Here is a 144179-nt window from a genome sequence, read left to right as displayed (position 1 = left end):
CAGATTCTCCTCGATGTACTCCGACATGGACCAGGTTTCGGCCGACGACAACGGGTAAATACGCCCACGGGGTGGAGTGGCGCCGGGTACCAGGTCGACCGGGCAATCATATGGCCTATGAGGTGGCAGTGTCTCTGCTTCCTTTTTACCGAAGACATCTGCATAGGGCCACTAAGGTGCCGGTAGACCGGGTAAATTAGCCGGGGTAGGTGGAGGACGAGCCGGGTGAACCGGAACCAGGCAGGTCCTATGGCAGTCCTGCCCCCACCGGAGTACTTCATCGGATTGCCAGTTCAGCACGGGTTCATGTGTCTGGAGCCAGGGTAGACCTAGCAATTGGGAGTAAGAGAGTCCGGACAGCACATGGAAGGAGATCTTCTCAGAGTGCAGCATTCCCACCTGCAGGGTTATGGGTTCAGTGACGAGCAGGATGGTCACCGGACGGAGTCTTCCATCCACGGACGCAACTGACAATGGTTCAGCCAGAGGTTTAGTGGGAATCCGGTATCTCTCTACCAGGGACTGGGAAAGGAGGTTTCCAGCAGCTCCAGAATCCAGGTGAGCAATTTCAAAGTGACGGTTCTCTCCCCAGGAGATAGAGGCAGACAAAGTCAGGGACGGAGAGGGCTTACTTTTGCCTAGGACGACCTCTCCGAGCGGTCCTAGACACTGGAGTTTCCCGGCTTCTCCGGGCAGGAACGGATGAAGTGCTCCTTACTGCCACAATAGAAACAGCTCCCCTCGGCTCGGCGTGACTCTTGGCGACATTTGACGATCTCGATCTGCATAGGTTTGGGCGAGTGCACACGGGGAGTGACTGGTTGAGAGGCAAGTCTCTGGAAAGTAGGAGCAAGGCGAGGAAACTTTCTCTCCCGGGTAGTCTCTTTGGTACGTTCTTGGAAACGGATGTCAATCCGAGTAGCTAGTGACACTAGGGCATCCAGGGTGGTAGGAATGTCCCGACCAGCTAACTCGTCCTTAATCCGACCGGAAAGACCCTCTCAGAAGACGGACACCAGAGCCTCGTTGTCCCAGGCAAGCTCAGAAGCTAGGGTACGGAACCGTATGGCATATTGTCCCACGGTGAGACTCTCTTAGCGGAGACGTAGCAGAGAGGAGGCTGAAGAGGATTTTCATCCTGGTTCATCGAAGACTTCCCGGAAAGCAGCGAGGAAAGACGATAGGTCGGACACCAGGGGATCTCCTCTCTCCCACAGGGGATTTAGCCATGCCAGTGCTTCCCCATTGAGATGGGACATGATGAATGCCACCTTGGCCCGGTCGGAGATGAACTGATGTGCCAAGAGTTCAAAGTGCAGGGTGTACTGGTTTATGAAACCTCGAGCTAAGGCGGGGTTGCCAGCAAAACGTGGAGGTGCCGAGAGCCGGGGTCCATAGCCGGACGCCATAATAGGACTAGGTTGTGGTGCCGCAGAAGCAGGCGCTGCCTGACCAGAGATGGACACAGACGGATCGGACAATGCGCCTAGGCGAGAGTTAACAGACCGCAGGAAGGACAGGACCGACTCCTGTTGAGCCCTCTGACGTAAGACCTCCTGGTGCAGGTCGGAGATTGCGGGGGTCTGGGAGCCACCGGGTTCCATGGCCCGAGCAAACTGTTACGGGTCCGAGGGGTGGAACCTTTGTGCTACGGTGCAAGGAGGGACCCAGAGGGGCGTAACTAAGTATCAACCCGGACTGACCCTGGTCGTACGGCGGCTAACAACTCCGTGACCAGGGAGGGACCGAGCCGAGGGACCAGATGCTACTCTGGGGACGACCTTGTAAGGGAGCAGGTGACTCCCATGGTACAGATGGCAGGGACTGACCGGAATAGCAGGTAGGCACAGCAGGCAGGCCGGCGAGCAGAAGCCTCCAGGTAGGCTATCCGGTAGACACGGCAAGTGACGGCAGGAGTCTCTAGGTGGGCTGGCAGGTGGTCACGGCAAGAGACGGCAGGAGTCTCTAGGTGGTCTGCAGGTAGTCACGACAAGTCACGGCAGGAGTCTCCGGGAAGGCACGGCAGGTAAAAAGCAGGCAACAGGCAGGTCACAGGCAAGTGCTCCCAGGTGAGCGAGCTGGCAGGCACGGCAGGTCACAGGCAGGCAACAGGCAAGTGTTATGTTCTGCTACCAGAGCTAAGGAAAGAGAAGAGATCTGTCCCTACGATACAACTCAGCTTAATCCCTACGATGTAACAGGGGACCTGATCCTGCGATCAGACCTGCTAAAGTCCTAAGCTAGTCTGTACGGAGACCTATAGATGTGGGGAAGGAATCCCTACAAGTACTAAGGACTGGGAGGAAAATGGGACACCTCCTAACAGAAATAGTAGCAGACAGACGAACAAACAAAATATAAAGAACACAGAGGTCCGTAGACCAAGCAAACTAACAGAGTTAGATACAGAGCACAGGCTAGCTAGAAAGTAGTTATACAATGAAGTCCAGCAAAGCCAGAAGGGCGGAGCAGGATTAAATAGGCCAACAAGGTCATGTGACCAGCAAAGGAAAAAACCTAAGAGCAAGGTTCTAACAGTACCCCCCCTTCTAAGAGGATCCTCCGGATCCCCTAGGACCAGGCTTATCAGGAAATCTCCTGTGAAACGCTCTGATAAGTCTGGACGCGGAAACATCATCTGACCTCACCCAAGAGTTATCCTCGGGTCCGAAACCTTTCCAGGCCACAAGATACTGCAAACTACCTCTATACCGTCTAGAGTTAAGGATGCGAGAAATTTCATATTCCCCGTCCTCCACCACCGGAGGAACAGAGGCAGAGGCGTCACCATCCGACACAACAGCTTTTTTTAACAGAGAGACATGAAATACCGGATTAATTCTCCAGGAGGTAGGAACCTCCAACCTAACAGCAGATTGGTTGACAACCTGAAGCACCTTAAAGGGCCCTACAAACTTGGGACCCAATTTCTTAGAAGGAATCCTCAACCGCAGATTCCTAGAGGACAACCAAACCATGTCACCAACAGCGAACAAAACCTCCTGTCGTTTCCTATCAAAGTAGTCTTTAGATTTTCTGTTGGCCTCCTGAAGATTACCACGCACATCCGTCCAAACTCTCTCCAAATCACCGGAAAAATTCTCCTCCTCAGGCACGGCAGATCCCAACTTGGAGAACGACCCAAACGACGGATGTCTCCCAGAACAACAAAAAAAAGGCGAACAACCAGCAGAAGAAGATGTATGATTGTTCAGAGCAAATTCAGCAAGTGGCAGAAACTCAGACCTCCCCTCTTGATTGTCTGCCACAAAACAACGCAAGAACTGCTCAACATCCTGGTTTTTCCTTTCTGTCTGGCCATTAGATTCAGGATGATATCCGGACGAGAACGACAAATGAACTCCCAACCTGTCACAAAAGGCACGCCAAAAACGAGCCACGAACTGAGGACCCCTATCAGAAACAATGTCAGTAGGAACGCCATGAAGTCTGACAATTTCCTTGACAAAGGCCTTAGCGAGAGTTTTAGCGCAGGGCAGTTTGATGAAGGGAACCAAGTGACACATCTTGCTAAAACGGTCCACGACCACCCAGATGACAGTAAAACCCTCAGAGGGGGGAAGGTCAGTTATAAAGTCCATAGCCAAATGTGTCCAAGGAGCACTGGGAACCTCCAAAGGACAAAGCAACCCCGCAGCAGGAGTATGTGAGGACTTAGATCTAGCACATATAGTACATTGACGCACCCACTTAATGACTTCCTTCTGCCATCCAGGCCACCAAAAACTGCGACCCACCAGTCTCTTGGTCTCAGAGATTCCGGGATGACCTGCCAACCGAGATTCGTGACACTCAACAAACAAATCTCTCCTAAAGGTCCCAGGCACAAACAACCTCCCATGAGGAGTGTTAGATGGGGCATTCTCCTGTGCTTTAAGAATCTCATCTTCCAAAACGGAGTCCAAAGCAGCTATCACAACACCTTCTTGTAAAATGTTCTCATCTTTCTCAGCACCGACTATGGGAGAAAAACTGCGAGACAAGGCATCCGCCTTAACATTCTTAGTACCAGGGATGTAAGTAACGGAGAAATTAAACCGCGAGAAAAACAGTGCCCACCTAGCCTGACGGGCATTCAGGCGCTTTGCAGCATCAAGATATATCAGATTTTTATGATCCGTAAGAACCTGAACGGGAAATTCCGCACCTTCCAAGAAGTGGCGCCAGTGTTCAAATGCGAGTTTAATAGCCAATAATTCCCGATTACCAATATCGTAATTCAGTTCAGTCTCCGAAAAAATTTTTGAAAAAAAGGCACAGGGATGTAATCCATCCCCGTTATCCTGAGACAATACTGCGCCAACCCCCACAGAGGAAGTATCAACCTCAACCAAAAACGGCTTAGTCACATCAGGCTGCATAAGGATGGGAGCAGAGGTGAACCTCTCCTTGAGATACACAAAAGCTTCAATGGCCTCAGAAGACCACTGAACCGCATCAGCACCTTTCCTGGTGAGATCGGTCAGAGGTTTGACAATACTAGAAAAATTTTTTATGAATTTTCTGTAATAATTGGCGAAACCTAAAAACCTCTGTATCGATTTCAAACCAATAGGCCTAGGCCATTCCTGTACAGCTTGAACTTTAACCGGGTCCATCTCAAAACCTTCGCTGGAGATAATGTAACCCAAAAAACTAATTCTCTGTACAGCGAACTCACATTTCTCCAGCTTAGCAAAAAGCGAATTGTCCATTAATAACTGTAATACCTCACGTACGCTCCGCCAATGAGACTCCAGATCCGGCGAATAAATCAAAATGTCATCCAAATACACAACCACATTTTTGCCGATCAAAGGTCTAAGGATGTCATTAATAAGATTCTGAAAAAATGCAGGAGCATTAGTAAGACCAAAAGGCATAACCAGATTCTCAAAATGACCCACAGGAGTGTTAAAAGCAGTCTTCCATTCGTCACCCTCCTTCATGCGCAACAGATTGTATGCCCCCTTAAGGTCAATTTTAGAGAACCACTTGGCCCCCATTAACTGGTTAAACAGATCAGGAATCAATGGCAGTGGGTAAGGATTGCGTACAGTAATTTTGTTAATCTCACGAAAATCCAGACAAGGACGTAAACCGCCGTCCTTTTTTTTTACAAAAAAAAATCCAACCGCCACAGGAGACTTAGAGGGCCTAATGTGACCGGCGGCCAAACTTGTCTGTATGTATTCCTCCAAAGCCTTCCTCTCAGGAATAGTAAGGTTAAATAAACGACTTTTAGGAAGAGTCGCTCCAGGGACAAATTCAATAGAACAATCATAGTCTCTATGGGGAGGCAAAACCTGCGATTCCTTCTCAGAAAAAACTCTCCAAAAATCCTGAATAGGAACAGGCAATTCTCCCCTATCCAAAGCTGCAATACGCCCGTTACAACACTTGTCATAACATTTATGGCTCCAGGATTTAATTTCACTGGTAGACCAATCCAGTACAGGATTGTGAAATTTTAGCCAGGGCAATCCCAATATTACTGGAGAAGGCAAGTTATTCAAAACTACCAAATCTAATTTCTCATGGTGAACACCATTAATAGTGAGAGGAAATTCACAGACCTTGAGAGTAATATTCTTCAAAGGGGAACCATCCACAGAAACCACAGCAATGGGGGATGATAAAGGTTCGGGTTTTAAATTGAGTCTTTCCAAGAATCCCCCATCAATTACATTCAGAGTAGACCCACAATCAACAAACACCCGAAATTCCATTAATTTTTCCTGAGCAATCGTGGAAGCAGCTAAAAATACACCCTTGGAATTTAAACAGGCAATACGGGCATGACTGACCATTTTTTTTTCTTTCTTCATATGAAGCTCACAGCCTTTAATCAAATGACCAGATTTTCCGCAATAGAAACACAAGCCTTCAGAAAATCTACGGTCTTTGTCTTGAGAGCGAGGTGCCACCGATCCAATCTCCATCGGTTCACCACTGTTAGTACACACATTCTCATAACCAGAAACTGACATAGCAGAGGATTTGCTCTCATTAACCCATGCACGCAGTCTCCTATCCACCCGTATAGCTAATTGCATAGCCTGTTGCAAATCTTCAGGTGTAGGATAAGCAATTAGCAGGTCTTTAACCCTTTCATTGAGCCCAGCAAGAAATAGACTTTTCAGAGCAGAATCGTTCCACCCTGTTTGAGTAGACCAACGACGGAAATGAGTACAATATTTTTCCACATTACCTGATCCCTGTTTCAAACGTCTCAACTCAGTCTCAGCTGATGCGACACGGTCAGGATCATCATATAATAGTCCCAAAGCAGAAAAAAAACTATCCACTGATCTGAAGCATGTATCACTAAGTTGCAAAGAAAAGGCCCACTCCTGAGGCTCTTTGCGCAAAAGTGACATTATGAACCCTATGTGCTGGGATTCATCCCCAGAGGACTTGGGTCTCAAACGAAAATACAATAAGCAAGCATTTTTAAATGAAAAAAATTCTCGGTGTTCACCAAAAAATAAATCCGGCAAACATACCTTAGGCTCCAAGAAATGTGCTCCAGGACAGTTACTCACGTGCTGACGGAGCTCGGCCACCTCCAGAGAGAGTCCCTGCAGGCGATGAGCCAAATCCTGAACCGACACCATGATGGAACAGAAAAATCTTTCCTTAGAGAATTTGCAGGCTGGACTTACTGTTATGTTCTGCTACCAGAGCTAAGGAAAGAGAGGAGATCTGTCCCTACGATAGAACTCAGCTGAATCCCTACGATGTAACAGGGAACCTGATCCTGCGATCAGACCTGCTAAAGTCCTAAGCTAGTCTGTACGGAGACCTATAGATGTGGGGAAGGAATCCCTACAAGTACTAAGGACTGGGAGGAAAATGGGACACCTCCTAACAGAAATAGTAGCAGACAGACGAACAAACAAAATATATAGAACATAGAGGTCCGTAGACCAAGCAAACTAACAGAGTTAGATACAGAGCACAGGCTAGCTAGAAAGTAGTTATACAATGAAGTCCAGCAAAGCCAGAAGGGCGGAGCAGGATTAAATAGGCCAACAAGGTCAAGTGACCAGCAAAGGAAAAAACCTAAGAGCAAGGTTCTAACAGATGGAGTGCTGCCTGGGACACCGCAACTTCGAGACTGTGTTACTATACCTGGATGACGTTATAATGTACTCCAAAACGTATGAGGACCACTTGAAGCACCTTGCAGAGGCATTTGAGTCACTGTCCCGGTACGGGATGAAGTTGAAGCCCTCAAAGTGCCACCTGCTCAAGAGAAAGGTACAGTACCTGGGGCACATTGTCAGTCCGGAAGGGGTAGCACCAGACCCGGAGAAGGTCACTGCCATCCAGAAGTGGCCGGAGCCGAAGAACCTCAACGAGGTGCGTCAGTTCTTGGGACTAGTAGGATACTACCGGAGGTTTGTAAAAGACTACACCAAGAAAGCAGCTCCTCTGCAAAATCTCCTGGTAGGGCAGTCCCCCAAAAAGGCAGAAATCCCCCATTCCACTGGGGTAAGGAGCAAGCCGAGTCGTTTCAGGAGATGAAGGAGATCCTGACAGGCGATGAGATCCTAGCCTACCCTGACTACAGCCAACCGTTCCTGCTGTATACTGATGCCAGCAACAAAGGACTGGGAGCTGTCTTAAGTCAGAAGCAGAATGGCCAAGAGAAAGTGATCGCATATGCAAGCAGGAAGCTCCGCCCGACCGAGAGGAACCCAGAGAACTATAGCAGCTTTAAGTTGGAGTTCCTGGCCTTGGTCTGGGCCATCACTGAAAGGTTCAAGCACTATCTAGCCTCCAGTAAGTTCACTGCCTTCGTTGATAACAACCCCTTGACCCATCTTGAAACAGCTAAGCTAGGAGCACTGGAACAACGATGGATGGCTCGGCTGTCAAATTATCAATTCACAATTAAATACCGGGCGGGCCGCAAAAAACGCCAACGCCGATGCCCTGTCCAGGATGCCTCACCAGTCAGACACAGAAGAAGAAGTGGATCAACTGGAAGAGATTGAGCTACCTACCTTTCACCGGAATGGGATGATCCACGAGCAATGAGCCTCCAGGAGGCAGCGTGGAAAGACGTTAAACCCCCTGCCTCACCACAGGTGGAAAGAGACCCAGGACAGTGACCCGGTTGTCAGCCGCATCAAGGAGCTGATAACCCAAGAAGGTTCCTCCCTGGAAAAAGAAGCGTCTCTGCAAGCAAAGCAGCTGTGCAACGAGAGAAGCCGGCTGTTTATCTACCGTGAGAAGCTGTGCCGGAGGTACGTCAATCCAAAAACCCATGAGATGGTATGGCAGATAGTGGTCCCCAAGACAGACATCCAAATGGTGTTGGAGGCCTACCACGAACAGGCGGGGCACTTTGGCTGGAAAAAGCTAGAGACCCTGCTGAAGTGTGGATTCTACTGGGTAGGAATGCGCAGCTCCATTGAGCGGTGGTGCCGGGACTGTGGACCCTGTGGCCTCAGAAGAAAAGACTACAGCAGCCAGAAGGCACCCCTGAAACCCATCAAGACGACTCGACCCCTGGAGATCGTGGCCCTGGACCATGTCAAGCTGTCCCCCAGCAGGTCAGGGTACTCTTATGCTCTGACCATGGTGGATCACTACTCACGTTTCCTGGTGGTCGCCCCCGTCAAAGACCTGACGGCAGAGACAGCAGCAAAGACGTTCCAAGCGTATTTCTGTAGACCCCATGGTTATCCTGAGCAGGTGCTGACGGACCAAGGCCCGGCCTTTGAGGCTGAGTTGTTCAAGGAGTTCTGCCATCTATACGGGTGTAAGAAGATAAGAACTACACCGTACCACCCACAAACCAATGGTCTCTGTGAGAAGATGAATAACATCATCATCGACCTGCTAAAGACTATACCACTTGAGGAGAGAAATCAGTGGCCAGACCTACTACCTGACCGAGTAGATCTGTACAATCACATACCTGTAAGTTCCACCAACTGTACTCCGGCATATCTCATGCGAGCAAGGCCAGGAAAGCTGCCCATGGACCTGGAGCTTGGTGTTGTAGAACCAGAAGCGGATGTGACCACTGAGGACTGGGACACGGCCAGACAGGAGCAGTACAGAAGAGTACAAGCCTGTGTTGAAGACAGTCTCACTCGGGTGAGGGACAAGCAGGAAGCTCAATACAACAGAGGTGCCCAGGCAGAACCCTTCACACCTGGTGAAGTAGTACTAAAAAGGAAAAGAAGAAACCACAAACTTGATGACCAGTGGGAGAGGGAACCCTACACTGTGTTGAATTCAAGATTTGATAATAAGAAGACCTGCATAATTAGTAGAGACGGAGGGAGGACGACTACAACAGTATCCAAGGATCACCTAAAGTTGTGTCCAGACCTGCTAAAGCCCCAAGGAGAGGTGCCTCTCATTATCCAGGAGGAGCCTAAAGAAGCAGTAATACACACTGACTTAGGAGATTTCCCGGCAGATTGGCCCCAACTAGGAGGAGCAGTAATCATTCCTGTAATTACCTTCTACCCACAGCAAGAAGAGCCTGTAAGTGCTGAAGAGGAGCCAGCTCAAGAAGAGTCCCCGGAAGAAGGATCCCCGGTTGGAGCAGAGCAAGAAGGCCCAGCCTATGGTATACTTGCCAGTCCTGTAGAGAGGTCAATGCAGCCTTGTAGCCCCTCCACACCTAGTACTGACACATTGGGAGGTAGAGCACCTATTAGTGCCTCACGCATTCCAGTACCACGCAGGTCCACGCGTAGTACTAAAGTCAACCCCCTGTCAGGTATAATCAGTAAGATAGCTAAACTCTGACATGTGTAGATAGTTACCCCTGGGGTATTGAACTGTGTTTCTGCGTGTTTTCGTGCATATGTATATTACTTTGTGTTTTGCCTTATTGATGAACAGTTTAAGTGATACGGACACTTCCCTTGTGATATACAGAACTTTGTGGCTGAGGACTATGTGCAGCCCAAAAACTATTTCTTGTAAATATTTGCACTCCCTGGAGTGCCCTTCTAGGTGACCTCAGAAGCAAAACCTGTCCGGAGTGGCTCTCCTGGAGCTCCAACTCAGGATCTCCATGCCCTGCAGCCACCCTAGGGCCTACGTTGAGGGTTTGGGACAGGTCTCTCAAGCTACCAAGTACTCTGCCTTGTGAGATGGACATCCTTTCGGGGAACCTCACCAAAGGAATCTTAAATTCTGAGGTTGCTTATGGTCTATACGTATAAATTAGTTATTTAGAATGTTATGCAATGTTTAAGAATGTGCCTCCCATAAAGGGAAGATTGTTATTGTTAATGTTTATCGTTTTCTAAAATGTACTTCAGCCCGGGAGTGCTGAGCTTTGCTAGGTGGGAATGTGGCGCCCAGCTGCGCTTGGAGCCACAGATCCTAGAGGGGTGCATTAACGGATCTCTCCACAAGAGGCCCCCACAGCACACACACACCTCCACCTTCCACCTCAGATCACAAGAGGGAGCCCGTTAGGAATATAACTAGGGAAGGTGGAGCTAGGCAGTTCCGTTCCTCTGGAGAGTTCAGCAAGTACAGACCTGAATACAGAGTCGAGCTCAGTCTAGTCTGGAGTCTACAGAGAGTCAAGTCTGAGAGAGGTCAGCCTGCAGTGGAGCCCAGTCCAGACGCAGTTGTAGCTCAGTTAGAGCTCAAGGTGTGCCAGTGCCATAAGATCGGTGAAGCGCGGCAAGCTGCCGCTAGTGTGTATAGCCTAGTGAGGGCCCGAGCGTGGCCGAAGGCGAGTGGAAAGTGAGTAGCATTGGGAGCAGAGGAGCTGTACAAGCTCACCCCAGAAAGCATATACCGGACACCGGGTCCGAGCTTACCGGGATCTCTATGACCCAGTAGGACATAACCGGAATCCCTGGAAGACTTCAAGTCCCAGGATCACCTAAGAGCTAATATGTAACAGAGCCAGGAGTCACGGAGGCCCCGCAAGCTGGGAGCGCGTGCTCCATGAGAAGGCCCTACCACAAAGTCAGCCAGTGCAGTACAGAAACCAGGTTACGCCTAGCTCCAGGCAGGTCAGAAACTTACCACACAAAGGCAAGAAACAGGAGGCCCTACACCCGCTCACTGGGGAGGATTCTGATATGCACCCTTCACCCTACAGTGCTCCAGGACGTGCCTGAATTTCCATCAGTAAAAGGTACTGAAGAGACTATCGTGTCTGTCCCTGTTCTTGCTCTGACCCGGCTGGGTCCCATCTGTCCTGCATCCTTAAATCCCCGCTGCCCTGAGGCCTAGCTCCACCTGTGGGGAGCTATACCACGCAAGCTGCCTTAAGACCAGCCTCAGTGGGCTGCCGCAGCGCTGGTAATCCTCACCAGACACCACAGGTGGCGTCACGAACTTAGTAACATAATCATCCACCCTTTTAAAAGAGAGGCCCAGGGTACGGCCCCGGGAGCCGACCACCGCGACATCCCCCAGGGTCAGGCCGTAACAAGGTCCGGGCGCCGAGTACTCCCCAGTCATCCCCATCCCCTGGACGTGACACAAGCATGCCGCCAAGGATGTTACAAGGGTGTAACGGGTCTGGGAGGCGGAACCTCTGAGCAACTATACAAGGGGGCGGTCCTTGTAAGGAAGCGGGTGGCTCCCAGGGAAGACGGGCAGGTAATCACGGCAAGTGACAGGGACAGTCTCTGGGTAGAAGGGCAGGTAGTCACGGCAAGTGACAGGGACAGTCTCTGGGTAGAAGGACGGGTACTCACGGCAAGTGACAGGGACAGTCTCTGGACAGGCAGGTGGTCACGGCTAGTGACGGCAGAGCCTCCAGGTAGGCTAGCAGGCAGGTAGCAGGTGAGCGCTCCTAGGTGAGCAGGCGAGAGTCTCTGGACAGGCAGCTGGTCACGGCAAGTGACGGCGGAGCCTCCAAGTAGGCTAGCAGGCAGGTAGCAGATGAGCGCTCCCAGGTGAGCAGACAAGAGTCTCTGGACAGGCAGGTGGTCACGGCAAGTGACGGCGGAGCCTCCAGGTAGGCTAGCAGGCAGGTAGCAGATGAGCGCTCCCAGGTGAGCAGACAAGAGTCTCTGGACAGGCAGGTGGTCACGGCAAGTGACGGCGGAGCCTCCAGGTAGGCTACCAGGCAGGTAGCAGATGAGCGCTCCCAGGTGAGCGGGCAGGCTGGTCCATAGACAGACTGACAGGTGTCGGAAGGCAGACCGTCGGACCGCAGGCTTGCAAGCAGGTAAACGGATATCTGGCAGGTATCAAGCAGGAATCTGGCAGGTGACTGGCAGGTAACAGGCAGGAATCTGGCAGGTGACTGGCAGGTAACAGGCAGGAATCTGGCAGCTAACTGGCAGGTAACAGGCAGGAATCTGGCAGGTGACTGGCAGGTAACTGGCAATGGGACCTGAGGGCTGAAGCAGAGTGAAGGCTTTGCAACAACATTGCTCGGGCACCTCCATTTTGGAGGAGGTGCCTTATATATGGTGAAGTCCTCCGGCCATTGGCCGGGGACTCCTTAGGACGGCGCGCGCGGCCCCTTTAAGAGAGGGGGAGCGCGCGCGCGTGCGCCCTAAGCACCGTGGCCGGGAAGCAGCGCGCGCTGCCAGCAGAGCGGAAGGAAGACGCCAGGCACAGAGCGGAGAGGTGAGGGGAACAGCGTCCCTGCCTAGCAGGAGGCAGGGACGCCGACGCTACAGTACCCCCCCCTTTAGGCCCCCCCCCTTTTTAGGCCAGAGAGAAATTTATCAAGGATGAGAGGGGCATGGATGTTCTCCCGGGGCTCCCACGTTCTCTCCTCAGGACCAAACCCCTTCCAATCTACCAGAAAAAAGGTTTTTCCTCTTACCCTTTTGGTGGCCAGAATGTTCTCTACCTCAAACTCGTTCTCAGCGGAAACCGGAGCAGGAGGCGTACCTGTAGACTTGGAAAAAGAGTTAAGTACCACGGGTTTGAGGAGAGATACATGGAAGGAGTTAGGGATCCGTAAGTTGGCCGGGAGTTTTAATTTATAGGCCACCGGGTTGATCTGTTTAATAACTTCCAGTGGGCCGATGAACCGAGGCCCTAACTTGTAGGAGGGAATCTTGAGCCGGACATATTTGGACGAGAGCCAGACTTTATCTCCAGGACGGAATTGTGGAGGATCCAGGCGTTTCTTGTCAGCGTGTTTTTTCATCCGTTCGGACGACTGAAGGAGTGCGGATCGGGTACTCTCCCAAATGGAGGAGAATTCGCGAACGAGAGATTCCGCAGCCGGATTGTCCACCGAGGTGGAGACGGGAAATGGGATCCGAGGATGCTGACCGAAGACTACAAAAAACGGGGATTTGGAGGAAGATTCGCTCTCGTGATTATTGTAAGAGAACTCGGCCCATGGTAGGAGATCCACCCAGTCCGAATGGTGGGCATTAACGAAGTGCCGGAGGTAACTGGTCAGGTTCTGATTGGTCCGCTCCACTTGACCATTGGACTGTGGATGGTAAGCGGAGGAGAAGTCCAGAGTGACGTCAAGCAACTTACATGTGGCTCTCCAGAAGCGTGAGGTGAACTGAACCCCACGATCTGACACGATGTGGAGGGGCAGGCCATGGAGATGGAAGATGTGGCGGATAAAGTCTTTAGCCAGTTCGGGTGCAGACGGGAGACCCGGCAGGGGAATGAAGTGCGCCATCTTGGAGAAGCGATCAGCGACCACCCAAATGACCGTACAACCGGCAGAGACAGGAAGATCCGTTATAAAGTCCATAGCAATATGCTGCCACGGGGCAGCAGGTACTGGAAGAGGAAGAAGGCGACCGGCTGGCAGGTGTCTCGGAATTTTGTTGCGGGCGCAGGACACACAGGCAGAAACAAAGTCTATTACATCCTTGTGCAGGGTAGGCCACCAGTAATGCCGGGTAATGAGCTGGAGGGTCTTTTTCTGACCGGCGTGGCCAGCTAGCTTAGACGAGTGACCCCAGTGTAGGACCTTCTTCCGATCAGGTACAGTTACAAACGTCTTACCGGGAGGGAGACGATTTAGATTCACGGGAGCCACTTGCATTACTCTGGCGGGATCAATGATGTGCTTAGGTTCCTCCTCTAGATCAGATACCAGGAAGGATCGGGACAAGGCGTCAGCTTTGATGTTTTTGTCTGCCGGGCGAAAATGAAGAACAAAATCAAAGCGGGCAAACAACAAGGACCACCGGGCTTGGCGCGGGTTAAGTCTCTGGGCGCTCTGAAGGTAAGCCAAGTTCTTGTGGTCCGTGTAAATTATTACCGGGTGAAGAGCCCCCTCGAGCAGGTAACGCCACTCCTCCAGTGCCAGCTTAATGGCTAACAATTCACGGTCTCCAATAGAATAGTTGCGCTCAGAAGAGGAGAAGAGTTTGGAGAAAAAACCGCAGGTTACCATTCTTCCGGAAGATGACTTTTGGGTAAGTACCGCCCCGGCTCCGGAGGAGGAAGCGTCAACTTCTAGGAAGAATTGTTTGTTGCTGTCCGGACGATGCAGCACCGGGGCGGAGGAGAAGGCCTGTTTTAAGGAAAGAAAGGCCTCCTCAGCTTCGGGCGGCCATCTTCTGGGATTAGTACCCTTACGGGTGAGCGCAGAGATAGGGGCAGTCCGGGAAGAGAAGTGCGGTATGAAGTGGCGGTAGTAGTTGGCGAAGCCCAGGAACCGCTGAATAGCCTTCAACCCCTCTGGTCGGGGCCACTTCTGGATGGCAGACAGTTTCTCAGGATCCATTTGCAGGCCGGTCTGAGAGATTATGTAGCCCAGAAATGGAAGAGAGGTCTGCTCAAAGATGCACTTCTCATATTTAGCGTAGAGGTGGTTCTGCCTGAGCCTGAGCAGGACCTGATGAACATCCCTCCGGTGAGTAGGAAGGTCCGGAGAGAAGACCAAGATGTCGTCCAGGTACACCACCACGCAGGAGTAGAGAAGGTCACGGAAGATGTCATTGACCAACTCTTGAAAGACGGCAGGAGCGTTACAGAGACCGAAGGGCATTACAAGGTACTCATAGTGGCTGTCCCGGGTGTTGAATGCCGTCTTCCACTCATCCCCCTGACGGATACGGACCAGGTTATACGCCCCACGGAGATCCAGTTTGGTGAAGATTCTAGCCCCGCTCAGGCGGTCAAATAATTCAGGAATGAGCGGGAGGGGGTATTTATTCTTCACTGTAATCTGGTTAAGGCCTCTATAATCTATACATGGACGGAGTGAGCCGTCCTTCTTTTTGACGAAGAAGAAGCCTGCTCCCGCCGGGGAGGTAGATTTCCGGATAAATCCCCGGGCCAGATTCTCCTCAATATATTCTGACATGGACCGGGTCTCCGCTGCGGACAAAGGGTAGATACGCCCACGGGGAGGAGTAGAGCCGGGTATCAGGTCGATTGGACAATCGTATGGTCTATGAGGGGGTAATGTCTCTGCTTCTTTTTTATTGAAGACATCCGCATAAGACCAATAGGGAACCGGTAGACCGGGTAGACTGACTGGGGTAGGAGAAGGACGAGCAGGATGAACGGGAACTAGACAAGACTTATGCCAGTCCTGTCCCCAGCGAAGGACTTCTCCGGTCTGCCAGTCAAGCACGGGTGCATGTTTCTGGAGCCAAGGTAGGCCTAACAAGAGTGCGTGAGAGAGTCCAGGCAGAACATGAAAGGAGATGCTCTCAGAATGCAGCATTCCCACCTGCAGAGTTATGGATTCGGTGATGAGTTGGATGGGATGTGGTAAGAGGCCCCCATCCACGGCGGCGACAGATAAAGGTACGGCCAGAGGTTTGGTGGGAATGCGGTATTTCTCTACCAGAGACTGAGAAATGAGATTTCCAGCAGCTCCTGAGTCAAGTCGAGCCAGTTCGAAATAGCGGTTTTCTCCGCAGGTGATAGAGACTGACAGCATCAGAGATGGAGAGGGTTTACTTTTGCCTAGGGCGACCTCTCTGAGCGATCCTAGACACAGGCGTTTCCCGACCTCTCTGGGCAGGAACGGATCCGGTGCTCCTTACTGCCACAGTAGAAGCAGCTCCCCTCGGCACGGCGTAAGTCTTGACGGGTTTTGACCATCTTGGTCTGGTCGACCTGCATAGGCTCAGGTGAGTGTGCCTGGGGAGTAACGGAGGGAGTGACGGGTTTCTGGAAGGTGGGGGCTAGACGTGGAAACCTCCTCTCACGGGTGACCTCTTTGGCGCGCTCCTGGAACCGGATGTCAATCCAGGTGGCAAGTGTTATTAAGTCGTCGAGAGTGGTAGGAATGTCCCGACCGGCGAGTTCATCTTTAATACGGCCAGACAGACCCTCCCAGAAGACAGACACCAGAGCGTCGTTATCCCAGGCCAGCTCCGAAGCAAGGGTACGGAACCGTATGGCATATTGGCCCACGGTGAGATCTCCTTGACGGAGGCGTAGCAGAGATGATGCGGATGAGGTCTTCCGTCCGGGTTCGTCGAAGACTTTCCGGAAAGCCGTGAGAAAGACTGGCAGGTCGGACACCAGGGGATCTCCTCTCTCCCACAGAGGATTTAGCCAAGCCAGAGCCTCCCCCGTGAGGTGGGACATGATAAAGGCTACTTTGGACCGGTCGGAGATAAACTGGTGGGACAAGAGTTCAAAGTGCAGGGTGCACTGGTTTATGAAGCCCCGAGCTTGAGCGGAGTCACCTCCGAAACGAGGAGGTGCAGAAAGCCGGGGTCCGGGACAGGATACCATGGTATTGGTGGGCAGCGGTGCTGCCGGGTTGCGAGTCATGACACTAGCGGTGGTTGCAGGTGGAGCAGACAGAGTGTCCAGGCGAGAGTTGACACTCCGCAGGTGACTCAGGATGGACTCCTGTTGGGACCTCTGACGGGACAGTTCATGACATAGGTCCGAGAGCGAGGGAGCTTGGGAGCCACCGGATTCCATGGCCCGAGCAAACTGTAACGGGTCTGGGAGGCGGAACCTCTGAGCAACTATACAAGGGGGCGGTCCTTGTAAGGAAGCGGGTGGCTCCCAGGGAAGACGGGCAGGTAATCACGGCAAGTGACAGGGACAGTCTCTGGGTAGAAGGGCAGGTAGTCACGGCAAGTGACAGGGACAGTCTCTGGGTAGAAGGGCAGGTAGTCACGGCAAGTGACAGGGACAGTCTCTGGGTAGAAGGACGGGTACTCACGGCAAGTGACTGGGACAGTCTCTGGACAGGCAGGTGGTCACGGCTAGTGACGGCAGAGCCTCCAGGTAGGCTAGCAGGCAGGTAGCAGGTGAGCGCTCCTAGGTGAGCAGGCGAGAGTCTCTGGACAGGCAGGTGGTCACGGCAAGTGACGTCGGAGCCTCCAGGTAGGCTAGCAGGCAGGTAGCAGATGAGCGCTCCCAGGTGAGCAGACAAGAGTCTCTGGACAGGCAGGTGGTCACGGCAAGTGACGGCGGAGCCTCCAGGTAGGCTAGCAGGCAGGTAGCAGATGAGCGCTCCCAGGTGAGCGGGCAGGCTGGTCCATAGACAGACTGACAGGTGTCGGAAGGCAGACCGTCGGACCGCAGGCTTGCAAGCAGGTAAACGGATATCTGGCAGGTATCAAGCAGGAATCTGGCAGGTGACTGGCAGGTAACAGGCAGGAATCTGGCAGGTGACTGGCAGGTAACAGGCAGGAATCTGGCAGGTAACTGGCAGGTAACAGGCAGGAATCTGGCAGGTCACTGGCAGGTAACTGGCAACGGGACCTGAGGGCTGAAGCAGAGTGAAGGCTTTGCAACAACATTGCTCGGGCACCTCCATTTTGGAGGAGGTGCCTTATATATGGTGAAGTCCTCCGGCCATTGGCCGGGGACTCCTTAGGACGGCGCGCGCGGCCCCTTTAAGAGAGGGGGAGCGCGTGCGCCCTAAGCACCGTGGCCGGGAAGCAGCGCGCGCTGCCAGCAGAGCGGAAGGAAGACGCCGGGCACAGAGCGGAGAGGTGAGGGGAACAGAGTCCCTGCCTAGCAGGAGGCAGGGACGCCGACGCTACAAAGGGGAAGCACCAGGTACCAGATCGATGGGGCAATCATACGGCCTATGAGGTGGTAGTGTCTCTGCTTCCTTCTTGTCGAAGACGTCCGCATAGCACCAGTAGGGTGCCGGCAGACCAGGTAGATTAGCCGGAGTAGACGGAGGTCGATCTGGACGAACGGGAACCAGGCAGGAATTATGGCATTCCTGACCCCAATGGAACACTTCACCGGATCTCCAATACAGGACGGGCTCATGTCTTTGTAACCAGGGTAGACCAAGCAGAAGGGAGTGAGAGAGACCGGACAGCACATGAAAGGAGATCTTCTCCGAGTTCAGCATTCCCACCTGAAGGGTAACAGGCTCTGTGACGAGCAGGATGGTCTCCGGAAGAAGCCTCCCATCCACGGAGGCAACCGCCAACGGTTCAGCCAGACGTACAGTAGGAATCTGATACCGCTCCACAACAGCCTGTTGAATGAGATTCCCAGCGGCTCCGGAATCCAGATGGGCAGTCTCGAAGAAGCGGGTCTCACCACTGGAAATAGAAACAGACAAAGTCAAGGAAGGAGAGGATTTACTCTTGCCTAGGACGACCTCTCCGAGCGGTCCTAGACACTGGAGTTTCCTGGCCTCACCAGGCAGGATTGGATCAGATTCTCTTTACTGCCACAGTAGAAACAACTCCCCTCAGCTCGGCGCGTCTCCTGGCGAGACTTGACCATCTTGGTTTGGTCAATTAGCATGGGCTCAGGCGAACATGCCCGGGGAATTGCTGGTTGAGAGGCAGGCTTTTGGAATACAGGAGCGAGACGTGGAAATTTTCTCTCCCGGGTAGTCTCCTTGGCACGTTCCTGAAAACGGATGTCAATCCAGGTAGCTAATGACACCAGGTCGTCCAGGGTGGTAGGGATGTCACGACCGGCTAGCTCATCCTTGATCCGACCGGTAAGACCCTCCCAGATGGTGGACACCAGGACCTCATTGTTCCAGGCAAGTTCGGATGCGAGAGTTTGGAAACGTATGGCATACTGGCCTACAGAGAGACTCCCTTGGTGGAGACGGAGAAGTGAGGAGGCAGTCGAAGATTTTCGTCCGGGCTCATCGAAGACCTTCCGGAAGGCAGCGAGGAAAGCCAGAAGATCGGATACCAGGGGATTTCCCACAGGGGGTTTAGCCATGCCAATGCCTCACCGGTGAGGTGAGACATGATGAACGCCACCTTGGCCCGGTCGGAGGGGAACTGATGTGCCAGGAGTTCAAAGTGCAGCGTGCACTGATTTAGGAAGCCCCGACATAAGACGGGGTCACCACCAAAATGTGGAGGCGCAGAGAGGCGGGGTCCAGAGCCGGATGCCATAGCGCCAGTAGGTTGGGGTGCCGCTCGGCTAGAGACGGACACAGACGGGGTGGACAGCGTGTCCAGGCGGGAGTTGACAGACCACAGATAGGACAGGATAGTCTCGTGTTGGGATCTCTGACGTGAGACCTCCTGGTACAGGTCAGAGAGAGAAGGAGCCTGGGGGCCACCGGGTTCCATGGCCTGTGCAAACTGTTACGGGTCCGGGTGGTGGAACCTCTGTGCTTCGGTGCAAGGAGGGACAAGAGGGGCGAGACTAAGTGCCTACTCGGCCCAACCAAAGTCACACTGCGGCTTAGTCGGGCAGGTGGACCAGGTGCCACTCTGAGACCGACCTTGTGTGAGAGCAGGTGACTCCCACGGGTCAGATGGCAGGAACTGACCGGTACAGCGGATGAGCACGGCAGGAAGGCTGACGAGTGGACCAGGTAGACAGGCAGGCTGGTTCGGCAGATAGCCAGACGGGTGCTCCGGGTAGGCTGGCGGGCACGACAGGTAACAGGCAGGTGCTCCAGGTAGGCAGACTGGCGGGCACGGCAGGTACAGACAGGTGCTACAGGTAAGCAGACTGGCGGGCACGGCAGGTACAGACAGGTGCTCCAGGTAAGCAGGCTGGCAGGCACGGCAGGTACAGACAGGTGCTCCAGGTAAGCAGGCTGGCGGACACAACTGTAGACAGACTGGAGGACAGAACTGTTAGAAAGGCTGACGGGCTGGACTGACAGACAGACTGGCAGGCAGGACTGACAGGCAGCGGGACCTGAGGACTGGACCAAGTGTTAGCACACGGAACAACAACCTTGCACAGGCACCTCCATATTGGAGGAGGTGCTTTAAATAAGGGAAGTCCTCTGGCCATTGGCCGGGGACTTTTTAGGATGGCGCGCGTGGCCCCTTTAAGAGGGAGGGAGCGCGCGTGCCCTAAGCATAGTGCCCGGGAGGCTGTGCACAGTGCGCTCCACAGTAGCCGCAGGACGGGAGCCGGAAGACGCCGGATCTGTACCGCGTAGGTGAGGGGAACGGCGTCTCTGCCCATCAGGAGGCAGAGACGCTGATGCTACAGTACCCCCCCCTTTACGCCCCCTCTTCTTTAGGCCCGCAAGAAATTTTTTTAGAAGATGAGGGGCATGAATGTTCTCCCTGGGTTCCCAAGACCTCTCCTCAGGGCCAAACCCCTTCCGATCCACAAGAAAGAAAGCCTTTCCTCTTATCCTCTTGGTGGCCAAAATGTTTTCTACCTCAAAGATGTCCTCAGCAGAGACTGGAGCTGGAACGGTACCTGGATCGTCAGAGAAAGAATTAAGGACAACAGGTTTGAGGAGGGATACATGAAAGGAGTTAGGAATCCGTAAGGTACCGGGAGTTTCAGCTTGTAAGCCACGGGATTGATTTGGTTCTGAACCTCGAACGGACCGATGAACCGCGGACCCAACTTATACTGTAGGAAGGTATCTTGAGATGAACTTATTTGGAGGAGAGCCCCTTTAAGAGGGAGGGAGCGCGCGCGAGCCCTAAGCATAGTGCCCGAACCGGCAGGAGGCAGAGACGCCGAAGCTACACACCCCTTAACTGCATAGGTTCCTCCACCTCCCCCAGTACTGGTTCACCGCCAGACCGCTCCCCCGGCAGAGGTACATAACCCCAACAAGAAGGCCCCGGAGAAGGTGGTCTCACCCGTCTATGTGGGTGCATTGGTGTCCATCATACTATATAGGGAGCTGTGGGGGCTATCATAGTGTATGAGAGAACTGTGCGGACCATCATTCTGGATAGGTGGCTATGAAAAGGATATTGTAGTGGGTGAGAACACTAAGGGGCTTCAAAAGGGGCACTATTTATGTGTACATGCTGCAAAACAAGTCTGTAATTATTGATGTTGGAGCCTATGGGAGTGCAGAAGATACTCACATCTTCCTTACCTCCTAAATAGGTCAGCAACTTATGAGCAGCCAACTGTACCAGAGCCCTGAGTCCTTCCCAGATCATCTGGTCCTCCTGAACCTTTTGTCATCATTGCAAGGTTTTGGACTTTACTCTAATATGACACCCTTTGCTCACCTGGAGGCGCATATTTAACAGCATGACCTCAGAATGGTGAAAGTTGTTAAGCAGCATTCAACTGAATCCCTCAAATATCCAAGTAGTGATTAATGCTTGTGTCTTCCTTCATAATTACTGTCACCAGGGGCGGATATATCATTGGTGCAATCTCCACCTGCAAAGCAGTAAGCAATTTTTGTCACTGGTACAAAGAGGGTCCCACATACAGTTCACATCCACTTTGCTTGGACAATTAAACAGCAGCATTTCTGTGCAAAAAAGCAGCAGAAAAAACACAGCACTCCCTGTACATGTGAACATTGTTTAAATGTCCAACAAAGTGGATGTGATTTCATGAAAACTTCTCCCTCAGTGTAAGACACTGCTTAACTCTGCAGTTTTGGTGCTTTTTTTTCTCTACAAGCTTCTGGCTGTGTGCCCACGTAGCGTTTTACAAGCGTTTTTGATGCGGAATTTCCGCAGCGGAAACGCTTGTAAAACGCTTGGTAACCCGCACCCCATGATCCCCAATGGGTTTCCGCAACTTCTATGCACATGCTGCGGATTTTTCCGCAGCGTTTATGCCGCGTTCAAAAATCCGCAGCATGTCATTTAATTTTGCGTTTACGCAAGCGGAATTGCCTTTGTCCAATGCATAAAAAACGCAAGGCAATTCCGCATGTGGAAAACGCGTGATAAACGCGTGAAAAAAGCGCGATAAACGCGTGCGGAATTCCGCATGCGTTTTTCCGGGAGAGGACTTGCATTTATGCAGCAGAAATTTTCTGCTTCATAAATGCAACGTGGGCACATAGCCTCTATGTGTAGCCGGAAAAAAATGCAAGGTTAAAAAAAACAATGTTGCAGTTTTAAGCGCAGAATCAAAGCTTTTCTGTACTATTAAAATAGCATTTAATGCGGATTCACATTGGCACCAAAAGTGCATCAAATATGGGGGAAAATGCAAAAAAGAAACGCGCTTCAGCGCTACATTTTTATTTTTTACTCCATTTACTGATCACCATAAATAATAATCAATCTGATCGCTGTATTCTGCTGGTTGTTACAGGGACACCAAATATGTCCATGTTATTTGCTGATTTATCTGCCAATTTATTTATTTTTTAAAAGCTAATTAAACATGAAATTATTGTAATTGTTTTTCATTATGTTTTTTAGCAATTTTATGGGTAGAAAAAATATTATTTTTCCTCTAAAATACAGGGACATAGAAATACACTGTTACATACAATGTACTGTATATCCATGTACGAGTATAATCTGCCTGTAGGGTTAGTGGCTGCAATACAGATCAAGTATACAAAATCCTCCCAGTGACAGTGATATCACTGGAGCCTGTGGCTCATGGGTTTAGCTGTTGTCTGAGATACACTGCTATATACAATGTATCTCTATTAACCTGTATAATCTGCTTCTGGGTTCACTGCCTGCAATACAGCTCAAGATTACCAAATTGTCTTATCATTGTGTGCTAGAGCAGCTGCCTGTGAACATGAGATTGCGGATTTGAGTCTCGAGATTTTTATATTGTTAGGTTGTGGGGACATCCACCTAAATTTAGGGAGCTGTGCGGGCCATCATGCAGTATCTAGGGAGCTATGGAGCTTATTTAATTTATTCCCCGCCCCCCCGAGGAGAAGAAGCGACGGAGCAATGACTACGTCGGAGAATTGAGCATTAGAAGTCGGGACAAAGAGCTGACATAGGAGAATTGAGCTCTCAAATCGTCACAGTCCCGCTGAATCCGGGACGGTTGGGAGCTATGGGAATAGGCAGTTCAACCAATTTACGTCTAATGGTGGACTTATGTTTCGAGATGCGGGGTGTTTACAAGAAGCCCAGTATCTCTGGTGATCGCCATATTGAACTGTGTCAGTGTCAACATGATGGCAACACAGTTCAATCTCATAATAATGGCAGGAGCCACATGCTCCCTGCTCTACCACTACTATAGACCCACAGCTTACAAGATGTCAGCGTACCTACGCATGCAGCACTGTAACGGGTCTGGGAGGCGGAACCTCTGAGCAACTTATACAAGGGGGCGGTCCTTGTAAGGAAGCGGGTGGCGACCTGGGAAGACAGGCAGGTAGTCACAGCAGGTGACCGGGACAGTCTCTGGGTAAACGGGCAGGAGGTCACAGCAAGTGACCGGGGCAGTCTCTGGGTGAACGGGCAGGAGGTCACGGCAAGTGACCGGGACAGTCTCTGGGTGAACGGGCAGGAGGTCACGGCAAGTGACCGGGGCAGTCTCTGGGTGAACGGGCAGAAGGTCACGGCAAGTGACCGGGACAGTCTCTGGGTGAACGGGCAGGAGGTCACGGCAAGTGACCGGGACAGTCTCTGGGTAAAGGGTAGGTACGACCTGTGACGGCTGAGCCTCCAGGTAGGCTAGCAGGCAGATGGCAGATGTGTGCTCCCAGGTGAGCAGGCGAGAGTCTCTGGATAAGCAGGTGGTCACAGCATGTGACGGCGGAGCCTCCAGGTAGGCTAACAGGCAGGTAGCAGATGAGCGCTCCCAGGTGAGCGGGCAAGAGTCTCTGGACTGGCAGGTGGTCACAGCACATGACGGCGGAGCCTCCAGGTAGGCTAGCAGACAGGTAGCAGATGAGCGCTCCCAGGTGAGCGGGCAAGAGTCTCTGGACTGGCAGGTGGTCACAGCACGTGACGGCGGAGCCTCCAGGTAGGCTAGCAGACAGAAAACCAAGCAATGTGAACTGAGGTCTAAGATGGTAGACATGCAAGAAATAGGAGCATGTTCACACTAGCAAAAAGAAGCAAAACCTACAAAAGACAAAAATATATCTCATACCCTACCATCATTATATATAAATGTGAAGCAAAGTTGCATAATAAATATAGGGTACTTAGTGAACTATTTTTGATCAAAAAAAGTATACAAGCCGTCCCACCAGCGGCAAGGTGACCCTAAATTGGGACGGTACCTATACTGCCTATATTAAAAACCTTACTGTATATCAAAGTTGAAGTAATGCATATAAAAGGGTAGACAAATAGGACCGGGTCCCAACTCCAGACCACCTAGGCCCGTGGTAAGCTACATATATACTAATCAGCTCAACAAAGGGGATGCCACACCCTTAAATTGCACAGAATGCAAACAAGACAAAAAACCAAGCAATGTGAACTGAGGTCTAAGATGGTAGACATGCAAGAAATAGGAGCATGTTCACACGAGCAAAAAGAAGCAAAACCTACAAAAGACAAAAATATATCTCATACCCTACCATCATTATATATAAATGTGAAGCAAAGTTGCATAATAAATATAGGGTACTTAGTGAACTATTTTTGATCAAAAAAAGTATACAAGCCGTCCCACCAGCGGCAAGGTGACCCTAAATTGGGACGGTACCTATACTGCCTATATTAAAAACCTTACTGTATATCAAAGTTGAAGTAATGCATATAAAAGGGTAGACAAATAGGACCGGGTCCCAACTCCAGACCACCTAGGCCCGTGGTAAGCTACATATATACTAATCAGCTCAACAAAGGGGATGCCACACCCTTAAATTGCACAGAATGCAAACAAGACAAAAAAACAAGCAATGTGAACTGAGGTCTAAGATGGTAGACATGCAAGAAATAGGAGCATGTTCACACTAGCAAAAAGAAGCAAAACCTACAAAAGACAAAAATATATCTCATACCCTACCATCATTATATATAAATGTGAAGCAAAGTTGCATAATAAATATAGGGTACTTAGTGAACTATTTTTGATCAAAAAAAGTATACAAGCCGTCCCACCAGCGGCAAGGTGACCCTAAATTGGGACGGTACCTATACTGCCTATATTAAAAACCTTACTGTATATCAAAGTTGAAGTAATGCATATAAAAGGGTAGACAAATAGGACCGGGTCCCAACTCCAGACCACCTAGGCCCGTGGTAAGCTACATATATACTAATCAGCTCAACAAAGGGGATGCCACACCCTTAAATTGCACAGAATGCAAACAAGACAAAAAACCAAGCAATGTGAACTGAGGTCTAAGATGGTAGACATGCAAGAAATAGGAGCATGTTCACACTAGCAAAAAGAAGCAAAACCTACAAAAGACAAAAATATATCTCATACCCTACCATCATTATATATAAATGTGAAGCAAAGTTGCATAATAAATATAGGGTACTTAGTGAACTATTTTTGATCAAAAAAAGTATACAAGCCGTCCCACCAGCGGCAAGGTGACCCTAAATTGGGACGGTACCTATACTGCCTATATTAAAAACCTTACTGTATATCAAAGTTGAAGTAATGCATATAAAAGGGTAGACAAATAGGACCGGGTCCCAACTCCAGACCACCTAGGCCCGTGGTAAGCTACATATATACTAATCAGCTCAACAAAGGGGATGCCACACCCTTAAATTGCACAGAATGCAAACAAGACAAAAAACCAAGCAATGTGAACTGAGGTCTAAGATGGTAGACATGCAAGAAATAGGAGCATGTTCACACTAGCAAAAAGAAGCAAAACCTACAAAAGACAAATACCTACAAAAGAGATATATTTTTGTCTTTTGTAGGTTAGGCTAGCAGACAGGTAGCAGATGAGCGCTCCCAGGTGAGCGGGCAAGAGTCTCTGGACTGGCAGGTGGTCACAGCACGTGACGGCGGAACCTCCAGGTAGGCTAGTGACGCGCCCCCTGGGACATATTCCTTTTTGAGGGGAATACCCGGCACCGGATCAGATGGGGGGTTGTAGTCTCCGAGCGGCTGTGACCCGGCCCCGTGCCCAGGGCGTCAAGCTCAGTGTTATGTGGCAGCTTTACAGATGTTACTAAAGTTCTTTTGTGTCGACTACGCCACCCGTTGGGATGCGGTCACTGTGGCCGCCGCTGCAGCAGGGTCCGCTGAGGCTGATGGTGGGTGCGCAGCTTGGTGGGATAACCCCCAACGGGAGGGGTATAGCCTCAGAGGGGACAGGCGCAGAGGATGGGGGTTGTGGTGGTGCGGTGCAGCCGGCAATGAAGACAGACTCGGGTTATGCAGTTAAGGGTGTTTACTTACTGCAGATGTTGTACTGGTCACTCCAGCTGCTAGTGACCACCCGAGCCGTGCTGCGTCCACCAGGTCCTGGATCCAGCCAACCCCCAAACAAGTCCGGAGCGTGGCCCTGAGCTCTCCCTCTGTCCTTTCTTCAGCCGTCCCCACCAGTGATTCACCTAGGTCCAGCTCCCTCGGGCCTTCTGTTGGGACACCCTTGGCCTTGGGTTCCCTGACCCTTCATGTGGTGTGCCTTCGGGGTGAATGTGGTGGGTGGCCGTGGCAGATGCTGCCCACGGCCTCCGGTCTCTGGCTGGGGATTGTTTTTACCCCCACCAGCTTGGGTTCCGGTACCCTGATGCTGACTCCTCACCCGGTGCTCTAATTTGGGTTCTTGGGTCCCTTCAGTCTTCCCACTCTGGGTCTTTCTCTGCTCCACTCTCTCTCTCTCCAGGGCTGCTGTTTCCTTCTCTCTCCTCTCCAACTCACTTTCTGCGTCTGAACTTGTCCTCTGCAGCTGACTGACCCTGATCTAAGTTGGTGCCCTCCTTATATATCCCTCTATGTGTGAGCTCAGGTGACCAGCACCCAATGAGCTCCTATCACTACCCAGACTGCTCCCCCTATCTGCCCCTACACTACATGGGATGTACCACCCCCCTCCCACTCCAGCCAGGAACAGGCTCGGTTGTACCTGCACATTTCTAAGTGGGAGTACCGTCGGCCTGCTCCTCTGAAATGGGATGTATGTAGTGCATGCAGTCTATCTGAGCTCAGTTCCACACTCCTTCCTTACCCGGGAGTGGAATATCACACCTCTGGGTTGAGGTGCAATACCCCTGTAGCAGCCGAATCCTCAGGGTGCTACATTCCCCCCTGGTAAATCACAGCACGTCCTCGGGCTGTAAGACATAAAACACCAAAAACATACAAAATTTTCATATAAACATAATAAACATATAAAACACTATATAAATAACATATCTTAGCAGATAAAACTTTCTCGTCGTCTCTTGTTTCTGGTTCCTCCTCCGGACACTGTGCAACGTGTGTCCGGGAAAAGTGCGACAGTCTCTTAGAAAAACTGGTTTTCTATAAAACCGGTAGGGGGCGCTTTAGGAAGCGCAACTATATACAGGGAAGTTGGCCGCTCTCAGTCCTCGGCCAGGTAAAGGGAAGGGAATGGCTGCTCACAGTCCTCAGCCTGGTATGGATTACGGAATAACGGGTAAAAGTTCACTCATGCTGGTCCCAACGGGGACTATATATATGTAGCAACAGTTTCTTTAGTACCCGGTCGGGTAACTATTTACATCCACTGCTCTGCCGCACTCAACGGCGTCTTCCTCCTGCTCTTTGCTTATAGCTGGTTGTAACTTCAGACCCGTCCGGGTCCTCTTGCTCCTCCTCCTCGCACTGCAACTCCTCCTCCGTCAAGCGGTGTACGTGGAGGGCGTAAGGTCCTTTGGCACACTTGTGCCGGGTGAAGGTGACCTCGTCTCCGACGTAGAGGTCACGGCCTTTGTGACCTTCCGGCAGGTGGGACTCGACGTCTCTGCGAGTCACAAAAACGTCACCGCGGTTGTTACGGTCCCGAATAAAGCCCCACCCATGCTGCGGGTTGAACTTTATCACTGTCCCGATGGTGCGGGGACAATGCGCTGCACGGGGGTTCCTCCTAGTCCGGCTCTTCTGCTCCGCGCTCCGGATTTGGGCCTGTTGTTCTCTGACCCGCCTCTCCTCCCGTTCTCTCTTAAACTCTGCTAGCTGCTGACGACAACACTCAGTACGCTCAGCGGCGACTGCCCGAGTTTCTCCGGTGAACCCCATCAAATCTTCTCCCGTGGGGTCCCACACGAATTGGGCTTCTTCTAAAGGAGGCGAGACCCGAGTCACGGGCTTCGGAGCCGGGATCAGGGGCTCACACAAGGGCCCTAGTCTTTGTTGCCGCTCCAGCTCATGGTATCCTTCGGGCCAGATGAAGGGTCGCCCGTCCGGCCATGTGAGCTGGCTGAAGAGGTCCTCCCCCAGGTGTGGCACCCTTGGTATTGCGGGCGCGGGCGCGGTGGTGGTGGCGCCCGGGTTGCCCAGGCCTTGCGGCCAGGCCTGGGGCACCTGGAAGGTGAAGGGCACCGTTAGGACGGCGGCGCCCTGGGCTACCTGGCCTTGCGGCCAGGCCGGAGGCTCCGCGGAGGTAGGGGGCGCTGTTGGTGGTGCGGCGCCCGGGGGTACTAGGCCTTGCGACCAGGCTGTTGGTAATTCCTGCTTTGTCACGCTCCGGATCGAGGCGCGTGACGTCACAGGGGTCGCGGCGGCGGCTTCCGGTCGGGGCCTAGTCCATGGCGGTGACCTGGCGGCTACGGGCACAGCAGGGGAACTTTCGGGCTCTGCGACGGGGAGCTGGGGCAGGTAAGCGGTGTCACGGCTTGGGGTATAGGCGTCCCCTTTACCTGCCTCCATGCGTTCGGCTCCCTCCTCGGCGCCGTCTCCGGCCTTGGGTCCTCCCGCGCCATCCTCAGAGGCGGTCTGCTTCCTCTTCCAGGGTAGCGTGCTCCGTTGACTGGTCTCTGCTTGCTGGGCCATCTCCCGGCTCCACTCCGCCAGTATCTCACGCTGTACCCGGGCCATCCTCCTTGCGAGGCCCTCCAGGGCAGTTTGTGCACACTCCCGGTCTCGGGGGAGCTGCGCTAGGATCTCCGCTAGACCTAGCGGGGTTGTGGACTCTAGCAGGCTCCTGACCATCGGGTCGGTGCTGCTCTGCTCTGCTTCCGGCAGGCTCCTGGCCAGCGGGCCGGTGCTGCTCTGCCCTCCTTCCTCGGTCTCTAGCAGACTCCTGGCCAGCGGGCCGGTGCTGTTCTGCTTTCTCTCCATCTCCGGGTGAGCTCCTCCGCTACTCCTCGTTAGACCTCTTGCCTCCGGGTGCGCTCGCTCCAGACTGCTCCAGGCGGCACCCATCTTCGTTCTTTTCTTTCGTCTCCTCCCACTTCGAGGGCGGTCCCGGGGCAACTCGGTGACTGTCAGCTCCAGGGGTAGTTCTTTCACGCTGACAGCCACCTCCAACATCACAGTCTCTGTTGGTGGGGGCGGTTTCCACTTTTGGCGCCATTTTCTGTCCCGGCCCACGATGGGAGGTGGCCTCTTGCCCTCCTTTGGCACGCCCATAATGGCGTCCGCTGCTCTTCCAAGGCGGGAAATCTGCGGTTTTGGCGGGAAGCGTCGCCCAGTGGCGGGAAACTCTGCAGATGGCGGGAACAAGTTGGAAATGGCGGACAATCGGCGGGAAACGACTGGTGATGGAGTCCGATGGCGTGGACCCTCCGGAACCGGCGGGAGACTTCTTTCTGAGGTAAACTTGCACTTTTCTTCAGGCACGCAGTACCCGGGTGTTGCGGGCACGTAATCCTGCCGACTACGCCAAAGTTGACGCGCCCCCTGGGACATATTCCTTTTTGAGGGGAATACCCGGCACCGGATCAGATGGGGGGTTGTAGTCTCCGAGCGGCTGTGACCCGGCCCCGTGCCCAGGGCGTCAAGCTCAGTGTTATGTGGCAGCTTTACAGATGTTACTAAAGTTCTTTTGTGTCGACTACGCCACCCGTTGGGATGCGGTCACTGTGGCCGCCGCTGCAGCAGGGTCCGCTGAGGCTGATGGTGGGTGCGCAGCTTGGTGGGATAACCCCCAACGGGAGGGGTATAGCCTCAGAGGGGACAGGCGCAGAGGATGGGGGTTGTGGTGGTGCGGTGCAGCCGGCAATGAAGACAGACTCGGGTTATGCAGTTAAGGGTGTTTACTTACTGCAGATGTTGTACTGGTCACTCCAGCTGCTAGTGACCACCCGAGCCGTGCTGCGTCCACCAGGTCCTGGATCCAGCCAACCCCCAAACAAGTCCGGAGCGTGGCCCTGAGCTCTCCCTCTGTCCTTTCTTCAGCCGTCCCCACCAGTGATTCACCTAGGTCCAGCTCCCTCGGGCCTTCTGTTGGGACACCCTTGGCCTTGGGTTCCCTGACCCTTCATGTGGTGTGCCTTCGGGGTGAATGTGGTGGGTGGCCGTGGCAGATGCTGCCCACGGCCTCCGGTCTCTGGCTGGGGATTGTTTTTACCCCCACCAGCTTGGGTTCCGGTACCCTGATGCTGACTCCTCACCCGGTGCTCTAATTTGGGTTCTTGGGTCCCTTCAGTCTTCCCACTCTGGGTCTTTCTCTGCTCCACTCTCTCTCTCTCCAGGGCTGCTGTTTCCTTCTCTCTCCTCTCCAACTCACTTTCTGCGTCTGAACTTGTCCTCTGCAGCTGACTGACCCTGATCTAAGTTGGTGCCCTCCTTATATATCCCTCTATGTGTGAGCTCAGGTGACCAGCACCCAATGAGCTCCTATCACTACCCAGACTGCTCCCCCTATCTGCCCCTACACTACATGGGATGTACCACCCCCCTCCCACTCCAGCCAGGAACAGGCTCGGTTGTACCTGCACATTTCTAAGTGGGAGTACCGTCGGCCTGCTCCTCTGAAATGGGATGTATGTAGTGCATGCAGTCTATCTGAGCTCAGTTCCACGCTGGTCCATAGACAGACTGACAGGTGTCGGAAGGCAGACCGTCGGACCTCAGGCTAGCAAGCAGGTAAGCGGATAACAGGCAGGAATCAGACAGCAATCTGGCAGGAAACTGGCAGGTAACTGGAAACGGGACCTGAGGGCTGAAGCAGAGTAGTAAACAGTGCAACAACATTGCTCGGGCACCTCCATTTTGGAGGAGGTGCCTTATATATGGTGAAGTCCTCCGGCCATTGGCCGGGGACTCCTTAGGACGGCACGCGCGGCCCCTTTAAGAGGGGGGGAGCGCGCGCGCGCCCTAAGCACCGTGGCCGGGAAGGAGCGCGCGGTGCCAGCAGAGCGGGAGGAGGACGCCGGGCTCGGAGCGGAGAGGTGAGGGGAACAGCGTCCCTGCCTAGCAGAGGGCAGGGACGCCGACGCTACAAGCACTATGGCATCACTTTATCATGCTGCCTCTACAGAGCCTCCGTAGAAAAGGAGAAGGAGGCTTTGGTGATGGTGATCAGGATTAAGTGAGTATAATCTTTATTGTTTTTATATTATTAGGTTGTGGAGACATCCTCCTATACATAGGGAGCTGTGCGGGCCATAAATCAGGAGGCCATAATATTGTATATAGTGGGCTGTGGGGGACATCATACTGTATATAGGGGGCTGTGTGGTAATATTTCAATATATAGAGGGGCTGTGGGGCCATTATGCTATAGAGTTAGGGGAGCTGTGGGGATATCATACTATATATAGGGAGCTATGAGGACATCATACTGTGTAGGGGGCTGTGGGGCCATCAAACTGTAGATAGGGGGGCTGTGGGCTATCATACTATATATTGGAGGCCTCATCATATTGTATATAGGGGGCCCGTGGGGGCCTCATAATGTAAATAGAAAGTTGTGATGACATAGGTGGCTGTGGGAGACCATCATACTGTATATATGGAGCTGTGAGAGCCATCATATTGTATATAGGGAGCTGTGGGGGCTTCATAATGAATATAAGGTGCTGTGGGGACATCATACTATATATAGGGGCTGGGAGTGCCATCATATTGTATATAGGGGGCTGTGTTGGCATCATATTGTATATAAGGTGCTGTGGGACCATCATACCGTATATAGCGAGCTGTGAGGGCACTCAGAAGAAATTATTTGTTTTAAGTGGGGCATTATTAGTTTTGATTGGGGCACTCGGGAAGCATTATTACTTTTGGGGGGGCATTGTTGCTATAAGGGGACACTCGATGGCATTCTATGGGGGCACTTGGCACATTATAACCTTCAAAGGTAGCACAGTGGGGGTATTAATATTTTCTATGGGACACAATTATTTTTAGAGGCACTCTTTATCTGACATACTGTCTGTGTAGCATTTTTGGGGAAGGGGGTAATGATAGCAATGACACTATTTTTTAAGTATTGGAGTCACAGTTCCATGTCACAGGTGCACACAAGATTGGATGTTTTTGTAAGTTGGAAATAGATGGGGAAGGTGCTGGAAATGTGAGAAATCAAATGTGGCTTTCTTATTAACTCTGCGGATAATTGTTATGTTGGTCTTGACTAGATGTAAAATACAAGTAAAGTGAACGACTCCAATCAGAAATAATATCAGCTGTAAGTCACTATATTGTATAAAGCTGAACTGTAATCACTTATTTGTTCTGCAGGACTGGAATCTACCACTATATGGTCACTGTATGATGGTAATATTGCTCTTTTTAATAGCATTTTTTTTTTATTTAGTAACAATTTCATGTATTTCAGTAATTATGTAGTAGAAAGTCTGTGGTATTATTGATCTTTACATAGTGTGTTTTGTTATTTAGAGGTAATGATCATTTTATAATATTATGTATTTGTAATCTAGTTTTAAAGGTAGTGGACTTAGCTCCAAACCGTTTCGGATTCAGCAGGACTGTCCCGATTTGAGGAGGCAGTCCTGCTGTCTCAGCAGGTCAGGGCTTTGTCTCTGCTGCCACTCACTTTTCTCTCTTCCATCTTCATCGCTCCATAGCTCTTCCTCCTCAGGGGCGATGCTGAAATCACTGCACACACTTACAATTAATTAATAATACTAAATAAATAAACAATTCTTTTCAAACCCACAACCTCTATCTTTGCAGGCAGTAGCTACAGCTATGAGCCATAGTCTACACTGATTAAGATGGGAGAATTTTATATACTTGAAGCTGCAATGCAGGCTCTGAACCCACAAGCATATTGTATTGGTACATAGAGATACATCTGTACACAGCAGTGTATTTCTATGTTCCAGTATTCTAAAGGTGAAGAAAAACTTTGATTTTTGTTCCTATAAAACTAATAAAAGATAATGAAAAACAATGTCAATAATCTCACTTTCTCTTTTTTTGTGAGATCTGGTGTACCCGGGAGTTGAACCCACAACCTTTATCATTGCAGGCAGCAGCTGAAACTATGAACCACAGCCTGCAGTGTTGTCACGATTCTGTAGCGGGATTTCCTGGGGCAATGGGCTCATTCCCTGTCCCTCAAGCTAGGGGGACCCTAGGCTATCCCTGTTCCCCAGATTACCCCTGATGGTTGAGATGCTGGGGTCTCGTAGCTCGCTATGCTTCTATATGTACGCCGATCTGTTTCCTCCCCCACTCAGGGAGGTATGGGACAAGAGTGTAGAGGATAACACAAAAACTGACAGACAGAGGAAACAGACAGGGATAAAAGAAAACGACAATCATACAAACACACTCACAAAACAACCGAGTGGAAATCAAGGGAACAGTAGGAGGGACAAACCAAATGGGAAAGAGGCTTAGGATAAACACACAATACCAAATCCACGCAGATATCTCCTATAAACTACACCAACCGACTGCTACTAATTCAGAACTCTCCTTTACCACCAAACCAGGAAGTTACAAACTGTCACCAGCAATTCCCTAAAAGGAAGGTGAAGCAGATCTAATATGTGCATGGTTTGTGTAACCAGACCCCGTGATTTTTCGACCCCTCTCTGTCACGGTATCCCCGTGACAACTGATCAGCTTAGGAAAATTTTCAATACTTGAAGCTGCATGGCAGGCTGCGAACCCACAGGCAGATTATATTGATACATAGAGATACAACTTTACATAGCAGTGTATTTCTATATACCTGTATTCTAGAGGGAAAATAAAAGAAATATTTTTTTCTTCCTCTAAAATAAGAAATAATGAAAAACAATTGCAAAAATTACATTTTTAATGTGCTTTAAAGAAAAATAAATAAACATAACAAATCGGCAAGTAATATGGACATATTTGGTGTCCCTGTAATCGTAGCAACCCGCACAACACAGTGATCACATTATTTATGGTGATTGGTAAATGGCATAAAAAAATGGCATTACTTTTTTTCTCTATTAAACCAATAAAATATGCAATAAAAATGCAGGTTCTGCAGCTATTCACACCACGTCATGCAATAACAATCTTCATTACTTGTCTCTTACTGTGTCTCTTTTATGCATTTTTCCCCTTATTTGATGTGTTTTTGGTGCAGATGTGAATTTGCGTTTTTAATTCCTTTTAATAGTACAGAAAAGTTTTGATTTTGCACTTAAAAATGCAACTGCACTTTTTTTACATGCATTTTTTCAAGCTCCACATAGAAGCATATAGAGAAAGAAAGCAACAAAACAGCACAATTCAACAGTTTAGACACACAGCGGTCAGGAGCTTTCATGAAATCATATCCACTTTGCTTGGATATTTAGGTCATGTTCAGATGTAGCGTAAATGCTGAGTTTTTCTGCTTCTTTTTTTGCACAGAAATTCTGCTGTGTTTAACTGTCCAAGCAAAGTGGATGTGATTTCATTTAAACTGCGCCAACTGTGCGTCTAAGGACGCTGCTGAACTGTGCGGTTTAGGTGCTTGTTTTCTCTGGAGGCTTCTATGTGAAACCTAAAAAAAGTGAATGTAAAAATTGCAGTTACTTTTTTAAGTGCAGAATCAAAGGTTTTCTGTACTATAAAAAACACTTAAAAACGCTGCTTTGCATCTGCACCAAAAAGCATCAAATAAGAGGGAAAGGGCATAAAAAATGCAATAATCAGAGAAGATTGTTATTGCATAGCTTGCAGAAAACAAAACCACAGTATTTATGCAACGTGTGAACACTAAAGATGAGAAAACCTTTCAAGGTTCGGTTCGGTTTGGCTTGTCGAACGTCCCGATGTTCGTCGAACATATCCAAACCCTATTGAATTCAATGGGAGGCAAAACCAAACGCATAGACAGCACCTTCAAGGGGGCCCAAAAGCTGCCAAAAACAGCTCAAAGTAGGGGCAGACACCAGGAAAAGTGGCATCAACTGACCCACAGCACAAATTTTATAGCAGTCAGGCATGGGCCATGCATGAGGTATCAGGGTCTGGGACAGCATTTACAGCTTTGAATTTAAGTTCAATTTAATACGGGGTGGGTGAGGGACCGGTGTACACCTGCTGTGCTGGGAGCCATTGTACCTCATGCAATAGCTCAAACTGCTTTTCTACTCAGCCACACTCAGGTGGCACAAATATCAGTTTTGTAGACTACTATTGGTAGAAAAATTTAAAAATAGCAACACAGGTAGTTGACTGAAAGTAAGTGCAGGCCTGCCAGTCTGGGAGCCCTACTGCTAGCGGCAACACACATGAAGGAGACCCAACTTGGGGTGTCCACATTTAAAAAAATTAGGGGCAGACACCGCTAAAGTGGCATCAATTTACCCACAGTAGAAATAGTATAATTGGGCTCTGACACGCCTTCCACTACAGGCAGCCCACCAGATGGATACCCAACTTGGAGTCTCCGCATTTCAATAAATTATTTTTAACATCAGCAGCAATAGCAACAGTAGGCACAGAAGCTAAGACAAAGGTGTCACAGACTGCAAGAACGCGAGATCAATGCAGCATGCTAAAAACTACACCATCTCCTAGTCTGTCCAGTCTGCGACTGGGGTGCAGAAGTCATTGGAAATCCATGACTTGTTCATCTTGATGAAAATTAAATGGTCTACACTTTCAGGGAACAGCCGGATGCGCTTATCCATCAGGACTCCACCAACAGCACTGAAGACACATTCTGAGAGATCGCTGGCTGCCGGGCATGACAAAACCCCCAAGGCATAACAGGCGAGCTCAGGCCACTCTTCCATTTTGAAGACCAAAATGCAAAAGGGTCCAAACCCCCCCTGATGGCTTTCATATTGAGCTCAAGATACTCCTGCACCATCCTCTCCAGTAGTTCACTACGTGTCAGACTTGTACTCTGTTCTGCTGGTGCACAGGCTGGTCTAAAAAATGTGTGAAATGGCTCACAGAAATTGCTTCTACCACTTACACTGCTGCTGCTGCTACTAATGTTTTTTCGTTGACTACTCGACGTTCCCCGAGGTTGGAAGTCTACAACTGCGATGCACACTGCGTGCCTCACTGCTGTCTTGGAGAAAACCACTCTTAAGATTGTCTGCAAGGGTGTTTCAATACTCCAGCATGCACGCGTCCCTTTCCAGGGGGGAAAGCATCTGGCAAAATTTACTCTTGTACCGTGGATCAAACAGAGTGACAACCCAGTAGTCAGTACTATTTCTAATCTTAACAATACGGGCATCATCTTGTGCAGCAAGAAGGCGCTCATGTGTCGGGCGCTTCCATGAGGTCCAAGTCCTCGATGTGTTAGTGGCGGGGGAACACTCAAGCTTGCCTCCTCCATCCCCTCCCGCCAACCACGGACAACAGAGAGGGTATCATTATCCTCTTCATCTCCTGACTGTTGCGCACCCATCACCTCTTCCACCTCTTCCTCCTCGTCCACCTCCATTTGTTCCTCGGTTCCTGCACTTTCATTAACAGTTTGTCTAGTACCATGAGCCCACCTCGATCACTGTAATCCAACCTCCGTTGGCACCCCCTGTGCGACGACAGTCTGGAACTTTGTTAACCCTTCCGCATCCTCCTCTATTTCCTCCTCTTCCTCTGAGACCACCACCTCCTCTCACAGACTATTCAAAGTGTGCTCCTATATGTAGATGGCCGGAATTGTGATGCTAAGTAGCCATTTTGAAACTGTGCAGAAGTGCGCAGAGGTCCTTCATCTGTGCCCACTCCGCAAGCAAGATTTGCACCACATCCATAGTGCGTTGGCACAGGTTATGCAAAATGAGATACTGCACCAGGGCTCATCGCTGCTGCCATAGTCACTGCAACTTGTTCAGAATGGAATTCCACCATGTCGGCACATCGCATATCAACCAGTTAACCGCTAGGCCGAAAGACCTCTGTAGCTGTCCACAACTCTTGAGCTGTTTGACTGAGATCTCCAAGGCATATTAATTGAAACACTGCCGGTGTTACGGGTCCGGGTGGTGGAACCTCTGTGCCGAGGTGCAAGGAGGGACCCAGAGGGGCGTGACTAAGTATCCACCCGAACCGACCCTGGTCGTACGGCAGCTAACGACACCGTGACCAGGGAGGATCCGGGCTGAGGGACCAGGTGCTACTCTGCGGACGACCTTGTAAGAGAGCAGGTGGCTCCCACGGGTCAGATGGCTGGGACTGACCGGTATGGCGGATGGACACGGCAAGCAGGCGGAAGTCTCTGGTAGCTGACAGGTGGTCACAGTTTGAGAAAGCAGGGCAAGTAGCAGTCTTTAGGTTTACCAGGAAGGTGGTCACAGCAAGTGACGGCAGGGTCTCCAGGCAGGCTGACAGGAAACAGGCAGGTGCTCCCAGGTGAGCGGGCAGACAGACGAGGCAGGTAACAGGCAGGTAACTGGTGGACGCTCCCAGGTGAGCGGTCTGACTGACAGGGCAGGCGGATGCTCCCAGGTGAATGGACAGATAGCCAAGGCAGGTAACAGGCAGGTAACTGGTGGACGCTCTCAGGTGAGCTGTCAGACAGACAGGGCAGGCGGATGCTCCCAGGTGAGCGGACAGATAGCCAAGGCAGGTAACAGGCAGGTAACAGGTGAGCGCTCCAGGTGAGCAGGCTGGCAGGCTCGGCAGGTAACGGGCAGATAACAGGCTGGCAGGCAGGACGAGAAGTCAGGCTAGCAGCGGGACCTGAGGGCTGAAGCACAGATCAGACACAGTGCAAACAACTTTGCTCGGGCACCTCCATTTTGGAGGAGGTGCCTTATATATGGGAAGTCCTCCGGCAATTGGCCGGGGACTCCCTAGGACGACGCGCGCGGCCCCTTTAAGAGAGGGGGACCGCGCGCGCCCTAAGCACAGTGCCCGGGAAGGAGCGCGCGCCGGCAGCAGCGAGGGAAGGAGCGCTGGAGGACGCTGCGCACTGAACAGGAAGGTGAGAGGGACGGCGTCTCTGCCTAGCAGGAGGCAGAGACGCCGATGCAACAGTACCCCCCCTTTAGGCCCCCCCCCCCCCTTTTTTAGGCCAGAGAGAAATTTCTCAAGGAGAAGCGGAGCGTTGATGTTCTCCCTGGGTTCCCAAGTTCTTTCCTCAGGACCAAACCCCTTCCAATCCACCAGAAAAAAGGTTCTCCCTCTTACCCTCTTGGTGGCCAGGATACTCTCCACTTCAAAGACGTCCTCAGCAGAAACCGGAGTAGGAGGAGTACCTGGATTGTCGGAAAAAGTGTTAAGGACAACGGGTTTGAGGAGGGATACGTGGAAGGAGTTGGGAATGCGTAGAGTGGCCGGGAGTTTTAATTTGTAGGCCACTGGGTTAATTTGCCTGAGGACTTCGAAGGGTCCGATGAACCGGGGGCCCAACTTGTAGGAGGGTACTTTGAGCCACACATATTTGGAAGAGAGCCAAACCTTGTCTCCCGGACGGAATTGAGGTGGATGCAGACGTCTCTTATCAGCATATCTCTTCATCCGCTCGGAGGACAGAAGAAGAGCAGACCTGGTACTCTCCCAAATAGTAGAAAATTCGCTGACAAGAGACTCTGCGGCAGGATTGTCCACAGAAGCGGAGACAGGAACTGGAATCCAGGGATGTTGGCCACCGACTATAAAGAACGGGGATTGGGAAGAGGATTCGCTCTCATGGTTATTATAAGAGAACTCGGCCCATGGTAGGAGATCCACCCAATCCGAATGGTGGGCATTAACGAAGTGCCGGAGGTAGCTGGTCAGGATCTGATTAATCCGCTCCACTTGACCATTGGACTGTGGGAGGTAAGCGGAGGAGAAATCCAAGGTGACGTCTAGCAGCTTACATGTGGCTCACCAGAAGCGTGAGGTGAACTGAACCCCACGATCCGACACGATGTGGAGGGGTAGGCCATGGAGACGGAAGATGTGGCGGATAAAGTCTTTAGCCAGCTCGGGTGCAGATGGGAGACCAGGCAGGGGAATGAAGTGGGCCATTTTAGAAAAGCGGTCAACGACCACCCAAATGACTGTACAACCGGCAGAAACAGGAAGATCGGTGATAAAGTCCATAGCAATGTGCTGCCATGGAGCAGCAGGTACGGACAGGGGCAGGAGATGGCCAGCTGGTAGATGTCTGGGAACTTTGTTACGGGCACAGGATGAACAGGCCGCGACGAAGTCTACAACGTCCTTACGCAGGGTAGGCCACCAGTAATGCCGGGTAATGAGCTGGAAGGTCTTCTTTTGGCCAGCATGGCCAGCTAGTTTAGAGGAATGTCCCCAGCGAAGAACCCTCTCCCGATCTGGTACTGCTACAAACGTCTTACCGGGTGGAAGACGAGTCAGATCCAAGGGGGCCACATTCATCACCTTGGAGGAGTTAATGATGTGCGTAGGCTCCTCCTCTTGATCGGAGGACAGGAAGGACCGGGACAAGGCATCAGCTTTGACGTTCTTGTCCGCCGGGCGGAAATGAAGAATGAAGTCGAAGCGGGCAAAAAACAACGACCACCGGGCCTGGCGAGGATTGAGTCTCTGGGCATTTTGGAGATATGCCAGGTTTTTGTGATCCGTGTAGATGATTACCGGGTAAAGAGCCCCTTCTAGCAGATAGCGCCACTCTCCCAGTGCCAATTTGACGGCTAGCAATTCACGGTCTCCTATGGAGTAGTTGCGCTCAGACGAGGAGAAGATTTTGGAGAAGAAGCCGCAGGTGTTAGAACTCTCCTGTTAGGTTTTTTTTAGTTTGCTGGTCACATGACCATTTTTGCCTATTTAATCCGGCTCCGCCCTCCTGGCCTTGCTGGACTTCATTGTATTTACTACTCTTGAGCTAGCTTGGTGCTCTGTTGCCGTTCTCTGTTAGTTTTGCTAGGTCTTCTGACCTCTATGCTTTTTGTTGTGTGTTTGTCTTTGACTGCTACTATTTCTGCTAGGAGGTGTCCAACTTATCCCAGTCCCTAGTTCTTGTAGGGATCCCTCCCTCACATCTATAGGTCTTCGTACAGACTAGCCGAGGACTTTAGCGGGTCTGATCGCAGGATCAGGTTCCCCGTTACATCGTAGGGATCTAGTTTAATTCTATTGTAGGGACAGATCTCCTGTCTTTCCTTAGTCCCTGTAGCAGATCATAACAGTAAGTCCAGCCCTAAAAGAAAAAAAAAAAAAAAAAAATTTTCTCTAAGGAAAGACCTCCAGTTTTCCATCATGGTCTCGGTTCAAGATTTGGCTCAACGCTTGCAGGGACTCTCTCTGGAGGTGGCCAAGCTCCAACAACACGTGAGTAGCTGTTCTGGAGCACATTTTGTGGAACCAAAGGTACGTCTGCCTGATTTATTTTTTGGCAAACAACAAGATTTTTTTTCTTTTAAAAATGCTTGTTTATTGTATTTTCGTTTGAGACCCGGATCCTCTGGTGATGAATCACAGCGCATAGGGTTCATAATGTCACTTTTGCGCAAAGATCCTCAGGGATGGGCCTTCTCTCTCCAACCTAGTGATCCGTGCTTTAGATCAGTGGATAGTTTTTTTTCTGCTTTGGGTTTGTTGTACGATGATCCTGATCGTGTCTCATCTGCTGAGTCTGAATTGAGACGTTTGAGGCAGGGATCAGGTAATGTGGAAAAATATTGTTCTCACTTCCGTCGGTGGTCTGCCCAGGTGGGGTGGAACGATTCAGCTTTGAAAAGCTTGTTTCTTGCAGGGCTAGGTGAAAGGGTTAAGGATTTACTGATTGTTTATCCCACACCTGGAAACTTGCAGGAGGCAATGCAATTAGCTATACGGGTGGACAGGAGACTGCGTGCAAGGGTTAATGAGAGCAAATCCTCTGCTATGTCAGCTCCGAGTCCTGAGAGGGTCTGTGCTGACAATGGAGAGCCGATGGAGATTGGGGCGATGGCACCCCGCTCTCAGGAAAAAGACCGCAGGCTTTCTGAAGGCTTGTGCTTCTATTGCGGAAATTCTGGTCATTTTATTAAGAACTGTGTGCTTCGTATGAAGAAAGAAAAAAAAATGGTCAGTCATGCACGTATTGCCTGTTTAAATTCTAAGGGAGTATTCCCATCTGCTACTACCGCTGCTCAGGATGAATTAATTGAATTTCGGGTATTTGTGGATTGTGGTTCTACTCTGAATGTGATTGATGGGGGATTCTTGGAAAAACTTAGATTAGAACCTAAAACTTTGTCATCCCCTATTGCTGTGGTTTCTGTTGATGGCTCTCCCTTGAAGAGTGTTACTCATAAGGTCTGTGAATTTCCCCTCACTATTAATGGTATTCATCAAGAGAATTTGGATTTGGTGGTATTGGATAATTTGCCTTCTCCAGTAATATTGGGGTTACTCTGGTTAAAATTGCACAATCCTGTACTGGATTCGTCTACCAATGAAATTAAGTCCTGGAGCCCTAAGTGTTATGACAAGTGTTGTAACGGACGTATTGCTGCGGTGGAAAAAGGGGAATTACCTGTACCTATTCAGGATTTTTGGAGAGTTTTTTCTGAGGAGGAGTCACAAATTTTGCCTCCCCATAGAGACTATGATTGTACCATTGAATTTGTCCCTGGAGCGACTCTTCCTAAAAGTCGTTATTTAATCTTACTATTCCTGAGAGAAAGGCTTTGGAGGAATACATACAGACAAGCTTGGCCGCCGGTCACATTAGGCCTTCCAAGTAGAGATGAGCGTTGTTCTACTCGAACTGTTCGCCAATCTCAAATTCGAGCTGCTTTGGGCGGTGTTCGAGCCGTTCGGCGAACACGAACAATTTGAGAAAAATTCGGCTGTTCGAGGTTATGTTCGATAACTGTTCGTGCACCAAAATCATAACTGGATTTTTTCTCAGTAATGATGAAAATTAATGTTAATACGCAGTTTGAGTGTACAGCGGGGTGGGGGGAGGGGCAGGGGATGGATCTCTGCAGGAACAATGAAGATCTCCATTTTTTTTTCTCTTTCCCGCATTTACAGTGGGGAGGTGCAATCTGTCAGCCTATCAGCAGCGCACACACGGAGCGAAGTGCTTTTTTTCACACAAGCAAGGGCATGTGTCATTGGCAGTGTATGTCACATGTCCTTGCCCTATAAGACCAAGCCATTTTCCCCGTCGCCACCATTTTCTCACTGCTGCAGCTGCGTGTTAGACGGCACCGCTGTTGCTGTGTGCGCTATACCTTGTTAATTTCAAGCCAATTTTCGCACAAATATACAGATAGCTTGGGAGTAGGGAATAGTTGTGATTGCAGTCCTTTTAAGGACTAGGTTACAGCATTTCCTACGACTTTTATCAGGCAGGTCTGTGCTCTTAAATAGATAGGTTGTGGGAGTAAAGACTAATTGTAATTGGAGTCCTTTTCAGGACTAGGTTACATCAGTTCCTATCAGTTTTTGCCAGGCAGGTCTGTGCCAGTGCTGTGCAAGTTTTTTTCACAGCATTTGGCTGAATCTAGCAAAGCTAATCCTTTTTGGCCTATTGCAGAGTGTGTTAGTCAGTGGAGTAGCCTATCTGTGTTGCAAGATATACCACCTGTGTATAGAATACCAATTTTTTTACTGCACCTAGTGAAGTAAAATCTTTTGGGCATAGCATCATTCTATTAGTCCATCTATACTGACCTCCATCAGGTTGCAAACTGAATCTAATTTTTTTCTGCATCTAGCTCTGAAAAAATATTTGGCCTTCTAGCAGTGTGTCGGACTTTCTCTATTAGTCCATCTATACTGACCTCCATCAGGTTGCAAACTGAATATATTTTTTTCTGCATCTACCTCTGAAAAAATATTGGGCTTCTAGCTGTGTGTGGGTCTTGTTCTATTAATCCATCTATACAGACCTCCATCAGGTTGCAAACTGAATATAATTTTTTTCTGCATCTAGCTCTGAAAAAATATTTGGCCTTCTAGCAGTGTGTCGGACTTTCTCTATTAGTCCATCTATACTGACCTCCATCAGGTTGCAAATTCAAAATAATTTTTATCTGCATCTACAGTACCTCTGAAAAAATATTTGGGCTTCTAGCTGTGTGTGGGACTTGTTGTATTAGTCCATCTATACTGACCTCCATCAGGTTGCAAACTGAATATATTTTTTTCTGCATCTACCTCTGAAAAAATATTGGGCTTCTAGCTGTGTGTGGGACTTGTTGTATTAGTCCATCTATACTGACCTCCATCAGGTTGCAAACTGAATATATTTTTTTCTGCATCTACCTCTGAAAAAATATTGGGCTTCTAGCTGTGTGTGGGACTTGTTGTATTAGTCCATCTATACTGACCTCCATCAGGTTGCAAACTGAATATAATTTTTTTCTGCATCTAGCTCTGAAAAAATATTTGGCCTTCTAGTAGTGTGTCGGACTTTCTCTATTAGTCCATCTATACTGACCTCCATCAGGTTGCAAATTAAAAATAATTTTTATCTGCATCTACAGTACCTCTGAAAAAATATTTGGCCTTCTAGCAGTGTGTCGGACTTTCTCTATTAGTCCATCTATACTGACCTCCATCAGGTTGCAAATTCAAAATAATTTTTATCTGCATCTACAGTACCTCTGAAAAAATATTTGGGCTTCTAGCTGTGTGTGGGACTTGTTGTATTAGTCCATCTATACTGACCTCCATCAGGTTGCAAACTGAATATATTTTTTTCTGCATCTACCTCTGAAAAAATATTGGGCTTCTAGCTGTGTGTGGGTCTTGTTCTATTAATCCATCTATACAGACCTCCATCAGGTTGCAAACTGAATATAATTTTTTTCTGCATCTAGCTCTGAAAAAATATTTGGCCTTCTAGCAGTGTGTCGGACTTTCTCTATTAGTCCATCTATACTGACCTCCATCAGGTTGCAAACTGAATATATTTTTTACTGCATCTACCTCTGAAAAAATATTGGGCTTCTAGCTGTGTGTGGGACTTGTTGTATTAGTCCATCTATACTGACCTCCATCAGGTTGCAAACTGAATATAATTTTTTTCTGCATCTAGCTCTGAAAAAATATTTGGCCTTCTAGCAGTGTGTCGGACTTTCTCTATTAGTCCATCTATACTGACCTCCATCAGGTTGCAAATTCAAAATAATTTTTATCTGCATCTACAGTACCTCTGAAAAAATATTTGGGCTTCTAGCTGTGTGTGGGACTTGTTGTATTAGTCCATCTATACTGACCTCCATCAGGTTGCAAACTGAATATATTTTTTTCTGCATCTACCTCTGAAAAAATATTGGGCTTCTAGCTGTGTGTGGGACTTGTTGTATTAGTCCATCTATACTGACCTCCATCAGGTTGCAAACTGAATATATTTTTTTCTGCATCTACCTCTGAAAAAATATTGGGCTTCTAGCTGTGTGTGGGACTTGTTGTATTAGTCCATCTATACTGACCTCCATCAGGTTGCAAACTGAATATATTTTTTTCTGCATCTACCTCTGAAAAAATATTGGGCTTCTAGCTGTGTGTGGGACTTGTTGTATTAGTCCATCTATACTGACCTCCATCAGGTTGCAAATTGAATATAATTTTTTTCTGCATCTAACCCAGCCAATAGTTTTGGCCTAATACCACAGTTTGGCCACTCAGCTCTGCTCGGTTACCATCCATTGTTTTTTTGTGCAAACAACTCCAGAGTTGTGAATTAGTTAACCACCAAAATGAGTGGAAAAAGGCCTGCTGCTGGTGGAAAGGGGAATAGGCGTGTTGGGAAGGGGAAAAAAGGTTGTGTCCGTGGGGTAGGTGTTAAAGCAACAGTAACATCTGCAGAAGAAAGACCATCTTCCAGCCAAACTAAAATGTCTACTTCTTTTAGCGGACAATGTGATAAGATCCCTTTCTTACGGCCACGCCAATCGCTACAAATTCCAGATGAGGCACAAAAACAGCAGGTGCTTCAACGGATATCAAGTGCTCCTTTAAGTGGGCTCTCCTCCACATCAACTTCAACATCACAAATACTCCAGTCCTCAAAGGTGTCACCCAAATCGCACTTGCTTCCTCACAGCTCCCAAATCTCCAGCTGCCCGTCTGAGTATGAGGTAGAACAGATGGTTGAGTCTGCAGAGCTGTTTACTCATACTATAGCCTGGGAATCAGAGGTCGACTCCAGCGCTTCTGTGAATCCAGACGAGGAAATGATCTGCACTGATGCCCAGAATCTTTATGAGTCGGATCCAGGACCAGACGCAGAAGGTTCTGACCATAATGTAGACCCTCATTCCCAAACTGTAACTCCTGTTGGTGGAGACAATGAGGAAGACGATGATAAGACTCAAATACCTGATTGGAGCGACAACTTTAGTTTTTTGTCAGGGCAGGAACAGGTTGGCTCTGAGGACGACGGGTGTGATAACACACAGGGTGATGATGATGAGGTTGGAGATCCCACTTACTGTCAACCCACAGTCAGCCAAGAGATGAGGTCAGCAGAGGAGGTGGAGGAAGATGCTAGTGACGACGAGGTCAGGTTGCGCCTTCCTGGACAGAAACGTAGTACTGGAAGCACGTCAACAACTGCATCCTCAAACACAACTCTGCCTCTCACCACAAGTCGTGGTGGCTCTTCAGGTCTCATGGGTGCTAAGCCTTGCATAGCCTGGGCATTTTTTCAGATCGATAAAGATGACCCAACTCGTGTTATCTGTAACATTTGTCAGCAAAAGCTAAGTAGAGGCCAAAAAATACATAGTTTGAGTACTTCATGCATGAACCGGCACATGGACATGAAGCATAAGTTGCAGTGGGAAGCTCAGTGTGCTACAATGCGGCCTAGCCGGCCGGGCCAACCACCGTCTGCCATATCTTGTGCATCCGCGGCCTCTTCATCCTCTGTGACTGGGGGGACAGCAGTCACACCTGTTTTGGGGCGCAGACCTGCCACCTCTTTACCCGCAACAGCCAGCGTGATTGGCAGGTCATCATTTTCTTTGGAGGTGGTAACACCAGCTGGTGTTGAGCGCTGTCCGACATCGATAGCACCACCTTTGGATCAAGGCAACCTAACATGTCCGCCTGCATCTTCCTCACAGACCGGCAGTTTGCCGGGGACACCCTTATCAACCCCGTCTAAGCACAATAGCCAGCCCTCGGTCCCTCAGATGTGGACAAGTAAAAGACCATTTCCTCCTAGCCATGAGAAAGCTAAGAGGTTGAATTTCACCATCTGCAAGCTCTTGGCTACAGAAATGCTGCCTTTCCGCCTGGTGGACACAGAGGATTTTCGAGACCTTATGTCCGTCGCAGTGCCCCAGTACCAGATGCCCAGTCGGCACTACTTCTCAAAGAAAGGTGTGCCTGCGCTCCACCAGCATGTCGCACACAACATCACCGCTTCTTTGAGAAACTCTGTGTGTGACAGGGTGCATTTCACCACAGACACTTGGACGAGTAGGCATGGACAGGGGCGTTACATGTCGCTGACTGGGCACTGGGTAACTATGGTGACAGCAGGACAAGGGGCTGCTGTCCAAGTCTTGCCGTCCCCACGAGTTGTGCGTCAATCCTCTTTATGTCAAAGTTCCTCCACTGCTTCTGCCTCCTCAACCTCCTCTCGGTCTTCCACCTGCACCCAAAGCCTGTCTGGTCATGCCACAAGCTTTCTAACTGCGCAGAAGGAATCCTGCACACCTCCTTACTATGCTGGCAGTAGGGCTCAACGTCATCAGGCGGTTTTTACTTTGAAATGTCTGGGAAATGTGAGTCACACAGCTGAGGAGTTGTGGTCAGCTCTGGAGAACCAATTTCATGAAAGGTTGTCTCCACTGGACCTGAAACCAGGGAAGGCCGTGTGCGACAATGCTGCAAACCTGGGTGCGGCCTTTCGCCGGGGCAATGTCACACACGTGCCTTGTATGGCTCACGTGTTGAACCTGGTTGTCCAGCAATTTTTAGCCCACTATCCCAGACTAGATGGCCTTCTGCAGAGGGCACGGTCGCTGTGTGCTCACTTCCGCCGTTCGCATCCCGCAGCTCAGCGACTTACATCTCTACAGAAGTCGTTGGGCCTGCCACTTCACCGGCTAAAATGCGATGTGCCTACCCGGTGGAATTCAACTCTGCACATGTTGCAGCGACTGTGGCAGCACCGACAAGCCCTGGTGCAATACGTTCTGATGTATAGCCTGGGCCAACGAGATTCAGAGGTGGGGCAAATCACGCTGGAGGAGTGGTCTCAGATCAGGGACCTATGCACCCTTCTGCACAGTTTTGAAATGGCGACGAAGATGTTTAGTGCTGACGATGCCATTATCAGCATGACTATTCCGGTGATTTACATGCTGGAGCACATGTTAAACAGAATTCGGAGTCAGGTGGTGGCACAAGAGGAGGTGGAGGAAGTAGAGGAGGAGGAGTTGTATGCGGAAGGGCTAACATCTGCAAGGTCCAGACAGTCGGCAGCACCAAGGCGGCAGGCATGTGAGGGTGGGGGAGATGGTTTTACCAGGGCGCATGGTAGCAGCCAAACTAGTGAGGAAGGTGCAGGAGCCCAGGAAGAAGTGGAGGACGAACTGATGGAAGACTCATCAGATGAGGGAGACCTTGATCACATTTCTGTTGTGCGAGGTTGGGGGGAGAGGACAGAGGAAGGAAGCATGATTGTTACCTCGCCACCAACACAACAGGGACTTGGTGCTCCTGGATGCGCAACACACATGAGTGCCTTCTTGCTGCACTACCTGCAACATGACCCTCGAATTGTGAGAATTAGAAATAATCCTGACTACTGGGTTGCCACACTGTTAGATCCCCGGTACAAAAGTAAATTTGCAGAAATTATTCCTGCCATAGAAAGGGATGCACGCATGCAGGAGTATCAGCAGAGACTGTTGCAGAATCTTACATGTGCTTTTCCACAAAATACCAGTGGTGCACGTAGTGAATCTCACAGTTCCAAGTTGCCAACCGTGGGACCGTCAAGTGTTCAGCACTCAAACCGTAACAGAACCACAGTATCTGCTGGTAACATCAATTTTGCGGAATCATTTCACCACTTTTTTAGCCCATCCTTTGCAAGGCCACAGGAGACAAGAAGTCTGACACATAGTCAACGCCTAGAGACGATGGTACAGGAGTATCTCCAAGTAAACATTGAAGCCACGACTGTGTCACTGGACCCTTGCTCTTTTTGGGCTTCCAATCTGGATAAATGGCCGGAGCTAGCCACTTACGCCTTGGAGATCTTGTCATGCCCCGCAGCCAGCGTTCTGTCTGAACGTGTGTTCAGCGCTGCTGGTGGTGTGCTGACAGATAAGCGCACGCGGCTCTCCACTGATAATGTAGACAGACTCACGTTCATAAAGATGAACAAATCATGGATCCGAAACGACTTTTCTACCCCTGTGTCATCCTGGGGAGAGTAAAAGCTTGATGATTGGTTAAAATCACCCTACCAACCGTTTTAAGCTTTCAAATTACTAATCATGTTTATCTGTATCTTGACTGGAAAATAATTTGGGCTTTGTAGCAGTGTGCAGCACTGATCCTATTAGGCCATCTATAATAAGCTCCACCAGATTTAAAATTAAAAATAATTTTTAGCTGCATCTAGCCCGGAAAATAATTTTGGGGCTCCGAGATGCGCAAGACACATAAGTGCCTTCTTGCTGCACTACCTGCAGCATGACCCTCATATTGTCAGAATTCGAAGTAATCATGACTACTGGGTTGCCACACTCTTAGATCCCCCAAACTTTTCGATCAACCTATTCATTTTAATAAAGACCAAAAAAATGGTCATTTTTGAAATTATAAGCATTAGCAGGTTGTTAGAAACTGAAATCAAACAGTTTTCAACTCAAAACTTTATTGTAGGTGATGTTACATTTTCACATAGGACCCCTTGTTCGAAAGGAGCTTCTGAACTCTCTCGTCCATTGAATTTGTCAGGTTTTGGATGGTTTCTGCTTCAATTGTTTTGCATGAGGACAGAATACCCTCCCAGAGCTGTTGCTTAGATGTGAACTGCCTCCCGCCATCATAGACACTGCTTTTAATGATGCTCCAAAGGTTCTGAATGGGGTAGAGGTCAGGGGAGCATGGGGGTCACACCATAAGTTTGTCCCCTTTTATGCCCATATCAGCCAGAGATGCAGATGTTTTATGTGCAGCATGAGATGGTGCATTATCATGCAGAAAAATGATCTTGCTGTGAAATACACGGTTCTTCTTCTTGAACCATGGCAGGAAGTGCTGTTTGAGAAAATCCACATACATTATGGAGTTCATCTTTAGCGCCTTCAGGGATCCTAAAGGGGCCGACAATCTCTCTCCCCATGATTCCAGCCCAAAACATTACTCCACCTCCTCCTTGTTGGCGCTGTAGCCGTGTTTGCGTGGGGTGTCCATCAACCAGCCATCCTCCACTCCATCCATCTGGACCATCGAGCGCTGCACGGCACTCATCCGTGAACAAAACAGTTTTGAAATCAGTCTTCATGTAATGTTTGGCCCACTGGAGCCGTTTCTGCTTGTGTGAAGTGGATAGAGGAGGTCGACAGGATGGCGTATGCACAGCTGCAAACCTCTGAAGGACCCTGCATCTTGTTGTTCGGGGGACGTTGGAGGCACCAGCAGCTTCAAAAACTTGTCTGCTGCTATGACAAGGCTTTCTTGCCGCTGCTCTTTTAACCTGACGTAATTGCCTGTAGGAAAGAGTCCTCAATTTGCCCTTATCAGCACGCACACGTGTGTACTGTGAATCAGCTACATACTTCTTGATTGCCAAGACACTTCATCCTGATCATCGCACAATGTTGATTGTAGTCATGCCTTGACCTAAACACTCCACAATTTGTTGCTTCTCAGCAGCCGACACATCCTTTTTCTTTCCCATTTTGGCAGAAAATGTAGGCTGCTTAATAATGTGAGAGAGCCTTCTTAAGTAGTCTTGCCTTTCATTGGACACACCTGCCAAACTAATTAGCACAGGTGTCTGCAATTGCTTACAGTGATATAAAGAGCCCTGACACACATCACCATCAATGAGTTTAACTGACAAACAAACAAATTCTTCCCTTATCACTCCTAAACACTTTTTGCATAATAATTTGGAACGCAGTGTACATGTGCTTTTCCACAAAACACCAGTGGTTCACGTAGTGAATCTTACAGTTCTAACTTGCCAACCGTGGTCTGTATGGAATTGTTCAATAAAGGGCCCAAAATTAAGATAACATAGATGGGAGAGGTCTCTATGAATAGGAATTCCTAAGTATTTGATACCCTGTGAGGGCCAGGCAAAGGGAAAGTTGGACTGGATGGAATCCTATATGGATTTGGGGAGGGAGACATCGAGGGCCTCAGACTTCGCTGCATTGATTTTAAAATTTTACCATGTAACAAAGTGATCTATTTCAGCCATAACAGCAGGGATGGATATATGTGATTGAGTGATATATACTAGGACATCATCAGCAAATAGAGAGCACTTGTACTCGGTGCCTCCCACCTCAATCCACCTAATATTGGGGTTATGGCGAATTGATGAGAGCAGGTGCTCCGTCACTAGGATGTATAAGAGAGGGGACAGAGGACATCCCTGCCTTGTCCCATTGGTGATTGTGAAAGGTGATGAAAATGTTCTGACGCACCCCCTGGGCCTTGGGACACCCGGAGCCGGACCCTTTTTGGTGGATGCTGGTGGTTGTAGTCTTCGTGGCGGCGAACCCGGTTCCGTGGCTCAGGGCGCTCAAACCAGTGGCGGAACTATTTATGTGGTTTTGATGTTTAAATGTCCGACTACGCCACCCGTGGATTGCGGTCAGAGTGAACCGCCGCTACAGGGCAGACCGCTGAGGCTGGTGTTGTGGGTGCAGCAGAGCGTAGCATAACTCCCCACGGGAGGAGTATAGCCTCAGGGCAGTGTATGCGGAGGATGGGGGTGATGGTGCAGGGCAGCAGCAGTAACGACACGGAGTCAGTGATGCAGTCCAGGGCCTTTACTCACAGTTCTTATTATCCAGACCACGTCTGCAGGTAACGGCTGCCCACGTCGTACTGTGCTCACCAGGTGAGGGGCTCAGACAACTCCCAGATAACTTTGGAGCACTTCACAGGACCCCCTTTGTGTGTCCTTTGTCTGGCCTTTCTTACCAACACTTCTGTCCGGCTGCCTCGGGCCTCCTCTTGGTAAACTTGGCGCCAGTTTCCCTGACCCTATGTGGTGCCTTCCTAGCGGGTGTAGCGAGGGGCTGCGCCACATAAAATGTCAGAGCCTCCGGTTTCTAGCTGAGGGTCGTTTCCTGCCTCCACTAGTTCGGGGACCGGTCTCCCCCTTTGGCCTGACCCCTCCACGCAGGTGGATTCGGGCGTGCGGTGGCGACTCGCCCGTCCGCACCCCTGGGATCCCTTCATTCCTCGTTCCTGGAGCCTTCTCCGCTCCTCTTCCTTCCTTCTCCCTCTTCCAGGCCTGGGCCTCTGTTACTAGGCCCGCCTCCGGAGCAGAGCTCATGCAGAGCCCCTGCTCCCTGCCACTTCTGCTCAGACTTCTCTGCACTGAACTAAGATGGTGCCCACCTTTTATACTCCCTTCTCAATGCACCCAGGAACTGCTTCCTCCCTGCTCCTGCACTACAGGGTTCCCCTTCCTCAGTGTTCCCTCCCCCCACTCCAGCCAGGGACAGGGACTGTCGTGCCCATCTCAGGGGCATATTGGTCGCCCTGCCCCACGGCAATGTGGTGTAATGCATGCAGGTGTCGGGTCCTGATCCACACTCCATCCTTACCTGAGAGTGAGATATCACACCTCTGGGTGAGGTGCAATACATCTGTAGCAACCGAGCCCTCAGGGTGCTACAGTTCCATTTATCTTCAGCCTAGGTGACGTATTGCGATACAGGGCCGTGATTTTGGCTATAAAAGGGTCCCCTAGACCCCTACCCCAAGCTTTTTAAGAGAATCATATATGGCGTGCCAGGAGACTCTATGGAATGCTTTCTCAGCATCCAACGAGAGTATCTAATTACAAATTTTTAACTGCATCTAGCCCAGGAAATACTTTGTGCCTAGTAGCAGTGTCTGCTAGTCAGCGGATTATCCCGGCTGTTAAGCAAGCTACACCACCTGTAGTTTAGACACTTAATTTTTTCAAAAGAAATGCTTCGGGACCATGGGATACTTAGTGAAGAGCATCAGGAGGCACCCCAAGGCATAGGGGCTGGGACTGGCAGTAGGATGCCTTGCGGTGGACAGCCGAGCTCGATCCTTATAAAAGCTTTTTAACTGCAGCAGCTTTAGTGGACGCTACTGGAGCTGGAATTACCGCGGCTGCTGGCATGAGACTTGCCCTCCAATAGATCCTTGTAAATGGATTTAAAGTGTATTCATTCAAATTAGAGAGACAATTTAAATTAAAAAGCTTAGAGCTGCCTCCACCACAGGGGGCTCGCTCGACCCACCAGCGGACAGGCACCAGTATTGGGAGAGGGGGGCTGGCCGTCAGGGTTCACCGCGGCTCTGGCACAAACCCGGCGACACGGAGGTGGCACGGGCAGGAGCGGACTGGCCGTGTCGGCTTCTCACTTTTTGGATTTTAGAAGGGCATGACATGCCTATATCTGTGTCTCCCCCTCCTTTTACTCCTCCACCTCTTTTATTTTCGCATGACTATATGTACTTGTCACTTTTCCATGTGTTAGTTATGTCTTCTGAGCAGTTTGTCAGCTTTTGGACACCTTTGAAGGTGTTTTCTATGTGTTTCTATGTGTTTTTCTTTGCCTGCCATTGGATTTAACGGTGTTCGAAGGTGTTCGACGAACAGTTCGACGAACAGTTCGGCGAACACACGGGTGTTCGACGAACCGAACCGAACTCGAACACTACGGGGGTGGCTCAACACTACTTCCAAGTCTCCTGTGGCTGTTGGATTTTTTTTTGTAAAAAAAAAAGATGGCGGTTTACGTCCTTGTCTGGACTTTCGTGAGATTAATAAAATTACTGTACGCAATCCTTACCCACTGCCATTGATTCCTGATTTATTTAACCAGTTAGTGGGGGCCAAGTGGTTCTCTAAAATTGATCTCCGGGGGGCATACAATTTGTTGCGCATGAAGGAGGGTGATGAATGGAAGACTGTTTTTAACACTCCTGTGGGTCATTTTGAGAATCTGGTTATGCCTTTTGGTCTTACCAATGCCCCAGCATTTTTTCAGAATCTTATTAATGACATCCTTAGACCTTTAATCGGCAAAAATGTGGTTGTGTATTTGGATGACATTCTGATTTATTCGCCTGATCTGGAGTCTCATTGGCGGAGCGTACGTGAGGTATTACAGTTATTAATGGACAATTTGCTTTTTGCTAAGCTGGAGAAATGTGAGTTCGCTGTACAGAGAATTAGTTTTTTGGGCTACATTATCTCCAGTGAAGGTTTTGAGATGGACCCGGTTAAAGTTCAAGCTGTGCAGGAATGGCCTAGGCCTATTGGTTTGAAATCGATACAGAGGTTTTTGGGTTTCGCCAATTATTACAGAAAATTCATAAAAAATTTTTCTATTATTGTCAAACCGCTGACCGATCTCACCAGGAAAGGTGTTAATGCGGTTCAGTGGACTTCTGAGGCCATTGAAGCTTTTGTGTTTCTAAAGGAGAGGTTCACCTCTGCTCCCATCCTTATGCAGCCTGATGTGACTAAGCCGTTTTTGGTTGAGGTTGATGCTTCTTCGGTGGGGGTCGGTGCGGTGTTGTCTCAGGAAAACAAGGATGGAGTACATCCCTGTGCCTTTTTTTCAAAAAAATTTTCTGAGACTGAACTTAATTACGATATTGGTAATCGGGAATTGCTGGCGATTAAACTCGCATTTGAACACTGGCGTCACCTCTTGGAAGGTGCTGAATTTCCCATTCAGGTTTTCACTGATCATAAAAATCTGATCTATCTTGATGCTGCCAAGCGCTTGAATGCCCATCAGGCTAGGTGGGCACTTTTTTTCTCGCGGTTTAATTTTTCCGTTACTTACATCCCGGGTACCAAGAATGTTAAAGCGGATGCTTTGTCTCGCAGCTTTTCTCCCATGGTCGGTGTTGAGGAGGAAGAGGAGAGCATTTTACAAGAAGGTGTTGTGATTGCTGCTTTGGACTCCGTTTTGGAGGATGAGATTCTTAAAGCTCAGGAGAATGCCCCATCTAACACTCCCCATGGAGGTTGTTTGTGCCTAGGACCTTTAGGAGAGATTTGTTTGTTGAGTGTCATGAGTCTCGGTTGGCAGGTCATCCAGGAATTTCTGAGACCAAGAGACTTGTGGGTCGCAGTTTTTGGTGGCCTGGATGGCAGAAGGAAGTCATTAAGTGGGTGCGCCAATGTACTGTGTGTGCTAGATCCAAGTCTTCGCATGCTCCTGCTGCGGGGTTGCTTTGCCCTCTGGAGGTTCCTAGTGCACCTTGGACACATCTGGCTATGGACTTTATTACTGACCTTCCCCCCTCTGAAGGTTTCACGGTCATCTGGGTGGTCGTGGACCGTTTTAGCAAGATGTGTCACTTGGTTCCCTTCATCAAACTGCCTTGCGCTAAGACACTCGCTAAGGCCTTTGTCAAGGAAATTGTCAGACTACATGGTGTTCCTACTGACATTGTTTCTGATAGGGGACCTCAGTTCATGGCTCGTTTTTGGCGTGCCTTTTGTGACAGGTTGGGAGTTCATTTGTCATTTTCATCCGGATATCATCCTGAGTCTAATGGCCAGACAGAAAGGAAGAACCAGGATGTTGAGCAGTTCTTGCGTTGTTTTGTGGCAGACAATCAAGAGGGGTGGTCTGAGTTTCTGCCACTTGCTGAATTTGCTCTTAACAACCATACATCCTCTTCTGCTGGGTGTTCGCCTTTTTTTTGTTGTTCTGGGAGACATCCGTCTTTTGGGTCATTCTCCAAATTGGTTTCGGCTGTGCCTGAGGAGGAGAGTTTTTCTGGTGATTTGGAGAGAGTTTGGACGGATGTGCGTGGTAATCTTCAGGAGGCTAACAAAAAATCTAAGAGGTACTTTGATAGGAAATGGCAAGAGGTTTTGTTTGCTGTTGGTGACATGGTTTGGTTGTCCTCTAAGAATCTGCGATTGAGGATTCCTTCTAAAAAATTGGGTCCCAAGTTCGTAGGGCCCTTTAAGGTGCTTCAGATAGTTAACCAATCTGCTGTTAGGTTGGAGGTTCCTACGTCCTGGAAGATTAACCCGGTGATTCATGTTTCTCTGTTGAAAAAAGCTGATGTGTCGGATGGTGACGCCTCTGCCACTGTTCCTCCGGTGGTGGAGGACGGGGAACATGAAATTTCCCGCATCCTAAATTCTAGACGGTATAGAGGGAGTTTGCAGTATCTCGTCGCTTGGAAGGGTTTCGGACCTGAGGATAACTCATGGGTGAGGGCGGATGATGTTTCTGCTTCCAGACTTGTCAGAGCTTTTCACAGGAGGTTTCCTGGTAAGCCTGGGCCTAGGGGATCCGGAGGATCCTCTTAGAAGAGGGGGTACTGTTAGAACTCTCCTGTTAGGTTTTTTTTAGTTTGCTGGTCACATGACCATTTTTGCCTATTCAATCCGGCTCCGCCCTCCTGGCCTTGCTGGACTTCATTGTATTTACTACTCTTGAGCTAGCTTGGTGCTCTGTTGCCGTTCTCTGTTAGTTTTGCTAGGTCTTCTGACCTCTATGCTTTTTGTTGTGTGTTTGTCTTTGACTGCTACTATTTCTGCTAGGAGGTGTCCAACTTATCCCAGTCCCTAGTTCTTGTAGGGATCCCTCCCTCACATCTATAGGTCTTCGTACAGACTAGCCGAGGACTTTAGCGGGTCTGATCGCAGGATCAGGTTCCCCGTTACATCGTAGGGATCTAGTTTAATTCTATTGTAGGGACAGATCTCCTGTCTTTCCTTAGTCCCTGTAGCAGATCATAACAGCAGGTTACCATTCTCCCAGAAGAAGATTTTTGGGTGAGTACCGCTCCGGCTCCGGAGGAGGAGGCATCAACCTCCAGGTAGAATTGTTTATTACAGTCCGGACGATGCAGGACGGGGGCAGAGGCGAAGGCTCTCTTTAAGGAAAGGAAGGCCTCCTTGGCTTCAGGCGACCATACCTTGGGATTTGCCGCCTTACGGGTAAGCGCAGATATGGGAGCAGTCCGGGACGAGAAGTTTGGGATGAAAAGACGATAGTAATTGGCGAAGCCCAGGAATCGCTGTATCGCCTTCAAACCTTCTGGACGGGGCCATTTTACAACAGAAGAGAGCTTCTCGGGATAAATTTGTAGACCTGTCTGGGAGATAACATAGCCCAAGAATGGAAGGGAGGTCTGGTCGAAGAGGCACTTCTCGTATTTGGCATAGAGGTGGTTCTGCCGAAGCCTAAGCAGGACCTGACGAACATCCCTCCGGTGTGTGGGGAGATCCGGAGAGAAGACCAAGATATCGTCCAGGTAAACCACTACGCAGGAGTACAGGAGGTCACGGAAGATGTCGTTGACCAGCTCTTGAAAGACAGCAGGGGCGTTACAGAGACCAAAGGGCATCACAAGGTACTCATAGTGACCGTCCCGGGTATTGAATGCTGTCTTCCACTCGTCTCCTTGACGGATACGGACCAGGTTATATGCTCCTCGTAGATCCAGCTTGGAGAAGATCCTGGCGCCCTTGAGACGGTCAAACAATTCGGTGATGAGCGGCAGGAGGTATTTGTTTTTTACAGTGATTAGATTGAGTCCTCTGTAGTCAATACAGGGACGTAGCGAGCCGTCTTTCTTTTTGACAAAGAAGAATCCGGCTCCAGCCGGGGAGGTAGATTTTCGGATAAATCCCCTAGCCAGATTCTCTTCAATGTATTCAGACATGGCCCGGGTTTCGGCCGCAGACAACGGGTAGATACGCCCACGGGGAGGAGTGGCGCCAGGTACCAGGTCGATCGGGCAGTCATATGGCCTATGGGGTGGCAACGTCTCTGCTTCCTTTTTACCGAAGACGTCCGCATAGGGCCAGTATGGAGCCGGGAGACCGGGTAGATTAGCTGGAGTAGGCGGAGGGCGAGCTGGGTGGACCGGAAACAGGCAGGTCTTATGGCAGTCTGGACCCCACCGGAGTACTTCGCCGGATCGCCAGTTCAAACACGGGTTCATGTGTCTGGAGCCAAGGTAGACCTAGCAACAGGGAGTGAGAGAGTCCGGATAGCACATGGAAGGAGATCTTCTCAGAGTGCAGCATTCCCACCTGCAGAGTTAAGGGTTCAGTGACGAGCAGGATGGGTACTGGAAGGAGTTTACCATCCACGGAGGCAACTGACAAAGGTTCAGAAAGAGGCTTGGTGGGAATACGGTATCTCTCTACTAAGGACTGGGAGATGAGGTTCCCAGCCGCTCCAGAGTCCAGGTGAGCGTTTTCAAAGTGCCGATCCTCTCCCCAGGAGAGAGAGACAGACAAAGTCAGGGAGGGAGAGGACTTACTTTGTCTAGGACGACCTCTCAGAGCGATCCTACACACCGGCGTTTCCCGGCCTCTCCGGGCAGGAACGGATCAGGTGCTCCTTGCTGCCACAATAGAAACAGCTCCCCTCGGCCCGGCGTGACTCCTGGCGGGATTTGACCAACTTGGTCTGGTCGACCTGCATGGGCTCGAGTGAGTGCGCCCGGGGGGTGATTGAAGAAGAGACAGGTCTCTGGAAGTTAGGAGCAAGGCGGGGAAACCTTCTCTCACGGGTGGTTTCCTTGGTACGTTCCTGGAACCGGATGTCAATCCGGGTAGCAAGTGACACCAGGTCGTCCAGGGTGGTAGGGATGTCCCGACTGGCAAGTTCATCTTTAATCTGACCGGAAAGACCCTCCCAGAAGACGGACAGCAGGGCCTCGTTATCCCAGGCAAGTTCTGAAGCGAGGGTACGGAACCGTATGGCATATTGGCCTACGGTGAGACTCCCTTGGCGGAGACGTAGCAGAGAGGAGGCTGATGAGGTCTTTCGTCCCGTTTCATTGAAGACTTTCCAGAAAGCAGTGAGGAAAGCTGACCAGTTGGATACTAGGGGATCCCCTCTCTCCCACAGGGGATTTAGCCAAGCCAGTGCTTCCCCAGTGAAATGGGACATGATGAAAGCCACTTTGGCCCGGTCGGTTGTAAAGTGATGTGCCAAGAGTTCAAAGTGCAGGGTGCACTGGTTTATGAAGCCCCGAGCTTGAGCGGGGTCGCCTCCGAAACGAGGAGGTGCAGAAAGCCGGGGTCCAGAGCAGGATGCCATGGTATTGATGGGCAGCGGCGCTGCCGGGGTGCGAGTCGTGCAACTAGCGGTGGTGGCTGGTGGAGCAGTCAGTGTGTCCAGGCGGGAGTTGACATTCCGCAGGTGGTTCAGGATGGACTCCTGCTGAGATCTCTGATGGGAGACTTCCTGGTATAGGTCAGAGAGCGAGGGAGCTTGGATGCCACCGGGTTCCATGGCCCGAGCAAACTGTTACGGGTCTGGGTGGTGGAACCTCTGTGCCAAGGTGCAAGGAGGGACCCAGAGGGGCGTGACTAAGTATCCACCCGAACCGACCCTGGTTGTACGGCAGCTAACGACACCGTGACCAGGGAGGATCCGGGCTGAGGGACCAGGTACTACTCTGGGGACGACCTTGTAAGAGAGCAGGTGGCTCCCACGGGTCAGATGGCTGGGACTGACCGGTATGGCGGATGGACACGGCAAGCATGCGGAAGTCTCTGGTAGCTGACAGGTGGTCACAGTTCGAGAAAGCAGGGCAAGTAGCAGTCTTTAGGTTTACCAGGAAGGTGGTCACAGCAAGTGACGGCAGGGTCTCCAGGCAGGCTGACAGGAAACAGGCAGGTGCTCCCAGGTGAGCGGGCAGACAGACGAGGCAGGTAACAGGCAGGTAACTGGTGGACGCTCCCAGGTGAGCGGTCTGATTGACAGGGTAGGCGGATGCTCCCAGGTGAATGGACGGATAGCCAAGGCAGGTAACAGGCAGGTAACTGGTGGACGCTCCCAGGTGAGCGGTCAGACAGACAGGGCAGGCGGATGCTCCCAGGTGAGCGGACAGATAACCAAGGCAGGTAACAGGCATGTAACAGGTGAGCGCTCCAGGTGAGCAGGCTGGCAGGCTCAGCAGGTAACGGGCAGATAACAGGCTGGCAGTTAGGACGAGAAGTCAGGCTAGCAGCGGGACCTGAGGGCTGAAGCACAGATCAGACACAGTGCAAACAACTTTGCTCGGGCACCTCCATTTTGGAGGAGGTGCCTTATATATGGGAAGTCCTCCGGCAATTGGCCGGGGACTCCTTAGGACGACGCGCGCGGCCCCTTTAAGAGAGGGGGACCGCGCGCGCCCTAAGCACAGTGCCCGGGAAGGAGCGCGCGCCGGCAGCAGTGAGGGAAGGAGTGCTGGAGGACGCCGTGCGCTGAACAGGAAGGTGAGAGGGACGGCGTCTCTGCCATGCAGGAGGCAGAGACGCCGATGCAACAGCCGGATTGCGGTGAACTCTGGCTGCGCAGTACAGATGTGAGTGGTATACTCACTGCACTGTTGGAATGCGTGTCTCAATAAGGCAGAGGTTGAGGGCACAGTTGGAGACCCTAGATGAGGTGGAGGAGGCAGAAGCAGTGGATGAAGTGTTTGATACAGAGATTTCTCCCGCAAGCCTTGGAGATTACAAGACTTGTGGAGCAGCCCTTTCCCCACTGGCCCCCATAGCCACCAGAATCACACAGTGCCCAGTTAGCAAGATGTAATGCCTCTGGCCATGCTTGCTCATTGAGGTGTCAGTGGTGAGATGCACCATGTCAGACATAGATTTTTTCAAGGAACGGGTGATGTTGTCGGCAACATGCTGGTGTAGCGCAGGCACAGCTTTCATACAGAAGTAATGACAGCTGGGCAACTGGTAATAGGGGACTGCGACGGCCATCAGCTTTCGGAAACCATCTGTATCCACCAGGCGGAAAGGCAGCATTCTGTGACCAACAGATTGGAGATGGTGGAGTTCAAGTTCTTAGCTTTGGCATGTGTAGGAGGAAACAACCTTTTACGTGACCACAACTGTTGGACTGAGGGCTGGCTGCTGTGCTGAGAGAGGGTGGAGTAGGGTGAACACGACAAACTGCAGGACTGTGAGTGAGGCATGTCCACTTCCGTAACAGCTGACGGGCTCTCACCCACCCCGACTGTAGTGGGTAAACAAGTGGAGGTTCTACGGCCAGAGACCTGTGTGAGAACACTTGCCACGGTGATGGAGGAGGAAGAAGCAGTAGATGGGGCAGCCAGTGGTTGGTGAGGCCCGCTAGTCTGCATTTTAGCGCAGTGAAATTCCCAGACTAACGCATGTTGATCGCGCATGTGCCGGTTCATATATGTAGTAGTCAAGTTATTGTAATTTTTGCCTCTACTGAGTAATTTTTTACAAAGTTGGAAGATAACGTGAGTTGGGTCATCCTTTGCGGTCTCAAAAAATTGCCCAGATTAGGCAACCCTTGCCGCCCCTGCAAACTGCAGACCCGCAACCGATGCTGGCCACAGCCACAGTTGAGGCTGAGGATGCAGTGATTGTCGTGGCTACATCACTCCGTGTCTCTATGCGAGGCACAACGTAACCTCCTTGTCTTCCTCCTCCTCCACCTCCTCTGTTGAGCTACTGTGCCTCTGGGTTCACACAAGTGGTATCTACAACCTCATTGTCATCCTCTCTGTTCTCCCACTCCTCGTCCTAAGAGTCACCCTCCTCCTCCTCTTCCTTCCCTGACACCACAGTATAGTCCGCGTGCGCCTCAGGTATCTGAGTCTCATCAGGATCACCTCCACCCCCGGGGGTTAACATCTGATGACGAGGGTCTGGATTCTGCTCAGACCCTACTTCCTCCAGCCCCGGATCCAACTGAAAAAAAATTTGGCCATCGGTGCAGATGCTTTCCTCCTCTTGAGTCTGTGAATCTTTGGAGTGGACCTCAGATGCCCATGGAATAGAATCTGTGAACAGCTCTGCAGACTCGCCCATCTGTGGTTCCCCACAGTCAGTTGGGCAGTTGGAGAGTTGTGACGCGGGGGAGAAACAGTGGTAATTGAGGTGATACCTCTGAGGACTGCACTGTGTGTCATGTTAAGGTGGAGGATGAGAAGGCGAAGCCACTTGATGCAGCGCTTGCCATCCACTAGAGCACATGCTCTTTCTGTCCCTCATCTACAAGGTGTACTGTTGTGCGACTGCCAAAGAAAGGGAGTGGAGCAGCCCAGCCAGTAACAGAAGTTGTCAGTAGTGTTGAGCCACCCCCATAGTGTTCGGGTTCGGTTCGGTTCCTCGAACACCGGGATGTTCGAGGAACTGTTCGTCGAACTGGTCGTCGAACACCTTAGAACACCGTCGAACACCGTTAAAACCAATGGCAGGCAAACAAAAACACATAGAAACACATAGAAAACACCTGCAAAGGTGTCCAAAAGCTGACAAACTGCTCAGAAGACACTCTCTTTAAAAAAGCTGGCCGGCAAATTCAGCAGTGGCATACACCGGTACCCGACAATTTAGACAAGAAGGAATAGAGCATCACACATAGATTAGATAGATAGAAACATGTCAGTCACATATATAAGAAGTACAGTGACAGTGTTGGTTACTGCACTTGTCATTTAGTGTAAAGGATTTAGTAAAAAAAATATTAGTGTTTTCATGCACCGTCTCTTTAAAAAAGCCGGCCGGCAATTCAGCAGCGGTACCCGACAATTTAGAACAGAAAGAATAGAGCTTCACACATAGATTAGATAGATAGAAACATGTCAGTCACATTTATAATAAGTACAGCGACAGTGTTGGTTACTGTACTTGTCATTTAGTGTTAAAATAAAGGATTTATTAAAATAAAAATTGGCGTGGGGTTCCCCGTAATTTTAGGCTCTAGCGGAGGTTAAGCAGACGGCTGGGGCAGAGGTTTGAAGCCTGGGAAGGGGGTAATACCCACGGAGCTTCCCAGGCTACTAATATCAGCCCCCAGCTGAATACTTAGCCTTTACTAGCTATTAAAATGGGGGAGCCCCCCAAAAAAAATGACGTGGGGTCCCCCCTATGTTAATAGCTAGCAAAGGCTAGGCAGACAGCTGGGGGCTGATATTAATAGCTCAGGAAGGGTGCCATGAATATTGGCCCCCTCCCAGGCTAGAAACACCAGCCGTCAGCCGCCCCAGAAATGGCGCATCCATAGGATGCGCCAATTCTGGCACTTAGCCTCGCTCTTCCCACTGCCCTGTAGCGGTGGCAGTGGGGTAATAGGGTTGGGGTTGATGTCAGCTTATAACGCCTGCTGACATCAAGCCCAGGTTAGTAATGGAGAGGCGTCTATAAGACACCCCCATTACTAACCCCATAGTAAAAGTTAAAAAAAACACAAACACCCAGAATAAAGTCCTTTAATTGAAATAAACACACAATTCTTTATTGTTCTAAATTAAACCATACTTACCATCACGCCCATTCCAGCTGAAGCCAACGATCTCCTGTAATAAAAATAAAATAATAAACCAACATCATCCTTACCTTTCGATGGTTCCCAGGACAGCTCCAGCTCTGCTACATCAAGATGACAGGCTGGACCGCAGGAGAAAGCTGCCATCCAGCCTGTCATCCCGCGGACACTGAGAAGCGCAGGCATGCTTGCGCTCCCCAGTGTCTCGCTGTGACGGCATCCAGATGAGCCGAGGTCATGTCCAATGAACTCGGCGCACCTCATGCACGTCACTGACAGCGTGGGAAAATTCTCACGCTGAAGCGCTGAGTGCAGGAGAATTCTCCCACGCTGTCAGTGACGTGCATGAGGTGAGCAGAGATCATTGGACATGAACTCACCTCATGCACGTCACTGACAGCGTGGGAAAATTCTCACGCTGAAGCGCTGTCAGTGACGTGCATGAGGTGAGTTCATGTCCAATGATCTCTGCTCACCTCATGCACGTCACTTACAGCGTGGGAGAATTCTACTGCACTCAGCATTTCAGCGTGAGAATTTTCCCACGCTGTCAGTGACGTGCATGAGGTGAGCTGAGTTCATTGGACATGACCTCGGCTCATCTTTATGCCGTCACAGCGAGACACTGAGGAGCGCAAGCATGCCTGCGCTTCTCAGTGTCTGCGGGATGACAGGCTGGATGGCAGCGTTCTGCTGCGGTCCAGCATGTCATCTCGATGTAGCAGAGCTGGAGCCGTCCTGGGAACCATGGAAAGGTAAGGATGATGTTGGTTTATTATTTTTCTTTTATTGCAGGAGATCGTTGGCTTCAGCTGGAATGGGTGTGATGGTAAGTATGGTTTAATTTAGAACAATAAAGAATTGTGTGTTTATTTCAATTAAAGGACTTTATTCTGGGTGTTGTGTTTTTTTTTAAATACTTTACTAGAAATTCATGGCGGTCATGTCTAATACTGGCGTGACCCCATGAATTTTGGGCTTAGGGCCAGCTGATAATACTAAGCTGTCCCTAACCCCTTTATTACCCAGTGAGCCACCGCACCAGGGCCCTGGATGAGTTGGGTACAGCGCCAGAAGATGGCGCTTCTATGAACGCGCCATTTTCCGGGGTGGCTGCGGACTGCAATTTGCAGCGGGGGGGGGCCAGAAAGCTTGGGCCTCCCTGCGCTGCAGATTCCAGCCCCCAGCTGCCTAGTTGTACCTGGCTGGACACAAAAATAGGGCGAAGCCCCACATATTTTTTTTTTAATTATTTCATGAAATTCATGAAATAATTGAAAAAAAAAGGCCTTCCCTATATTGTTGTGTCCGGCCAGGTACAAATAGTCAGCTGGTGGTTGGGGGCAGCCCGTTCCTGCCTGCTGTACCTGGCTGGACACAAATATAGTGCGAAGCCCCACTTCAATTTTTTTTTATTATTTCATGAAATTCATGAAATAATTAAGAAAAAAAGGCCTTCCCTATATTGTTGTGTCCGGCCAGGTACAAATAGTCAGCTGGTGGTTGGGGGCAGCCCGTTCCTGCCTGCTGTACCTGGCAGGACACAAATATAGTGCGAAGCCCCACTTCAATTTTTTTAAATTATTTCAGGAAATTCATGAAATAATTTAAAAAAAATTAACGTGGGGCTTCGCACTATATTTGTGTCCAGTCAGGTGCAGCAGGCAGGAACGGGCTGCCCCCAACCACCAGCTGCCTATTTGTACCTGGCCGGACACAACAATATAGGGAAGCCCTTTTTTTCTTAATTATTTCATGAAATAATTTAAAGAAAATTGACGTGGGGCTTCGCCCTGTTTTTGAGTCCAGCCAGGTACAACTAGGCAGCTGGGGGCTGGAATCCGCAGCGCAGGGAGGCCCAAGCTTTCTGGGCCCCCCCCCGCTGCAAATTGCAGTCCGCAGCCACCCCGGAAAATGGCGCGTTCATAGAAGCGCCATCTTCTGGCACTGTACCCAACTCATCCAGGGCCCTGATGCGTTGGCTCACTGGGTAATAAAGGGGTTAGGGCCAGCTTGGCATTATCAGCTGGCCCTAAGCCCGAAATTCATGGGGTCACGCCAATATTAGACATGACCACCATGAATTTCTAGTAAAGTATTTAAAAAAAACACAACACCCAGAAAAAAGTCCTTTAATTGAAATAAACACACAATTCTTTATTGTTCTAAATTAAACCATACTTACCGTCACGCCCATTCCAGCTGAAGCCAACGATCTCCTGAAATAAAAGAAAAATAATAAAGCAACATCATCCTTACCTTTCCATGGTTCCCAGGACGGCTCCAGCTCTGCTACATCGAGATGACAGGCTGGACCTGCAGAACGCTGCCATCCAGCCTGTCATCCCGCAGACACTGAGAAGCGCAGGCATGCTTGCGCTCCACAGTGTCTCTCTGTGAGGGCATCCAGATGAGCCGAGTTAATGTCCAATGAACTCGGCTCACCTCATGCACGTCACTGACAGCGTGGGAAAATTCTCCTGCACTCAGCGCTTCAGCGTGGGAGAATTCTCACGCTGAAGCGCTGAGTGCAGGAGAATTTTCCCACGCTGTCAGTGACGTGCATGAGGTGAGCTGAGTTCATTGGACATGAGCTCACCTTATGCACGTCACTGACAGCGTGGGAGAATTCTCCTGCACTCAGCGCTTCAGCGTGAGAATTTTCCCACGCTGTCAGTGACGTGCATGAGGTGAGCCGAGTTCATTGGACATGACCTCGGCTCATCTGGATGCCGTCACAGAGAGACGCTGAGGAGCGCAAGCATGCCTGCGCTTCTCAGTGTCCGCGGGATGACAGGCTGGATGGCAGCGTTCTGCTGCGGTCCAGCCTGTCATCTCGATGTAGCAGAGCTGAAGCTGTCGTGGGAACCATGGAAAGGTAAGGATGATGTTGCTTTATTATTTTTCTTTTATTGCAGGGGATCGTTGGCTTCAGCTGGAATGGGCGTGACGGTAAGTATGGTTTAATTTAGAACAATAAAGAATTGTGTCTTTATTTCAATTAAAGGACTTTATTCTGGGTGTTTGTGTTTTTTTTTAACTTTGACTATGGGGTTAGTAATGGGGGTGTCTTATAGACGCCTCTCCATTACTAACCTGGGCTTGATGTCAGCTGGCATTATAAGCTGACATCAACCCCAGCCCTATTACCCCACTGCCACCGCTACAGGGCAGTGGGAAGAGCTAGGCTAAGTGCCAGAATTGGCGCATCCTATGGATGTGCCATTTCTGGGGCGGCTGACGGCTGGTGTTTCTAGCCTGGGAGGGGGCCAATATTCATGGCACCCTTCCTGGGCTATTAATATCAGCCCCCAGCTGTCTGCCTAGCCTTTGCTAGCTATTAAAATAGGGGGGACCCCACGTCAATTTTTTGGGGGGTCCCCCATTTTAATAGCTAGTAAAGGCTAGGCATTCAGCTGGGGGCTGATATTAGTAGCCTGGGAAGCTCCATGGGTATTACTCCCTTCCCAGGCTTCAAACATCTGCCCCAGCCGTCTGCTTAACCTCCGCTAGAGCCTAAAATTAAGGGGAACCCCACGCTAATTTTTTTTTAAATAAATCCTTTATTTTAACACTAAATGACAAGTACAGTAATCAACACTATCACTGTACTTCTTATATATGTGACTGACATGTTTCTATCTATCTAATCTATGTGTGATGCTCTATTCCTTCCATTCTAAATTGCCGGGTACCGCTGCTGAATTGCCGGCCGGCTTTTTTAAAGAGACGGTGCATGAAAACACTAATATTTTTTTTAATAAATCCTTTACACTAAATGGCAAGTACAGTAATCAACACTGTCACTGTACTTCTTATATATGTGACTGACATGTTTCTATCTATCTAATCTATGTGTGAAGCTATATTCTTTCGGTTCTAAATTGTCGGGTACCGGTGTATGCCGCTGCTGAATTGCCAGCTTTTCATGTTTCACTGTGAGCACAGTTCCCATCGATTTGGGCAATCACTCTAATGCCACAACCACCATGGCTGTGGCATTACAGTGAGTGGCAGACAATCCCTGCATGATTGGTGCTCTAAATAGCGCCAGACATGCAGGACACGCTTTTGGTGCACGAACAGTTATCGAACATAACCTCGAACAGCCGAATTTTTTGCAAATCGTTCGGGTTCGTCGAACAACTCGAACACCGCCCAAAACAGCTCGAATTTGAGATTGGCGAACAGTTCTAGTCGAACACCGCTCATCTCTAGTTGTCAGTTGTCTTTAGATAGGACAAGACAGTGTTTGTTCAGTAGAGCTTTCAGTAACATTACCACCTAACCCGCGTACACCTTGAATACCAAGCCTATTCCCCCTTCCACCACAACCTCGCTTTTTCACACTCATGTTGGATTTACCCTTCCCCTCTTTTAACCAGATGTTTCACAACCCTAGGCCCAGACCTGTCAGTCACCAGTCAATAAATGAAAAATCAGTATTTATTTGCTGAGATAGTGTGGCTGGAGCACTCTATTAGGGGCAGGGCAGCACGGTGGCTCAGTGGTTAGCACTGAAACCTTGCAGCGCTTGTATCCTCAGTTCAAATCCCACCAAGGACAACATCTGCAAGGAGTTTGTATGTTCTCCCTGTGTTTGCGTGGGTTTCCTCTGGGCTCTCTGATTTCCTCCCACACTCCAAAGACATACTGATAGGGAATTTAGATTGTGAGCCCCAACAGGGACAGTGATGATAATGTATGTAAAGCACTGTGGAATTAATAGCACTATATAAGTGCATAAAATAAATAAATAAATTAGAACAAACAAACAATGTAGATTCTCAAATTTGAACTCCTGGCTGGAGCAAAAATATAAGCACTAAATATTTATATGCAGAAATGTGGCCTGGTTTCAGGCCCACCCCATTAGCACAAAGAATTTAAATTTTCAAATGTAGACTCCTGACTGGACAAAAATATTACCAGCACAAAATATTTATTTGCAGAAATGTGGCCTTGTTTCAGGACCACACTATTAGCACAAAGAATTTTGATTTTTAAATGTGGACTCCTGGCTGGAGTAAAAATATTACCAGCACAAAATATTTATATGCAGAAATGTGGCCCTGTTTCAGGACAGCACTATTAGCACAAAGAATTTAGATTTTCAAATGTGGACTCCTGGCTGGAGTAAAAATATTACCAGCAGAAAATATTTATATGCAGAAATGTGGCCTGGTTTAGAATAACAGTCCGCTGCTCCTCTAACCTCTCCCCAACGTCTCCCCTCATCAATCACGTACTCATCATACAGCACCACTATCCTAACCAAAGTCCTAACAAAAGCATTAGTGGAAACGCGATCATTTAACGAACTTTGGCATCCGAACACGAATCCAAACTTGCAATGTTTGTGCCGACTTTGAGATTGGCGAACGTTTTCTGGAGAAGTTTGTGACTCGCCCCCTGGGCCGTGGGGCACTCGGAACCGGGCAATAGGGGGAACGATGGGAGTAGTAGTGGCAACCCGGTTCCGTGGCTCAGGGTGGTCAGGCCAGTGGTAGTCCGTTATATTGATTATGTCCGACTACGCCACCCGTGGATTGCGGTTATTAGGAACCGCCGCTGCATGCAGACCGCTGGGGCTGATGAGGTGTGCAGCTATGGTAGTGTGACTCCCCACGGGAAGAGTGCGGTCCCAGGGCAGTATAGTGGATGGTGGGAGTGATGGTAGTGCTGGAGGAGCAAGGAGCACACAGACAACAGGTTGCAGTCCAGGGTCTTTACTAAACAGGTAAACTGACCCACAAACAGTCCCAGCTAGGAGGGGACCTGGATGTCTGAGAGCAACGGGGAAATTGGCCCTGGTCAGGGTGAGGGTGTAGGCCTACCGTGCTTTCTGCGCTCTTTCTGACTATCTCCTCCTGATAGGATAACAGCCAACGTTTCCAAGCTTTCCGTGTATTCTCGCCTGTATGGCCTGCGACGTGGGTTCCTTTCTGCTCCCAGCCTTGTACGGCTTTACTGGTCCCTTCAGTTGTGGCAGGGCCTCCAGGCTTCTTAGGCCAAGGAATGTACAGTCCCTTGCAGACTGGTTCTCTGCTGGGGGATGTGGAATCCTTCCAGCCTCAGACACCAAAGTCTGGTAAAATGAAGTCTTTTCTCTGCCAAGACAGGCTCTCTTCGCCTCTTGTCTCTGGCTGGTGGCTCTCTCCTACTGCCACACTTCCTCTTAGGTGCAATCAACTTTCTGTCCCTGCTCCACTCTGGGACACGTCTCAGAGCTGAGACAGGCAATCCAGTTCTCTCTAACCCTGCCCCCAGCACCAGCTTTTATAGGGGCAGCCAGCTCCCCCTACTGGCCTGACACAGGAGGCATTGCATGCTAATGTTCCCCTAACCAGAGAACCTCCCCCTTGCTCTCGGACACAGCTTTAATTACACTTGTGGCATCCAGGTAGGGTGACACATTCCCCCTAGTGAAATTTAGTACTCCGGGACTAAACAGTAAACAAAGACAATATGCATAACAATAAAACATTAATAGACAGACGACGCACAAATTGAGTTCTTAAGGTCACAGTGTGGTCTGTGACCGGGTGTCCATATCACCAAAACAACGGGAGCCTTAACCAGGTGGGGGTCTGTCCTACCCCAAGTCCTTTACAGTCTTAGTTCATTCCTGGGTTAGGCTCAGAATGCAGTCCATACAAGGTCCCGGTTATAAAAAGTCCATAACCTGTGAGTCCTTACGGTAGCTGCAAGAAACTGAAACACAGAATTACCAAACAAGCATGTAACTTTGGCAAACAATTCAACATTTGGCAACAGGGTTATTTACAATTTAGCACACTCTATATTCTCCAGCGAGCGGGTATCTGCCCCTTTGTGCTCCTGGTTGACCTACGTAGCCCACTGTCTGGTGGTGGACCAACCTGGCTTTCCCCACTAGCGTTAGGGGTACAGCTACCAGCTGGGTGTACAGGTAGGGCAGGCAGCTGTCTGCGGGTTCTTTGGCTTACCGCAGGCATGGCAGGCTCACTGTCAGCAGAGGGTTGACTCTCCTGGGCTGCTGGAACAGGCTCTTCTGCCTCTGGAACCGCTTGCTCCTCTTCACCTTCCAGCTCTGGTGTTGGTTGTTGCTGTGCCGGTTGCAGGAAATGCAGAACGGGTACCACTATGGCATCATTTATGCGAGTCCAGGACTGAGGGAACTCTCCGAGAACGGTGCTGATCATTTCTTCCTTGTCCTCTGCGGGTTCAAGGTCACTCTGATCCTCTTCTGCACTACGGAGTTGCTCGGGGCATCTTTTGAGGTGGTCTCTGGAGACGACACTAGTGGTTTCTCCTCCGTCCTTGGTGATTACGCACACCTTTGGGTTGTCGTGGTCAGACTGCAGTACGGTGTAGGGTTCCCTTTCCCACTGGTCGTCCAACTTATGTAGCCTTCTCTTCCGCTTCAGGACTTGCTCACCAGGTTCTAGGGGACCAGCAGGGGCGTGTTGATTGAAGAGTCTTTCTTGCTTCTCTCTCACCTGGGCCAGGCTCTTCTCCACACTCTCCTGTACCTTCTTGTACTGCAGTTGCCTTTCCGTATCCCAGTCCGCATCCGGGGAGGTGTCCTCAGGTATTAGGACTCCCATCTCCAGGTCTACGGGCAGCTTACCTGGTCTAGCTCGCATCAGGTAAGCCGGGGTGCAGTTGGTAGCGTTCACCGGGATATGATTGTATAAGTCTATCAGGTCCGGCAATTTTTCTGGCCACAGGCTGCGTTCCTCCAGGGGCAACGTCTTCAGGAGATCAATGACTATATTGTTCATCTTCTCACACATCCCGTTGGTTTGGGGGTGGTAAGGCGTTGTCCGAATCTTCTTACAGCCATAGAGGTTGCAGAACTCCTGGAAGATTTCAGCTTCGAACACTGGACCCTGGTCTGTCAGGACCTGTTCCGGATACCCGTGTGGACGGCAGAAGTATTGCTGGAAGGCTCTGGCCGCTGTTTGGGCTGTCAAGTCCTTTACCGGGACCACCACTAGAAAACGGGAATAGTGGTCCACGATTGTCAAGGCATAGATGTATCCTGACCGGCTGGGAGCCAATTTGACATGGTCCAGAGCTACCAGCTCAAGAGGCTGCGTGGTGACGATGGGCCTCAAGGGTGTCTTCTGGCTGGTGCGGTCCTTCCTCCTCAGGTGACAAGGGCCACAGTCTCTGCACCATTTTTCTACAGCTCCTCTCATGCCGACCCAAAAGAATCTTCCTCTTAGCAGGAACTCCAGTTTCTTCCAACCAAAGTGTCCCGCTCTGTCATGGTAAGCCCCCAGGACCATAGCTGCATCCCGCCTTGGGACCACGACTTGCCAGGTCAGCTCGTGCGTCCGGTGGTTGACAATCCTTCTGCACAACTTGCCTTCGTAGAGGAACAGCTTGCTCTTCTCCTTCCATAGCTGCTTGGCTTCCTCTGGGGCATCTGGATCTAGGCGGGCGTCTTCCTGGGTCAGCAGATCTTTCACCAGGCGGACTGCAGGGTCACTATCTTGGGTCTTGGCCCAGCTGTGGTGAGGTATGGGATTCATCATCACAGTTGTTAGATCCTCCTCCTTCACGCGGTGAGAGTGTTGAGCGGCTCCATACCGGTGAAACGCAGGGAGTTCTACCTCCTCCAGCTCTTCTGGGTCTTCGTCACCTTCAGGTAAGTGAGGCATCCTTGATAGGGCGTCCGCGTTGGCGTTGGTTTTGCCTGCCCGGTACTTGATCACGAAGTCATAGTTGGAGAGACGGGCCATCCACCGCTGTTCCAGGGCACCCAGTCTTGCATTGTCCAGGTGTGTCAACGGGTTGTTGTCCGTGTACACGGTGAACTTTGCGGAGGCCAGGTAATGCTTGAAGCGTTCCGTCACGGCCCACACCACCGCCAAGAATTCTAGCTTGAAGGAGCTGTAATTCTCCGGGTTCCTCTCGGTGGGCCTCAGCTTCCGGCTGGCGTATGCGATCACCCGTTCTCTGCCCTGTTGGTTTTGGGACAGTACGGCTCCCAGTCCCACATTACTGGCATCTGTGTGGAGAATGAAAGGCTGGCCATAATCAGGGTAGGCCAGGATCTCGTCCCCTGTGAGGGCCATCTTTAGCTGGCGGAAGGACTCCTCTTCCGGTTTATCCCACTTGAAGGGTGGCTTTTGACTTCTGGACTTGGACTGTCCGATCAGGAGGTCCTGCATAGGAGCTGCCATCTTGGTGAACCCGGGGATGAACCTTCGGTAGTAGCCTACCAACCCGAGAAACTGTCTCACCTCTTTGATGTTCGAGGGGCTTGGCCAGCTCTTGATTGCCGTGACCTTGTCAGGGTCGGGGGCCACTCCTTCCGCGCTTACCACGTGCCCTAAGTACTGGACCTTTGGTTTCAGCAGGTGACACTTCGATGGTTTCACCTTCAGGCCATAGCCTGCCAGGGCTTCGAACACCTCGGCCAGTTGCTTTAGGTGGTCCTCGTAGGTCTTCGAATAGACGATCACGTCGTCCAGGTAAAGGAGGACCGTCTCGAAGTTTCGGTGCCCTAGACAGCATTCCATCAGCCGCTGGAAGGTCCCTGGTGCGTTGCAGAGCCCGAAAGGCATGCAGTTGAATTCGCTCAGTCCCATCGGGGTGGTGAAGGCGGTCTTCTCCTTGTCAGCCTCTGCCACAGGAACCTGCCAGTACCCGCTAGTAAGGTCCAAAGTAGAAAAGAAGTTAGCAGATTTTAGTGCGGCTAAAGACTCTTCTATTCTAGGCAGCGGATATGCGTCTTTGTGAGTGATACGGTTGATTTGTCTATAGTCCACGCACATTCTCATGGTGCCGTCTTTCTTTTTGACCAGAACCAAGGGGGCTGCCCAGGGGCAACAGCTGTCTCTAATGACCCCAGCTTCTTTCATCTCTCTTAGCATGCCCTTTGCGTTCTGGTAGTGTGCAGGGGGTACAGGTCTGTGCCTCTCTTTTATTGGTGGGTGGCTCCCTGTGGGGATGTGGTGTTCTATCCCCTTTACTCTGCCGAAGTCTAGCGGGTGCTTACTAAAGACTCGCTCGTACTCCTGTACCACCCGGTAGACTCCTTGTTTTTGGTGCAGGGGAGTGGAGTCAGCACCCACATGGAGTTTCTAGCACCAGTCCTCCTTTTGTTTCTGGGAGCCATTACCCTCCGCCTGTGGAGATGGAGGCAAGGGTTCCACGGCCCTGATAGCTTTGTGTTCAACGACAAACAGTTTGGCGAGTGTAGCGTACCTGGGTAAGTGTACTTCCCTCTCCCCAATGTTGAGGATGCGGACGGGCACCCTCCCATGACGGACATCAACCACCCCCCGGGCTGTCAAAATGGTGGGCCTGCTGTCTGAGTACACGGGTTCTACCATGGCTTGGTAGTCTCTACCTCTCAACCCGATTGCAGTCCGACACCAGATCATCATTTCACTTTTGGGAGGCATGGAAATGGGGAATGGATCACTGAGTCTTACGCTACCGATCTCACCACCAGACAGTTCTACCTGCTGCCGTCTCATCAGGGCTTTTATCTCCTTGTTGAGGACTCTCTGTTGGCTGGAACTAGTATTCACCGCCACCTGTTGTAGAATTACAATTACCTCTGAAAGACAATTTTCAATTATGTTAGTACCCACAGTTATTTTAGGGTGACTTTCATGACGGTCAATGTCCACAATAATCACTCCCTGTGCCGGCAGTTCAACTTTACCAATTTTAATGGTCATCTCCTTGAACCCCATCTGCGGCACGGGTAAGCCATTACTGGTGATGATGCTCAAGTTACTGTCTGGATACCGTGTGATATCAGCATCAGTCCAATACTGCTTAAAAAGTACATAAGGGATAGTGGTTACTTGTGACCCAGTATCCAGCAAGGCGCTCATGGGGATACCGTCCAGCACCACGGGTAAAACCGGGCACCCCCCAACGTACTTATTACGCCAATTGTAAGGGCCTGGTGATCTTATGCCTGGGGGTTGGCCCTCTGCCCCAGGTTGGACCCGTTTAAATTACAGTACCTGGAAATGTGTCCGGGCTGGTTGCATCGACGGCAAATGGGCTGTCCATCCTCTGCGTAGCGGTCTGTGGGCCTCCCTCGGAACGACGGGATCCTCCTCTGTCGACGCCATGGGACATCCTCCGGACTTGAAGCCAGCTCGATGGGTCTTGACGGGTCCACTTGCAACGCCTGGACGGTCCTGGTCAACGCCGCGACGCTCCTGGTCAGCTCCTGGACTTGGTGGTGCAGGCCTTTCGACGGGGCTTGGTTCAGGGCCTGTGCATCAGCCTCCACGGAGTCCATAGAGGAGGGCGCCGCCTCCTGGTGGTAGGTGATAGCAGGGCGCCGGGGGTTTATAGCGCCACTGGTTGCAGATTCACGGAGCACCCTTATGGCCCTGTCCTTAAATTGGGCAAAGGTCAGGTCGGGGTTCTGAAAGAACATGAGGCGCAGTTGGGCCCTGTGGGCGCTAGACAGCAGACCCTCTATGAATTGTTCTGTTAGCAGCTTATCGGTTTCCTGCACACTGCCAGGGTCAGTTTGTTGAATAGCCCTCAAGGCTTCCTGCAGATTTAGGGCATAGTCTCTGATGCTGTCCTGTGCCCGCAGCCTACATCCATAGAACCTCATTTTAATCTCAGCGGAGGTACGTGTATCAAAGGTACCCTGCAGCCGGGCCAGAATACCCTTCACAGTCCTTTTCTCCTCAGTGGGCCATGATTTTACCTCCCTTTGGGCTGCTCCAGTTAACTGCCCTGTTAATATGCTGACCTTCTGTTCCTCTGTCAGGGGGTAAACGTGGAACAAACTGTATAGCCTTTCCTTGAAGTCAGTTAGGGCATGGGGCTCCCCTGAGTATTTGGGCAGCCAGGCCGCTCCAGGGATGTAGGGCAGGGAAAAGGGCATCACCGCTGCTGCAGCTGCGTTGGTGGTAGTGGGCGCCTCTGTGTTCGACATCTTCCTTCCCCCCTAGTCAAGCGTGGCCTACCTTCCGACGATCCTCTTCTGTAGGCCGCGGCTCCGCTGCTGCTGCTCTGGACGAGGACCTGGCGTCGCGTCCTGATGACGTCAGCGTCGTTCTCTCTCCCTTCCAGGACCTTGCGCAGCGTCGGTGCGTGGGGCGGAGCTTCGGATCTCGCGCGGTTTTGACGTCCACGCCCCTCTTCTTCCCGCGCGGCGTCCTGAAGATGGCGTCCGATGGCGGGAAGCATCTGCGGATGGCGGGAAGACGGCAGAAGACGGCGGGAAACGGTCCAAGATGGCGTCTGATGGCGGGAATCGGCTCCAGATGGCGGGAAACGACTCCACAGGTAAGTTACAAAAGTCTTTTTCAGGCACGCAGTACCCGGTGGTTGCGGGCACGAAATCCTGCCGACTACGCCAAAGCTGACTCGCCCCCTGGGCCGTGGGGCACTCGGATCCGGGCAATAGGGGGAACGATGGGAGTAGTAGTGGCAACCCGGTTCCGTGGCTCAGGGTGGTCAGGCCAGTGGTAGTCCGTTATATTGATTATGTCCGACTACGCCACCCGTGGATTGCGGTTTCCAAGCTTTCCGTGTATTCTCGCCTGTATGGCCTGCGACGTGGGTTCCTTTCTGCTCCCAGCCTTGTACGGCTTTACTGGTCCCTTCAGTTGTGGCAGGGCCTCCAGGCTTCTTAGGCCAAGGAATGTACAGTCCCTTGCGGACTGGTTCTCTGCTGGGGGATGTGGAATCCTTCCAGCCTCAGACACCAAAGTCTGGTAAAATGAAGTCTTTTCTCTGCCAAGACAGGCTCTCTTCGCCTCTTGTCTCTGGCTTGTGGCTCTCCTACTGCCACACTTCCTCTTAGGTGCAATCAACTTTCTGTCCCTACTCCACTCTGGGACACGTCTCAGAGCTGAGACAGGTCGTCCAGCCCTCCCTAACCCTGTCCCCAGTACCAGCTTTTATAGGGGCAGCCTGCTCCCCCGACTGGCCTGAGACAGGAGGTATTGCATGCTAATGTTCCCCTAACCAGAGAACCTCCCCCTTGCTCTCAGACACAGCTTTAATTACACTTGTGGCATCCAGGTAGGGTGACACATTTGCTCATCTCTAGTGAACACAGCTTTACAGACACATAAAAGCAAGACTTCATGTAGTGAACCTTACATAAAAATGAGAAAGTTCTGGCAGCTATGACTGTGAATGAATAAACAAAATATAAATCCACAGGTCCCAACTAGAGATGAGCATGAAGCACAGATGATGTCACGCCAGGCCGGACTAATCAAAAACTGCACTGGCAATGCCGAAAAGTAAGAGATTTGTGGGCCTCCAGTCCAGCCACCAGGTAGCACTGACCTGGACTCTGGACCAGAGTCCTGTGAAAAGATCTGCTGATCTCTAGTCCCAACCGTCCTGGATGCAGCAGGACAGACCCAGATTTGGGTCTATCTGGGCATCAGCTGAATGTACCTCACTGCCATCGCCCCTCTGACATCTCCTCCTGCCACAATAGAAAGTAGTGGTAAATGGGTGTGGCTAGGGGCATGGTGAAAATTTTCGCTGTATTGGTCAATATGCATGCTGCATGATTTGTCCCTCTTTCTGTTCTTCAAAAGTTGGGAGATATGGTAGTGGACATTGTGTTCCAATATTATTTTGGCCTTGAATAGTAGTAGTTTTGGTAATATTGGTCTTTGTATAGTGTGTTTTAGGCGACGGCCCCACTATCAGTATTTGGTCAGTATTTTTTCTAAGAAGTGGGAGACAAAACCCAGGAGAGGGTGATAAATGCAGAATTGGTGACTTGTTTCTATTATACCTTTTCTCTGATTGTTCCTCACCTGGTTTTATCACCCACTCCTGAGAAATACTGACCGAATACTGACCAAATACTGATAGTGGGGACGTGTCCTTAGGGTGAGCAACAGTGGTGTACTGTGATTTTATATGTATAGATACTCTTTTGATAGAAATCTGTCAGTAAGATCAACCCTATAAGCCGTCTATATGGGCATGTAGGTCATAGGAAGTTAAATAAAATGATACCTTGATATCTGTGATCCAATGCCTTATTCCAGAGAAATCCACGTTTTTCCTACATGTAAATGAGCTGTTAAGAACCACCAGACCGTACTATAAATGAAAAAGGCGGTGATACCAGTGTGATGTGTAATGGCCGCTCTCTGATCTCACTGCAGAGCTGTGTGTGATTATACCTGACACATCTGCAGGCTCCTCTCAGCTTCAGCTTCCATCTCACAGGCTGCCAGTGTTGCAATAGTGTTCCAATACAGCAGAGCTGTGAGAGCTGCAGCAAATGTGTTGTAAGGAAACAAAGTTCAGTTCTACTGTATCGTGTTAATTACTTGTCTCACACTGGTAACACCTCCTTTTATTTAAAATAAGTTCTGGAGACAGATTCTCCTGCAGATCAGTGTCTGGCCCATAGTCCTGAGCAGCTCATTTACATATAAGAAAAACATGAATTTCTCTGCAATAAGATATCGGATCGTAGATATCAATGCATCATTTTATTCAGCTTCCTATGACATACATGCCCATATACAGTAGATGGCTTAGGAGGGTTGATTCCCTTCGTGTGGCAGGAGAGAGACATTTACTTTGGGCTTGGGTCCCTGATCTATTAGGTATTTAGCAATGACCCTGGTTGCCACAATAAGTTTTTGACACTGCATATTTTCGCTGAGCAAAAAATGCAGCATTCTACATTTTCAGCAAAGTCGATGGGATTTAAAGAAATCTCCCACTGTTTGTTTGAGGTTTTGTTTTTTTTTGTTTTTACGCTGCATAATCTGACCTGCGGTGACTGTTTGATATCTGAAGTATATAAATGTCTCTTGCATGCATGGTGAGTTTTATGTGCAGATTTTCCCATAGCATTGCACTAGATGCCAAAAATTTGCATGTAACGAAAACATCTAATCTGCACATGACTGTATCAATAAAGTTGTCACTTCTAAATACTAGGAAGTAGCAAAAACAAAGCAGATTAATTTAAAACATAACATATAAAAAAAGAAACAAAAATCACAAATGCAATAAAAACACATATAAAAAGGCACATAAATACAATAAAAAACCTGCAAGTTATCTAATTTATCTAATGTGTGCAGAAATACTGCAGAAGAACTATCTTCAAAAACTCACCAGACACTCATCGTTGAAACGTAGCCATAGGCCACAGCCCCTCTATCAGTATTTGGTCAGTATTCGGTCAGTATTTTTTCCCAGGAGTGGGTGATAAATGTAGAATTGGTGACTTGTTTCTATTATACCTTTTCTATGATTGTTCCTCACCTGGTTTTGGCTCCCACTCCTGAGAAAAAATACTGACCGAATACTGACCAAATACTGATAGTGGGGCCATGACCTAAGGGTTATTCCCTTCTCACTCTTTTAAGGCTCAAGACAGGAATGACTCCATCAAGTTCCAGTCATTGGAGGTGGAGCTTTGGGAACAGCCGAGAGTAACTGAGCTACAATGTTTCTGTAATTCTTATAAAAGCTAATGGGACTGTGCTGCTGTTTCCATAACGGTCATTCATTCCTATGGTAATTATGGAACCAGTGCAATTTAACTGCTGTAGACTGATTCTGGAGCTCCAACTCCAGTGGTCATAGCTCATTGGCGTTATTCCCACTTTAAGTTGTTGTTATGGAGGCCATTTTCATTGCCACCTATGAAGTAGACAAAACAGAACTCAATTACTTATGTTTGCAAATTTCTTTGTCTAGGAGAATATTCCAATTGGAGTTCATGCACAGTGGGCTGATACATTTATACAGGTTGTTAGTACGCCAGTGTTAATGAAGGCACTGTTTGAGTAAGATGCACACTGCTCTTAATGAATTAGGCGCATCTTACAACTGCCATGCGCCTTCACCAGAAATATTACTAGTACATTTCTGGTGTAATTTGGTAGGAGGGCTGTGAGTTGTGTTTGATCACCTGGGTGGTATAAATATGTCTCTGTGTCTGCATCAGTATAATACTGTACTTGTTGATCATCTGCAGTAATGTTGTTATTCGGTCAGAAGATGCCGCTTGTCACAGGTGTGTCAGAGGTGACAGTCGCCCTGCAGTTGGTTGCAGGAGATCTCTACTTTTGGCATTACAGATATCTTCTTAGAGGCTGTCTCTAGGACCCAGCAGCTACCTCCCTCTGGCTAATTAACAACCTGCCTGGGTGTATAAATACCTGCTGTGTTTCAGAGGGAGGTGCCGGCGATATTCATTACTACTTGTGAAAGCTTTAGCAAGAGCAGTATTTCGTCTTCTCTGGATCTTGAGGACTTGTGCGCATTTGTCTGGAGTTTGTCTAAAGCTAAGCAATTTCCCCCTGTTTGTCCACCCCTGTTGTCTATAGTGTTTAGTGGAGATCGACTAGTGCTCATCTCCTCCCTTCCCTATCCTTAGCCATACGCCAGGAAAAGACAGGGCGAGGTACGAGTGCGGCGATTGGTGAAGAGCCAATACAGGGACGTTAGGGGAGACAGGGAGACGCTAGATCAACCTAGGAGGTCTCCACTTCCCCCCATTCCATAGAGTCTGGGCTCCCTTTCCCTCTTCCCTTTGTGTTGCACTAAGTCTTTCCCACACCTTGCATGACACCGCTGTTGCCTAAGCATTACTGAAAGACTGTAAGATACATACAGAATGTCAGAGGTGGAGCTACAACCTGAGGTGATGTGAAACACAGGAAGAGGAAGTGCGGCCAGCTTAAGGGCAGTCTGCAGTTATTGAGAACAGGGAGAGGCCTTGCCGGAGGGGAATCCAGTGTCATCCAGTGGAAGCATCCCACCGAGACAAGAGCAGCAGAGTGGAGTTGATCTTGTCCGTGACCAGAACTTGTCCAGATGTGAGGAGATTTCTGACAGGTGCGCTGCTGAGAGACAGGAAAGGCCAGGAACTAACGTGAGAGGTGCTGGACGCTGCTGAGGAGTTAAGTCACAGTCATCAACCGTACCGTTCACCTGCTGGAAGGACCCCGCCTCCGTCCTTATACACCGATTGTTTGTCTGGAGCAGACCCAGGTCAGTAAGCAAACTGAGGCCCACTGCGCCACCACAGTGTGTAACCGTGCATGCACCTTACTACATTCAGACACCAAAATACTCAAGACTGAGATAGGGCTTGTAGTTAGTCAGATAGGCATATTGACTCTTGCAAGCCAGGGTTATTGCCAAAATCATCGTCCGGAACTTCTGGATTTGCTGCCACATTTCCTGTTTGTTCCGTAATTAAGAATCCTAATTCACGCCTAGGTGCCCACACGTCAATGGACTTCTGATGAAATTTGAACTTCTTTTTGTTTCAGGAGAGTTTCTGAGGAACATTATAGTAGGGGATAATTGTTCAACTTCTATAGACTTCATTTGTTAACAGTTAGGGTATTCTCGGGATAGGTGAGGGCGGACTATTCCTCTGAGTTCACTGAAGTCACATCGGGATGGGAGAGGGATATTTGGTTGGGGGATAGAGGTAATTGACTGTAAGATTGTAAACTGTTGTGCTGTACTTCAGGCGAGCCCGTACGTTACACTCATATAATTTCCTCAGTTCCCAGGGTGTTAACAGGTAACAAGCGACCAGTTTAGACAGGCACACCAGTAGGTAGATTTATAGAAAGTATAGTAGGTACAAATTGTTTGGGAGCCACGCTGTACAGCACAAAGGTCTCATGTTGAATGTCTGTATAATGTTTTGAATGTTTTCTATCTTCTGGTTGAGTCATCCACATAACTAAGTAAAATAATTAGGATGAGTGAACTGTGTAGGAGTCAGTTTTCCCACCCATAACTTCGCTGTATCCTGAGGAACACACCCCGGTACACGACTTACAGGGCCACGTTTCATCCTGCTGAAGTTATGACCACTTTGGCAGAGCAGGCCAGTACTGATGTTAAAACAGCAAATGTTGCAATTGGTTGTGCAAACATTTTGCAACATTTCAAGGATTTTACACCAAAAAACTGGCAAAAACATAGTGATGAATTGGGCCCTGTACTTATTGGTTCTAAAAAAAAATCACATGAAAACTTCATGAGGTTGCAAATACATAAGGTATAAAATGGGAAATGAAGATTTTATTTTTAACTTCTAACATAAACAGTCAATTTGATGACATTAGAAGGGTGTTGACATCATACTAGACAGAGTCATTAACAGTAAATTGAGTACTGGAATTAGAATCAAGGATTGCCAATAGAGGTGAGCAGTGATGCATGCCGGAAACTTTATGCATCCCTTTAAGGATTCCATAATGAGTGAAGATGTCATAGGGATTAACGATATGGCCATGAAACAATCGGTACATTTTTATGTGCAGACTGTATGGAGTTATGAATTTATAGTATATTTATAAACACATGTTCATTATCAGTGTGTTACCTACAGTACAGACCAAAAGTTTGGACACACCTTCTCATTTAAAGATTTTTCTGTATTTTCATGACTATGAATATTGTGCATTCACACTGAAGGCATCAAAACTATGAATTAACACACGTGGAATTATATACTTAACAAAAAAGTGTGAAACAATTGAAAATATGTCTTATATTCTAGGTTCTTCAAAGTAGCCACCTTTTGCTTTGATGACTGCTTTGCACACTCTTGGCATTCTCTTGATGAGCTTCAAGAGGTAGTCACCGGAAATGGTTTTCATTTCACAGGTGTGCCCTGTCAGGTTTAATAAGTGGGATTTCTTGCCTTATAAATGGGGTTTGGACCATCAGTTGTGTTGTGCAGAAGTCTGGTGGATACACAGCTGATAGTCCTACTGAATAGACTGTTAGAATTTGTATTATGGCAAGAAAAAAGCAGCTAAGTAAAGAAAAATGAGTGGCCATCATTACTTTAAGAAATGAAGGTCATTCAATGCGAAAAATTGGGAAAACTTTGAAAGTGTCCCCAAGTGCAGTTGCAAAAACCATCAAGCGCTACAAAGAAACTGGCTCACATGAGGGCCGCCCCAGGAAAGGAAGACCAAGAGTCACCTCTGCTTCTGAGGATAAGTTAATCCGAGTCACCAGCCTCAGAAATCGCAGGATAACAGCAGCTCAGATTAAAGACCAGGTCAATGCCACACAGGGTTCAAGCAGCAGACACATCTCTTCAACAACTGTTAAGAGGAGACTTTGTGCAGCAGGCCGTCATGATAAAATAGCTGCTAGGAAACCACTGCTAAGGACAGGCAACAAGCAGAAGAGACTTGTTTGGGCTAAAGAACACAAGGAATGGACATTAGACCAGTGGAAATCTGTTCTTTGGTCTGAGGAGTCCAAATTTGAGATCTTTGGTTCCAACCACCGTGTCTTTGTGCGACGCAGAAAAGGTGAACGGATGGACTCTACATGCCTGGTTCCCACCGTGAAGCATGGAGGAGGAGGTGTGATGGTGTGGGGGAGCTTTGCTGGTGACACTATTGGGGATTTATTCAAAAGTGAAGGCATACTGAACCAGCATGGCTACCACAGCATCTTGCGGCGGCATGCTATTCCATCCAGTTTGCGTTTAGTTGGACCATCATTGTTTTTTTCAACAGGACAATGACCCCAAACACACCTCCAGGCTGTGTAATGGCTATTTGACCAAGAAGGAGAGTGATGGGGTGCTACGCCAGATGACCTGGCCTCCACAGTCACCAGACCTGAACCCAATCGAGATGGTTTGGGGTGAGCTGGACCGCAGAGTGCAGGCAAAAGGGCTAACAGGTGCTAAGCATCTCTGGGAACTCCTTCAAGATTCTTGGAAGACCATTTCCGGTGACTACCTCTTGAAGCTCATCAAGAGAATGCCAAGAGTGTGCAAAGCAGTCATCAAAGCAAAAGGTGGCTACTTTGAAGAACCTAGAATATAAGACATATTTTCAGTTGTTTCACACTTTTTTGTTAAGTATATAATTCCACATGTGTTAATTCATAGTTTTGATGCCTTCAGTGTGAATGTACAATTTTCATAGTTATGAAAATACAGAAAAATCTTTAAATGAGAAGGTGTGTCCAAACTTTTGGCCTGTACTGTATATGGTAGATGTTGGACGAGTGTTATTACTAGAGATGATGAAATCTTTTTAAATTCGAATTTGCGAGCTTTGACAAATTTTCCAAAATTCATTCAAGCAATGGCTTCTTAAAAAGAGTGGTGAAAAAGATTATCCCTGTTTATGGAGTATTAAGGGCTTTGTTCTTTTCTAAATAAAGAAGCAATAGCTTTTTTACTTGCCATCCAAAAATGATCCCTCTATTTAGGAAGCAGAAACAGATCAGCTTTTTTGAAAATGAAGATGTAATGGTTTCTCAACTGGAAGAAAATATAGGTTTGTTATTCTCAAAATTATTAAAGAATTAGGCTTTTTATCAAGCAGTCCAAAAAATATTCATTGTTTTAGAAAGCAGGAAAAGACTAGTTGTTCAAAGGAAAAAAACAATGGCTTGTCAACAAACCATGAAAAAAAATATATACCCATTTTGGGAGTAATTTCGAGTTTGTGTACTGTCAAGAGAATATACTATACTTCCTAGCAGCAACAGTATAGCTATACAACACACTAGATAAGTGCAGATATACAGTGGGGAAAAAAAGTATTTAGTCAGCCACCAATTGTGCAAGTTCTCCCAATTAAAAAGATGAGAGAGGTCTGTAATTGACATCATAGGTAGACCTCAACTATGAGAGACAAAATGAGAAAACTAATCCTGAAAATCACATTGTCTGATTTGGAAAGAATTTTTTTACAATTTTGGTGGAAAATAAGTATTTGGTCAATTACAAAAGTTCATCTCAATACTTTTCATATATCCTTTGTTGGCAATGACAGAGGTCAAACGTTTTCTGTAATTCTTCACAAGGTTGGCACACACTGTTGCTGGTATGTTGGCCCATTCCTCCATGTAGATCTCCTCTAGAGCAGTGATGTTTTGGGGCTGTCGCTGGGCAACATAGACTTTCAACTCCCTCCAAAGGTTTTCTATAGGGTTTAGATCTGGAGACTGGCTAGGCCACTCCAGGTCCTTGAAATGCTTCTTACTAAGCCACTCCTTTGTTGCCCTGGCGGTGTGCTTGGGATCATTGTCATGCTGAAAGACCCAGACACGTTTCATCTTCAATGCCCTTGCTGATGGAAGGAGGTTTGCACTCACAATCTCACAATACATGGCCCCATTCATTCTTTCATGTACACGGATCAGTCGTCCTGGTCCCTTGGCAGAGAAACAGCCCCAAAGCATGATGCTGCCACCCCCATGCTTCATTGTAGGTATGGTTTTCTTTGGATGCAACTCAGCATTCTTTCTCCTCCAAACACGACGAGTTGTGTTTTTACCAACCAGTTCTACTTTGGTTTCATCTGACCATATGACATTTTCCCAATACTCTTCTGGATCATCCAAATGCTCTCTAGCAAACTTCAGACGGGCCCGGACATGTAATGGCTTAAGCAGGGGGACATGTCTGGCACTGCAGGATCCCTGGCAGAGTAGTGTGTTACTGATGGTAGCCTGTGCAACGTTGGTCTCAGCTCTCTGCAGGTCATTCACTAGGTCCCCCCATGTGGTTCTGTGATTTTTGCTCACAGTTCTTGAGATAATTTTGACCCTACGGGGTGATATCTTGTGTGGAGCCCCAGGTCGAGGGAGATTATCAGTGGTCTTGTATGTCTTTCATTTTCTAATTATTGCTCCCACAGTTGATTTCTTCACACCAAGCTGCTTGCCTATTGCCGATTCAGTCTTCCCAGCCTGGTGCAGGGCTACAATTTTGTTTCCGGTGTCCTTCGACAGCTCTTTTGTCCTCACCATAGTGGAGTTTGGAGTGTGACTGTTTGAGGTTGCGGGCAGGTGTCTTTTATACTGATAACAAATTCAAACAGGTGCCAGTACTACAGGTAATGAGTGGAGGACAGAGCAGCCTCTTAAAGAAGAAGTTACAGGTCTGTGAGAGCCAGAAATCTTGCTTGTTTGTAGTTGACCAAATACTTATTTTCCACCAAAATTTGAAAAAAATTTCTTTCCAAATCAGACAATGTCATTTTCAGGATTTTTTTTCTCATTTTGTCTCTCATAGTTGAGGTCTACCTATGATGTCAATTACAGGCCTCTCTCATCTTTTTAAGTGGGACTAAATACTTTTTTTCCCCACTGTATGTGGGCACCTATCAGAAGCTGCATGGTAAAAACATATGAGGGTCAGGCAAGGAGATGTTTGGCAGTGTGTGGGCCACAATTGCAGTCCCTTCAACAGCAGTACAGTATAACACTATGAAACACAGTGTGCAGTCAGGAGATGAGTAGCTGTGACGCGGCAGTGGCAGAAGCTGCACAGTGTAAAAATATCATGTCTATCAGTGTAGGGCCAGGAATGGCAACAGCAGCAGTACAGTATAAATTACAGAGGGAGCAGACGCCTAGCTGAGCGTGTGCTATAGACACTGCTGGTGGCAGTACAGTGTAGAAGACAAACAACAGACAGACAGACAGAAGGAACGGCTAATCCAATTATTGGCATCAGTTGTGCGTGAATAAAGTTGCCTGATGCACTTTTGCAAACATAAGGTTTTACATGTTTGCAGAGCACAACATGCTCCGCTTGGATATGACAAAGCCACCAGTTGTGCTTGGTTTAAGTTGGTATACATGCAGCACATAAATGCATGTTCAAAATGGGCATAAATCAGAAAAAACCTACAAGAAGCAAAATTAACATAAACCCTGTTGTAAATAAATAAAAAGTAAAAGTGCATTTAAATAAAATAGGTTCTTAGTAACACTGTTTTTTATAAAAAATAGCATGAAAGCTATCCCACCACGGCAAGGTGAACCCATTCGGGATAGTCCTACTCTGTCTAATATTAAAAACCTTACTATGTGTCAAAGTTGACTTCAGTGTGTGAATAAGGGCAGACAAAGGACCGGGTCCTGAACTGTGGACACCAGACAAGGGAGGGAAGCTTTTTAAATGTATTATCCAGCTCTAAAAAGGGAGGCCACACCCTGGTTTGCACAGAATGAAAAGAAATACAAAGAAAAGACACAAAATTTGAGCTTGGTTTAAGTTGGTATACATGCAGCACATGTTACTAAGAACCCTATTTTATTTAAATGTACTTTTGCTTTTTATTTATTTACAGCAGGGTTTTTGTTAATTTTGCTTCTTGTTGGTTTTTTTCTGATTTATGGCCATTTTGAACGTGCATTTATGTGCTGCATGTATACCAACTTAAACCAAGCTCAAATTGTGTGTTTTTTCTTTGTAATTTTTGCATTCTGTGCAAACCAGAGTGTGGCCATTCTTCCTAGAGCTGGATAATACATTTAAAAAGCTTCCCTCCCTTGGCTGGTGTCCACAGTTCGGGACCCGGTCCTTTGTCTGCCCTTATTCAAACACTGAGGTCAACTTTGACACATGTTAAGGTTTTTAATATTAGACAGAGTAGGACTATCCCAAAACAGTGTTACTAAGAACCCTATTTTATTTAAATGCACTTTTTTGGGCTTTTTATTTATTTACAGCAGGTATGTTAATTTTGCTTCCTCTATGTTTTTTTGTAACATACACGAGATGACTGTATGTATGCCTAACCACTAACACGTAACCAGAATTTTCAGGTGCTGTTGAGATTCCTCCATCAATAGCACATACATCATCACCTGCTCCAGAGCCAACCACAGAAGAAGAAGATTTTGCCCCAGAGGATCTTTTGGAGGCACATCGCCTTCACCAAGGCCAAAACCCTCCTCTGATGATGATCATCTCTTCACACCCCTATCTGGTTGCAAAGTCTTGTCCACCACAGAATCATCATCACCATTATCTTTCATCCCTGAATTGGTTGACAGCTGCCTTTGTGTGCAAAATGTCTTGAGCTCCTTGCCCTTTCATCTGATTCCCACCTTGAAATTTGCCCTGGCTCAGAGTGATGCTACAACTACCAGTGTCCCTAAATGCATGGCTCTCTGAGCCATCAATACAGCTAGGTGTTTCAAATGTCTCCTCCATCTCCTCCAGCACCAGAATACAAAGGCTTATGACGCGCCCCCTGGGCCATGTTGTTAGGGATACCCGGAGCCGGATCAGATGGGGGTTGTAGTCTCCGAGTGGCTGTGACCCGGTCCGTGCCCAGGGTGTCAAACTCAGTGTGCGGCAGTCCTTGCAGATGTTCTTAATGTCGACTACGCCACCCGTTGATTTGCGGTCAAAAGGCCGCCGCTGCAGAATGGTCCGCTGAGGCTGGTGGTGTGTGTGCAGCTGTGGTAGTATAACCCCCAACGGGAGGGGTATAGCCTCAGGGGGTCAGACGTGGAGGGTGGTGGTTGTGAAGGTGCAGCAAGGAGACTCAGAGGCATGAAATGCAGTTTCAGGGTTTTTACTCACTGGTGTTGCTCGGGTCACTCTGTACAGCAGTTGTAGCACCCTGAGGATTCGGCTGCTACAGGGGTATTGCACCTCAACCCAGAGGTGTGATATTCCACTCCCGGGTAAGGATGGAGTGTGGGACTGAGCTCGGTAGGCTGCATGCACTACACACATCCCATTTCCGGGGAACAGGCCGACGGTACTCCCACTTAGAAATGTGCAGGTACGACCGAGTCTGTTCCTGGCTGGAGTGGGAGGGGGGTGGTACATCCCAAGTAGTGTAGGGGCAGATAGGGGGAGCAGCCTGGGTAAAGATAGGAGCTCATTGGGTGCTGGTCACCTGAGCTCACACATAGAGGGATATATAAGGTGGGCACCAACTAGAATCAGGGTCAGTTGTAGAGAACAAGTCAGTTGGAGAGGAGCCTGTCTGATGCAGAGAACAAATCAGCAGAGAGAAGGAAACAGCAGCCCTGGAGAGAGAGAGTGGAGCAGAGAAAGACCCAGAGGGGGAAGACTGAAGGGACCCAAGAACCCAAATTAGAGCACCGGGTGAGGAGTCAGCAAGAGGGTACCGGAACCCAAACTGGTGGGGGTAAAAACAATCCCCAGCCAGAGACCGGAGGCCGTGGGCAGCATCTGCCACGGCCACCCACCACATTCACCCCGAAGGCACACCACATGAAGGGTCAGGGAACCCAAGGCCAAGGGTGTCCCAACAGCAGGCCCGAGGGAGCTGGACCTAGGTGGATCACTGGTGGGGACGGCTGAAGAAAGGACAGAGGGAGAGCTCAGGGCCACGCTCCGGACTTGTTTGGGGGTTGGCTGGATCCAGGACCTGGTGGACGCAGCACGGCTCGGGTGGTCACTAGCAGCTGGAGTGACCAGTACAACATCTGCAGTAAGTAAACACCCTTAACTGCACTACCCGACTCTGTCTTCATTGCCGTCTGCACTGCACCACCACAACCCCCATCCTCTGCACCTGTCCCCCCTGAGGCTATACCCCTCCCGTTGGGGGTTATCTCATCAAGCTGCGCACCCACCATCAGCCTCAGCGGACCCTGCTGCAGCGGCGGCCACAGTGACCGCATCACAACGGGTGGCGTAGTCGACACAAAAGAACTTTAGTAACATCTGTAGAACTGCCACATCACACTGAGCTTGACGCCCTGGGCACGGGGCCGGGTCACAGCCGCTCGGAGACTACAACCCCCCATCTGATCCGGTGCCGGGTATTCCCCTCAAAAAGGAATATGTCCCAGGGGGCGCGTCAACTTTGGCGTAGTCGGCAGGATTACGTGCCCGCAACACCCGGGTACTGCGTGCCTGAAGAAAGGTGCAAGTTTACCTCAGAAAGAAGTCTCCTGCCGGTTCCGGAGGGTCCACGCCATCGGACTCCATCACCAGTCGTTTCCCGCCGATTGTCCGCCATTTCCAACTTGTTCCCGCCATCTGCAGAGTTTCCCGCCACTGGGCGACGCTTCCCGCCAAAACCGCAGATTTCCCGCCTTGGAAGAGCAGCGGACGCCATTATGGGCGTGCCAAAGGAGGGCAAGAGGCCACCTCCCATCGTGGGCCAGGACAGAAAATGGCGCCAAAAGTGGAAACCGCCCCCACCAACAGAGACTGTGATGCTGGAGGTGTCTGTCAGCGTGAAAGAACTACCCCTGGAGCTGACAGTCACCGAGTTGCCCCGGGACCGCCCTCGAGGTGGGAGGAGACGAAAGGAAAGAACGAAGATGGGTGCCGCCTGGAGCAGTCTGGAGCGAGCGGACCCGGAGGCAAGAAGTCTAACGAGGAGTAGCGGAGGAGCTCACCCGGAGATGGAGAGAAAGCAGAACAGCACCGGCCCGCTGGCCAGGAGTCTGCTAGAGACCGAGGAAGGAGGGCAGAACAGCACCGGCCCGCTGGCCAGGAGCCTGCCGGAAGAAGAGCAGAGCAGCACCGACCCGATGGTCAGGAGCCTGCTAGAGTCCACAACCCCGCTAGGTCTAGCGGAGATCTTAGCGCAGCTCCCCCGAGACCGGGAGTGTGCACAAACTGCCTTGGAGGGCCTCGCAAGGAGGATGGCCCGGGTACAGCGCGAGATACTGGCGGAGTGGAGCCGGGAGATGACCCAGCAAGCTGAGACCAGTCAACGGAGCACGCTACCCTGGAAGAGGAAGCAGACCGCCTCTGAGGATGGCGCGGGAGGACCAAAGGCCGGAGACGGCGCCGAGAAGGGAGCCGAACGCATGGAGGCAGGTAAAGGGGACGCCTATACCCCAAGCCGTGACACCGCTTACCTGCCCCAGCTCCCCGTCGCAGAGCCCGAAAGTCCCCCGTCCGTGCCCGTAACCGCCATGTCACCGCTATGGACTAGGCCCCGACCGGAAGCCGCCGCAGCGACCCCTGTGACGTCACGCGCCTCGACCCGGAGCGTGACAAAGCAGGAAATACCACCAGCCTGGTCGCAAGGCCTAGTACCCCCGGGCGCCGCATCACCAACAGCGCCCCCTACCTCCGCGGAGCCTCCGGCCTGGCCGCAAGGCCAGGTAGCCCAGGGCGCCGCCGTCCTAACGGTGCCCTTCACCTTCCAGGTGCCCCAGGCCTGGCCGCAAGGCCTGGGCAACCCGGGCGCCACCACCACCGCGCCCGCGCCCGTAAAACCAAGGGTGCCACACCTGGGGGAGGACTTGTTCAGCCAGCTCACATGGCCGGACGGGCGGCCCTTCATCTGGCCCGAAGAATACCATGAGCTGGAGCGGCAACAAAGACTAGGGCCCTTGTGTGAGCCCCTGATCCCGGCTCCGAAGCCCGTGACTCGGGTCTCGCCTCCTTTAGAAGAAGCCCAATTCGTGTGGGACCCCACGGGAGAAGATTTGATGGGGTTCACCGGAGAAACTCGGGCAGTCGCCGCTGAGCGTACTGAGTGTTGTCGTCAGCAGCTAGCAGAGTTTGCGAGAGAACGGGAGGAGAGGCGGGTCAGAGAACAACAGGCCCAAATCCGGAGCGCGGAGCAGAAGAGCCGGACTAGGAGGAACCCCCGTGCAGCGCACTGTCCCCGCACCATCGGGACGGTGATAAAGTTCAACCCGCAGCATGGGTGGGGCTTTATTCGGGACCGTAACAACCGCGGTGACGTTTTTGTGACCCGCAGAGACGTCGAGTCCCACCTGCCGGAAGGTCACAAAGGCCGTGACCTCTACGTCGGAGACGAGGTCACTTTCACCCGGCACAAGTGTGCCAAAGGACCTTACGCCCTCCACGTACACCGCCTGACGGAGGAGGAGTTGCGGTGCGGGGAGGAGGAGCCAGAGGACCCGGACGGGTCTGAAGCAACACCCTATCACCAAGAAAAAGCAGGAGGGAGCCGTCGTTGAGGACGGGAGTAGAGACTGTATATAGTTGCCCGTCGGGGCACAGTGAACCGTTGCTGCTAAAATAGTCCCCGTTGGGACCAGTGAACTGTTTACCCGTTAACCCCTTAATCCCACAGGCTGAGGACTGTGAGCAGCCATTCCCTTTCCCTCCTTACCTGGCCGAGGACTGAGAGCGGCCATATCCCCTGTATATAGTTGCGCGTCCTAAAGCGCCCCCTACCGGTTTTGTAGGAAAACCAGTTTTTCTTAGAGACTGTCGCACTTTTCCCGGACACACGTTGCACAGTGTCCGGAGGAGGAACCTGAAACAAGAGACGACGAGAATGTTTATATGAAAAGTTTTATATAATGTTTTATATGTTTTATGTTGTTTATGAAAAAAAAAAAAAAATTGTATGTTTTATGGTGTTTTTTTGTCTTACAGCCCGAGGACGTGCTGTGATTTACCAGGGGGGAATGTAGCACCCTGAGGATTCGGCTGCTACAGGGGTATTGCACCTCAACCCAGAGGTGTGATATTCCACTCCCGGGTAAGGATGGAGTGTGGGACTGAGCTCGGTAGGCTGCATGCACTACACACATCCCATTTCCGGGGAACAGGCCGACGGTACTCCCACTTAGAAATGTGCAGGTACGACCGAGTCTGTTCCTGGCTGGAGTGGGAGGGGGGTGGTACATCCCAAGTAGTGTAGGGGCAGATAGGGGGAGCAGCCTGGGTAAAGATAGGAGCTCATTGGGTGCTGGTCACCTGAGCTCACACATAGAGGGATATATAAGGTGGGCACCAACTAGAATCAGGGTCAGTTGTAGAGAACAAGTCAGTTGGAGAGGAGCCTGTCTGATGCAGAGAACAAATCAGCAGAGAGAAGGAAACAGCAGCCCTGGAGAGAGAGAGTGGAGCAGAGAAAGACCCAGAGGGGGAAGACTGAAGGGACCCAAGAACCCAAATTAGAGCACCGGGTGAGGAGTCAGCAAAAGGGTACCGGAACCCAAACTGGTGGGGGTAAAAACAATCCCCAGCCAGAGACCGGAGGCCGTGGGCAGCATCTGCCACGGCCACCCACCACATTCACCCCGAAGGCACACCACATGAAGGGTCAGGGAACCCAAGGCCAAGGGTGTCCCAACAGCAGGCCCGAGGGAGCTGGACCTAGGTGGATCACTGGTGGGGACGGCTGAAGAAAGGACAGAGGGAGAGCTCAGGGCCACGCTCCGGACTTGTTTGGGGGTTGGCTGGATCCAGGACCTGGTGGACGCAGCACGGCTCGGGTGGTCACTAGCAGCTGGAGTGACCAGTACAACATCTGCAGTAAGTAAACACCCTTAACTGCACTACCCGACTCTGTCTTCATTGCCGTCTGCACTGCACCACCACAACCCCCATCCTCTGCACCTGTCCCCCCTGAGGCTATACCCCTCCCGTTGGGGGTTATCTCATCAAGCTGCGCACCCACCATCAGCCTCAGCGGACCCTGCTGCAGCGGCGGCCACAGTGACCGCATCACAACGGGTGGCGTAGTCGACACAAAAGAACTTTAGTAACATCTGTAGAACTGCCACATCACACTGAGCTTGACGCCCTGGGCACGGGGCCGGGTCACAGCCGCTCGGAGACTACAACCCCCCATCTGATCCGGTGCCGGGTATTCCCCTCAAAAAGGAATATGTCCCAGGGGGCGCGTCACAGTGACCACCCAAGCCGTGCTGCGTCCACCAGGTGCGGGACTCGGTCAACTCCCGGGCAATTCCTGAGTATGGTCCTGAGCTCCCTTCTTCTCTCTCTCTGGCCGTTCCCACCAGGGATCCACCTGTGTCCGGCTCCCTCGGGTCTCTTGGTGGTTGAACCTTCTCTGGCTTCCCTGACCCTATGCTCGGTGTGCCATTCTGGTGGATTTGGTGAGGGTCGTGGCAAATCTTGCCCACGACCTCCGGTTCCTGGCTAAGGTTTGCTTTGGCCTCCGCCAGCTTGGGATCCGGTACCCTTTTGCCGACCCTTCACCCTTCTGTCCTTATTCTGGGATCTTGGGGTCCCCTCTCGTCCTGCGCCTCTGGGTCCCTCTTCCTTCTCCTCTCCTGGAGTTACTGCTGACTCGCTGACTGACTGACTGACCCTGTCCTAAGATGGTGCCCACCTTATATACTCCCTCTATGTGTGAGCTCAGGTGACCAGCACCCAATGAGCTCCTACATTTACCCAGACTACTCCCCCTATCTGCCCCTACACTACTGGGATGTTCCACCCCCCTCCCACTCCAGCCAGGGACAGACGCTGTCGTACCTGCACATATACTGGTGGGAGTACCGTTGTTCTGTCCCCCGGAAATGGGATGTATGTAGTGCATGCAGCCTACTAAGCTCAGTTCCACACTCCATCCTTACCCGGGAGTGGAATACCACACCTCTGGGTTGAGGTGCAATACCCCTGTAGCAGCCGAATCCTCAGGGTGCTACACTTACTCTTCATCTATTACAATAAATCAATTGGGAGAAGTTGTTCTGATGAATTTTCTTACTTAGTCCCCAGGATGCTGCGGGTTAGGTGACTAAGATTAAATGCAGATATCGTTGACAGAATTGAAATTCTGCGATGTAGAAAATGGAGTGTTGAAGGAAGTGTAATGAGAAGATCACTGTGTCAAGCTGATGGTGTCACTTTCAGAAATAACATCATCCTGCTTGCGACTGAGACAAGAGACATGAAATTTACTAGCATTTATATTTCTGGAATGTTGAGATTTTTCTTTTGTATTTAAAAAAACAACCTGCCATTACAAAGAAAAAATATAAAAAAATATGTAGTTGATGGCTTGTCTGGCTCCCAAGGCAGAAAACACACTTTCTATTACAGACAAGCCTTGGTTTGAGTATTTTTTTTAGTATGAAAATTAGTACTGATGGGCCCAAACTGTCTTTTTTTTATAAACACATCAAGAAAGAAAAAATTATGTTATTATGGTGCTGTACTGCCGTGCAGTATGGATCAATCAATTTACAGTCATACAGACTACCACTCCCATTTTCTATGTTTTTCAGCACTGCAGTAGTACACCACACTCTGATTCCTATGTGTAATGATGAGCTGTGCACCCTGTCCTTCTCTTCAGCTATGTGTGAAATAGTGCCAGGCATTTTTTTTTTTTGCGATCTGCATTAGGTTATGTTCCCACGATGAGTTTTTTGCAGAGTTTTTTATACTGCGTATTTTCAAAAAAATGCAAATAACCTATTTTACTTAATGGGTGCAGAAAATCTGCAAGATCAAAAACTGACCAAAAGCTCATCGTGGGAACGTAGCCTTAATCAAAAATTATTCAAATTTGCCGGGACCTGTGAATTTCAGAAAATTCATCTAGAATTTGATTTGCGATGGCTTTATTATTAGTGGATCGATTTGATCATCTCTTATTATTATCTCTAACTATAGCAATAATTTTTATGTATGCACTAGTAAAATGTAAACATCACTATAAGGCTATGTGCCCACGATGCAGAAATGAAGTGGAAAATTTCCGCTTCATTTCTGCATATCCTTGCCCGGAAAAACGCGTGTGGAATTTAACATGCGTTTTTCTTGTGTTTTTGACATGCGGAATTGCCTTGCATTTGTCAAATGCATTGAGATGGCAATTCCGCATGTGAAAACGCACAAATAATGGACATGCTGCGGATTTTTCCGCACATAAAATACACTGCGGAAAATTCCGCAGTATGGGCACAGAACATGCAGATTGACATTGGGGACCATGGGGGACGGATTACCAAGTGTTTGCAAGTGTTTACACTGTGCAAATTCCACAGCAAAAACGCTTGAAAAACGCATCTTGGGCACGCAACCTAAATAATATTTATAGAGTTTATTTCTGATGTTTTCTTATACACTGCTCAAAAAATAAAGGGAACACTTAAACAACAGAATATAACTCCAAGTGGATCAAACTTCTGTAAAATCAAACTGTCCACTTAGGAAGCAACACTGATTGACAATCAATTTCACATGCTGTTGTGCAAATGGAATAGACAATAGATAGAAATTATTGGCAAATATCAAGACACCCTCAATAAAGGAGTGGTTCAGCAGGTGGGGACCACAGACCACATTTCAGTACCAATGCTTTCTGGCTGATGTTTTGGTTACTTTTGAATGTTGGTTGTGCTTTCACACTCGTGGTAGCATGAGACTGACTCTACAACCCACAGAAGTTGCTCAGGTAGTGCAGCTCATCCAAGATGGCACATCAATGCGAGCTGTTGCAAGAAGGTTTGCTGTGTCTGTCAGCATAGTGTCCAGAGGCTGGAGGCGCTATCAGGAAACAGGCCAGTACACTAGCAGACGTGGAGGTGGCCGTGGGAGGGTAACAACCCAGCAACAGGACTGCTACCTCCGCCTTTGTGCAAGGAGGAACAGGAGGAGCACTGCCAGAGCCCTGCAAAATGACCTCCAGCAGGCCACAAATGTGCATGTGTCTGCACAAACAGTTAAAAATTGACTCCATGAGGGTGGTATGAGGCCCGACGTCCACAGATGGGGGTTGTGCTCACAGCCCAACACCGTGCAGGATGCTTGGCATTTGTCACAGAACACCAGGATTGGCAAAGTCGCCACTGGCGCCCTGTGCTCTTCACAGATGAAAGCAGGTTCACACTGAGCACATATGACAGACGTGACAGAGTCTGGAGACGCCGTGGAGAGCGATCTGCTGCCTGCAACATCCTTCAGCATGACCGGTTTGGCAGTGGGTCAGTAATGGTGTTGGGTGGCATTTCTTTGGAGGGCCACACAGCTCTCCATGTGCTCGCCAGAGGTAGCCTGACTGCCATTAGGTATCGAGATGAGATCCATATGCTGGTGAGGTTGGCCCTGGGTTCCCCCTAATGCAGGACAATGCCAGACCTCATGTGGCTGGAGTGTGTCAGCAGTTCCTGCAAGATGAAGGCATTGAAGCTATGGACTGGCCTGCCCGTTCCCCAGACCTGAATCCGATTGACCACATCTGGGACATCATGTCTCGCTCCATCCACCAATGTCACGTTGCATCACAGACTGTCTAGGAGTTGGCGGATGCTTTAGTCCAGGTCTGGGAGGAGATCGCACAGGAGACCATCCGCAACCTCATTAGGAGCATGCCCAGGCATTGTAGGGAGGTCATACAGGCACGTGGAGGCCACACACAATACTGAGCCTCATTTTGACTTGTTTTAAGGACATTACATCAAAGTTGGATCAGCCTGTAGTGTGTTTTTTCCACTTTAATTTTGGGGGTGACTCCAAATCCAGGCCTCCATTGGTTAATAAATTTGATTTCCATTGATGATTTTTGTGTGATTTTGTTGTCTGCACATTCAACCTTGTACAGAACAAAGTATTGAATGAGAATATTTCATTCATTCAGATCTAGGATGGGTTATTTGAGTGTTCCCTTTATTGAGCAGTGTATGTAAACAAGGCAATAATGATTCACAAAAGTAATGAATCGTTATGATTATTCTTACACATAACAGGATTACATGGTTGTCAAAGGTTCAAAAAAATCGCTCCAAAAACAGCAACAGAGCTGTCCACAGATTTTGTGTGGTATTGTGGTAATCAGACACAACCTATGGACGGATGTGGAGCTGTTTGTAGAAAAAAAGCAGCTATATTCTTTAAATCCTATTCAACCTAGTTACGCCGCATTATATTTTCTAGGTGCTTTCATAATTGGACATTTTACAAGGCATCATAGTGGTTGCCACTTGCTTTGAGGACTGTGGACCAAATTAATCATTTGCATTTTATTTTTTTATATCTCTTTTCTTTTTTTATCTTGTTGTTGATGTTTTTTGAGCCACAATGTTCATAAAGGAGCATATGAATTCATGAACTTTGAGCAAAATTGCTTTTTATTTTTGTTCTTAACCTTTTTGCATATGTTTTAGAACAGAATGTTGCAAGTTCCTTTACAATGCCACAAGCAACTCTAACATTTGCGCACAATTTGCTGTACAAAAATATTACTCCAAGGAGACGTGGAGTACATTTGCACAAACATTTTTTTTTTTAAAGTTGCAATTGAGGAATCAGGTGAAAAAATCGAGAAAACAAAAACGATGCCCACAATGGTGATTATTAAAAATAATAAAATTACAAACTTCAAAAAAGGCACAAATTTAAAAAAGTTTTTTTAAATTTGGTGCAAATCAAAAACAGACTTAGGCCACGTGCACACGTTGAGTATTTGGTGAGTTTTTTACCTCAGTATTTGTAAGCCAAAATTAGAAGTGGAACTATCAGAGGAAAGTATAATAGAAACTCGTCACCACTTTTGCATATATCACCCACTCCTGGTTTTGGCTTAAAATACTGACCGAATACTGACCAAATACTGAACGTGTGTACCTGGCCTAAGAGTACTGAAAATTACACAAAATGTTTACGAGTATATACCAGATTATGGGTGAGGTGGATGGGGTTGCACCTAATTTAAAATAATGGATATATTTAGAATTATTTATTTATTAGCGATTATGAAACATTTGCACAAAATAAAATCACCAATAAGAATTAAATGGAAGAAAATATTAAGATTTAATTATTCATACTATCCTGAATTTTGCTTCAAAATAATATAAAAATATAGGAATCCACAAGAAAAAAATTAAATTGAAGTATCTTCATCATATTATACATCTCGTGATGAAAGAATTAAGGTATTACAGTATGTCTACAGTCATCATCACAAAATAAATGGTACAAATTAACAAACGTATACATTAAATAAACAACCATGACATGGATAATTATTCATGCCACACAGACAAATGTTTCACATATGCTTTGTCAGGAGGTATCATTCATATAATAGAAACAATTTTAAATTATTCACATCCTGGAAAATCCTTTTACAATATTCTTTCAATAATTTTTTTTTAATGCTTCACCCTGGCAGAAATAAGTGTCACTCCTATAAGCATTCTAAGCGACATTTGCAGTTTATAAAGCTTCAATTATATTTTACAAATCTGCATTTATAGAAATTTACGCAACGGCTCCATCAATAAGAGAACCATCTAGCAGTTTTTCGTACCACACTAATGGAGAGGAAAGAGGAGTCATCAATTATGATGACATCCAATACTTCTTGCTCTTGCTCCCATAGGGAACAGTCTGAGTTTTCCTCTACTAAACCACCACCAACATGTTATTCAACATGTAAAAAAATCATTACCAAAATATTAAGTTAACCGAGCACTGTGCTCTACTTTCTATAGCAATTTCATTGACAGTGAATGGTGCGGAGATTGAGTATCTATGGTTCATTCGAGATGGGTCTCTGTGGAGACTGGCTCCCAGGTTTCAGGGACACGTTCTCAGGATCACTGGGGGTCCCAACAGTCATTCCGCTAGTGATCAAGAAGCTGTCTCCCATCTTTGCCGTGCCAATGAACAGTCCCGCAGAGTAAAACGTAATCATGCTTAATGTGATGAAAATCATGTGACAGGTGCCCTTCAAATCAAATAGGTTTGTGTAGGCAACACAATTCCAAAATAAGCCAACAATAACCAATGGTAAGTTCAGGTGCAATTTACACAAAATGATTGGTTATGATGTAGGGAGGTAGAGGAAGATGTCGGGTCAAGAAAAGTTAATGTGAACCATAATGAATATGAATGTTTTATGGTTACATGTTTTTATAAAGTTTAGCATTTTATCTTTATGGCCGGTTTGTGTCTTGGTTTTCCTGGAGGTTTTACCTCAAGGCCATCCCCGGGGAATGGGGAGGGTTGTCCACTAGGGGAACCATTATAAATCATAGGGATATAGTTTGCACCACTCAGGGTAGTATATAGTTAACAGCTCGGGATTAGCCCATACACTGGGAGGGGTTAGATCAGATAAGAAGGGGAAGCACTTCCTGCTTCTAGTCAGTCCAGTTCAGAGTCAAGTGCTAGTGGAGTTTAGTCAGAGGAAGTGCTAAACAGTGACAGTGTTCCAAGGCAGTGATACAGCTGCGGCAAAGGGGTCCTGTCAGTGCCAAGTCTCTAAACAGTATGAGGACACATCTGAAGCTTTGTGCGGATCCCGGGGCGGTCTCAGTCCTAGGACCCAGAAGTGATATTGGGTGCCATGTTTCCCCTGTGAGGAAGATGCCGGTCGGGTTGCAGTGACAGGGAAAGAGGGTTGGTTTCATAGAAGCTGTTATACCGGATAGAAGGTCCCTGGTACCAACAGGAGCTGTTGAGGCGGGGGGCAAGTCGGGCAAAACGAAGTCAAGGAATGATAGTACAGTGGACAAAGGGAATATCATCTGGAGGGGATTCTATCTCACTCTGTATTCTGCAACTGCATGCATTCAAATAAATCTGAACCTGTTGAAAGGTCTCCTGTCATGTGTGCAGCTGTATCCGGTCCCAATGACGAGGAGGTTATAAGGACTCCCATACAACAAGTGAGTACAGAAAAAATCTCACAGCACATCACACAAAGTCATTTTCCTGTTTAGAAGAGTGGTTCCAGGGCAAAGAGAACTCAGTTCCGGCCAAGAGCAACAGGCCCTATGCCCCCTTCAAGGGACAAATGTCATAAAAGGGATATATTCTCACATGTCTTTGGTTTATATAGTGCAAATTACAGGGGTTCAGTACTTCTGAAAATACTGACAGTCTTCAACATACATTTGGTCCACATGTGGAACCATGTCTTCTTCAGCATCGGACCCAGTTCTTGCCACAGCAGTGCTTTTTCTCCTCTCCTCTATGAAATTTATTTGATAAATCAGGACTACAGCTAAACAGATAACAACAATCTGAAAAAAAAGTAATACAGATATTATATAGAACTGAACACAGATAATGCAAAAAAATAACATTTACCGTATATTACATATACAGTTATATGAAAAAGTTTGGGCACCCCTATTAATCTTAAGCTTATTGTTTTATAAAAATTGGTGTTTTTGCAACAGCTATTTCAGTTTGATATATGTAATAACTGTTGGACACAGTAATGTTTCTGCCTTGAAATGAGGTTTATTGTACTAACAGAAAATGTGCAATCTGCATTCAAACAAAATTTGACAGGTGCATAAGTATGGGCACCCTTATCATTTTCTTGTTTTAAATACTCCTACCTACTTTTTACTGACTTACTAAAGCACTTTTTTTGGTTTTGTAACCTCATTGAGCTTTGAACTTTATAGCCAGGTGTATGCAATCATGAGAAAAGCTACTTAAAGTGGCCACTTGCAAGTTGTTCTCCTGTTTGAATCTCCTCTGAAGAGTGGCATCATGGGCTGCTCAAAACAACTGTCAAATGATCTGAAAACAAAGATTATTCAACATAGTTGTTCAGGGGAAGGATACAAAAAGCTGTCTCAGAGATTTAGGCTATGTGCCCATGTTGCATTTATGAAGCAGAAAATTTCTGCTGCATAAATGCAAGTCCTCTCCCGGAAAAACGCATGCGGAATTCCGCACGCGTTTATCGCGCATTTTTCGCGCGTTTATCACGCGTTTTCCACATGCGGAATTGCCTTGCGTTTTTTATGCATTGGACAAAGGCAATTCCGCTTGCGGAAACGCAAAATTAAATGACATGCTGTGGATTTTTGAACGCGGCATAAACGCTGCGGAAAAATCCGCAGCATGTGAATAGAACTTGCGGAATCCCATTGGGGACCATGGGGTGCAGATATACATGCGTTTTTCAAGCGTTTACGCTGCGGAAATTCCGCAGCATATACGCTTGAAAAATGCTACGTGGGCACACAGCCTTAACCTGTCAGTTTCCACTGTGAGGAACATAGTAAGGAAATGGAAGAACACAGGGACAGTTCTTGTTAAGGCCAGAAGTGGCAGGCCAAGAAAAACATCAGAAAGGCAGAGAAGAAGAATGGTGAGATCAGTCAAGGACAATCCTCAGACCACCTCCAGAGAGCTGCAGCATCAACTTGCTGCAGATGGTGTCACTGTGCATCGGTCAACTATACAACGCACTTTGCACAAGGAGAAGCTGTATGGGAAAGTGATGCGAAAGAAGCCGTTTCTGCAAGCACACCACAAACAGAGTCGGCTGAGGTATACAAAAGCACATTGGGAGAAGCCAATTTCTTTTTGGAAGAAGGTCCTGTGGACTGATGAAACCAAGATTGAGTTGTTTGGGCATACAAAAAGGCGTTATGCATGGCGGCAAAAAAACACAGCATTCCAAGAAAAACACTTGCTACCCACAGTAAAATTTGGTGGAGGTTCCATCATGCTTTGGGGCTGTGTGGCCAATGCCGGCACCAGGAATCTTGTTAAAGTTGAGGGACGCATGGATTCAACTCAGTATCAGCAGATTCTTGACAATAATGTTCAAGAATCAGTGATAAAGTTGAAGTTACGCAGGGGATGGATCTTTCAGCAAGACAATGATCCAAAACACCGCTCCAAATCTACTCAGGCATTCATGCAGAGGAACAATTACAATGTTCTGGAATGTCCATCTCAGTCCCCAGACCTGAATATCATTGAACATCTGTGGGATCATTTGAAGAGGGCTGTCCATGCTCGGCGACCATCAAACTTAACTGAACTGGAATTGTTTTGTAAAGAGGAATGGTCAAAAATACCTTCATCCAGGATCCAGGAACTCATTAAAAGCTACAGGAAGCGACTAGAGGCTGTTATTTTTGCAAAAGGAGGATCTACTAAATATTAATGTCACTTTTCTGGTGAGGTGCCCATACTTATGCATCTGTCAAATTTTGTTTGAATGCAGATTGCACATTTTCTGTTAGTACAATAAACCTCATTTCAAGGCAGAAACATTACTGTGTCCAACAGTTATTACATATATCAAACTGAAATAGCTGTTGCAAAAACACCAATTTTTATAAAACATTAAGCTTAAGATTAATAAGGGTGCCCAAACTTTTTCATATAACTGTATATATTATATAGGTTACAGCAAGCTACTGGAAATTACTTAATTTCTATACGCCTCCAATTTCATACAACATCCTAGAGAAAAAATTGTGGCACACTCAATCAAATGTCATCTTAAGAAACTATTCTATACACTAGTAACTTGCTTCTGTGGCACCGTACACAGTACATAGAATATTTATACCTCTATAGCATGAGCCTTAGAACTCATTCAGACATCTGTGAATCATGTATGTGTTCTATCCGTGAATCACACTGTAATGTATTGAAGCTGTGCAGTTTGTTTATTTTTTCATAAGTGAAAAATCACTGATAAAACACTGATGGTAAAAACTGCAACACTGAACAGACACTGATAAAAATCAGATCCAAAGCACCGATGAACAACTGATGAACTGATGTCCATCAGGGCTGCCATCAGGGCATTACTACCATTACTGAATTATGGGGCCGTGCTCACCGGGCCCCAGGGTATATCTCGTTGGCGCAGGGAGCTTTTCTGGAGCTCCACGGCCATCAAAACAGAACAGCAGCGCAGCTCCAGGGGAGCTCCCTCTGCCTCTTCTGTGACGTGCTGGTGATGGCACCTACATGATGGTGTCATCGCGCGGGGGCCGTCATGTACTACCAGAAGTGGAGATGCAGGGAATCGTATGAGAGGTAAGTGTGAAAATCTTTTTTTTGTTTATTAAAATTAATTAAATGGTAGTGGGAGGCAGCAAATGATGAAAAGGATAATGTATTGAGGGTGAGGGACGGGGGACAGTCAGTAAATGATGATGTACTGAGGGTTGGGGATGGGGGACAGTCAGCAAATGATGATGAATTGAGGGTGAGGGACAGGGGGACAGTCAGCAAATGATGATGTATTGAGGGTGAGAGACGGGACAGTCACAAAATGATGATGAATTGAGAGTGGGGGACGGGGGGACAGTCAGCAAATGATGAATTAAGGGTGGTGGGCGGGGGACAGTCAGAAAATTATGATGTATTTAAAGTGGGGGGGTAGAGCAAATGATGAATTGAGGGTGGGGGACAAAAATGATGAATTGAAGGAGGGGGGTGGGGAGAGCAAATGATGAATTGAGGGTGGGGGATGGGGACAGTCAGCAAATTATGATGAGTTGAGGGCAGGGGACTGGGGACAGTAAGCAAATGATGAATTGAGCGTGGGAGGTGGGGAGAGCAAATGATGAATTGAGGGTGTGGAGAGCAAATGATGAATTGAGAGTGGGGGACGGGGGACAGCAAATGATGAATTGAGGGTGGGGAGAGCAAATGATGATGAATTGACAGTGTGGGGTGGGGGACAGGCAGCAAATGATAATGAATTGAGGGTGGGGGATAAGGACAGTCAGCAAATTATGATGTATTGAGGGTGGGGGGGGGCAAATGATGAATTGAGGTTGGAGGACAGGGGACAGCAAATGATGAATTGAAGGTGGGGGGTGGGGAGAGAAAATGATGATGAATTGAGGATAGGGGAGAGCAGATAATGATGAATTCATTGTGGGGGAGAGTAAATGATGATGAACTGATGATGAGGGAGAGTAAAGGATTATGTATTGAAGGTGGAGGAGGGAAAATGGCGCTGTATTGAGGGTGGGGGAGAGCAAATGATTATGAATTGAGACTTGGGGGTGGGGAACAGCAAATGATGACTTGAGGGTGATGTGTGAGGGAGAGCAAATAATGATGAATTAGGGGTGCGGGAGAGCAAATTATGATGAATTGTAGGTGGGAAAGAGCAAATTATGAATTGAGGGTGGGGTCCTGTTACTGTGCACTATGTCGCTTTTTTCTTCATCTGACGTAGCGTAGAAGTTGGAAAAAAAAGTGGGGAATGTGCTCTGCTGTGCTCTAGATAACTGTGTATTATTTTCTGCAGAGATGAGTTCTGGCTGGAAGAAGTGATGGTGGTCTGCACTGGATGGAGAAGAAAAGCAAAGATGAAGGACTTCAACTAGACACTGACACTATATACAGAGCTCCTGTGTATAATGTCACTGGTGATCACTGTATTACCTGTACACTTACACTATATACAGAGCTCCTGTGTATAATGTCACTGGTGATCACTGTGTTACCTGTACACTATACACTATATACAAAGCTACTGTGTATAATTTCACTGGTGATCCATGTATTACCTGTACACTGACACTATATACAGAGCTCCTGTGTATAATGACACTTATGATATTAGTATTGTGATTTTTAATTAATAATCTGTATTGTAGTATTCGGTCACTATGTGGTGGTAATATGTGGCCTGGTCATGGTGTGGCGGTATTTGTTCCTTGTATGTGGTATTATATGGTCACTATGTGGTGGTAATATGTAGTCTGGTCATGGTGTGACAGTATTTGTTCCTTGTATGTGGTATTATTTGGTCACTATGTGATGATAATATGTGGTCCGGCCATGGTGTGACGGTAATTGTCCCGTGAATGTGGTATTATTGGTCATTTTAAAAAATGTATGTGACACATTCCCTTAAATGAAAAATATATATATACCTAAAAAGAGTATTGGATATTTTAAGAAATGTTTAATAGGTTAGAGTAGAGTAGGTCCCTGCCAAAACAGTCTACCTTGTCGTGGTGGCGGCTTAAAAAATCTTTCGGCCAAATCAAAAGCTGATGGCTATGTAAGTGATATGGTGTTCAATGGGAACTTTTAATGTGTTATTCGCGAGGATGTGGTGCAGAAGTGGAGTTTTTCCCAAGAGTGGGGGGTGGGACTGTGGAAGGTTCGAGCGGTGAAAGCAGAGCTGGGGTGGAGCCTGGGCAGAGTCTAAAGGGGGCCCGAAAATTTTGCCAAATGGGGCCCTGAAATTCCTGGTGGCAGCCCTGATGTCCATAGTTACATAGTTTATATGATTTAAAAAAAGACAAAAGTCCATCAAGCTCAACTGAGGGATGGGAAAGGATAAGGGAACGGGCACATGCACAACCACAATGCATGATCCAATCCGCCCTCAAAAAGTTAATCTTTACCTCCTGGTTCTATTTGGTGAATATTCAGAAAAGAACTTTACACATTTACATAAGCATTAATGTTATTTTCTCCTCAAAAAGCAGCCAAACCTTTTTTGGAACCATCAATGGTTCCCACTGTAATCAGTGTGGTAGACTATTCTACAGATTATTCGATTTTATGGTAAAGAAGGCCTGTCTCCTCAGGGGATTGAATGTTTCTTTCTCCATACGAAGGGAGTGCACCCTTGTCTTTTTAGGAGGTTTTGCATAAAACAGCTTTTCACCATATTTTTTATATGGACTATTTATATACTTGTATAAGTCAATCATATCTCCCTTTAAATGTCTCTTCTCAAGACTAAACAAATTCAATTATTTTAATCTTACCTTATAACTAAGATCTTCCATACTCCTTATCAATTTTGTAACTCTTCTTTCTAACTTTTCTAACTGCAGGGCATCCTGTCTATTGGCTGGTGCTTAGCACTAAAATGCATTTTCCAGGTGGTTTTCACTAATGCTTCGTTAAGGGGTAGTATTACATCACTGTTCCATGACTTTGTGCCCTGTGTAATACATGTCAATAGCTCGATGGCCTTAGATAGTGCTCATTGACATTGCATGCTCTTATTTATCTTGTGATCTACAAGTACACCCAGATCCTTTGGTACAAGCAACTCTCCTAGTTCAACTTCCCCTAGACAGGCGTGTCAAGCTCATTTTGACCGAGGACCACATCCACATTATGGTTGCCATCAAAGGGCTGTTTGTAATTGTAAGGGTTCATACAGATATTCGTGCAACACAGTACAAGCAGGGACTGCAATGCAAAGACAGCAATGCATGGACTGCTGGGGTGATAAAAGAGCTCTTCCTGGGTAATAGGGCTATAAGAAAGCTGTCCCTGGGTAGTAGGGCTAAGAGAGCTGTCTCTGGTTAGTAGTGCTCAGAGGACTGTCCCTGGGTAGTAGGGCTCAGAGAACTGTCCCTGGGTAGTAGCACTTAGAGAGCTGTCCCTGGGTAGTAGGGCTAAAAAGCTGTTCCTAGGTAGTAGGGCTAAGGGAGCTGTCCCTGGGTAGTAGGGCTCGGGGAGCTGTTACTAGGTAGTAGGACTAAGAGATTAGTCCAGTGTGGTCACTGAGTCATAGGGATAATAGCACTGCCCCTGAGTGGTAGGGCTAAGAGAGTTATGCCAGGCCTCAGATTCCAAGATGGACTGCTCCCTATGCTAAATACCGGCTGTGTCTGCTCTGATTAAAAGATGGAGCCACACAAAAGTGCTGGCTGACTGTATTCACTTTTTGTGCTGGCTGACTGCGTTCACCTTTTGTGCTGGCTGACTGCCTTCATGGCATTCACTGTTTGTGCTGGCTGACTTCGAAAACTGCGTTCACCATTTGTCACTGAATTTACCATTTGTGCTCGCTGACAGAGATCACTGCGTTTACCGCTTGTGCTGGCTGATTGCGATCACTGCATTTACCATTTGTGCAGGCTGAGTGCAATCATTTCGTTCACCGCTTGCGCAGGCTGACTGCAATCATTTTGTTCACGGTTTGTGCTGGCTGACTGCGATCACTGCATTTTACCATTTGTGCTGGCTGACTGCGATCACTGCATTTTACCATTTGTGCTGGCTGACTGCGATCACTGCATTTTACCATTTGTGTTGGCTGACTGCGATCACTGCATTTTGCCATTTGTGCTGGCTGACTGCGATCACTGCATTTTACTGCTTGTGCTGGCTGACTGCGATCACTGCATTCACGGTTTGTGCTGGCTGACTGCAATCATTTTGTTCAACGTTTGTGCTGGCTGACTGCGATAACTGCATTTACCATTTGTGCAGGCTGACTGCGATCACTGCATTTTACCATTTGTGCTGGCTGACTGCGATCACTGCATTTTACTGCTTGTGCTGGCTGACTGCGATCACTGCATTCACGGTTTGTGCTGGCTGACTGCAATCATTTTGTTCACCGTTTGTGCTGGCTGACTGTAATCACTGCATTTACCATTTGTGCTGGCTAACTGCGATCACTGCATTTACCATTTGTGCTGGCTGACTGCGATCACTGCATTTTACCATTTGTGCAGGCTGACTGCAATCATTTTGTTCACGGTTTGTGCTGGCTAACTGTGATCACTGCATTTTACCATTTGTGCTGGCTCACTGCGATCACTGCATTTTACCATTTGTGCTGGCTGACTGCGATCACTGCATTTTACCATTTGTGCTGGCTGACTGCGATCACTGCATTTTACCATTTGTGCTGGCTGACTGCGATCACTGCATTCACGGTTTGTGCTGGCTGACTGCAATCATTCTGTTCAATGTTTGTGCTGGCTGACTGCAATAACTGCATTTACCATTTGTGCAGGTTGACTGCGATCACTGCATTTTACCATTTGTGCTGGCTGACTGCGATCACTGCATTCACGATTTGTGCTGGCTGACTGCAATCAGTTTGTTCACCGTTTGTGCTGGCTGACTGTAATCACTGCATTTACCATTTGTGCTGGCTGACTGCGATCACTGCATTTACCATTTGTGCTGGCTGACTGCGATCACTGCATTTTACCATTTGTGCTGGCTGACTGCAATCACTGCATTTTACCATTTGTGCTGGCTGACTGCGATGACTGCATTTTACCATTTGTGCTGGCTGACTGCAATCACTGCATTTTACCATTTGTGCTGGCTGACTGTAATCACTGCATTTTACCATTTGTGCTGGCTGACTGTAATCTCTGCATTTACCATTTGTGCTGGCTGACTGCGATCACTGCATTTTACCATTTGTGCAGGATGCCTGCGATCACTGCATTCACCGTCTATGCAGGCTGACTGAGATAACTGCGTTCACCATTTGTACAGGCTGACTGTGTTCACAGCGTGCACTGTTCACCCACAAAGATGGCACCTGCTCCATGTGCTGCCATCACCCCCTCTATTGGCTGCATCTGCTGTGACTGTATCTGCTGAGATTCAAAGATTGCATCATCCCCTTGTGCCGGCTCCGCCCTGTCTGCTAAGCACTGGCTGTGTGGATGTAGCAAGCAGCCATTACTTAGTAGAGGGGGTGGCGCCAGCAAAGGGGGCAGCTACCATCTTAGATTTTAAGCTCCGTCGCACGCTTGAACACTGCTCTGACTGGCTCTCTCCTTTTCCTGTACGGAGAGAGCCAGTCAGAGCACTGTTGAAGTGTCTCCTGACCATGCGGGCCACATAGAATGACATGGCAGGCCGGATTCGGCCCCGTGGGCCTTGAGTTTGACACCTATGTCCTACAACATATGCCTGCATATTATTAGTACTCTTTACATTTATCTACAGATGAGAAAAGTCACAGATACAGTACAGACCAAAAGTTTGGACACACCTTCTCATTTAAAGATTTTTCTGTATTTTCATGACTATGAAAATTGTACATTCACACTGAAGGCATCAAAACTATGAATTAACACATGTGGAATTATATACTTAACAAAAAAGTGTGAAACAACTGAAAATATGTCTTATATTCTAGGTTCTAAATCTTTAAATGAGAAGGTATGTCCAAACTTTTGGTCTGTACTGGATATAATTGAGACCTCAGACTGTATCTGCTTTAAACAATCCATTTCACTTTATGATTTTACACTTTAATGCAAGTTCACCCTTTTTGTTGCTTTTTAATGCCAAATATTATATATACAATACCATCTAATATATGGTACTTCTGTTTGTAAAATATCAGTCATTATTTGATTAAACCTTAAGATGGCGTTCACACATTGCAACCGCAATTTTCAAAAACCGCAGCAAGAATACTGTGCCCGTGTGAATGCAGCCTAATCCATGCATCCAATAATTGAAATTGATGGTGTATGTCCATTTGTCCACTTTGAAAACTCCTTTGTCTTGGCAGATATTAGAGGATTAGCTGTTCTGAGGAACAATTTAGAAAATGCTCATTCATCCTACAATAATGCTAATGGGACAATAAAGCATTACAAACAAGCCAATAAACTCAATGGGCACCTAAACTATGTAATGAACACATTGAATTGGTTCTCCACAGAGTAGCCCTCTGTTTTGGCCATTAAATCGAGTTCCTGACCAGGGGAACATCTTTCTAATATGGCAGATGGGAAGGCTCAATGCCCTTTCATCATCGCCGATGCCCTTTGATGCCTGCAAGATATTTTTACAAATATCAAAGACTTACCTTCACTTCCGAACAGAGAACAGGTGTGAACAGGTGCAAACTAAGAGTAGCCATCTCCATATATAACTAAAAAAGTTGCATCCTGTAACATAGCATGCAAACATGAAATATATGAAATTGGAATTGCATTATTGCTCTAAAAAAAGAGGAAAAAACAAAGATACTTAGCGCAAAAATTGGCCAATTCATGTATGCCCAGCAGCCAGGACAAGGCAATCCTCTTTGCTGGAAACCTAAACTAATTTGATTACTCTCCTGGGCTTATAGTTTACATTTATATGGGTAGGTAGGATCCTGCTGTGATTAAAACCGCCATAGGCTGATGGGTGGAGTGCACGGTCAGAGACCCTATTTATAAAAAAAAATCAAAGACTGACCGTCATATCCAAACAGAGAACAGGTGTAAACATGTGCATACTAAGAGTAGCCATCTCCATATATAACTAACATTTAATAATATATATAACTAACATTTAACTAATATTTGTTAAAATAAGATTTGTTAACTAAGATTTGTAAAAATGATTATACCTCAAGTAAGATTAGTCCCAATGCAATATAGCCCAGGAACAAAAGATTTCCCCGACCCCAACTGACAATCTTGTCCAAGCACCCGTCTATATAAATACGTTCCTCTGCATGCCAACTCATGAGGTTTTGCGTCTCATATCCACACATTGTATTAATAACAGTCTGGAAAAAAAAAGAAATGTTAATGACAATTAGTTACAACTAGCAAATGTGCATGAATGGACTTGGGGACTTAAACATATGCAAACAGTGACATTTAGTATCCGCTGTTCCACATTCATCTGTATTATGTTAATGCTAAATAGAGAGAATGCTGTCAATGCAAATTGTGACGAATTTTAAAGACAGCGCCCCTGCCTCTCAACCAGTAGTGTAGCTATCGGGGACGACAGAGGGTGTGGTTGCCCCGTGCCTCGTGCTCAGAGGAGTGCACCTGGAGCTCCCACCAGTATACACTGTATCGGCATATGCAGCGAGCCGATACAGTTAAACTCTGCAGTGGAGCAGGGAGATATGATCCTCCTGCAGTACCGCTCCACGTTCTGTAGACCACAAGTGGATTGAAGCCTGTGGTCTAAAGAAAAGCAGGTAGACGTACAGACTGGACGGGGGGGCAACGTGATGATCCTCAAGATCCATGGTTGGTGAGTATAAGATGTTGTTTTTTTTTATTTCATTTTAATAGTGCTTGTGAGGGGACTACTGGGGGCCACCATACTGTGTGGAGGGACTACTGGGGGCCACCATACAGTGTGGGGGGGCTACTGTGGCCATCCATACAGTGTGGGGGGAACTACTGGGGGCCATCCAGACAGTGTGGGGGGACCACTGGGAGCCATCCATACAGTGTAGGGTAATACTGGGGGCCATTCATACAGTGTGGGGGGGAATACTGAGGGCCATACAGACAATGTGGGGGACTACTGGGGACCATACATACACTGTGGAGGGACTTCTAGAGAAATCCATACAGTGTGAGGGGCTACTGGGGGCCACCCATACAGTGTGAGGGGGACTACTGGGGTCCATCCATACAGTGTCAGGAGACTACTGGAGGCCATCCATACAGTGAGGGGGGACCTCTAGGGGGTCATCCATACAGTGTGGAGGGACTACTGGGAGGTCATCCATACAGTGTTGAGGGAGCTACTGGAGCCATCCATACAGTGTAGGAGGATAACTGTGGCCATTCATACTGTGGGTGGGGATACTGGGGGCCTTCCATACAGTGTGGGGGATACTGGGGTCATCTATACTGTGTGGGGGGAACACTGGAGCCATCCATACAGTGTAGGGGGCCTACTGGAGGCCATCCATACAGTGTGTAAGGATGACTGGGGGCCATCCATACAGTGTGGGGGGCTACTGGGAGCCATCCATACAGTGAGTTGGGAGTACTGAACTATTGGGGGGCATCCATACAGTGTGGGGGGGAATACTGGGGCCATCCATACAGTGTGAAGGGAATACTGGGGCCACCCATACAGTGTAGAAGGACGACTGGGGGAGATCCATACTGTGTGGGGGACTGCTATTTCACTAAAAAATCACTGTGTGCGTGCGTGCATAAGTGTGTAGAACAACACTAAAAAGAATACATTTTACAACCATGTTAATTTTTTTCTTTCTTTTCGGAATTTCTCCAAAATATCCCCAATTACTAAACACATGTCCCCTTCAGAAATTACCTGGCCCTTTTCCTTCATGCAGCAGGAATATGGCACACCACATCTCTCTAAACTTGGATTAGCATCTCTGCAGTGAAAGTAAATGTTTGTAGACCAGTCTTTGTAGCTATTAACTCCACAGCATTCAAACTTGGGTAAATTAGGCAAAAATAACATAAAGATCAGTCAGACAACCATATGCAAAAAAAGTAAATGACAATTTTACATGTTCCCCTCCTATGGAAGACAAATATTATAGGCAGGAATATTTTACTGCAGTAAATTTGCCATATTTATTAACAAACTAGGCTAATACTGAAAAAAATAAATAAAAAATACATCATATTTTTTATGGCATCAATTACATGCCGTCTACCCATCAAGGGCTTCAGCAGATAAGATAAGGTGTACAGCACAGGAAAGTAAACGTTGGAAAGGTGGGCTCTACCAATCGAGTACAGGTTATTTTATATTTTCATGGTATTTTCTCCCTTAGCACAAATATTTCCAATCTTGCAAAACCTCTTTAAAGGGCTTGATCACTAATGTATTACCTCTACCATCATTAGTAAAGCAGATTTGTAATTGTCTTTTATTACAATACATTCGTCTAAGGCCTCATTCAGACATCTTTTTCTTGTATGTGAATAAATCTTAACGATCTCTATCACTGTACTGAATCAGATTTTCATCAGTATATGGTCAGCTTTTAACATCAGTGCTTTATCAATTTTTTCATATTCATCCCCCATCCCCCCGAAAATTAAAGAGAAGGCAGGTCGTTAAAAAAGCAGAGTAATCTGTCATTTAAAGACTGAAGGCAGGCAGAGCGGCCGGGGAATCACAGACAGGGAAGAGAAGACCCAGTGTACAGTCCAGCCCCTGTGCACCGAAACCTATTTAACAGAAAACTTCAAAGGCTCTGTCTTGGCCCCCGTGTTGTTCAACATTTTTATGAATGATCTATATAGGGAAACTGAAGGTAAATTAATCAAATTTGCAGACTATGCAAAGCTAGGAGGGATAGCTAACACTAGAGAAGACAGGAAAATTATTTAAAGGGATGTAGATAAACTTGAATAATGGGCAGCACCAGCGACTAATAGAATGGTTTTTAACAGGGAGAAATGCGAAAAACAAAAATAACATCTACAGAATGGGAGGAAAAGGACTAAGCAACAGCATATGTGAAAAAGACTGGGGTATACTAATAGATAACAGACTGCACATGAGTCAACAGTGTGATACAGCATCAAAAAAGGCAAACACAGTTCTGGGATGTATTAAGAGAAGCATAGAGTCTAGATCACTTGAAGTAATTGTCCCCCTCTACTACTCCTTGGTCAGACCCCATCTGGAATACTGTGTCCAGTTCTGGGCATCACATTTTAAAAAAGACATCGAAAAACTGAAGCAAGTTCAAAGAAGAGCTACCAGGATGGTGAGCAGATGCAAACTATGTCCTACAAGGAACGGTTAAAGGATCTGGGAATGTTTAGCTTGCAAAAAAGAAGGCTAAGAGAAGACTTAATAGCTGTCACAGTGTAGAGGGATCATCCTTATTCTCATTTGCACATGGAAACACGAGAAACAATGGCATGAAACTGAATGGGAGAAGATACAGATTAGATATTACCAAAAACTTTTTGGCAGTGAGGGTGATCAATGAGTGGAACAGGCTGCCACGAGAGGTGGTGAGCTCTCCTTCAATGGAAGTCTTCAAACAGAGGCTGGACAGATATCTGTCTGAGATGGTTTAGTAAATTCTGCATTGAGCAGGAGGTTGGACATGATGACCCTGGAGGTCCCTTCCAACGCTAACATTCTATAATTCTATGTTTCTATGTAATCAGTCTTACACAGTGCCATTACAGCCATGTGTTTACTATACATTACAAAATCGCTTTGACAAATGTAACCAGTATTACAGCACCAGGAAAAAATATAAAACGATCCAGCAGGAACTGCTAAAAAGTTAGTAAAACTTAGCTTTTATTTAGCCTTTAAAACATAATACTCCACCATATGTTGGCATTATTGCACAATAAGAGTTACGACCTACGCGTTTCGACGTTAGTCTTAATCATGGTCTGGACACTAACACCCCACGAATCAGCTAATACCTGCTCAACAGATACTGCAGTTGATCTCCCATGCAAGTGCCGAATGTCGAACAACCCACCGATATTTTATGTATAGGTTATCAATATGTTAGTCCCAAGAAACCCTTTTAATAATGGTAGCTAAAGTGTCCAGAGTCCAGATATTCTTGCAGTTAGGAATAGAAGTAAGCAGACGTCAGAAACAAGCCAAGAAGCCATGACCAGTAGTAATTAGACTGTGATTACTGCAGCCAAGGTGAATTTGTTCCCTATAAGACGAGGTGAGTGGCTGCGGCCAGAAACCGTTAGTGGCACTTTATGCCTTTAAGAATAAAATGATCAAGTAGTTCCACTCCAAATGCCCAATCCTTATTACGCTCGACATCTGCCAATGGAAAGAGTCAGTAGGCCCGCATAGATATTAGATGGTTAGTCACTACCATTGAAATCAGCTGGCTTGGTCAATATACATTGTGTACTGCCAGTTTAAGGCATAAAGCACAATATTCTTGCAAGGATGAAGCATGAATGAGAAGTGAGAAAAGCTACTACCTGGACATAAGAGTATTTGGGTTTGAATCATAATATGAAACATATAAAGTTAACGAATGTCCTAATAGTTGTTAGTATCAGGATTAGTTAATAATAACTTAGTGGCCCACATTTACTAAAACAGGCTAATACTAGGCATCCTGTACAGGTACAGTGGCTTGCGAAAGTATTCACCCCCTTGGCGTTTTTTTTTTACTTGCAATCCCTGCATGTTTTGTGGCTGTGTAACAGCTGTGAAACATGCGGGCACGGGGAAGCGAACATTTTACTCGAGCACCCGCGATCCTGGGTACGTACCCGAGCAGCCGATGCAAACTTGAGTAATGAGCATGCTCGCTCACCACTATTCAGCATTAAATAGTCTAAGTTGGTGAAGTGAGAAAAATACAGGGCATAAATTAAATTTATGGGATCAAATAACTATAACTATTGGCTTGTGCATATGTATTCACCCCTATTGCTATGAAGCTCCTAAAAATTTCTGGTGCAAGCAGTTACCTTAAGTCACATGCTTAGTAAAAGGAAGTCCACTTGTGTGGAATCTAAGTGTTACATGGTCTGTCAGTATATATACATCTTTTCTGAAAGGCCACAGAGGCTGTAACACCATTAAGCAAGAGGCACCACTAACAAAACAACACCATGAAGACCAAGGGAATCTCCAAACAAGTCAGGGGCAAAGTTGTTGAGAAGTACAAGTCAGGGTTTGGTTTTAAAAAGATATCCCAATCTATGATGATCCCCCAGAGCAGCATCAAATCCATTATCATCAAATGGAAAGAACATGGTACCACAACAAACCTGCCAAGAGAGGACCACCCACCAAAACTCTCAGCCTGGGCAAGGAGGGCATTAATTAGACAGCACAGACACCAAAGGTAACCCTAAAGGAGCTGCAGAGTTCCCAAACAGAGATTGGAGTATCTGTCCATATGAACACAACAAGACGTACACTCCATAGAGGTTGCCTTTATGGAAGAGTTGGCAGAAAAAAGGCGTTATTTACACGCAAAAATTGTAAGTCTTGTTTTGAGTTTGCCAAAAAGACATTGTGGGAGACTTCCCAAATGTATGGAGGAAGGTGCTGTGGTAAGATGAGACCAGAATTGAAGTTTTTTGCCACCAAGGTAAATGCTATGTCTGGTGCCAAACCAACACAACTCATCACCCCAAGAACACCATCCCCACAGTGAAACATGGTGGTGGCAGCATCATGCTGTGGGAATGTTTTTTGGTAGCAGGGACAGGGAAAATAGCCCAAGTCAAGGGGGAGATGGATGGTGCAAAATACAGGGATATTCTTGAGCAAAATCAGTTTCAGTCTGTCAGCGATTTGAGACTGGGAATGAGGTTCACCTTCCAACAAGACAATGACCAAAAGGATACAGCTAAATCAACACTCGAGTGGTTTAAGGGAAAACGTGTAAATGTTCTGGAGTGGCCTTGTCAAAGCTCAGACTTTAATCCAATTGAGAATCTGTGGTCAGACTTGAAAATTGCTGTTCACGAGAGTAAACCATCTAACTTGAAGGAGCTGGCACATTTTTGTCTTGAGGAATTGGCAAAAATCCCAGTGGCATGATATGGAAAGCTCATAGAGACTTATCCAAAGCACTTTAGGGGGATGAATAGTTATGCATACTGAAGTTTTCAGTTATTTTGTCCTATTTTTTGTTTGCTTCACAATAAAAAGAAAGCCAAATGTTCACAGTTGTAGGCATGTTCTTTACATAAACTGATGCAAACCCTCAAAAAAAAAACAGTGAAATTCCAGGTTGTGAGGAAGCAAAACATCGAAAATGCCAAAGGGTGAGAAGAGTGGGGTAGGGAGGTGAATACTTTCGCAAGCCACTGTAGTAGCTTATGCAGCGGAACAGAAAATATACACCACAAATTGAAGTGTTTTTCAGCAGTGTGGCTTGAACATGTGATGCAAATCAAAACATTTTAAGAATTTACACCAAAATGTACCAGAAATTGCATTATAAATGTAGGTTTTTATGTAGCGCTGGTGTCCCTCCACACTTCTCCCCTCCCCAGGCTGGGACGCCGACTTACTCACTGCTGCGGCCCGTATCCCGCACTTCCTGCTGCTGCCTGAGGTCTGCGCACTGCTCACAGATCCCTGGGCACTGTTCTTAGGGGGCTCGGGCTCCCTCCTTCTTAAAGGTAAAGCGCACGCCGTCCTAAAGTGTCCCCAGCCAATGGCGGGGAGACACTTATTATTTAAAGCACCTCCACCTGATGGGATGTGCCTGAGCAACGTGTTTAGTCAGCACTCAGCATGCTTGAGAGTTGTCAGGTCCCCAGTACCCGCCAGTCAGTTTACCTGTCGTGTACCTGTCTGTCCGTACTTGCGTTGTGCTCTTCTATTTCAGTCGTGCTCACCAGCACCTGCCTGCCTGCACATCAGCCGTGCCCGCCAGTACCTGTCTGTCTGTATATCAGCCGTGTCTGCCAGCACCTGCCTGCCTATCAGTCGTGCCCGCCAGCATCTGCCTGCCTGTATATCAGCCATGCCCGCCAGCACATGTCTGTCTGCACATCAGTCGTTCCCGCCAGCACCTGTCTGCCTGCATATCAGCCGTGCCCACTAGCACCTGTCTGCCTGCACATCAGCCATGTCTGCCAGCACCTGCCGTTCCAGTCTGTATACCAGCCATTCCTTCCTGCACTAGCCTTGCCAATCTCTATACCAGCCGTACCTACCTGCATTTCCCATGCCAGTCAGTATACCAGCCGTACCTGCATGCACCTGCCGTGCCAGTTGGTATACCAGCTATACCTGCCAGCACATGCCGTGCCAGTCTGTACAGTGGGGTACGGAAAGTATTCAGACCCTTTAAATTTTTCACTCTTTGTTTCATTGCAGTCATTTGGTAAATTCTAAAAAGTTCATTCTTTTTCTCATTAAAGTACACTCTGCACCCCATCTTGACTGAAAAAAACAGAAATGTAAAATTTTTTGCAAATTTATTAAAAAAGAAAAACTGAAATATCACATGGTCATAAGTATTCAGACCCTTTGCTCAGTATTGAGGAGAAGCACCCTTTTGAGCTAGTACAGCCATGAGTCTTCTTGGGAATGAAGCAACAAGTTTTTCACACCTAGATTTGGGGATCCTCTGCCATTCTTCCTTGCAGATCCTCTCCAGTTCCGTCAGGTTGGATGGTGAACGTTGGTGGACAGCCATTTTCAGGTCTCTCCAGAGATGCTCAATTGGGTTTAGGTCAGGGCTCTGGCTGGGCCAGTCAAGAATGGTCACAGAGTTGTTCTGAAGCCACTCCTTTGTTATGTTAGCTGTGTACTTCAGGTCATTGTCTTGTTGGAAGGTGAACCTTCAACCAAGTCTGAGGTCCAGAGCACTCTGGAAGAGGTTTTCATCCAGGATATCTCTGTACTTGTCCGCATTCATGTTTCCTTCAATTGCAACCAGTCGTTCGGTCCCTGCAGCTGAAAAACACCCCCATAGCATGATGCTGCCACCACCATGTTTCACTGTTGGGATTGTATTGGGCAGGTGATGAGCAGTGCCTGGTTTTCTCCACACATACCGCTTAGAATTATCACCAAAAAGTTCTATCTTTGTCTTATCAGACCAAAGAATCTTATTTCTCATAGTCTGGGAGTCCTTCATGTGTTTTTGACCAAACTCTACGCAGGCTTTCATATGTCTTGCACTGAGGAGAGGCTTCCGTCGGGCCACTCTGCCATAAAGGCCCGACTGGTGGAGGGCTGAAGTGATAGTTGACTTTATGGAACTTTCTCCCATCTCCCTACTGCATCTCTGGAGCTCAGCCACTGTGATTTTGGGGTTCTTCTTTACCTTTCTCACCAATGCTCTCTCCCACGATTGCTCAGTTTGGCTGGATGGCCAGGTCTAGGAAGACTTCTGGTGGTCCCAAACTTCTTCCATTTAAGGATTATGGAGGCTACTGTGCTCTTAGGAACCTTGAGTACTGCAGAAATTATTTTGTAACCTTGACCAGATCTGTGCCTTGCTACAATTCTGTCTCTGAGCTCCTTGGGCAGTTCCTTTGAACTCATGATTCTAATTTGGTCTGACATGCACTGTGAGCTGTGAGGTCTTATATAGACAGGTGTGTACCTTTCCAAATCAAGTCCTATCAGTTTAATTAAACACAGCTGGACTCCAATGAAGGAGTAGAACCATCTCAAGGAGGATCATAAGGAAATGGACAGCATGTGACGTAAATATGAGTGTCTGAGCAAAGGGTCTGAATACTTATGACCATGTGATATTTCAGTTTTTCTTTTTGTAATAAATTTGCAAAAATTTCTACATTTCTGTTTTTTTTTTCAGTCAAGATGGGGTGCAGAGTGTACATTAATGAGAAAAAAAATTAACTTTTTAGAATTTACCAAATGGCTGAAAAGAAACAAAGAGTGAAAAATGTAAAGGGGTCTGAATACTTTCCGTACCCACTGTATATAAGCCGTACCCGCCTGCACCTGCCTTGTCTTCCAGTATACCTGCCTGTACTGGCCAAGTCTACTCCTTTCTGGCCGTTCCAGCTTCCTGCCCCTTTGGAGGCCAGCTGTCATGTGTCCAAGGTCTGTCCTGGAGTAGCACCTGGTGTCCATCTGGAGCCAAGTCTAACCCCACCATCAGGGGCTCTAGCGAAAAGTCAGGTGTTTGCCTAGTCACGCCCCTCCAGGCTCTCCTCAGATCATGGCACAGTAGTTCCACCACTCCCGTTACATTTTATTTTATGGATACACTTTTAAAAATTAGTATAACTTTTTAAATAACAAGATCAATGATACCTTTTTCTGTATGTAATCAATGAAGTTTTGCAAATCTAGATCTTCTCGGTAATAAATAATAGCCCTTAACATTACAGAAGAGGCCTTATCCAAAACCTGTAAAGAAAAGAAAGAGTGAGAAATCCTCCTCCTGTGAACCTAACATTAGGGATGGGCGAGCCCGAATGGTAAAGTTCGGGGTCTGTACCGAACACCTAGTGTCCGTGCATGGACTCCGAACACGGATTTCTTCCTGAAGTCCATGTTACTGTTTGGGTTCGACAGCCCGAACATCCCGTGTTTCCCACGCTGTTATCTGTATGACAGCACAAGAAACACTGGCTCTGATAGGCGGTAAGTTCGTTACCACCGGTCAGAGCGCTGCGTTTCCCACGCTATCATACTGATGACAGCGTGTGAGCCAGCAGCTGTGACCGGTGGTAAAAAGGTTACCACTGGTAACAGGCGTCCGCTAATGAGAGTACTCTCATCAGCGTATACCTTGTCTTGTTGATAGCAGCGAGAGCAGGCGAGGCTGATGAGAGTGTTCATAAGCCAGCGCCTGTGCAATAAATACATTTAAAAAATTACGTACAGTTCCCTCTATACTAGCTAACTAGCGCAAATAAAGCTGACAGCTGTGGGCTGTAGTCCCCAGCTGTCAGTTTTATTTTGGCTGGTTATCAAAAATAGAGGTCCCAACCTTTTTTTTTTTATTATTTAAATATCTTAAAAAAACAGCTTGGGGTCTCCCCCATTTTTGACAACCAGCCAAGCTAAGTATTCTCAGACTGGGAAGGGGCCGTGGATATTGGCACTCCCCGACCTAAAAATAGCAGCCCGCAGCCGCCCCAGAAAAGGCGCATGTATTAGATGCGCCAATACTGGCGCTTTGCCTGACTCTTCCCACTTGTCCTGGTGCGGTGGCAAGTGGGGTAATATTTGGAGGGTTGATGTCAGCTTTGTAATGTCAGCTGACATCAAGCCCACAGGTTAGTGATTACAAACCTCGATATCAAATGTAATAAAAACACAGAGTCCTTTATTTGAACGAAACACTTCCCATCCTTTTGCACCTATCTATTAATGTAAAATTAAAAATAATAAAATACCATATTCCTCACCTGTCCGACGATAATACATATGTCCCACAACGTAATCCAACTCTGCTACATCCGGATTTAATGGCTGAGCGGTGGCATGATGCGACCACTCAGCCGTGAATCCAAGAGACACTGAGCTGAGCGTAAGAGCGCAGCTTCAGTGATCTGTGGTGAAGTCATTATGGTTACTGCAGGTCACAAGCTACGGTTCCCACGGGCAGCTCAGTGTGAGCAGGCTGATGAACTGTGGTGACCTCATTGAGATTACCGCTAGCACCGTGACAAATTTTTCACAGTGCTAGCGGTGATCTCATTGAGGTCACCACAGTTCATTGGCCCACTTACACTGAGCAGCCCGTGGAACCGCAGCCTGTGACCTGCGGAAACCTCAATGACGTTACCGCAGATCACTGAAGTTGCATTCTCAGCAGCTCAGTGTCTCTTGGATTCACAGCTGAGCGGTCGCAACATGCCACCACTCAGCCATGAAATCCGGATGAAGCAGAGCTGGACTCATCGTGGGACAAATGGACTGTCGTCAGACAGGTGAGGAATATGGTGTTTTATTATTTTTAATTTTACAGTAATAAATGGGAAAAAGACGATGGGGAGTGTTTCTTTCAAATAAAGCACTTTACTCTGTGTGTTTTTATAACATTTGACTTTGGGGTTAGTATTGGGGGCGTTTTATAGACGTCCCTCCATTACTCCATTACTAACCCCTGGATTTGATGTCAGCTGACATTACAAAGCTGACATCAACGCCACAAATATTACCCCACTTGCCACTGCACCAGGGTAAGTGGGAAGAGCAGAGGCTAAAAAATAATAAAACACCATATTCCTCACCTTTCCACCGATAATCCATTAATGGCCATGTCCCACGACAATCCAGATGTTTTGAAGAGCAGTCACATCAGTGATGCGACCACTCTCTACGCCAGCCGGCTCACACTGAGAAGAGCGTGAGAAGTGCTGCCTGCCTGTGACTGACGGTGATGTCATTAAGGTTACCGCTGGCCACACACAGCGGGTCTCACACTCTGCTCAGTGTGTTCCGGCTGGCATGGAGAGCGGTCGCATCACTGATGTGACTGCTCTCCAAACCATCTGGATCATCATGGGACATGGCCATTAATGGATTATTGATGGAAAGGTGAGGAATATGGTCTTTTAGTATTTTTTATTTTACAGTAATAAATGGATAAAAGAGAGTGGGAAGTTTTATTTCAAATAAAGGACTATATTCTGGCTGTGTCTTCATTACAATATGACTATGTGATTAGTAATGGGGGGGCATCTTATAGACGTCTCTCCATTACTAACCTGTGGGTTTGATGTCAGCTGACATCAACCCCACAAATTTTACCCCACTTGCCACCGCATCAGGGCAAGTGGGAAGAGCCAGGCAAAGTGCCAGAAATGGCGGATCTAATAGATGTGCCTTTTCTGAGGCGAGTGCGGGCTGCTATTTTTAGGCGAACTTATCGCCGATCAGAGCCGATGTTTGTCGCACTGTCACAGAGATCACAGCGTGGGAAACACTGGATGTTGGGGCCCCCCGTTCATTTTAATGGGGTCCGGGTTCAGGTTCGAGTTTGGGTACTGTTCTGGTACCCGAACCAAACTTTTTTTAAATATTCGGCCGAACCAGCCGGACCCAAACATCCATGGATTAGGCCATCACTAGCTAACAATAATTTGTAATATCACTGGGGTTCAACAGGGTATTAGATTATTACAATACTTAGTATTTTCTTTATGAAAGGGGTCAATTGAGTTTAGAATTTCATAGAGAAGCACTTACCATGCCTGAGAATATAAAGCCTAGAACAGCTGCCACAAGCTGAAGAATCAAGACTACAATGAGCAAGCCAGCAAACTGAAGAAAGAAAAGACACTCATCAATGTCATTATAGCTACATTTGTTTCAATTAAATATAAAAATGGAATGCATCATTCCATTCATACACATAGTTAAACTATATGCTTAAGGCTATGTGCCCACGATGCAGAAATGAAGCAGAAAATTTCTGCAGCATTTCTGCATCTCCCTGGCAGAAAAAACGCATGCAGATTGTGCATGCGTTTTTCCTGCAGAATACATGCGGATCCACATGCGGATTCACATGCGTTTCCGCATGCAGATTGACAAGCGCTTTCCAGGCGATAGCATCACTTGGAAAGTGCTTGACAACTAGGTCACACTGTATAAATCCATGCAAACAGCATGGATTTATACAGTGTGAACCGTAAAAATTAAAACAAATAAAGCTATACTCACCCCCGAGGCCCCGGCGTGGCTGCAGCGCTGCTTCCTGGCTGGTTCCCGGCTGCCGGCATATCGCGAGACAGAGCGGTGAAGGGCCTGCGGTCACATGACTGTGACGTCACCGCAGGTCCTCAAGCGATGCCGGCATTCAGAGAGAAACCTTCGGAAAGGTGAGTGTAAACTTTATTTATTATTTTATTCTTTTTTTACAGGTACAATGGTACCCAGGTCTGGATGAGAGTCTCCTCTCCTCCAGAACTGGGTACCATCCGCACATAGAGACGCATAGAAGCCGCTTGTAAAAATGTACAGTCGCGGTTTCTATGCGTCTCAATGCAAGTCAATGGCGGGAGTTCCGCTGCGCTTCCGCAAAATTAAATGACATGCTGCGGATTTTTGTACGCAGCATAAACGCTGCGGAAAGATCCGCAGCATGTGCATAGAACATGCGGAATCCCCTTGGGGACCATGGGGTGCGGATTACCTAGCGTTTAACAAGCGTTTCCGCAGCATAAACGCTTGAAAAACGCTACGTGGGCACCCAGCCTAAAAGAAGGTATCTACATGATGCAGCCTATACAGTTTTCCTTATAAATGGTCAGAAATCAGTAAATCATAAGTCAGAGAAGGCATCTAACTTTGACAATTATGTTTGTTGTACAATAGAAGTTTTATGTTTTTCAAGGTTGTAATTAGTGTTGAGCGAGTATGTTCAGTTAACCCTTTCGGCAAGTATGCTCGGGCGAGTACTGAGTATCTTCAGCGTGCTCGGTGATATGTTTGAATCACTCCCGTGTGCATGATTTGCGACTGTTTGACAGCTTTAATACATGTGAGGAATGCTTAAGAAACACTCGGTAAGAGACTTCTGAGTAAGAACAACACCAGCCACAAAGGAAGAAGCATCCACCTCCAAAAGTAGTTGTTTATTACTGTCAGGTCGATGCAGCACTGGAGCTGAAGAGAAGGTCTGTTTTAAGGAAGAAAAGACACTTTCAGCCTCCGGAGTCCATACCTTAGGGCTGGCACCCTTACGGGTCAGAGCAGAAATTGGGGTGGTCTGAGAGGAGAAATGTGGAATGAACATGCAGTAGTAATTTGCGAATCCCAGAAACCACTGGATGGCTTTCAGGCCATCAGGACGAGGCCACTTCAGAACAGCAGACACTTTCTCGGCATCCATCCTCAGTCCGGTCTCAGAGATGATGTATCCTAGGAAGAGAAGAGAGGTTTGCTCAAAGACGCACTTCTCAAACTTGGTGTACAAACAGTTCTTCCTCAACCTCAGAAAGGCCTGGCAGACATTCCTCCTGTGTCGTCCAGGTAAACCTAGAGTAGAGAAGATCCCAGAAGATATTGTTTACCTGTTCTTGGAAGACTGCTGGGGCATTGCAGAGCCCAAAGGGCATTACACGATACTCATAATGGCCATCCCAGGTGTTAGAGGCAGTATTCCATTTGTCTCCCTGGCGTATTTGGATTAGGTTATGCGCTCCCCGCAGATCAAGTTTAGTAAAGACTCTGGAAAATGTAAGATGATCAAACAACTCTGAGATGAGAGGCAGAGGATACTTATTCTTGATCGTTATCTGCCTGAGACCCCTATAGTCAATACAGTGATGGAATGAACTGTCCTTTTTAACAAAGTAGTATTTTGCTCCAGCCAGGGATGATGACTTCTGGATAAATCCCCTGGCAAGGTTTTGTTTGATATATTCGGACATGGTTCGGGTCTCTGTCTGGGACAGAGGGCAGATACAGCCTGGAGGAGGAGAAGAAACAGGAAGAAAGTCTATAGGGCAGTTGCACGGCCTGTGTGGTGGTAGTGTCTCTGCCTCCTTCTTATCAAAGACTTCCGTGTAGGTCCAATACGCAGGGGGCAGGCCTGGCAAGTTTGATGGAGTAGCTGGAGGTCGAGCTGGACAAATGGTAAAAAGACATTTCTTGAGACAGATCTGACTCCAACACAGTACTTCTTCTGATTTCCAATCCAGTACTGGCTTGTGTGCCCGTAGCCAAGGCAGGTCCAGGAGCAGGGAATGGGACAGTCCTGGTAGCAAATAAAAGTGCATCATCTCCGAGTGCAACATTCCTACCCGAAGTTCTACCGGCTCAGAAACGAATAGAACAGCTTCGGATAGTGGTCTCCCATCCACGGATGATACCACCAAAGGACTCTGTAGACGTCGGATGGGAATCAGGTATTGATCCATCATGGCCTGTTGAATGAAATTTCCTGCGGAGCCAGAGTCCAGAGAGGCCAATTCAATGAAACGGTTGTTTCCACAGGAAACGGACACTGACAGAGTCAGCAGAGGAGAGAAGTAGTTCTCACCCAGGGTAGTGACTCGTCCAGGGGGATATGGGGGACTCGGTACCCGGGCCTTTACCTTCTTGGGATGTCACGGCGGTCGGCTCCCAGGCCCGTACCCTGGGGTCACTCTTTAAAAGGGGTTTGTTACTCGAAGGGATGAATAACAGTTTTGTCTCGTGACGCCACCTGTGGTTCCCGGTAATGGGTACCGGCGCTGCTGCAGACCTCTGGAGCGGATGTTAGGGCAGCTGGGTTGGTGCGGCTCTCCACAGGCAGAGCACAGCTCCAGGGCAGTGTAGGTGCAGATGGTGATGCTGGGCGTTGTAGTGCAGGAGCGATAACGTGGTAGAAATAACTGACAGAAACAGTGGGGTGGAGTCATCCGAGTTTACTCACAGTTATTTAGGTTCTTCAGGTGGCACCATACAGGTGACCGTCTCCTACGTCGCGCTGCGTTTACCCGGCAGGGGGTCAGCACTCCCTCAAGTATCTCAAGAGCACTTAACGGGACCCCTCTCTGTATGTTCCTTTCTTACTCACAGTTATTTAGGTTCTTCAGGAGGCACCATACAGGTGACCATCTCCCACGTCGTGCTGCGTTTACCCGGCAGGGGCTCAGCACTCCCTCAAGTATCTCAAGAGCACTTAACGCAGTGGTTCTCAACTCCAGTCCTCAAGACCCACCAACAGATCATGTTTTCAGGATTTCCTTAGTATTGCACAGGTGATGGAATTATCACCTGTGCAATACTAAGGAAATCCTGAAAACATGATCTGTTGGTGGGTCTTGAGGACTGGAGTTGAGAACTACTGACTTAACGGGACCCCTCTCTGTATGTTCCTTTCTTAGTCGACTTCCCGCACTAGGTCTTTCCCACCTGCCCTGTGCCCCGCCACACAAAGTCCCAATCAGGTACCTTGAGATCCCTCTGGGCAACTTGGAGATCCCGGACCTTGCTTGGTGACCTTTTCGGTGGCTTAGGTGCGGATGTAGCAACTGCACCTTGAAAGTGCAGAAGCCTCCGGTTTTCTAGCTGAGACCTGAAGTAACTCAGCTAGTCCAGGGACCGGTTCCCTTCTTGCGGCCTGATCCCTCTACCGTCTGGCAGATTCGGGCATACGGGTGCCGTCTTGCACTCACCGTACCCCCTGGGATCCCTTCTGTTGCTGGAGCCTTCCTCCCTTGCTCCCACTCCTCTCTCAGTCTTGGGCATGACAGGCCGAGCCTGCCTCCCGAGCAGAGCTCCTGAAGAGCCTCAGCTCCCTTCGTCCTCACTCTCTCTCTCCCTCTGTACGACTCCCTAAAAAGATGGCTTCCCTATATATGTATCTTCTTCAAGTGCTCCCCTAGTCTGCGTCCTCCACCCACACCCACTACATGGTTCCCCCTCTCTTTGGTTCCCCCCACTCCAGCCAGGGATGGGGCAGCAGAAAGCAGTGCATATTGCCCTTCCAGCCAGTCTGGAGTAGTGTAGTGTTGAGTGCAGGTGTTAGGGTCCCGGGCAGTACTCCATCCTTACCTGAGAGAAGGAGATGCCACACCTCTGGGTGAGGTGCAGTACCTCTGTGGCGACTGAACCCTCAGGGGCGCCACATACCCCCTTGGTAAAACACAGCACGTCCACAGGCTGGAACAGAGTAAAAAAAAACACGGTATATTACAGACATGCAATTTTTAGATGCATCACATATAAGATTATAAACAAACGATTTCTTCCCTTTATGGGAGGCACTTTTTCTTAAACGTTACTGGTTACTTGTATCAAAACATTATAAAACTTTCTTCAAATATATAAACCATTTTTCATATAAGACATTCTTCTTAAAGTTACAGTGAGTCCCATAACCAGGCGTCCATCTCACTGGTGAAGGTGCAACATGAGTTGCATGAGGGACCCGTCTGAAAACCCTCAACGTAGGCCCTGGGCATGGCTACAGGGCATAAGTGATCCAGGTGTTGGACCACGTCTTCGGCCACGCCAAACGGGTTTTTGTTCAGTGGTCTTTTAATATAAAACCAGTAGGGGGAACTTTTATAAGTGCAACTATTTACAATGGACAGTTTTTGGCTGCTCACAGTCCTTAGCCTGCAAGTCTTTATACCCTTACGGGTAACTAAAGGCACACATAAATTTCCAGTTCTCACACATAAACAAATTTTTCTACTGTACCCTTACGGGTAACTATTTTACACAGTTCAGTTCCACTTACTCTTGCTTAGTAGTGGTGTCCCCGCCGGGGGGGGTACTCTTGGTTTTTGCCGACTGACCCAGCCGCGTCATCAGCCTCAAGCTGCAGGGGCATGTCCTCTTCCTCCTCGACCACACGATGTACTTGGAGGGCATACCACCCGCGTTCCCCGTGGTGTCTGATGTAAGTGACACGGGGGATACAGGTTTCGATCGGGATGGCCATGTTCAAGGTGGGGCTCGACATCCCGCCGATTAACAAAGATGTCCCATGCAAATTGTGGATCCCGTATAAAGCCCCATCAGGCTTCCAGGTCGAATTTAAAGATGAGCCCTTCCTCCCGGGGACTGGGCTTGACGGACTCAGCCTGGTGGACTTTAGCCTTTGCGGACTTATTCCGGGACTCCATTAGTTCCCAGCGCACCCGCCGGGTGCGCCGTTCTTTCTAACTGCAGGAGTTCTTTCCTGCAGTATTCCTCCCTCTGGAGAGCCTGGGCCTGGGTCTCCTGTGGGAACCCCATGAGGTCCCCCATCCCCCAGTTGTCCCACCTAAATTCTTCTCCTTTCTGGCAGGCAACCGGGGATGCTGAGGTAGGGGCTAGAGGGGGTCCCTGCTGGTCCTCAAATCTGGCGGACCAGTCATAGGAGGGGGTTCCATACACCCACTCGGGTGCGGGGGCTGGCGGTTCCGGAAGGGGGACGAGCAGCAGGTCCGCGGAGTAGGCGCCCGGGGTTGGAGGTTCCGGGCTCAGAAGCGGCTCTAGGGCGTGCGTGCCCGGGGATGGAGGGTTTTGCAGGAGTTCCAGGAGCAGGTCAGTGCTTTCAGCGCCCGGGACAGGGGTACTTCTTCTACCTGCTCCTGTGCTGCACGCTGCCTCCTGGCGCTCATCAGACTCCGCCGGGGCCGGGACGCTGCTGGCGACACGTAGCGCTTGCTGTCGCCGGGCTGAGATTTTCTCTAGCAGCTACTCCTTCCACCTCGCAACCGCTGCCTACTGGGCCTCCTCCACTTTGCGGCTCAGCTCCTGCACCTCTGCTTGGAGGTACTGGGCATCCTCCGGGGACAGCTTGGATATCTCTCCCTCCAGGGTGAGGGGGGTCTCGTGTCGCTGCAGGCCAGGGGCGGAGGCTCTGTCCTGGCTTCCGTCCATGCTAGCTGCCGGGTGCGGTCTGTCTACACTGGTTAAGACCACACCCTGTCTCCACTGCTTCTCTCCTCCCCCTCTCCCCTTTCGGGGGCGGTTCCATGGCAGCCTGTTGTCGCTCACTCCTAGGGGCGGCCCCCCCACTTTGATAGACACATCTACATACATGGTCACTGTTGCTCAGGGCAGGCCTCGCTTTTGGCGCCACTCTGGGACCCGGCCCACGATGGGAGGTGATTCCTTGTTGTCTTTGAGTACGCACATAATGGCGCCCGTTCTTCTGGGGCGGGCGCTACATTCAGTGAAGAAAAACAGTCTCTAGGCGCACAATACCCGGTGATAACGGGCCTGTTCGAATCCTGTTCATGACGCCAGGAAGAGTTGACTCGCCCAGGGGGATATGGGGGACTCGGTACCCGGACCTTTACCTTCTTGGGATGTCACGGCAGTCGGCTCCCGGGCCCGTACCCTGAGGTCACTCTTTAAAAGGGGTTTGTTACTCGAAGGGATGCATAACAGTTTTGTCTCGTGACGCCACCTGTGGTTCCCGGTAATGGGTACCGGCGCTGCTGCAGACCTCTTGAGCAGATGTTAGGGCAGCTGGGTTGGTGCGGATCTCCACAGGCAGAGCACAGCTCCAGGGCAGTGTAGGTGCAGATGGTGATGCTGGGCGTTGTAGTGCAGGAGCGATAACGTGGTAGAAATAACTGAACAAAAACAGTGGGGTTCAGTCATCCGAGTTTACTCACAGTTATTTAGGTTCTTCAGGTGGCACCATACAGGTGACCATCTCCCACGTCGTGATGCGTTTACCCGGCAGGGGCTCAGCACTCCCTCAAGTATCTCAAGAGCACTTAACGCAGTGGTTCTCAACTCCAGTCCTCAAGACCCACCAACAGATCATGTTTTCAGGATTTCCTTAGTATTGCACAGGTGATGGAATTATCACCTGTGCAATACTAAGGAAATCCTGAAAACATGATTTGTTGGTGGGTCTTGAGGACTGGAGTTGAGAACTACTGACTTAACGGGACCCCTCTCTGGATGTTCCTTTCTTAGTCGACTTCCCGCACTAGGTCTTTCCCACCTGCCCTGTGCCCCGCCACACAAAGTCCCAATCAGGTACCTTGAGATCCCTCTGGGCAACTTGGAGATCCCGGACCTTGCTTGGTGACCTTTTCGGTGGCTTAGGTGCGGATGTAGCAACTGCACCTTGAAAGTGCAGAAGCCTCCGGTTTTCTAGCTGAGACCTGAAGTAACTCAGCTAGTCCAGGGACCGGTTCCCTTCTTGCGGCCTGATCCCTCTACCGCCTGGCAGATTTGGGCATACGGGTGCCGTCTTGCACTCACCGTACCCCCTGGGATCCCTTCTGTTGCTGGATCCTTCCTCCCTTGCTCCCACTCCTCTCTCAGTCTTGGGCATGACAGGCCGAGCCAGCCTCCCGAGCAGAGCTCCTGAAGAGCCTCTGCTCCCTTCATCCTCACTCTCTCTCTCCCTCCGTACGACTCCCTAAAAAGAAAAAGATGGCTTCCCTATATATATGTATCTTCTTCAAGTGCTCCCCTAGTCTGCGTCCTCCACCCACACCCACTACATGGTTCCCCCTCACTTTGGTTCCCCCCACTCCAGCCAGGGACGGGGCAGCAGAAAGCAGCGCATATTGCCCTTCCAGCCGGTCGGGAGTAGTGTAGTGTTGAGTGCAGGTGTTAGAGTCCCGGGCAGTACTCCATCCTTACCTGAGAGAAGGAGATGCCACACCTCTGGGTAAGGTGCAGTACCTCTGTGGCGACTGAACCCTCAGGGGTGCCACAGTAGCCTTTCCTACTGGCCCTAGGCTTTGGAGTTTCCTGGCTTCTTGGGACAAGAGCGAATTACATGTTCGGGACTGCCACAGTAGAGGTACCTCCTCTCAGCACTACAGACCTTCTGACGATGCTTGGCCAGTTTCATCCTGTCGACTTGCAGCATGAATTCAGGGGAGAGTGCCGAAGCTGAGGTCAGCAGCTTGATCGGCCTTTGGAAGACAGGAACTAAGCGCATAGGTCTTCTCTCTTGGATCACCTCCTTGGAACGCTCCTGAAACTTAAGGTCGATCTCGGTTGCCAGGGATACCAGATTATCTAGAGAGGTGGGAACATCTCGACCGGCCAGCTCGTCCTTAATTCTCCCTGACAGGCCCCCTCAGAAGGAGGCTACTAACGCCTCATTATTCTAGGCGAGCTCAATGGACAGGGTGTGAAAACGGACAGCATACTGCCCCACAGTGAGGTTTCCCTGGACCAGTCTGAGGAGGAAGGATGCTGCAAAGGAAACATGGCCTGGCTAATCAAAGACCTTGCATAAGGTTTCTGGGAAAGTCTGGAGGTTGGAGACAAGAGGATCCCCACTCTCCCATAGGGGTTTGAGCCACGCCAGAGCTTCGCCAGTAAGATGGGACATGATAAATGCCAATTTGGCATGATCTGAAGCGAACTGATGTGCCAAGAGTTCAAAGTGCAGCGTGCATTGATTGATGAATCAACGGCATAAAGTAGGATCACCGTCATAACGTGGTGGAGCCAGCAGACGGAGTCCGGAACCAGGAACATAGCTGGTAGACTGGAGTGTCACAGCTGAGGTTGCGGCAGCTTGGACCAGAACAGATGCGGCCGCAGATGTCAGCGTGTCCAAGCAGGTGGTTACTGTCCGCAGATAGGAGAAGATTTTGTCCTGCTGGTCTTTCTGGCAGCAGAATTCCTGGTACAGGTCAGAGATAGAGGGAGATTGAGGAGAAGCGGAGTCCATGGCTTGAGCAAACTGTAACGGGAATAGTGGTGGAACCACTGTGCCGTAGACCGAGGAGAGCATGGAGGGGTGTAACTAGGCAAACACCTGACTCTTCGGTAGAGCCCCTGAATGTGTGTTTAGACTTGGCTTCAGATGGACGTCAGGTGCTACTCCAGGACAGACCTTGGACACATGGCAGCTGGCCCCCAAAGGGGCAGGAAGCTGAAACAGCCAGGAAGGGGTAGACATGGTTAGTAGAGGCAGGCACGGCAAGTATACTGGAAGACAAGGCAGGTGCAGGCAAGTAAGGCTGGTATACAGGCTGGCATGGCAGGTGCTGGCAGGTACAGCTGGTATACAGACTGGTATGGCAGGCACAGCTGGTATACAGACTGGCATGGCAGGTATGACTGGTATACAGGCTGGCATGACAGGTGCAGGCAGATACGGCTGGTATACAGACAGACGCGGCAGGTACAGCTGGTATACAGACTGGTACTGGTAGACAGGATGGGTATACTAGAAAGTACAATTGGAACACAGGCAGGCACGGCAACTACGGGTAAACAGGACAGGTATACTGAGATACGAGCACTGGGGACCTGAGAACTAGCAAGTATGCAGACAACTGATTAAATACATTGCTCAGGCACCTCCCAACAGGTGGAGGTGCCTTAAATAATAAGTGTCTCCCAGCCATTGGCTAGGGACACTTTAAGATGGCGCACGCTGTCTCCTTAAGAGACCGTGAGCGTGTGCACGCCCTAAGCACAGTGCCCAGGGATCTGCCAAGAGTACGCAGACCCTGGGAGGAAGCAGCAGGAAGAGGACGCGTGGCCCGAGGGCCGGGCGATGAGTGAGTCGGAGTCCCTGCTGGGGAGAGAAGGAAGGGAAGCATGCAGGGACACCGGCGCTACACAAACCCTCAAAATAAACAGTGAAATTCCAGTTTGTGAGGTAGCAAAACACGAAAAATGCCAAGGGGGTTAATACTTTCACAAGCCACACCCACATGACAGTCTGTCAATGTAGCATGGCTTTAAACAGCTTGTTGGTTACCACCCATTTGCTTATTGCCATGTATGTGTCATGGCTCGGGGGGATTCGATCCGGTGACCTGCTGCTTCGTGGTCATTTCTTCTGCCTGTTGAGCTATGGCTCTTTTCGTCCCCTGGTCAAATGCTGATTCTTCTTTTGTCCTTATTCTTCCTTGGTTTGCACTTTTCCAGGTGTTTTCCATTTTCCCATTTTGGTTTACCCTATAACGTTCTGGGTGATGATTTATATAGTATCCCTACTCTGCATTTCCATGCTGGCCTTATTTCTTGTTTGACGTATATTTAGGAGTTCCAGCTCTTTATCTTAGGCTTTTACCTTGCTGGGTAAACTCCATTTATATTCTTGCAGTAATTTGGTTTGCTTTTCCTTTTATCACTGTTAGGTTCTTGGGAGGTCTTACTTGTTTCTTTTACTTTTACTACTCCTTAACCTTCACTCTTTCACCTTATTTGAATTAGTCGTACTTTCTCACCTTGGGTTCTCGTATCTATCGTCACACTTTACTTTCCTCTTGTTGGTAGTGTATTGCGGCTTCACTTATAGTTGCTCAGGAGGTACGAGAAAATGCTTGAAGGCCTTTTAGGGAGCCGGGTCCGTGGTGGAGGTTTTTTGTTGCGCAGCTAGGGTCTTTCTAGTCTGTATAGGGACAAGTTTTATGTAGGTGTGGCGTTTCCGTGGTGTGAACACGTTCAATATGATGAGGTCACTTGACCATTACTAAGGCTGTGTTTGCATTAAAGCACTTGAAAGGATTCAATACAGTCCTAGGAGACCTCCAAGTTACACGTCTTTTCTGGGCAAATGGAGGCTATGCAGTTTTTTGTAGTCTTGGCTAATCCATTCACCGCAAATCAAAGGTTTGGGAAAAATTTAAGAAAGCTGGCAAATTCGAATTTCAAAAGATTCTCATCTCTAGTTCCTACATTTTGCACTATCTCTAGTATATATCTTGCAAGTAATCACAAAACAAGATTAGCATAATGTTTTATCTGGGCAATTTACATCCTTTTGACTGTTCTTCACCAGCTTGTGGCAGGGTCAGCCCAAGAACCAAAAAGTAGAAATCAAATGTAAATAAGTATACACAATGCATACAATACATCTGCATTTCTTTTATTTTGAAGGAGACTGCTATTTATGCGCAAGCATGCCTAAGCAACTTCAGTTATCAATACTGTAAAGGTTGGTAGCCATGCACTCACGTATTTAAATTGAAGGAAAAATAGCAGATATCTAAGAGATACTGAGAAAGAACAGCATTTTACACTGGTGGTACAAACCTTGATTTAGCGCCATCTATGTACAATCTGGTAAGCTTGGTATAGTATGTTTCTTTACACTTATCCCCAGTTCTTCTTTTGACCACTGCATTTTTCCAGATCTCCCACTTCAATCATTTTGCAGGAGTCTACTGCCCGCTATGACAATATGGCTTATAAAGCTGATCAAAACATATATTATTTACTGCTTTTCATAAAGCAATAAAATCAATATTGAACAAAATTAAGTTCAATCTATTGGTTCAGTCCTTCAAAACACTCCCAGTTTCTAGTGTGACCCATTTTCCTGTGTTTTTTCTTTTCATTGTTACGCCACCAAAAGTCCACAAAGGTTAGAGCACAGTAAAACCGTAACATAAATTTAGCATAATATAGTTTTCAGACTAAACTGTAGGACCATTCTTTCCACATTGAGTAGAGATGATTTTCAACCCATATAGGTGTGGTGCAGTAGCTGTGGGCGAGGTACTAGTCTCTTATGCTCTGGCACGTTATAGTAATGTGGGGGTTCTGGCTGGGTGTGTGGACTTGTGCTGTGTGGGCACTATGCCTGTCCAGGCCGCATGTAACCAATGTTGCTGGTTTGTCAGGACCAGGTGCTTTACAGTGTAATGAGAGAGACCACCATTTAAAAATAAATGTTTTACTGAACGTGAACTTGGTAGGGATTGTATACTGGAGATAGAGGGTATACAATCTTATGAATGTTTCTGTAGCATCGGCGTCTCTGCCTCCTGTCGGGCAGAGACGCCGTTCCCCTCACCGCCGCGGTCCTGGTCCGGCGTCTTCCGGCTCCCCTGCTGCTGTGGCGCGCACTGCGCGCAGCTTCCCGGGCACTGTGCATAGGGCGCGCGCTCCCTCCCTCTTAAAGGGGCCGTGCGCGCCGTCCTAAAGAGTCCCCGGCCAATGGCCGGAGGACTTCTCCTATATAAGGCATCTCCTCCAAAATAGAGGTGCCTGTGCAAGGTTGTTGTGCTGTGTGCTAACACTTGCTTCAGCCCTCAGGTCCCGCTGCCTGTCAGTCCTGCCCGCCAGTCTGTCTAACAGTCCAGCCTGCCAGCCTGTCTACAGTCCAGCCCACCAGTCTGTCTATAGTTCTGCCCGCCAGTCTGCCAGTTACCTGCCGTGCCCGCCAGCCTGTCTACCTGGAGCACCTGTGAGTTACCTGCCGAGCCTACCAGTCTGCCTACCCGGAGCACCTGCCAGTTACCTGTCGTGCCCGCCAACCCACCAACCCGGAGCACCTGCCAAGTAACCTGTCGTGCCCGCCTGCTTGCCTTTCTGGAGCACCTGCCAAGTAACCTGTCTTGTCCACCTGCTTGCCTACCCGGAGCACCCGTCTGGCTATCTGCCGAACCAGCCTGTTTGTCTTCCCGGTCCACCTGTCAGCCTTCCTGCCGTGCTCATCCGCAGTACCAGTCAGCTCCTGTCATCTGACCCGTGGGAGTCGCCTGCTCTCACACAAGGTCGGTCCCAAAGTGGCACCTGGTTCACCTGCCTGGTCCCTTCCTGGTTCACGGAGTCAACTAAGCCACGGTGTGACCTGGGTCGGGCCGAGTAGGCACTTAGTCACGCCCCTCTGGTCCCTCTTTGCACCGAAGCACAGAAGTTCCATCACCCGGACCCGTAACAGTTTCCTTCACAGCCCGGAGCATTTTCAACAATTCCTTCCGCTTTATTCTCTTTACTTGTCCTCTGCATTCACTGTTCCTCACTGCTTCACCACAACCCAGCTCAACATTACAGTTCTGTTTAGCAAGAGTCCTTTACTCAACTCACAGTTCTGCATTTTCTTTCCCCATAGACGAGCTATGGTGCCAGTATGGCTGAGACTTATCTTCTCTAATGCTGGGCACTCTACTCGTCTCACGTACTCTGTCCTGTCCAGGCCCATTACCTTCAGGAGTTCTAAACTCTTCTCCCAGGACACATCTCCGGTAAATCACTCTGTCTCTGTCACTTCTGCTACTGATCTCGCTATCCCTTTTCTCTGGTCTCCACTCACCAAACAATGCGGCACTGCTAACATTGGACCTTAGGTCCTTTTCTAAGCACTCCAGGCCCTATCTGACTCACTACAGGATACTGTCTCTCCCCCTTCAACTTATCTCCTCCCACTCTGGGCTAGTCCCACACTTAACTCTAACTGTCCCTGTTACAAATTTGTTGCTGGGCAGAATACAGCTTTGTCTACAACAACACAAATCATTATACATACAATCATCATTAACGCATATCACTATTTACATTACAAAATATAACATTACACATGTTCTTCAAGGGGGAACGTGGGCAATATATCCATCTTCTTACATAGGTTTAATAAAAAAAAGGACTATTTAACTACTAAAAGTGTATTTTGGCCATTTAATTTTGGATCGGTGTTAGTCTGACATCTGGCACCCCCATCTTCTATTAGCTCCCACGGCGGCTGGATATCAACATTGCACAGAGCTGAACAGCTCTGGTACTTTCAAGTCAAATGCGGCTGCCAGAGGTAATAACAGCTGATTGGTTTGGGAGTCAGGTGTCTGGCCCTCACTGATCCGATATTGATATTCTATTCTAAATAGATGCACCGATGACCTCTTTAAGTGCTGTTGAATAGAGAGTACATGGACACACAGTATAGTACAGTACAGTATAGTATAAACTACATAAGCAAGCGTAATAATTACACTGGCTACATAGCATCTACGGATGTCAATTGCATTTACTTACGATTTTAAGTAGCAAGTGCACATCTCTCAGGGCTCCCATACATCCAAAGAAAGTTATTATAAACATAAGCATTCCTACCACTATTAATAAGATGGCAGGATCCGCAGTAAGGGAATCGACAACACCTAAAAAGTACAGTAATTGTATTTAGTGAGTTGTTTAAAGTTTTTAGTCAGGATCACTTATATGAACATTTCCTCCCTAACAATATGCATGTATATATAGAGCAGCGGCTGTAACCGCACCCCTGGCACCGACTGACAGCCGGCCCTGATGCTGATCCTGCTGTCAGTCAGTGCTGGGGGTGCGGTTACAGCCGCTGCTCTCTATACACAGAAACCGTGCCGGCGCCATCCCTATGACTGGAAGCCGAACGCTGCTGGGAGGCATACAGTTCATTTCCTCCTGGCAGCGGGGCTCTAAGTGCAAGCGCCAGGCAGGCTCAGAATGCTATTAACCTGCAGATTAACTCCGTATCCGCAGGTTAATAGCGTTTTTTCCCTTTAAAACATTCCTTTTCTTATTTAGCAGCTGAGAGGTTACATTTTTGGCCTATTCCTCCAGTAACAATAGCTGTACCCACTATTTAGAAAAGAAACTGTGCATTTACACTAAATGATTGCAAGTGTGCTCATACTGTATCTAGCTCTTGTCTCACCCAAGCGAACACCGCCATCTGCTGGTCAAAGGCAAAAGTGAAAGTAAAGGAAGAATTACCGTTGGAACTTAATACAGCGATTCTATTTTCCGGGAGGAAGAGTTTAAAGGGAACCTGTCATATCACTTCTACAAGCTAAACTGTTCCCAGGTTCTTGTTAGTGATGCAATGTGCATCACTAACATGCTTTTCCCATGCAAATCTGTGCTATTGTCAGTTGCTAAAATCACTTTGTGTACTTATAACTTACTTGCTCGTTCAGTCATAGGGGTGTTCTTTCCTTTATTCAGTCATGCTGGTTGCTGCCCACTCAATTTGAATGTTAATCCCTCGCTTGCACACTTTTAATGTCTTACCCTGCTTTCTGAGGGTGCTTGTCACATTGCGCTAGCGCAGGTAATGTGTCACGGTGATTCGCGCTTGGGCATGGGATCCTGCACATGCGCCATGACGCGCGGCTCCCTGTCAGTGAAGCTGACATTTTTTTTTTACACTTTTTGCATGCTTCAATACAGTGCCGGCGCACCCGGGCAAGTGCCGTGGCCCTGAGCAGGCGGGGGGCCCATTCGCCGTCGGGCACCCCGCCGCGCTATGGCACCCTTGAGCGGAGGAGAGCAGTGCCAGCGCCCGCTTGCTTAGGGCCCCGGCACAATACTTACCTCTCCCCGTGCCTCCGCAGCAGGTCCAGTGTCTTTCGCGGCTGCTGCACTGTGACGTCTCAGGTCAGAGGGTGAGGTGACGTCTTTCTAGTGCGCCCTCTCCTGAGCCGTCACAGCGCAGAGCAGGAAGACGCTGGCGACGCTGGAGTCCAGAGCAACGGCAGCGATGAGAGCAGCGGCAGCAGGTGAGAAGTGAGGTATTTTTTTTTTTCTATGTATGGAGGCATGGGGCATTATAAGGGAGAGGGGAGAGGTGACATCCTGCATGGGGCATTAAAAGGGGGAGGGGGAGATGACATCCTGCATGGGGCATTAAAAGGGGTGTGTGACATCCTGCATGGGGCATTATAAGGGAGGGGGGGTGACATCCTAAGACAATGACCCTAAGCACACAGCTAAAATAACAAAGGAGTGGCTTCAGAACAACTCTGTGACCATTCTTGACTGGCCCAGCCAGAGACCTGACCTAAACCCGATTGAGCATCTCTGGAGACACCTGAAAATGGCTGTCCACCAACGTTCACCATCCAACCTGACAGAACTGGAGAGGATCTGCAAGGAAGAATGGCAGAGTATCCCCAAATCCAGGTGTGAAAAACTTGTTGCATCATTGCCAAGAAGACTCATGGCTGTACTAGCTGAAAGGGTGCTTCCACTCAATACCGAGCAAAGGGTCTGAGTACTTATGACCATGTGATATTTCAGTTTTTCTTTTTTAATAAATTTGCAAAAATTTCTACATTTCTGTTTTTTTCAGTCAAGATGGGGTGCAGAGTGTACTTTAATGAGAAAAAAAAAAATTAACTTTTTAGAATTTACCAAATGGCTGCAATGAAACAAAGAGTGAAAAATTTAAAGGGGTCTGAATACTTTCCGTACCCACTGTATATGGAATATGGTCCCCATATACCGCCCATGCCGCCCCTCCATCCAGTGTATATACCCCTCCATCTTTGGTATATGCCCCCCCCCATCCATCCTGGGTATATGCCCCCCATCCATCCTGGGTATATGCCTTCCCCCCATTCATCCTGGGTATATGACCCCCCATCAATCCTGGGTATATGCCTTCCCCCCATTCATCCTGGGTATATGACCCCCCATCAATCCTGGGTATATACCTCCCCATCCATCCTGGGTATTTGCCCCTCCATTCTTGGTATAAGCCCCTCCATTCTGGGTACATGCCCCTCCATCCTGGGTATATGCCCCTCCATCCTGGGTATATGCACCTCCATCCTGGGTATATGCACCTCCATCCTACCATCCTGGCCTGGGTAGGTATATGCCCCTCCATCCTGGATAGGTATATGGCCCCTCCATCCTGAATAGGTATATGGCCCCTCCATCCTGGGTAGGTATATGGCCCCTCCATCCTGGGTAGGTATATGGCCCCTCCATCCTGGGTAGGTATATGGCCCCTCCATCCTGGGTAGGTATATGGCCCCTCCATCCTGGGTAGGTATATGGCACTTTCCTGGGTAGGTATATGGCACTATCCTGGATAGGTATATGCCCCCATCCTGGGTATATGCTCCCATATATTCAATGCAAAGAAAAAAAAACAATAAACGCTTCTACTCACCTTCCACGCTCCCACGCAGCGCTGTGTCTGTGTGCTCTGAAGATGTCGGCGGTGAGTGGTGATAACAGCTGACAGGCTGAGATCACCGCACCCCGCCACCGCCGCAGCCACCGCAGACACTCACCCGGACCTCCGCTCCCAGGCAGTTCCTCCTCGGCAGCTCCTGTCACGGCATGCACTAGCTGAGCATTGCATGCGATGACAGGAGGAATGTGCAGCTCGCAGCTTAGACTGTTCCACAAAGATGGCCACGATCTCCTCCCACGGCTGCGACCTGGACAGCCCAGGTGGCGTGCCCAGTTCGCAGCTAGAGGCAGAAGGAGCGGCCTCTAATGTTGGAGATAGGGTCAGTGACCGACTCCTGTCTCTTATGGCCAGGACTGCTGTAAGTGAGGTGTGTAAGAGTGCTGCTTAGCTTCTTACACACCCCCAAATAAAAATGGCAGCCCCCAGTGGTCAATGTAAATATGAATAACTAAAAAACAAATAAAGTTGTACATTTAATTTTGTATTAAAAATAATTGATTACATAATCAATAATTATTAATACAAAATTTTACATTGTGGCACCTTTCCTTGATTTTTTGAGTTTTTACCCAGATGCTGAAGAATCTTATAGGAACTAATTAACTTTAATGAGGCTAGTCCATATTTTGGACCACAGGAAAACCCAAATAAATATCCCTATGACAAGAGTAAACAGAGCCTCAGGTCCATGCAGAATTTCAGTCTTATAGGTTGAGGTTACACGACAACTTTGACTGTCACACGCAAATCACGGTAAAAGTCTCTGTGTAGCCCTAGTCTTAATGCCAACAATAAATAAGTAATATCTGGGGGGTAATATTAGTATATTATATTATGTAATATTATGTATGTTATATTATTATGTATATTATGTAATATTAGTAAGCAGTTATATTAGTAAAGTGATATTAGAAAATATTTGAAACACAAATTTCTTTTGAAAGCAAGTAAATAATAATGTAGCATATTGTGCCTATACATAGGTTCAATATTAGACTGGGATGCCAAGGGCCCGTCAATAACATTGACTCTTCATACAAATATTACATTACCCTCATTCACAAATTTACGTATGCTACTATACAGTGATAAACTGGGGAGTTTGTTAAATCAATAATCAGATGCTGCCTTTGTCTGCTTGCAGGTAATCAAGTTTATTGTGCTAACTGCTGTTCATATAAGGGGTGGGTGGTCCACACTTGCAAAGGATTCCACCGGGGGATTCACCTGTTCTGTGGGCTAGTTCGAGCCTGCATTGGTTTACACATTCGCATACCGGAAACTAAAGACACTGACCTGTCTCTTTACATAGTTTAGCATAGAATCCTACTGCAATCAGTAGTCCACTGGCCACCTGGAAGAGAGTTAGATTATGTCAATGCATAAAACCATCTTGTCTGTCATGTTTCACATTCTAAGTTCTTATATTACACTAAGATTTTTACATTTCTAATAAACACTTAAAGCGATCCTCCAGTTTTCCATTAAAATCACATGGGAAATTTCTAGTTAAAGCACTTGATGACCTCCATTTGTAAGCCTTCTGCCATGAGTGTTGATTTCTGGTTTCCTCAGAATTCTGGTTCTAATTGGCACCAACTTCTCAAACTGCCCTATGAGCACTGTTTTTGGTAGTCTGAGATAGACCCCCTGCTCTGGGATTGGCTAGAACTGCTGACAATTTCAGGTGAATCATGAGATGATAGGAATCAGCAAATCTGCAGCACAAGGACTCAAAAAGAGGGCACCAGAAATGTTATTTATATTTTCCTCATGACATGGTAAGTTTATATGAAGAACCAGAGGGTTGCTTGGCTTTGACAATCCATTTATATTAAAATGATCCCATAACAATAGACCATAGGTTGTAATAAGGAACCAGTAGCAAATTAATGTTCTTTGCAGTGCCACCACAGGTGAAATGAAGTATTACACTGTTCCCATTGAAGCCATCAGTATATTGCGTGGGAATTGTACAATAAGGCTATGTGCCCACGATGCAGAAATGCTGCAGATTTTTTACGCTTCTCCCTGGCAGGAAAAACACATGCGGATTTTACATGCGTTTTTCCCGCCAGGTAGAAGCGTTTGTGAAGCGTTCTTCACATGCATTTCTGCATGCGGGTTATCAAGCGCTTTTCCAGGCGATTTTAGCATCACTTGTAAAGTGCTTGACAACTTGTTCACACTATATAAATCCATACAACCGGCATATATAATGTAACCAAGTAATAGTTAAAAAAAAGAATAAGAATGGTAAAAAATAAAGATTATACTTACCTTCCGATGTCCTCCCGGTGTTTTCTCTGCTGCGTCCGGTGTCTTTGGCGGCTCGCGGTGGTGTGAAGGACCTGTGGTGACGTCATTGAGTCATGAGACAGGTCACATGACTCAATGACGTCATGGCCGGTCCTTCACAACACCGCGACCCATACAGCAGACCAGACGGAGCGGAGAAAACACCGGGAGGACATCGGAAGGTAAGTATAATCTTTATTTTTTATTTTAAATTCTTTTTTTTACAGTTTCTATGGTACCAGAGTCTGGATGAGAGTCTCATCTTCTCCAGACCCGGGTACCATCCGCACATAGAAACGCGTAATATCCTTGTGTACAAATGTGCTGACACAGATAATATGCGTTTCAGTGCAAGTCAATGGCGGCAATTCCACTGCGTGTCCGCAAAATTAATGGACATGCGTATTTTTCCGCAATGATAATCCGCAGCAGAAATTTCCGCATCATGTGCACAGAACATGCGGATTATCATTGGGGACCATGGGGCACGTATTACCAAGCGTTTTTTTTACCGTTTTCGCTTCGGAAATGCTTGAAAAACGCATAGTGGGCATGCAGCCTAAGGCTACATTCACACATCCTTCTGATTTTTTTTCTCAGACAGCAAACAGACCCATTGAGTATGTATTATGCTGATCCTCAAAATTGAATAAAAAAATTAACCTCTAAGGGTATGTGCCCACGATGCAGAAATGAAGCAGAAAACTTCTGCAGCATTTCTGCATGTTCTTGGCAGTCAAAAACACTTGCGCATTCTACACGCGTTTTTGACGCGTTTTTACATGCGGATTTGACTTGCGTTTTTCAAGTGCATTGGGACCTCAAATCCGCATGCGGAAACGCACAAATAATGGACATGCTGCGGATTTTTTCGCAAGGAAAATCCGCTGTGGAAAATTCCGCAGCATGTGCACAGAACATGCGGATTATCATTGGGGATCATAGGGCACAGATTACCAAGCGTTTTTAAAGCGTTTCTGCTGCAGAAATTCCGCATCAAAAACGCTTAAAAAACGCATAGTGGGCACACAGCCTAAGTGTCATGGATCTCACACTTGGATTTGTGATTTTCACAGAATAGATCCATGAAACTCAATGTGCTCATGTGCCATCAGTTAAAAAAAAAACGGGCACAACGTGGACATTTCACACAGATGCATGAACGTAGCATAAAGGAGATATAGAACATTCACAAAACGAATAAATATTCCAGTTATCTCTGAGTCAGAGGATCAACACTACACAAATAGCAGCATAGGGCGTAAAGATACAGTACATAGTTCCAGGCATAGCACATTGCGAACAATGGTATGATAAGACAGACAGGAGGAAATAGCAGATATCAATGGAATGAACGCAGGATAACTACAAATTATTCAGTGAAATGTAATGACCCATATAAATTAATGCATATCAAATGCAAATATACCCATGTTGTATACAAAGCAGGTATTGACAGGAGATAGACTATGAAATATATTCCCCAAGGAGATAGGCCCCGTCCAGAGGCGTCTATTAGCAGCAGTTTACCCCAGTCTGTTGGCTGATTCAAGAGTGCATGTTTATAGGGGAGTCGAAAAAGTAGATGAATTCCCAGCATAAGGGTCAGCGTGAAAGGTAGAAACACCTAAATGCTTTGAAATTGTAAGTATTCCACATCTGCAATTAAAGGGGTATTCCCATCTCCAAGATCCCATCCCAATATGTAGTAGATGTAATATTAATAATAATATTAGCAAATACCTCCAATTAGAAATGTAGTATAGTTCGTCTGATTCGCTATGTCACTTACCCCATGTGCGGGGCATTGTAGTAGCTTAGGTATCCATGGTTACAGCCACTCACATTGTGAACATTAATTAAAGGGGTATTCCCATCTCCAAGATCCTATCCCAATATGTAGTAGGTGTAATAATAATATTATTAGCAAATATCTCCAATTAGAAATGTAGTATAGTATTTTTGATTCGCTATGTCTCTTTCCTCGTGTGCAGGTGACGCGCCCCCTGGGCCGTGGGGTACTCGGCAGCCGGGCCTCCGGTTGCTGGGGGATATCACGGTAGCTGGCCCGGTCCGTGACCCAGGGTGGTCAGTAAAAAGGGGGATATCTATAAGGGATTTAAGTGTTCGTGACGCCACCTGTGGAATGCGGCTAAGGGGTGCCGCCGCTGCGAAGCAGTCCTCTGGAGCTGGTGTTACGGCAGCAGGGATGGTGTGGCTCTCCACAGGTAGAGCTAGCTCCAGGGCAGCGTGGGGTGTAATGGATGGTGGTGCAGAAGAGAGACGGCAGGACGGTCCCGGAGGAAAGACGGACACTCACACGGGGGTAAGCTTCAGTACCTTTACTGGTGATGCTGCAGGCACGGTCCAGGGTACTCCAGGCGAAGGGCGCACTTTTGGACTCTCCCCAGTGAGCGGGTATAGGGCCTCCTGATCCATTGCTTTACTCACTAAGCTTCTGGCCTGCCTGGAACTAGGCCTAGCTTGGTTACTGTCTCTCTTTGCACCTGTTGACCTGGTGGTAGGGCCTTCTCATGGAGATCACTCTCCCTGGATGCTGGGACCTCCGTGACTCCTAGCCCTGGTACTGTAATCAGCGTTTGGTGAACCTGGGACCTGTAGTCCTCCAGGGGTTCAGGTGGTTCCTACTAGGTGTAAATATCCCTGTAGGTGCGGACCCGGTGTCCGGTATATATCTCGGGGTGAGCCTGGTATGCTCCTCTGCCCCCTCGCTACTTCTTCCTTCTCCTCTCACCTTCGGCCCACTCAAGGCCCTCACTAGGCCTTCACACGTGCTGTAGGCCTTGGCTCGCCTAAGCACAGCAGCCAGCGCGCTGCCTCTTCGCTGCTCTCTGAGCGTCAGCACGCTCTCAGACCCTCTCTCCGTCTGACTCTAAACTCTACCTGAAACTGACTGGCTCCACCCTCCCTATATATCCCTAACGGGCTCCCTCTGCTGGTCTGAGGTGGTAGGGTGGAGGTGTGTGAATGTGTGAGGGCCTCTTGTGGAGAAGTCCATCCATGCACCCTTCTGGGTTCTGTGGCACCAATGCGCAGCAGGGCGCCACACAGGTATTGCAGGACCTTAGGTATCCATGGTTACGTCCACTGATAAAGTAACAGCTAGCTGCTAGTGGTCATAACCGTGGATAAGGTCCTGTATTGCCTGCACATGAGGTAAGTGGCATAGTGAATCAAAAAAACTATACTACATTTCTAATTGTAGGTATTTGCTAATATTATTATTATTACACCTACTACATATTGGGATAGGATCTTTGAGATGGGAATACCCCTTTAATTGTTAGTGGTTGTAACCATGGATTTCTTAACTATTCCAATGCCCTCAACATGGAGTAAGTGAAATACTAAATCAGAGGAACTATACTACATCTCCAAATGGAGGTATTAGTTAATATTATTATTTCACCTACTACATATTGGGATAGGATCTTGGAGATGGGAATACCCAGTTAAATAGACATTCACATGAATAATGACAACGCTAATGTTATATATTACAACTACTACCAGCACACGTGCTGAAGACCGGATTTACACTTAAATGCATAATAGAGGGTCATGCACACAGAACCTTTAATTTTTAACTCTGGAAAGGAGTAAATAAATGTATGTACTCACCCAAAAAATATAGCAGGAAACAAATAAGGAATACTTCACCACCTGGCTGGTCCTCATTATTTCAGTGGTCAATGATCTCTGATCCTCGGTCTGGTAGCCTTTCGGTAAAACGTAGTGCGGTGGTATACAGAGGCATTGTACTAGTGTGTGAGCAAGGGAGGAGTGAGGAAATCTCCAGGCTTGTATGATCTTGTCACGTATGCAGCATTTATCCCCTCTGCTACATGCTCTGCTTTGCAACTCAATAGTTCCTTGTTTGGTTTACATTCATAAAAATTATGCACGTACATCATTATATAATGCCGCCTTATAAAATATAAAATGTATATTTATAATAACACCAACATGAAGACTATTAAGCTATCCCTTCCTGTGTGGGGACGTGGCATGAAACTTTAAGAAGTGTGAAGAGTTTAGCAAAGGTTTGTAGCACATGGGACCCTGAGTT

At 48.2% G+C, this 144179-nt stretch overlaps 1 protein-coding gene across 2 annotated transcripts; it reads right to left on the bottom strand.

Moving 5' to 3' along the window:
- Positions 1 to 96155: 96155 nt before the first annotated feature.
- LOC141172165 (tetraspanin-33-like) lies at positions 96156 to 143960 on the bottom strand. Of its 2 annotated transcripts, XM_073656196.1 has the most exons (8): positions 143732 to 143948; positions 139088 to 139145; positions 134863 to 134987; positions 120922 to 120996; positions 118033 to 118128; positions 110611 to 110739; positions 108923 to 109084; positions 96156 to 99077 (listed from the first exon to the last, which is right to left on the bottom strand). In XM_073656196.1, exons 1-8 carry the CDS (start codon positions 143786 to 143788, stop codon positions 98910 to 98912), a joined length of 870 nt encoding a protein of 289 aa, XP_073512297.1. In that variant the 5' UTR covers positions 143789 to 143948; the 3' UTR covers positions 96156 to 98909. The 2 variants fall into 2 exon arrangements, with proteins under 2 accessions (XP_073512297.1, XP_073512209.1); XM_073656108.1 differs by lacking the exons at positions 118033 to 118128; positions 120922 to 120996 and having other exon boundaries at positions 143732 to 143960.
- Between the last annotated feature and the right edge of the window lie 219 nt (positions 143961 to 144179).

The sequence above is a fragment of the Phyllobates terribilis genome, unplaced genomic scaffold, assembly GCF_046119375.1.
Source record: "Phyllobates terribilis strain yellow unplaced genomic scaffold, ASM4611937v1 Scaffold_1__5_contigs__length_1240528914, whole genome shotgun sequence".
NCBI classification, from domain to species: domain Eukaryota; kingdom Metazoa; phylum Chordata; class Amphibia; order Anura; family Dendrobatidae; genus Phyllobates; species Phyllobates terribilis.
The sequence above is the reverse complement of the archived record's forward strand: the minus strand, read 5'-3'. Positions and strand labels throughout refer to the sequence as shown.

Coding starts and splice junctions, on each gene's coding strand:
- LOC141172165 (XM_073656196.1), bottom strand. CDS start 143,788: ATGAGGACCAGCCAGGTGGTGAAGTATTCCTTATTTGTTTCCTGCTAT. Junction 139,146..143,731: donor TTTCCTGCTATATTTTTTGG/GTGAGTACATAC, acceptor ACTCTCTTCCAG/GTGGCCAGTGGACTACTGAT. Junction 99,078..108,922: donor TGGGACTAATCTTACTTGAG/GTATAATCATTT, acceptor CTTTTTTTTCAG/ATTGTTGTTATCTGTTTAGC.